This window comes from Pogonomyrmex barbatus, unplaced genomic scaffold (assembly GCF_055798465.1).
Source record: "Pogonomyrmex barbatus isolate J1 unplaced genomic scaffold, ASM5579846v1 scaffold6, whole genome shotgun sequence".
NCBI lineage: Eukaryota > Metazoa > Arthropoda > Insecta > Hymenoptera > Formicidae > Pogonomyrmex > Pogonomyrmex barbatus.
The window spans coordinates 10,552,834-10,671,505 of record NW_028297160.1 but is presented as its reverse complement, the minus strand read 5'-3'; the positions used below and the strand labels follow the sequence as shown (position 1 = coordinate 10,671,505).

At 39.2% G+C, this 118,672-nt stretch overlaps 10 protein-coding genes across 13 annotated transcripts; 2 read left to right on the top strand and 8 right to left on the bottom strand.

Moving 5' to 3' along the window:
* Positions 1-390: 390 nt before the first annotated feature.
* LOC105432828 (uncharacterized) lies at positions 391-4,261 on the bottom strand. Its single transcript, XM_011647789.3, has 3 exons — positions 3,788-4,261; positions 3,489-3,664; positions 391-1,348 (listed from the first exon to the last, which is right to left on the bottom strand). Exons 1-3 carry the CDS (start codon positions 4,054-4,056, stop codon positions 963-965), a joined length of 831 nt encoding a protein of 276 aa, XP_011646091.1. The 5' UTR covers positions 4,057-4,261; the 3' UTR covers positions 391-962.
* A 5,113-nt stretch (positions 4,262-9,374) lies between these two features.
* Positions 9,375-11,186, bottom strand: Osi6 (DUF1676 domain-containing protein Osi6). The gene is made up of 3 exons (XM_011647790.3): positions 10,718-11,186; positions 10,499-10,601; positions 9,375-10,307 (listed from the first exon to the last, which is right to left on the bottom strand). The coding sequence occupies exons 1-3, from the start codon at positions 11,039-11,041 to the stop codon at positions 9,931-9,933; spliced, it is 804 nt and encodes a 267-aa protein (XP_011646092.2). The 5' UTR covers positions 11,042-11,186; the 3' UTR covers positions 9,375-9,930.
* A 5,266-nt stretch (positions 11,187-16,452) lies between these two features.
* On the bottom strand, positions 16,453-18,748 carry LOC105432830 (uncharacterized). Its single transcript, XM_011647791.3, has 3 exons — positions 18,069-18,748; positions 17,855-17,992; positions 16,453-17,385 (listed from the first exon to the last, which is right to left on the bottom strand). Exons 1-3 carry the CDS (start codon positions 18,523-18,525, stop codon positions 17,117-17,119), a joined length of 864 nt encoding a protein of 287 aa, XP_011646093.2. The 5' UTR covers positions 18,526-18,748; the 3' UTR covers positions 16,453-17,116.
* Positions 18,749-23,831: 5,083 nt separating this feature from the next.
* Positions 23,832-26,304, bottom strand: LOC105432831 (uncharacterized). The gene is made up of 3 exons (XM_011647792.3): positions 25,848-26,304; positions 24,903-25,413; positions 23,832-24,232 (listed from the first exon to the last, which is right to left on the bottom strand). The coding sequence occupies exons 2-3, from the start codon at positions 25,402-25,404 to the stop codon at positions 23,889-23,891; spliced, it is 846 nt and encodes a 281-aa protein (XP_011646094.2). The 5' UTR covers positions 25,405-25,413; positions 25,848-26,304; the 3' UTR covers positions 23,832-23,888.
* A 5,350-nt stretch (positions 26,305-31,654) lies between these two features.
* Osi2 (DUF1676 domain-containing protein Osi2) lies at positions 31,655-34,767 on the bottom strand. Of its 2 annotated transcripts, none has more exons than XM_011647793.3 (5): positions 34,689-34,767; positions 33,558-33,708; positions 33,017-33,320; positions 32,655-32,848; positions 31,655-32,290 (listed from the first exon to the last, which is right to left on the bottom strand). In XM_011647793.3, the coding sequence occupies exons 2-5, from the start codon at positions 33,682-33,684 to the stop codon at positions 31,947-31,949; spliced, it is 969 nt and encodes a 322-aa protein (XP_011646095.2). In that variant the 5' UTR covers positions 33,685-33,708; positions 34,689-34,767; the 3' UTR covers positions 31,655-31,946. The 2 variants fall into 2 exon arrangements, with proteins under 2 accessions (XP_011646095.2, XP_011646096.2); XM_011647794.3 differs by lacking the exon at positions 34,689-34,767 and adding an exon at positions 34,042-34,293.
* Positions 34,768-35,198: 431 nt separating this feature from the next.
* Osi24 (Protein) lies at positions 35,199-42,031 on the bottom strand. Of its 3 annotated transcripts, none has more exons than XM_011647796.3 (5): positions 41,527-42,031; positions 39,719-40,453; positions 38,765-38,884; positions 37,971-38,269; positions 35,199-37,324 (listed from the first exon to the last, which is right to left on the bottom strand). In XM_011647796.3, the coding sequence occupies exons 2-5, from the start codon at positions 40,368-40,370 to the stop codon at positions 36,902-36,904; spliced, it is 1,494 nt and encodes a 497-aa protein (XP_011646098.2). In that variant the 5' UTR covers positions 40,371-40,453; positions 41,527-42,031; the 3' UTR covers positions 35,199-36,901. The 3 variants fall into 3 exon arrangements, with proteins under 3 accessions (XP_011646098.2, XP_011646097.2, XP_088938615.1); XM_011647795.3 differs by having other exon boundaries at positions 38,765-38,938; positions 41,527-42,030; XM_089082489.1 differs by lacking the exon at positions 41,527-42,031 and adding an exon at positions 40,839-40,945 and having other exon boundaries at positions 38,765-38,938.
* Positions 42,032-43,135: 1,104 nt separating this feature from the next.
* LOC105432834 (uncharacterized) lies at positions 43,136-57,846 on the bottom strand. The gene is made up of 4 exons (XM_011647797.2): positions 48,550-57,846; positions 47,909-48,176; positions 47,147-47,410; positions 43,136-46,412 (listed from the first exon to the last, which is right to left on the bottom strand). The coding sequence occupies exons 1-4, from the start codon at positions 48,796-48,798 to the stop codon at positions 46,324-46,326; spliced, it is 870 nt and encodes a 289-aa protein (XP_011646099.2). The 5' UTR covers positions 48,799-57,846; the 3' UTR covers positions 43,136-46,323.
* Positions 57,847-58,040: 194 nt separating this feature from the next.
* Sfxn1-3 (Sideroflexin-1-3) lies at positions 58,041-60,965 on the top strand. The gene is made up of 4 exons (XM_011647799.3): positions 58,041-58,468; positions 58,878-59,054; positions 59,439-59,827; positions 60,081-60,965. The coding sequence occupies exons 1-4, from the start codon at positions 58,281-58,283 to the stop codon at positions 60,323-60,325; spliced, it is 999 nt and encodes a 332-aa protein (XP_011646101.1). The 5' UTR covers positions 58,041-58,280; the 3' UTR covers positions 60,326-60,965.
* Positions 60,948-62,480, bottom strand: mRpL2 (mitochondrial ribosomal protein L2). Its single transcript, XM_011647798.2, has 2 exons — positions 62,212-62,480; positions 60,948-61,696 (listed from the first exon to the last, which is right to left on the bottom strand). The coding sequence occupies exons 1-2, from the start codon at positions 62,438-62,440 to the stop codon at positions 61,017-61,019; spliced, it is 909 nt and encodes a 302-aa protein (XP_011646100.2). The 5' UTR covers positions 62,441-62,480; the 3' UTR covers positions 60,948-61,016.
* A 26,274-nt stretch (positions 62,481-88,754) lies between these two features.
* Positions 88,755-97,815, top strand: LOC105432952 (uncharacterized). Its single transcript, XM_011647980.3, has 2 exons — positions 88,755-90,633; positions 95,440-97,815. Exons 1-2 carry the CDS (start codon positions 89,751-89,753, stop codon positions 96,387-96,389), a joined length of 1,833 nt encoding a protein of 610 aa, XP_011646282.2. The 5' UTR covers positions 88,755-89,750; the 3' UTR covers positions 96,390-97,815.
* Positions 97,816-118,672: the final 20,857 nt, after the last annotated feature.

Sequence of the window (118,672 nt, the reverse complement as noted above, 5' to 3'; positions counted from 1 at the left end):
AATCGCATAAATCGCATAAATAAGATTATATACATTATAGTGATTTGCATTCCTGTGCAATAGAGCGTCCGCGTCGCGCATTCTTCAACTACTTTCGCCCGTGAACTTTATCCTAGTTCCATTATGTATCTATTAATATATAGAAAATGTGGTACAGCGGCGCATCCGGTACATGATCCGATTGCTACGAGTTCAATAGACCATGTTTCACGATCTTACGTTACGCTTTACGGCTACGAGTGCAAGTGTTATGTATAAATGGAAGCTCTTAGTTATGACGGTCACTCTTACGAGAGCCACAGGACACGCTAGTTTTTTTTCCAGTGCAGCGAACACTACGGGCAAACTTAACACCGAATCTTTTTTTCTTCGGGACAATATGGAGGCATGTTATTCGTCGTTCTTTTTTTTTTTTTATTATAAAAACAGGAGGTGTCATAATGGAAGCACGCAGTCAAACATTAAATAAATATTAATCATATAAGATACAACGAATAAATAACGAACTCACGTAAATCTACGTATATAAAACAATGAGCATCTCCCAGAGGTACTGGTGACTGACCGTGAGATGAATCGGCCATTATGTAGGATAAAATAAAAAAAAAAAAAAAAGGGAAGAAAGAAAATAGGAAAGGAGAAGAGAGGAATTAGAATATAAGAGATCGTACAATACAAGTATAAGAGAGGGGATGAACAGTTTGGAGAAGATTTTAGAAGCTGAGGATATATCGAACGTCAGGTGCTGTAGATAGCGGCATATTTTCCTAGAGAGGGAGAGACAGAGACTAGGTATTATACATTAGCAGCAGCTTAGGTAAGAAAGGAAAAAGGAAAGAGGTAAAACGAGGAACGCGGCGAGCGAAGCAGGCGTGAGTGTAATGAAAGGGAAGAGAAAACGTCGGAAGAAAACGAAGAACGAGAGGCGAAAGGCGGGACGAGAACTTTCTATGGTGTGATGATTAAACTTGTGGTTGGGGTTGGTGGGCGCGATAGGCAATCTCGTGGGCGTCCTGCGGCAGACTTCTAGCCCATCCGTGTCCACTGCTGCCGTAACCACCGCCGCCGCCGCCGCCGAAGTCACCGCCTCCGTAACCGCCGTGATCATCGTGACTAACGTGGCTGCTGCTGTGATGCGGATGCGAGACCACCTCGTAGGTCACGTGCTTCTGGTGAGAACCGAGAAGCTTCTTCAGTCCAATGATGGCCGAGATCACGAGGGCGATTTTACCCACGAGCAGAGCCTTGCCGGCAATCATGGCAATCGCGCCGAGCGCCAACGGCAATAAAGCGGCCGCTTTCAAAGCCATGGCCATCATCAAGGGTCCTAAGATCTTCTGCGCCTTCTCTGTAATATTCCAAACATTCGTATTTTACAATTATATATTTTACAATTATATAATTATATTAAGATAAACGACAGATATTCTTTTTCGAAAAAAAAAAAAAACAAACTTTTTAGTATTAACTTTTTAGATTTCGATTTTATCGTGCGTATCATAAATATAATTTGAAAACGTATTTGTCTATTTGTCCTCGTTGTACTTTGCTTAATGAATGATAACATATGTTTCTGTGTAAATTAATCGAGTTTTCTTTCTGTTTACAAAATTTATAATGATGATATTATAATTAATTAATGTGAATAAAAATTATTATACATATAATACATGTATTTATAGGATTTCGTATTTCATCGCTAACTATGGAATGCGAAGTATACGAACCGCGAAGTTTAATACTATCATTACACTCTTTTCACACTTCTGTGGAGAACGGGAATCTGAGTATGATCGTCAGATGTAGTTTAGTAAGCATGTTTGAGAATATACGGTTTTCGCTCCATAGTGCCAATTATCCTATTATGAGATGTATTATCAAGATACCTATAGCAATTTTCACGGAACCCATAGAAAACAACAAATCATATACAATAAGTTATTTCTGTATAAGAAATGTATATCTTTTCCGCGTATTTATGTATGATTCGTTTTGTATTTAGATTCAATGTGATAAAGACACGACAATAATTCTTAATCGTAAGAAAATTTAATCTAAAAGAATCGAAAATAATGTTACCATATTTTTTTTTTATGTAGTGAAACGTAAACTACAGATGATTAGAAAATCGATAAATCTGATGTAATATAAAATTGTAATATAAAATGTAATAAATTGTAATATAAAATTGATACAATCAAATATATACACATTTGTGAAAATATTCATAAAATATTTCAATCGATATATCATAACGAGTGCATCAAGATGAGAAGTCTCGTAAGTTTACAAATGATATAATCTTGAATTAATTTGTATGGTAAACTGATCCTCGTGTGCTGGAATTAATCATCGTGTAACAGTAACAGCAAAGCATAAATAGATAAACAGATGCCGAGATACGAACACGCATGCAAGTCAATTGTTCGCGCATGTGTAGATAATAATAGGGCCTCCGTAATTCACGTTACGTCGATTGTGGAGATGTTAATGTTTTTTAAAGTGGAATAGTCGAAGGTCAAGGCGAAGTATCAGAATGGAAAGTATGTCAAAAATCTTGCGCGGCAGGATCTCTCTCTCTCGCTCTCGGTCTGTCTCTCTTCCAACCTTTCAGTATCACCAACGTTCTCTCCTCCTCTGGTAAGAGGTTCAAGGGGAAGCGGAACCAGTTCTTCAGTGGGTCAACGTCTGCGACGAGTATGGGCTTCCTCGTCGTCAATCGTCGCTGTTCACACGGCGGCGATGAACGCAGAGAACTCCCATACTACAGCTGACGTTGTCCCGATGAACTATGATTACCTCTTTGTTATGTAAAAAAATTTATTTCCTTCTTTTCTGCTGTATCTCCGTCAATTCAAAAATAATTTAATAATAAGCAGAACAATGTGTAAAAATATTATTTTTAATATATAAAATAAATATTATTTTTAAATATTATTTTGTATTGTGTATATATATATATATCGATAAATATTTATATGCATAATACAAATCTTAATATATAAAATATATATTAATAAAAAATTATAATCACTGCATATAGTAATATAAAAAAAAAATCTCTTTCAAAAAGAAAAATTCTAAAATTTTGAGATATCGCAAAAATAATTATGCAAAAAAATGTTTTTTATTACAGAATTACATTTTAACATGTTTGTATAAAATAATTAATTTTTCTCCAGATTTTAATTGCAAATAAATTAACAAAAAAATAAAACGATAATAAAATTGTGGCATACGCAGTAAGTATTATGAAAACAACATTTAAGATAACTGACAAATAAAAATTAATCGATTATCACTAGTTTCGCTTTTAAAGCAGTCTTTTATTTAATAAGTGTGAGCAATCACTGTAACGAATTCCTCCACGGATAACAAACTGAATAAAACGTAATTTGATGTTATCATAACCGGTTTCGATTACATTCAACGGATCTCTAAGCCCTGCCTTAGTATTAAAACGTAAGTTTCATTAGTGTAATACTCACTCTTTTTCCCACGGCTCTCGACCGCATTATCGCTAAAGTCCTCGAAACTGCGTCCAGCGGACTCGATTGCTCCCAAAATGTCGCTACCTTTGAGATCAACTTTAACCGAGTGCGTCCTCAGGAATCTTCCAAGACGATCGAACAATAGAGTATCCAAATCGCTGGATTCGATAGATCTGCCAAAAATGCAAACATAAGTATAACAGTTCTCTCAAGTTAAATAAAGTTCAACATTTGAGTTTGCGTAAGCGGTCTCGGGATCGATCTCGGGATTCACAGAACAACCGACAACAACCAACCTTGGCGCACCCTCGCCCTCGGCGCTGGACGTCTTGACGACGGTGATGCCCTCGGACAGCGTGATGTCCTCTTTGTCAGCCAGCATCTTGTCGACGAACGTGAATACTTTGTACTTGATGCAGCTAATAGATTCCTTCTTCAGGCAATCGGTGTATATGCTCGCCACCAAGTCATTCTCACTTCCGCTGGCCTTGTCGCTGGTCGGCAACGCCAGGGTCGCGGTCAACACCGCCGACACCCACAATAACGTCACGAAATGCTTGGCCATGATCACCGAGTGCGACTTGACCGCGTTCTACGCGTTTTGTACAAACGACGCCGTAGGTATTCTTAAGCCGCGTGCGTCACGTGCAGTTTGTTTCTAGACTCTTCCGTGCCTCAATGTGCAGGCGCGTTATTCGAACGTGATCAGACACGGCAGGATGCGCCGATGCTGCCTCGTGTGTTACATCTAAAAGAGGTTGCTTTGCTTTTATACCGAAGTATCGCACGAGGGGAGCCCTCATGGGTTCGCAGGCCATCGGGGGTCCGCATTCGCGTTGTACGCTCTCTCGTCTCCCCCCTTTCGCTCTGCTCCTCTCTCGTTACCCCCCCCCCCACCATCCCTTTCTCTCTCTTACTCCGTCAAGTGTATCGGGTGCCACAGGATCTCCCCACGGACGCGGACTTCCTCCCCTTTCTCAACCTCCCTCTTGTCATACCTGCTTATTTCGGCAAGTTAAAAATCAATGAAGCGCGAGAAAGAGGAAGAAGCGAAAGAAATTTGGAGGAAAAAAACATAAGACAGATTATCGAACATTGTGATACATATCCATTTTTTTAATCAGACGTTTTTAAAACGTGTATTCTTGAATTGCATTTTTTTACCAGTCTTTTACTTTTCTTCTTCCTCTTCGCATTTCTCCTCCTTCTACTCTTTCAGCTGATATATCCATGTTCGACATGTTCTCACGCTACGGACCTACTTTGAGTCACATTAACCCGCGATAGAAGCGGAGCCTCTTCAGTACCATCGGGACCAAATGCAATGAGGGAAAACCTAATATACAACGAAAGAAAAGTTAGACGATGGACATTCAGGACGATAGAAAAAGTATATTTAGAGTCTATATAATTTTGCCGCACCATTTCGCCCGACTACCCGCCTACGCGATTATTACGATGTAGAGTGTTGTGTGACTTAAATGACCATCGCGCGTGCAGAAGTCCAGTATGTGTTGCAATGACGTTGATTTGAAACTGGCTAATCATGAAGTTCTGGTCAATTGTGAGATTCCTGCGAGAATGTCGATGACTGTTTGCCGGTATGTAATTCACGGAACGAAATTCTAGGGCTCTCTTCAAAATGAGTTACTCGATATTTCTCCTCGTTTATTCAAATAACCAGAAGCGCTTTGGTCGCTCCAGATACTTCAACTCAACGAGGCCGTACAATTTCGATAAGGTGCATTCGAGAGGTGCAACGTGTGTACTTTTGAAGAATGAAGATCCAGCGTTGGCGGATGCGATTACAAGGTCCATTAGCGACGGCTGATGACTCATATCTTGTAACTTCGCGACTTGATTAATTCATTGTACTAAGTAGCACAATGTATAGCGCAAGGAGTCTCTAAGGAGGAGATACCGAGCCGCTTACGGTAAATTGTAATTATTTTCGTTCCTTTACGCAGCTTTTCTGACTACAATAGGAAGTCATGGGAATTATCTAGCCATCTGATCGCTGAATTTTGGTTGGAAGTTACGCTTTATAACAATCTGTCTCAACATACAAATAGAAATAAAATCATACGGAAGTTTGTAACGTATCAGAGGCACTTAATTGTTGCAGATGATCGTCGTTGCACCTTCGAAAATTCATCGACAAATGATGAACACGAGATATCATCCCTGGAACGAGGTCGCTCACCTATTTATAACTGGGTCGAGGAGTTGGGCGATCGTTTCGGTGTCTTTCTCTCTCTCTCTCTCTCTCTCTCTCTCTCTCTCTCTCTCTCTCTCTCTCTCTCTCTCTCTCTCTCTCTCTCTCTCTCTCTCTCTCTCTCTCTCTCTCTCTCTCTCTCTTTCTCTCTTTTCCGTCTCTTATCGTTCTCTCCTCTATGTCTGCCTTTTTTTTGCTTCTTCTCTTTTTCTTGCTCTTTCCCACAGTAACGACGTTCTCGATCCCGACTTCTCTCGGGGATCAAGATCCCCCCGGTACGCGAGAGCGAATGTCGCCTTGAGCGAAATCACACACCTGACGCGGCTTGTAACCCAGCGGGTTCTTTAAAATTTTAAGCCTCAAGTAAAATGAGCAAATTATTGAATGGGAAACACAATCTTAAATCAAATTGAATTGATGCATAATTAAATAAGAAAATAATTAAAGTATCCACTAAAAATCGTATATTTATAGCAAGATTATGTTAAAATATTTTTTATCGTCATAATTTTTCATCTCTATGTGCTGAACCATCACGAAAGTCGCCGAAAGTGGCTTCGTCAAAGGTTCCTCGGGACTCATTCGTGCCGCAGGGCAGACAGAAAGAGAGATCGAGTTGGAAGAGAGCGTTGAGAACATGTGATGAGAGAAACCGGGCTCGAATATCGCGACGCTCCTGTGATGCCAATTAGTCAGCCGCCGAAAGCAATTAAGCACGAGAGCAGCAATTAGATTTCGTTGTAGCAGACATATCCATTCTGTACGATTCTGGCCGTAAGTTGTTGAAAGTCACGGGAAAGACTAACGGTCGCTTGACGATTGTTTCGAAATCGCGATTCTCGGTTAAGTTCAAGGTGTACCAGCCAGCACCTCGACTGATCTATAATGATTGTGTATGAATCACTGAATGCATACGTAACATCAATAACTTATAGATATGCGTACATAATCGATATCTCTATCAAAATCGCTAATCAGTCAATTTTATTTTATAAATAAAATATCTTTATCTCGCATAAAGTTGTTGCGAAATTAGATGTGAGATGATTGAAAAATAGATAAATATAAAGTATGATAAATTTTAATTGCAAATTTCACAAATTTTAAAAATAAAATAATTTAATACATAAATAAATAGAGCATAAAGATAACATATTAAACGTAATTTATTTCTGATTTATTAAAGGCGACTTAGTTTTATAAATAAAAAAGAGTGTAGCCAGAGATTTTGGGATGTTTTTAAATTGTCAAGTGTTTCGGCGACGGCGTCGTTAAAGAGAAATGTTTATTGTACTCAAAGTAGATCGAGTCGTTATGCAAAATGGCAAGAAGATCGGTGCTCTATGCCGATTGACGATGCAGCGACACGGCAATATACGTGCCTAATAATGACCTAGGAAATCGACCTATCACTAGGAAATCTAGTAACCCAGTGACGCATGAGAAACTCTCGAAACTAATCGTGACGTGAGAACCGTACCTGGATTTAGACGCGAGTAAAAGACGTGATCGGCACAGAACTTTACGACTCTCTAATAATAAGACGACGGACGCTCGGCGCTATCAACGCGGAGAAATTCCGCTTTTGTGAGCTCGAAGAACGGTTCTATTCATCCGCTTGCACATCCGTGACACGGGCGATAGTGCCAATTTTTATATTTTTTTATTCGCTCTATCTCTATTCGCTCTATGTTTTTGGTAATAACATTATATAGAAATGGAATATTACGGAAGTAATATCATTTGTTGTTATCTCCAAAATGTCTCAAATATCGAAAATATCAACTTTGTAATAAAAAATTGAAATAAAATTTTAATCAATTATTTGAAATAAACTATTCCATAATAAAAACTGCTAAAAATTTCTTTTTATTCATTTTTTTTTTTTATTTTTTTACATGAATGAAATCGATATTGAACTTAGAAATTTATAAATTTATAAGTTCTTACTTATAAATTGATGTCTTCATGATATATGTAGTCTTTTAATTTTTTTAAGACAATATGAGACGTACATATTTGGTGTCATTTTTTTATCTTTCTGTGAAATGGTAATTTTACTAATTGCAATTCACATAAAATGGAGACATTTAAATAAACGTAAATAATTTTATAAATAAGATATAGCAAGTTTAAACCAATAAAGAAAATAGATGTTGTTAGGAGAAATAATACTTGTTCCAATCTCAATGGTATTAATATACTATACTACGTTACGCTCGGCTGTACCATGAACGAAAGTAACTCCTCTTCCTCTCGAAGCAATTTCGCATCTTTTTCTCCGTTGTCCTTCCCGTAGCAATGTCGTGGTCGTCGTTGTTACGGAGAAGCGTAACGAAGCATGACAATCGCCTTTTTGCACCAACGCATCATTCCTCTGTGCATCACTCTTATACCTCATGTTGCATTTTGTACAAGTAATTTGTTTTTTGGCATCTGCGCATATAAATCTTTCTATTATCTCTGTACTTCTAATTTTTATATATATATTTATATATTTTTTTGTCTAAACTAAATTATCTATGGATTATTATAATGATACATATTGCATAACAGTGTCATTTATTGCAGGTTAAGTCATAGATTTTATTCTACTCTTTAAATTTACTATTAATAATTCATTCAATTTTTTTTTCACAGTAATCGTATCTTTCCATTTTATATAAACGCTTATGACATTATGCAATATTATCTACACCGTGGTATACGAATCTATCGCATTCTAGAAAGGACGATGCCAGACCGATTGCCAAAGTAAAGTTCTTTTTACTGCGCCCGTTGGGATTTTAGCACGGCACGAGGAAGAAACACGCCATTTTGCCTCAACCTCCTTTCCAGCTATTTATTTTTCTTCTATGTGGGACTTAAGGACATCCGTCTTGAAAGATTTAATTGTATATACCTATCCTCTCGACCCGATTAGGAATGATGTACGTGTGCCATGACCTTTCTTCGACCTCCGATCACTATGCGGATCGAGGAAACAATCGGCCCGGATGCACCTGAGACATGCACTTTCCCCTGTAACCATACGACGAGAAATGCCGAGAGCCAGCCGGCATTTCCATCTCGTCGGCTCGATTTCGAGCTGGCCGGATGACTCGTCAAGGAAGCAGAACACTCGCGATGTATTAACGATTTCGAATGTGCTCTTTATGCAACGCGGCCGCCGCGAAGAGTTTCGCTCGTGAGAAAAAAGAAAAAAAGAATGTTTCGGACCTTCCTGGAAGACTGGAAAGTTGCCATTGCCGTGGTGGTGATTTCTCTTTTTCGAAGCTCCTTGACCGGTTCACAAACGATTTATATATTTAATTATTAAAAATGGAAGCAATCATTAATGGTATGCAAAAAGAGTTTTTTTTAATTAGCGAATTTAATTATCCACTTAAGATAGAATGTTATTTCAGAATTGAAACACTTTTACTATAAGGATTTAAATAAAACAGTATTTTTATTTGGATAATTTTTCGAAAATAATCACATAGATGTCAAATTATAAATTTTTATATCTTCCAATTTCATAAAAATTTTACTAAGAATACATTACGCAAAGTATGTCGCATATATCTTACAAAATATCTTTCAGAAAAGAAGAACATAATAGTAGTTTATAAATAGCAGTTTTTAAATATAAAACGAATAGAAAAGGGATTTTAATAATCAATACATTTAAATTTTTGAAGTTCTGTTAATGAATTATATATTACAAAGCGTACAGAATCGTAAGCATATTACAACTTAATGTGTTGCATATACATCATATTGGACTAGATGTAACCGAGTCATCAAGTGCGTTGAGTGAGTTCTATTACAAACTGTGATCGCGCTAAAACTCTGAAGTCGCGATGGTGAATTTATAATACACACATAATATTGTATCCCGATGGGTAACAAAGTAATTAGCGAATTATACGTCAATTGTACGTGTTGTGACTAGCGTTTCAGTTTGATTATACTTTACCGATCTCTTTGCATACGCGTACGCGAGTGAGTAGTATATACTTAATGTATTTAATAACATCACGGAAGGGTCAGGTACCCCATTTAAACTATTTAATAATAATAATAATAAATAAAAAATAAATATCTCCATAACTCGTGAACAATACAGAATCAACGTGAGGCTTGAGTTATCTGATTTTCGCTGACATCCCATTCTTTCCGTTGTTCAATGAAAAAAAAAAAACAATAATAAAAAAGGAAAAAAAACATCAATGATCGTCACTAGTGATGATGATGATATCCAGAGTATGCCTGGCCATGCGCATAATGCGGATCTTCCCAACCGGAAGAGCCACCATTGGTCCATCCACCGGATGCTACGGGAACCGACCATCCACCGTTGATGGGACCTGACCAACCACCACCGTTCCAACCACTATTGTAAGCAGTAACGTCGTGGTGATAGGTTTTTCCTGACCAGAGTGACTTCAAACCGACGAAGGCAGAAATGAGGAGGGAAATGATGGACACAGCGATCGCTTTTTTGGCTATAAATCCGATGACAAAGTAGGCAAGAGCTCCCAAAATACCGAGCTTCACTTTCGCGGCTATCAAGAGCGGCAGGAGTCCTTTCATACCCCCCTTCTTCTTGCCTCGACCTAGTAAAGATTTATTAAAAGATTTATTAATTTATGAATTAGATCATTTGTTTAACATTTTAATTAATAATTATATTCATTATTTGTTCAAATAAGTGTAAAAACAAAAATAAATGTCAATTTAATTTTCCTTTATGTGATAAGGGGCAACTGTGAAAATTATTAGCACTATATCTATCAATTGACATTACCTTCAACAATCTCATCGACGGCTTGACGGATTTCCGGTGGTGCAGATTCACTGATAGCGCGAGCCGATTCGTGAACCTTCTCGAAAACGGATCCGAGATTGATCTGAAAGAAGTGATGGCTCGCATTCAAGCATAAGATAAATGTGAAAAAGCTTTATTAATCATCGCGATATTAGTCTGCTACGTTTTATGAGTTTCAGTAGTATTTGATAGTAGTACCCTAAGACTACGACCAGTCAGAAACTGTCCAGCTTCATCACTAATGAAGTTTTCAAGGGCATTCTGTCTCTCCGCGATGTTGTTGGTCTCCATCTCTTGATCATAGGCGAGTTCCTTGCCGGACCGAGCATTCGCATTATTCCTCACGAAGCTGACTCCGTTCACAAGCTCCAGTTTATCCTTACTGAAGAATTCCTTAGCAGTCCTGTATAAAGTTTTTTGCACGCAAGATATACTGTCTTGCTTCAGGCATTCGTCGATGCTCTGTCCGGCGGTAAGAACTACCGCAGTCGTCAAGATTAAGAAATTCTTTAGCAGCTTCATATCTTCTCCTTGGAAATATTCCACAAAAATGTGTGATTATCACTCGATCGCGGCACGACACGTTTTCGGAAGAGGTATGTTCGCCGAGTAAGATGTCCCGTGAGAAGCCCAAATTTTGTGTGGTCCACGGAACAATCCGTTTAGCTTATATTCGGCGGACCCCTCCTGCACGGTCCGGTATCATAGACTGCCCCACCGCCTTCTTTTTTTTTTTTTCTTCTTATTTGGCATGCATGAGTTCGTGAATGTCACATGTATCGTACGCCCGTTTAACTGTATATGTGTTCATCCAATAGACGATAAGTGTACCTATGACCGAGGTTCGGCCACGCCGCCTATCACGCCATGCGACCTGCGACCTACCTACGACAGAACAAATAGAGGACGAGTGTTATGAGGGGCACCGCCTCGAGTACTAGTAAAAACGCTTTCTTTCAACAATCCATCTTCTTAAGCATACTAGACTAACTTTACATGTATTACACAGGTGACATGTATTATACAGGATATGCAGTTTTTAATTAAATGCATTGAATATTCCGGCCAAATACAAGTATAGTACATAAGATAATAAAACTAATTAAACAACAGGCAAGTAAAATAAGCGCAAACAAAATTACTTCAATGCTATGATACTGAATTCTATAGAAGATATATATTATACATATAAAGCATTTTTTTTTTTTGCTTTAATTCAATGGCATATGTGTTTCTCGCTTGTCCTAATTATTTTACATTTACATATTTAAAATTGGAGAGCGGATGGGACCTAAATTTCAAGAATGTGTTAAATCTCATGTAAATAAACTTGAGAAACTTCTTTCAGCGATTCTTGCCTTGGTACTAGTCAACTTTGACACATAACAAACTTATTTTTATTTATTAATGTTACTCTGACATTCAACAAAATGTTCAACAATGAAAAACTTTTAATAAGAAATGATTGCTATCTATCCATTTCAAAATTCAAATGCCAATTTTCAATTGAATAGAAAGTGCGTATTTAAATTACGAAAGCGTTGGTTTATAGAACTAATTACTAAGCCCACATAGGAATAATGAATCCATTATGGTTTCTACAAACAGTAACAAATCGTGTTTAATATAAACTCATGTTAAATCGCGCATTATGCTTCTTAATGAAAAAAAAAAAAAAAAAGAATATGATAGTAAACGAAATAACGGGACAAGCAACTTTTACGTCTGATTAGATCCTACTCTTACTACTGAAAACTTCATTTGTAAGAAAACCAATAAACAGGATATGTAAAGTTTGTATAAACTCATAACAAGTGTACAAGTGTATGAGTGATAATATAACAAATGATATACTTTGATAGTTCAACTAGCTTCTTAACAGTAATAATTCTTGCTGTAGTTCAAAGGGAAAAGCATTGAGATCATCGTGCTCTCTCTCTCTCTCTCTCTCTCTCTCTCTCTCTCTCTCTCTCTCCTCGTAGATAAATCCTTCGTGCGTCGTTCGTTCACAACGCGGATACGAACACGATTGGCATGAATGAAAGAAAACTAGTATAGATCAAGTTCAAACATCCCGGATCTGACCTTCATCGTGAAGGCTTACGCGGACATCACTTTCTATTCTGACCCTGCAACTCTCACGGGCCAGCGGATGACGGGCCTCTTGTCATTTTCATTTCGTTCCTTTCGAGGTGCGGGAAGATGCAAAACGGTATACGAGTACGATAATCAAGAAAATCTTTGTATCGTAGTAGATATGTGGCGTGAATTCTGAGAAAATAAATCCGTCGTTAACATCAATGACCAAAATTATTAAAGTGGAAAAAAAACATATTTTTTTTTTTTTTAATTATTTCCAACTTGTGAAAACACGAAAACGTGTAAAAATAGAAACCAGGACTTTACGTACACCTTGGAGAAAGAGAAGTGCATGTAAAAATCTCTTACAAATAGGACATCAGATTCTTTTTACTTAAAAGACATCATATTTGATGTTTTCTACATAGAAAGTACGTTTTCTCTATATTTTTTTCTAGCTATAAGCCTCTTAAAAACGTGCAATTTAGAACCTAGAAATAAAAGACATGTTCCACATTTTCCATATTTTCATAATGTATTATGAGTTAATATTATGGAAGATATGAACATCATCCGATTACAGATTTACAAGACTTTCTAGCAATATCCTTTTTCATACATGTTACATATTACAAATTTCCTTACTTTCCTTTATGTATTAAAAAAATGAGTTCACGAGATAGAAAAGAGGAAGTGAAAAAAAAGTACATATATCGTGCATTCTACGTCTGTCAACTGTTCTTCTTTAATATTACTAAGGTCACACGCATTTCTTTGTTAATTCGTGCACATAATCACTACGAAGAGGCACTCTCATCTTGAAATTCGGTCAACGAATCGTCTCGTCATAAGAAGGGATTCAATGAAAAGCAAGTTCAACGTCAACACAATTCCCATCCCCGATCTTACGTCAATGCTCATTCATCCTTTCTCGGTCATTGGGTACCACTCAGAATCCTTTCAATCCTTCACTCCCAGCAGAAGAGAGCAAGCCTTAAAAAGTAAAACCAAAGTTTCTCCTGTACAACAACGATCAGCAATGATCGTTAAGCCACAGGCACGCCCATCGCGGTAAAATCACTGTGCTTTGCGCGAAGAGTACCAACCATGTAGATCGAACGATATAATTCCGTTCAATGAAACGCGGATCGAGAACGGATATTTCCATTAGACAGATTACACCAACTCTCGTTCTTGTCACATAGATTATCATTAACATAATTGTTATTAAAAAAAAAAAAAAATCTATCTATCTTCAATTAATTTCTTATCTCTTGATGCAAAATTTCAAAACATATCACAGGCACATGTTGTACATGAAGGAGAGTTTTATAATTTGTTTTATTTCAATAAACAATTATATTATTTTATTAAAAGAATCTAGAAAAGTTTAAATAATTCAGTAAAAGTTAAAATGTCAAAAATATATCATTAATCTTTTAACTTTTAATTTTCTTTGACAAAATCTGAAAAAGAATTTTTTCCTATATTCTTCGATTTTTCATAAGAAATTCTCTCTTTTTTAATTATATTAAAGTTTAAGGCATTTATATATTTAAAGCATATATATCGAAGTCATTCACCGATTTTCGGAGGTCGTAGTATTTTTCCAGACCAATAATCGAAATCTTCTCGGTATCTAGAATTCCATGTGCAAAGACAGAGCTACTCAAAAAGCGTATCGATTTAGGGCAGCAATGTCCATAAAGCGTATCCAGCAACCGTGTTGCGTTCCCTGTTCTAAATCGGAAAGAGCTGGTAGTCTTCGATATTCTAGCCTTCAAACTTGTCAGTAACTGGTTTAATGTCTGTCAATCGACTGTGCTAGGAATTTCTGATGCAATGTTTGATCGATTCTACGATGGCCATTGGCCATCGACATGCGTACGACCTGAAAAATCGGCCGGTAGTCAACCAGATTGAATTTGAATTTTAAATTTCCTTACGAGGTTTGTAATGAGCGTGGAATGTAACGGGGCATTCTTCTGCGCTCAACTGGTTCTTCTCGTCTATGGACCATAACGCATTACTGTGCCAGAAAAAACGCTTATGTTAATCCTTTCGATGTCAAGCATTATAGGCTTAATAGATTAGAAAACAATAGTTATTAATTTTATATTAAAAATTTATATTAAAAATATTTCTATATTTTATATTAATAATTTGACATAAGAGACCTTCTAAAAATCATATTTCTAACTAAACATAATTAATAATAAAGAATAAAAGAGTCTGCCAATAGATAGATCGTCCATTTATTTCTTCTTACGATAGATAACCATAAAAGTTTTCAAAGAAAAAAAACATAAAATACCATAATTTCCATAATGTTGACAATAATTACAATTCATTACTACTTTTAATGTTATTTAATGTTATTTAAACATAATAAGTTTAAAATATAATAGACATGCTTCATTTATGCGTATTATCTTTCTGAGGAATATTAAGAAAATAATACAATAAATATATAAAATTAAATATAAGGCTATATCAGACTAAATGTTCAATGTGAAACATTCGATTTGTATAATTCGCATTTGCGAATTAATTAAATTTCGGCATAGCCACATAGATGGAGTGCGGCGAGTCGTAGATTGCGCTCGGTGAGAAGCTCCGTGATCGGCTCCGTCCGGAGCTGCATCGCCGTCTGAGCTGCTTTCAGCGCGAGCCTCCACGTTTTATGATATTCGAAACGTAAAAAAAGGAAGCGATCGGTATGTATGCCAGTGGGTCTTAGCTCTGGAGCTCTTCCTTCCCCTACCGTGTGGAGAAAGAAGGAGCCGGGAGCCTTGCGATGGGAGGTATCTAACCCGAAGAAGAAGTGGCAATGGAATAGAGAGATGCGGAGAGAAAGAGGATCCCATTCCTCTTACGTCGCTCGCGCTCGAGCCTTTCTTCCATCGGCGTCTCTCCTCCACCCCTTCCTACCTCGTTGTTTTTCCTTCCTTCGAGCTCTCCGATCTGTCTCAGGCATGGAGCCACGTGCACACGCACGCAGGAACGCCACCGGATAAAAAGCGAGCGCCGGTATCTGTGTGTCTACAGATTCGTATTCTCGCAATTTTCATCTTTGAGTCTGAAAGAAACTCAAATTGACTTCCTCCGAGATTCGCACCGAATTCCTTGTACAAATTGCCGCAAAGTCCCGCTACATTCCCAACGACTCTAAATTTCATGAAACAGCCGAGTCTGAATAAGCAAATATAACGAAACGCATAACGCATCAGCGCGGATTATTAATCAGATTCGTTACGCGCCGTTGTCACATCTCCCCCCTCCTCTTTCCCCGAAGAGAATCCCCCGTATGCGTATACTTTCGGTACGCTATCGCCACTTAGTCCACTTAGATGACATTCGCACGGACCATTATTAGCTTTGCATCGTGCGCGCAACGTGTCACGACGAAACGTTAGCTGAGTAAACGCACATCCAGCAAATGCAGGTGAATATGCAACCCGCGACACGGTAGGTCGCTGGCACACTTTCCTCATTGGCTCGATTCGTTACCTCGTTCTTGCGATTTTCCAATGTTTCACGTGTAAGCAAACGGGAAACATCGACTCAGCGAGCCGTATCACTTCATTTCCAAGCCTGTTACACGAAATGTCGTATTAATTTCTCGTAATAAATGGCGTTACGCTGGCTTGTTCGAGAATTACGTACGTAAACTGCTTCTGTTTAAACCAATTTTGCGATTTTATTACCTTACTTAATTATATACCTTTTATACCTTACTTAACGTTAAATTAAAATAATGCGACTTTGTTATAAAATCATTATATAACTAAAGTCGAAGCTTATGCACAGTCGCATTACAATCGAGATGGTAATAAATGCAAATTCATGATATATTTCATATCTTCCAAACACGTATGCTTTATTAACATGTGTTGCACAATAATAAATACGTGGGTAAAAAAATAAATAAATAAAAAAGTCAAACAACGTACTTTGGTTTCTTCGGTGCGTGTCTGTGTGATTTTTCACTGAGAGTCCTGTCGAAGTGGCAGACCAATAGAGATCAATTACCACGTTTCTCGTGAGCAAGCATTTGTTAAACATCACTTTCTACCGTAGATGTCAATCGGTTCCTCAGTCATTTGTCGTTTCGTCGTCGATGTCACTGTCACTGATCTCGCGTCGCGTCGCGTCGCGTCGCGTCGCGTCACGTCGCGTCACGTCGTCGGTCATTTTCCAACGCCTATTAACCCTCCTACCGCGACCTGACGTTTGCAGTTTTATAAACTAAAAAGAAACGAAAGCCACGTTGTGGAAAAGGCGCATATTGCGTTAAATGAATGTGATGATGATGATGATGATGATGATAACGAGGCAATGATGATGTGACGGAAATGCAAATTACGTGAACGCAATGTCAATGTGCTGTTATCAACGTGGTCCATCTAGTCGCATCTAACTGAAGAGGGCTTTAGGTACTGATGACAGGAGAGTTAAGAAGCTCGAGAACCAATTCAATCTCGCGGTTGGTGCTGCAATTAACGATTAACAAAGGTATCAAGATGCTCCCGAGTTAGCGTAGAGATGGGCATATCCTCTGTAGGGTAACAGTGTAGAATCGATATCTTCGATCGATCTCTTCTTGCGGTGATGATGGCCGACTTCTTGCGCGTAAACGACGTGATGGCCACCGTGATCATCGCCGCCTCCTGCCAATTTCTTCACAGCTACGATCAACGATAGCATCAGAGCCATTGCCGAGACCATCAACGCCTTCATGGCCAAAAGACCCAACGCCCCAAAGCCCATAGCAGCCATCATTTTACCTAGATAAATTAGAAAGAAAAGTGAATTTTAATGTAAAAAAAAATTTAAATTGTAATATAGAATCAAACGTGATATAAGATTAACGTCAAAAATAATAACTACGTAGTGATATATGCCTAATAATAATAATAATTAAATATACTTTTAATATCATATTTATCTCATACAATTTTCAAATATAATTAAATAAATTAGATATACCTTTGAAAAATATAAATTTTTAAATAATACATTTTCATTATATTTAGCATTAACAAATACAATGTATAAAATCAAACATAATTGGATAGCACGTAGTAATAAGTATTACATGCTCTCCAAATTTAAAAAAAATTTAGGAAACATTTGTGTACAAGGCAAAACACAATACTCTTAACATATATGAGTTTTACAATAATTACTTTTATATAACAATTAATTTTAATTAATCGTCAGTTTAAAAAGTAATAATCATTTACGAGTACTTACCCATCATGAGGGCCAGTATCATGTAACCACCGCCACCGCCCTTCTTGCCACCTTTGCCGCCGCCGCCGCCGCCGCCGTAACCGCCGCCGCCGCCGCCGCCGCCGTAACCGCCGCCGCCTCCTCCTCGCTTCTGCCTCGCTGAAAAATATAAATTTTCAAAATTTCTCGTGATTTTTCTTCGATACCATTTACGGGTTGCTAACGAGTTACTAACCTTCAGATTCGGATGGCAAACTCTCCTTTAAGGCAGTCTCGAAGTTCGATGGGAGTAAGGACGGCAGCTTGATTCTCAGTTCTCTACCTTCCAGGAACTGAAAAAATGGCCCGAGGCCTCCGAAGCCCTTCAACACTCTGGCCTTTCGGGAAGAACCGTTTCCAGGCGCTTCGACCAAGGATACGCCGTCGAACAGTTCAATGTCCCGTTCCTTGCTGGTGGTCTCCAGAAATTGTTGTACGATTTTCCGTACGATGCGCACTCCATGACAGGAGACCGACACATTTTTGGAATCCTCCGATGTGCAGGACGTCGAAAATCCCGTCCACGAGTCCTTGGTTTCGTTCGTGGCGGCGTCGCTCGCGTCAATGGTGAAGAACGCGCAGATCGCCAACGCCAGACATACGACGGGCAGACGTCGACGATCGATTCCCGGTATGCTGTCTATCCAAAGCATCGTTTCGTCGTGGAAACGAGCGTGTCACGAAAACGAAACGATTGCGGGCTCCGTCGAAAGGGCGCTCCGCTGCGGGCTCCTCGCTTCTCTACGCTTTTCGCGTTTATTAAACCTAATCACCGCGCGCGGCAAAACTGCAGGGGAACGTCGCGTGGTTCGCGTGAAGCTGCGGAACCTACGGCGGAGGTCCGAGTGCTACAGCGTAAGTGCTTGCAATTCCCATTTATATAGATCTACGTGAGGGTCGGTGATTGTACTAAGAAAAAAGCAAGGAGAGCATCGGGCACGATGGCTGCCGTTCTCTGCTCTTGCTGTGCATTAGCCGGTAATTTTTCGTTCACTTAGATGCCGGTCTCCTGCCGGACGATTCGTTTAATTCTTGTTTCCGACGCGTTTCAGAGCGTTACGGCGCGGTCGGCTTGCGAGAGCGAGGTTCCATCATCGGCGCGGATGACGCCTTCGACGCATTTTCCGCTCCCTTCCTCTGCGCCTATTTCCTTTACTTGCCCCGTCGAACGTAATCCACGTCTAGCGAGATCTCGTTATTCTAGATCACGTACCACCAGCTCCCGGATCATTCGATACCGCCGCGGCTCTCTTCTCGCGCGCGCGCGCGCGCGCGCGCAGCTCCGATTCTCCTTCCTTTCTCTTCTTCCGCGCTTTAGTGGAGCGGAAGAGAACGTACCGATTTCGAATCGTGATCGCTGGTATCCTATCGTAACGCGATCGTACGCAAAACGCGTCTCCAGTGGCTAATAAATAACAGATGCGAGCGATACCGTGTTTGAATCCATGCGAGAAAACCAACGTGAAATTTTGCGCTACCCGCTAACGTCGACGGCCGGAGCCGCGAGGCGGATTATTGACGACGATCTTGTTCCACGATAGGTAAATCGTGTCAATGTACGCGCGAGACGGCGAGGAGGACGACCCCTAACATGGTGGAGAATGTGAGAAATGCGAATGCGTATAGGAGGAAGGGGCAGGGTGTGGAGGAAAAGAGAGAAAGAGGCAGAGAGGACGCCGGGGGAGGACGAGGAGGAGGAGGAGGAGGAGGAGGACGACGACGTATAGAAGGAAAGGAGAGATGACTATCCAAATCTAGTTCATCTCCACGTGCCTTTCTCTTCTGTTCCACTTCCCCTCGCATGCCCGATATCGTAGTATATACGTAGCAGAGTCTGGTAGGTATAACTACAGCCGGTTCGAAATCATTCTTCCGTTCCACGACACGACTCGATGGTATACGGATGGATCGTGATCGACTATATAAACTTTATCGAAATCCACGAGACGGCACGATCGATTAAAATTAGATTAACGTCCTCGAAACACGCGGCAGTTGCACCTTATCGCGTGTACTCGCGTGTATTCGCGGAATTCATACGTACGAAATATGATAGATTTTAATTAGTGCACGCTAAGCTGTGCTCTGTTTACTTTCGAAACGCGGATATTTACAACTATACTTTGTATTTGCATTGTATTTTAGTTCATTCATAACATCGAGATTTATCGCAAATTTATCACATGCAGCGTATATTGCGCATCAACAATTTAACAAAATCGTATTATACCATAATATTATCGCGTTACATTTCCTTTACAAACTTTGTTCTATTCTCTCTTCAGCCCTTTATTTCATTCAATTTATTATACTTTTTTATTATACTTAACTTTATTATACTTAACTCCGTTGAAACTTCAAGATTTAAAACTTCAACTAAATAAGAGAATTGGGTAAGTTTTGAAACATTTGGGAAATTGTTTGGATTAATTTGTAATTTTTATAGGATAAATCGTTTCAAGAGTAATTAATTAAATATAACTACAAAAATGTAATATTAACATTCTATAGAATTTTATTATTGTGCTATATAAATTAACATTTGATATTATTTTGATATTATTTTCGAGAATTAGGAAAAATGATTTTGATGAATTAGGAAAAGGAAATTTTCTTAAAAGGAAAGTTTGTTTTAAATAAGCCGGCATTGTAACAATTACGTGATAATAGATCTTCATAATAAAATTTAATTGATTTTCACTACTTTGCTCCGTTTAATCTCCGATCTAGGCAATTGCATCTCGAATATAAGGAAGAATCCCGGTTACCAGCAAAGATCGACCCACATACCATAAATCAACAGTTAATTCCAGATCCGTCCACTTACCATGATCGATATCAATAACATTGATTACTCGCCTAGCGATAAATAGTAAACGTTTCGGGCACCGCCTAATAAATAATACACGGTTAACAGTTTATAATGTCAGTAATTGAGCTAGGTTCAAAAAATGTATTTATCAACGAACATCAACGTGTGTCAACGATATCCGTGTACGATCGAGGTTTTGGACACACCGGACTTTAACTTCTTTCCTCGTCACACGTGCAAAGTCTTTTCGAAAAAGAAGAAGAGAAAGAAAAAAAGAAATGAAGAAACTAGGTCAAGTCCGTGATGCCCCCATACGTCGGAAATCGAAAGTCGATTTGTTGAACGGCACGGGATGAACGGTACTCTCTTTCTGCCACGCCACGTCTTATCTTGGGGATATCTTCCTTTAGATCCTTTCAGAACCGATCAGGATGGAGAAAGCGGACATTCTCAAAAGGAGGCTAACTTATTTGAATGAGAGATGCCTGGGGTATCCACGTGGTCCAGACAGTTTTCCCTTCGATTCCACAGACGTGTCCAACTCCTCCACCAAACGTGTACAAATTCTTCGTTCTCTCTTAAATAAATATCGCAAAATTTTATAGATACGTCTAGATTAAAATATAAATTATATACGCGTAAAAATTAAATTATTGTAAGTAATACATATATTCTTTTTATAAGATGAAATTTCGCAGCTTTTAAATATATGATAGCACATTACAGAAATTTACACGTTTAACGCAAACGCAAATGCATGTTATATCATTCACAATAAGCTAGTCAAAATAATTACATGCCTAGCGTTAAAATCCCGCTGAATTCCGGAACGTTGCACTCGACTTTAATTTGGCAGTTTCAGTGATTTTAAAAGAAATTCATCTTTTACATATAAATCTTAATAAGATCGTAGTAAAATGTGTTAATTTTTTTATAAAAATATGCAGAAGTCAAATATTACTTACAAATTTTTTAAGAAATATACAAAATTAATTTTTTATTAGCAAAAATTATAATCACAACTTTTATACTTTTATAATTACTTAATTAGTAAAGCTAATAACTATATTTTATTTATGTTAAGCCCCAAATATATTTGGGATTTAATTTTATTGAGACTAACGAAATGAATCTCATAGATGTGAAATCGTGGTAACTTTTATTCTCGTGTCTACATAATGTTTTGCTCTATCCGGTCTACAAGTCGTCTTAAATAGACCACAACTAACGACTAAAATACTTGTTGCATACAGTAGCGTCCGTATCATTCACAGGGATTTATGTTTAGCGTAGTCGAGCGTATCCGTCTCGATTTATTCGAAAGTTGTTTCACCAAAGACATCACTTATCGATTAAAAAAGGAGGACAATCTTAAAGTTAAATATTAAATCTTAAGTAATTTAATCTTTAAAAAAGGGTCGCATTAAAAAATTGCAACAAATTATTATCCGCTATTATTTTTATTATGTTTTAAAAGTGAACAATTATATCATTATTAGAAAATTATGTTTAATTGTGATAAATAAAAAAATAAACATGGAATAATGGGATTAAATTTGTACAAAATAAAAGATATCTGGAAAATTTTATTAAAAATAAGAGCAATTATGTATTTCAATATTACAACCTTATTTCTCTCAAATAAAACAATCTTCGTTGATTTTTTTATTTTAATTATTCATTATTTAGCTTTATTATATACAGACAATAATTTCATATTTAAATACATATACACATATAAAAATAAATAATTGTTATAACGAAAATAAATAAAAAATGAATTATCTTATTCACTTAATATTTGTATAATTGTAAATATAGCAGACAAATAATTCTATAAAAATAATAAATATTTATTCATTTATATAAAAAATAATATCAAAAATAATATTATTATACATTTTGCAGTCTCATTAAAATTAGACACAATTAAATACATTAATTTGAAATATTAATATTATTATAAATAAAATATACGTATTTTGTCATTATGTGGTTTAGTCATTATTTTCTTTGTCTTGATTCATTGCGCATTCAAGTCGCTCCGTCAAAAAAATCATTCAAGTACTTCCGTCAAAAAAATTTGTATAAATTTGTAAATTTGTCCGTCCGTTACGTCAAGCAAATCACTACAAGACTCTCTATCAAAGATAAGTTCAATGTATTATAATTTACAATTAAAGCACAAAACAAAATAAAATTAATTATACGATATATGTGTAATTGTTTTACTATTTACTAATTATTTATGCGTAGAATTTTACAACACACTTCTCTCTTCACGATTCATCACAGTTCAAATAATACAAAAAGACTTCAAAAAAAGTCTGATTAAAAAAAGAACTTAGAAAGTTTGTTTTGATATCATATCATTTTATAATAATTTTGTCATGACTTCAAATAATATTTAATATTTAAAAGTAATCAGCTTTGGTAAAATTCTTAATTTATAAGTAATAAATAATAAAAATATATGCGCATGCAAAAATAACAAATAAGTATAATTAATTTTTTGGCAACGAGGCTTCTATTCAGCATGAAATGATAGTTATATCTAATGTCAAATGGCCAGAATACAAATTAAAAGTAGAATAATCACATTTAACGTTTAATGCACGTTATAACGTTTAAACGTGTGAACGTAAGTCTAAGCTCTCGAGATATCACAGGTCTAAATACTATAATGTGAGAAGCGAGAAGAATATAACGCTCGTGTGTAATCTAATGTTCTAATGACGAGAGTCTCGCAGTATATCCGCGATTATATTCACAAGTAGAGGCACAAAAAGTAGGTAAGACTCTTGTGATACATATTCTTTATACGCATCCAAGAATTTCCTGCCCACCTGCCTAGGTAAATCATGATGTGACATCCTGATATCGCCGTGATATTGCTGTAAACACGTGCGTCGCGTCATTGACATATTTATGCGTCCTGCAGTCCGTCGTTCGAAAATTTAGATATGATAGTAATAGAAGAAGAAAAGTAAGAGAGACTTAAAGAGAATCACAATGTGATGAAAAAAGTGAGAAAAGGTAGAAGAGATAAGAAATAAGTAATAAATAACGTGTAAGGTAAATGTGAGGAGTGATTCGAGAATACGTTTCAATACAGATCCGAGGACGTTGCACTATTCTTCTCAAGTGTTTTTTTTTTTCGGCAATCCTTGGATCCTGCTTCCTCTTCGATAGAGTAGAAGTCAATCACTTTACGTGTGCCGCATAAGCTAGCTCGTGAGCGTCTGGCTGTCCGGGAATTTGTTCGTGGAAGCTTCTTGCCCATCCGCTGGAGTAACTATCACCGTGACCATGATCGAACGAATGACTGCTATGGTGAGGATGCGCCACCACTTCGTAAGTCACGTGCTTTCCGTGAGAGAAGAGTTTCTTCAGGCCTATGATACTGGCCAGTAAAAGCGCGATCTTGGACAAAAGAAGAGCCTTGCCGACCAAAAGGGCGAGAGCCTTGAATGCGAGACCACCGATGAGACCAATTTTTAAAACAGCCGCAGCAATTAACGGACCCATATTGTTTTTCTTTCCACGGCCTGCAAAAAAAAAAAAACAAACAAAATGACTAATATTGTCACTTTCAATAAATTGCTCGAGAGATGGACAAAGAAATCACACTATAGACGTATAATTGTACTTTCTATGGAGAAAGCAGTAAAGTTCGGTGATGAACAGATGAATGAAAAGATGAATGAGCCAAAGAGGTGAAAGTTATTTGTTTATGCAGTCGGTGACACAACTTTACTCGCACGAAAACAGCGACAATTGAAAAAGTAAAAAAGATAAAATTGACAAGTCATTAAAATGTAAAAATATTTGGTAATAATTTTGATAACTATAGATCATGATGGAATGATCGTGATATTTTTTGTTTTACATAATTTTCCCTCAACACAAATATTAAAGTATTTATGATTTTTGAATAATTAAGCAAAGTTTTGAAAATTAAAAATTACAAATAGATAACAGTATTTTACATAAACTTAATCGTGTGAAAGCTTAATTATCAAGTTTGATTAAATCGCATCTGTTGAACTTGTAAAAATATGTCTAATAATCTTGATATAGAACAAATTAATTATTTAGAGCGTATTTTTATCGCAACAGAGAATATCCAGAATTTAATAATTATAACTAAATATAATTCTAGAAATGCCTTTAGAAATTTTTCAAAAAATTAGATAAAATTATAAAAGTTATAATTACCGTCTTGAATAGGTCTGTCAGCGCGTTCAATGGATAAACCTAAGCTTAATGAACCAGCATCATCTTCCGATGCGGATACGACGATATCATCTTCAGGTAAAATCCTCCACTTGATGCTTCTCGATTTAATGAAGGCGTAAACTTTATTCGCTATGAGATCGAGAACTTGAATCTCGTCGTCCTTGCTTCTACCAGCCTCGAACGTGATCACATCTTCTGACGTTTGGCCCGTCTTTCTAATTTCGATGTCATCTGTGAGCTCGATCGAAGCCTTCTTCAGCAATTTGTTCATGTATGTCACCAACTTCAACATTACGCAACTGCTGACATCATTCTGGGAACATTTTGAGTTGAGTTTACGAAGAAGTTCTTCCTCATATTTAGCTCGATCTGTTATCATCGCGGACTGCTGCTCGACGACGCTTATCTTCTCCTTTTTCTCCAGAGGGTTGGCCAAACACACACCAATACCAAACAACACCAATATGAGAGTCGCCTTCATGATGCTCTTCTGTTAAAATATTTCACATCGCAGATCAATTATCCTTGTAAGATAATCACAAAAAAATATGAATTAAGCAAAAATACAAAAAGTAAATATAAATTATATACTTTATAAGTATATATTCTTTGCTCGATTAAAATTTAAAATAAAATTAAAATAAAAAAGAAATTAAAAGTAAAAATCTATATAATTAATCAAGTTTAAAACCGAAAAGCAATATGATATATGTATAGTAAAATAAGTTCTATATCATTTGTATAAGATAAAACTCGATTAAATTAGATTACATTATAAAAACGATCACAAAATAAAAATAATACACGACGTAATCGACGTTGATGGCACGTAAAAGTAAAATATAACTGTTGACGCGTATGCCTCTGACGCGATGCACGATGTATATTCAACGATCCATGAGTAAGATAAGAATGATAACTCACCTGTTGTGCTGAAAGCTTTGAAAATTACAAGAAGGCGAGAAAGGGATGGGGTTGAAATGGCGTGGCGAGCGTCTTTTCACAGTTTGCCGATCAGCTGACCGATACGGAATATCACGAAGGGTCCTTGTCTTCCTAATCCCGATATGTGAATCGAGGAGTAGCATGAGACTTCTGAACTCGCGTCTCGCCCCGACGACTTTATATACGTGGATCTCCGCCTTGGTGGACACCGAGGTGTGCACCGATGTTGTCGCGAGTCGACCCACCACCTTCCGCGGGAAGTACGGGTATACGGGGCCCCCTGCGAGACACGACGATGATGGGCGGATGGCGGGTGGCGATGGCCATGGACGAATGGTAGTGGTGCCCACTTTTGCCTTTAAGACGGCGTTGAGAGCGGCTGCAATGGGCCTGTGCCTCCCGATCGGCCCCGGTGGTGGGATGGATCGCCGATGACTGCCTTGTAAGAGTGCGCGAGAGAACATCCACCTCGATACCGAGGAGTTAAGGCTAGCTCGCTGTCCTTTGCCAACAACAAACTGGTTTTCTCGCGCCCGAGACGCGCTCAAAGCGACGCGCAAAGGAGAGCGACGCTAGCGTACCTCTTCGCGAGGGGGCGGAGGAATGGCGTCGTCGTCCCCCTGCGTGACCGCAAACTGGTTCCCAGCGTGGTGCGCACGGTGCACGGTGCATCGTATAAACCGACGTAATAAACTCGTAAACTCGCGAACGGAGTAGCGGCCCATCGCGCTCGCGCGCGCGTCCTTGTGTAGGTGAAGCGGCGCGTATGGCGCGTACGGCGCGCGATTCATGAACAGCTGCAACGGAGAAACACGCGAGCCCCCTGTAGTTCTGATGGACCATTACCCGACCTGCCGCGAGAACCGTGTCACGGATGTAGAGCACGCATCCATCCCTGGCCCGCAAATGCCAGTAAGTACCTACCTTATACGAAAAACGTGCGACTTGCCAGTCGCGGCACGTTAATCGCGGCTCTGGCTACGGCTCTTTTCACGAACTCTTCTCAGCAGCGCACTTGACTGGACTTTTAGGGTAGAGAGAGAGAGAGAGAGAGAGAGAGAGAGAGAGAGAGAGAGAGAGAGATGAGACTCGATCATAAGTGACGCGCAGAAAGGAAAGCCGAGATGCTGGGAAAGCTGGGACAAACGAGCATAGTTCGAGGAAGTTACTGGAGCAGAGGAGTCGTCCAAGGGAAGCATTCGCGCGGCTTAAATCACCTCATTTAATTTGACTAATTTTTCGAAAACTGTTGCCGCCGCGAACGGGCGATACGCGAACGAGCACGATGACGGTCGCACGAGTCAGATTAACACACTTACGGCGACGTAGGTATGCAGATGCACCGGATATACGTTTGTTCCAGAATGACAGAGATTCAGGATATTGAGGAGAAACTCCAACACGTATATATCGGTAGACTCGCAATCAGACTCATAGCAGTACATGCCTAAGTATTAGACAACACTATATCTAATCACACGTACGTTACACACATACGTGCGCACACATGCGCATACATGGTCTGACGAACAATCGGGCGACTCTCGGGATTTGATTAATTTTATCGCTTCCGTTGTTCCCGATGTTGCAGATTCTTATTGAGGAGTAACTACTATCGTCGACGTCTTCACTCGCCATTCATTAACTCGCTCGTAAATCTGCCTACGTCATTTCGATTGCAAAATGAAATCAAAGTGCAAACGCGTAGAAGGCATTGATGCGTTACAACAATTCCGAGGAAAGTAAAGGGAGGCAAAGAAATGAACGAGTGAAGGTATCGTCAAATGTCATTTATCGCATTGCACGTCATATGTGTCTGCGACGAATGAGTTGAGTGTCATCATTAGGCATCATTCGATAATATCTATCAAATAAAGTCGTCAACAATAATTTTATTGGACTTGTAATGCCCATAACACAATTGATAAACAATAGAATTAACAAATTATTCTAAAAAAATAAGTATATAATTTATAAGCTAAACTTAGAATTGTGATGTGTATTTCACATAAATGGCGAAAGTTACGGAAGTTTTTAAAATAATTCTGTTATCTTGATGATTAATTAAGTTACCTGATAAGATTTAATTAAATGTCAACTTTTCTCCATCTTTTTTTTCTAAAAAGAACGAACTGTTGAATAGAAAACGATTTCTTACTAAACTTGTCTAGCAAAATGCATCTTTATGTACGAGATACAGGTATGAAGATATATGATCCATGAAGACGTTAACATCAATTTATGTCTACTATAATGAAGAGTTTACGTAACTCCATCAAATTAATTATAAATCCATAAATCCTTCTAAAATTTGGTTGTAATCAACGATGACAAATACGATGAATAAAATAAGCGATACATATGCATATATTTTATTATCAGATTTATGCTAATTTTTTTTTTCAAATAATCTTATCAAACATTACCATAGATGATAAAAACTGCTTAAGTTTACATTCACATTTCAACATTACGTTTACTTACGCGAAGTACAAAAGCAAAATGCAATATATAGATCCTTTCGATCAGATCACCGCGTTTGTGCGAAATGGTATTTACGACCATGCTCTCAAATAAATCTCTTAAATAAATCGAATACTGTTAACTGGATGGATAATGAGGCGTGAGGGAGATCGAGGAAAACGACCATATCCGCTTCTCTCGTTCTCGAATTCAGCCCGTTTTCTCGTAAAAGCGACTTTCGCAGTAGTACAGAGGTTAACGTCGCGACCTAACGCCGCGAAAGCTCGTCCATATACACGTTGGCCGACGTCTTTCCCCACGTGGACTGCAACGTGAGAGCCAAGCCGCTCGCAGAGAGAACGAGTGTTTTGGTGCTCCGTGCACCGTTACGTCGAATTCCGGACGAGCATTTTGTCAGGACCTTGAACGTACGTAACGTCGTTCGAAACAAAGTTACATGAAATAACACGCGAATATAACTAACGTTTCGTGTCACGCAACATTATTCCATCATGTTTCATACTACACTGAAAGTATTGCTATATTTTACCTATTTATTTTCATTAAATTCATTATATCTGCTATGTAAAGAAATTTATAAAGTAAATGTTAATATCGTGCCACGGAAAAATAGGCGATCTGATAAGGTATGGAGCGCGCAAATTCCTTAAGGCTATCCGTTTTTAATTTGTGCTTACGCACGTAGACAGGCTCTTGTAAGCACGTCAACTGCCTAGATCCCACACTCATAATATGACGACACTAACTTAGAACCGTTGACCGATGATGAAGACAGATTCTACTATTCTAACTGAAGAAGCACGGCGTTAAGATCAACTCTACGATACATTGTCAATCATTATTTAGCACGTATAACCGTACAGGTCGTACATTGTTGCTTACAGTCGAAGAAAGTTGTGTGTACTTTTGTAAGAAACTGAAAAACGCCAATGGAAATTGGCAGAAAGTATACGGAGGAAAGTTTTCAAGCTCGTTCCTCGCGAGGACTTCCGGCAATTTAATAGAAAATATCGGAAAGCCGAAAAGTCAGGCATTTCTTTTTTATACGAGCATCGCTTTCGCCGTGCTGCGCTTATAATACTACGCGTGAGTCCTTCATATCGGTGTCCTTCCGTAATTTCACGTGGTTTATACTTGCGTTTCTACGAAAAATTTATGTAATTATAAATGCACTAGTTCGCACGTACACACGTATTACATTCTCTTTACGGTAAAATGGTCGAACAATTGCATTGTGACGTCGTAACTTGTACTTTACTTGTAATCATCTTTTATTCCTGTGAACGTAGAAAGATTAATTATCTTTCCTGTCAGATACAAATTATCGGCTTGAGATGCCGTGCACTTTGTGTCACGCTCGGAAATTCCTGGCACAATCTTTCAATAATTATTTTCTTTATGTTCTGTCAATTATTTAGTGACAGAACATTTAATATAAAAATTTCTGCAAATAAAAGATTATTTTAAGAAAATTTAATTATGGCATTGTATACGGCATAAATATAGAAATATTTTATTATATCTAAAAAAGGAATGTTTAGTGCAACGCGATATTTTCACTAATCTTTTTCGTTCTTACGATTGCGTCGTGTGTCATTCTTTTTTTCAGATACAAATAATAGAATTAAATAATAAACTGTTGTGATCGCGATATATATTTTTTTATTTATTTTCCATTTGTAATTACAAAACGGACAATTCAACATACCGCAGCTTTGAAGAGAGTTAAGACTGACGTGCATTTCCATCAAATTGCTTTCCGTATATCGTCCGTAGGATGATCGGTCGCTTCCGGTCTTCTCGACAAACGGGGCCACTTGGTCAGCGGGTCCGTTCCATCCGATTCTTTAGATCATGAGTGAGAATCGTATCGGACCGGTTTCCGTACAAGATAGTTCCCCGTTGTGCACCTGAGAGAGAACCGGTGTAATATCACATAGGATTTTCACGCTATTAAAAAGACATTTCGACAATAGCCGCGGCCAGTATCTTTAGGTAACGACATCTTTTAATTAGACAAAAAAAAAGATTATTAATTTACGTTACCATTATTACAATAATCAAATTGCAAACAATGAAAATCTTTATTCGTACAAAATAATGATTTAATTGTGACAAAATTTACAACTTGTAGATTTATTCAATTGTAAAGGAAACTTATATTTTTATATGAAATATTTGATGTTTATAAGACATTTTTGTAATATTTTTATTTCTCTTATTTATACATTTATAACATTAAATAAAATCTATATTATTTTAATTATAATCAATTTTAATCAATTAATTTAATTATAAATTTTTTCAAATATATGAAAAATTTACGAGTAGCTTAAACATATAATTCGTTTGCATAGTCTAATTTAAACAGTCATCACATAATGAAAACAAGTACGAGTAATGAAAGCTTAAGTGATCAGCCTATTGATGATATGTGGAATCGACTCACGCAAGAGTTATAAACACTGTTGATTATAGTAAATCTTTCTTCAGAAGATTGACTTCTTGGCAAAACCTGTTCATCCTTTCGTTTGATAAAAGATTAGATATTAAAAATTAGCGACATAATCAATTTTTGACAAATTCTTTAATTGACTCTTTTGTAATAAAACTTTTTAAATAATAATATATTTAAAATTACGTAATATTAATTATAAATTTATACATTGATATATATTATTATATATTAATTGATATTATAATGAACAAACTCTTGAAGTGTTTTCTTTTTAAATAGATTTTTTGAGTTAGTTTAAAATAGATTTTTTAAGTTAGTTTAAAATAGATTTTTTGAGTTAGTTTTTTATCTAAAGAAAACTTCATAGAAAGTTTATAACAAAAGCATATCATGTTCATTTAGTAGCAAAATGGAAAACAATTATGTGTGTTTTCTTTTACTTAAGTTTATATCGTAATTATTAACCTAGTTTAGATAATTTTTATAATCTTTGCAAACAAATTAATCACATTATTCAAATACATTAGACATCGATTCTTGAAATTACGTGTATCGCAAAAGTAGCGCAGGAATATCTAATAGATAGAAATTAAAATAATAAGAAAGCCAATCATATGTTATGCATGAATGTGTACAGAAAGATTTGAGCATTTTTATAATACACATGGATAAATTATTTTATAACACACAGGATGGATAGAATAGGATCTTAAATATATTTTAAGTATTCATACAAAATTAAACTAAACTTATTAAATATGCAATTAACAAATTAACGAAAAACAGATTACCATACATTATAATAAATGTAACATTCGATATAACCTAATTAAAACATTAAACGTATATTTTATTGTTTTTATTGAAAAAGGTAATACAAATTATAAATATAAATTACATAAAAACTTACACATTCACGCTTTAATTATATATACAACATATTGGAGTCATTCAAGTACATACACATCTTAATGAATAAAAAATATGTTGGTAAAATATAATTTAAGCATCATAATTTTAAAAAATAATGGAATAAACATTTGTATGTATAAATAATTGATAATTTACTTATTTGATGAGAATTTGTTTCTCTTATAAATAATATAATAAATAAATCATAAAAATTAATCAATAAATCAATTAAATTGCGGTTTATAATGCCGATATCCTTGATATGCCAAATCTTGACCATAGGAATTTATATTTCCATAATGATCTTCATAAAAATCAATATTTGAATGTGATTCATAATGAGGTTGAGCAATACCATTTTTGGTGTATACTGGAGGATAATAATTTGGGTACGGTTTGTATAGTTTAAGAAAACCTATTATACCAGGTATAACGATTGCTAAAAATCCAAGGACTTTTTTGAATGAAGCTAATCCCAAAATTAGAGGCAGTAATAGTAATAACTTCAGTTTAAAAAGTTTCAAAACGAGCAATAATGGTAGAAAAAATTTCCTAAGTCGATGACGAGCTAAAACATTAAAACAAATAATGTCTTAATAAACAAAAAATGTGTGTTAAAAATATTTAATAAGCTTAGTAAGTAGCTTGCAAATAAGTTATAGTTCTATCCTTAATAATTGATGTTTAGAATGCCATTCTATTATTGCATATTATAAATGAAGAATCTTTTACAATAAAATTTAAAAAATAATAATTTTCTTTTAAAATAATGTATTATTTAAATTGTTCAAATGTAAAGAACAAATTCGCGAGCGTACTCTGCATTAAAATATATTACGCTCTTGAATTCATTAATATTTTCTTAATTTTTTTTTTTTGTAAAAAACATTTAAGAAAAATTTGTTTTTATATAATTTTAAATAACTACTTACAAAATAATGTATCCTTCTTGTTTTCAAGTGTATCAAACTCATCAGCGATCTCATCTAAGAATCTTGGTTTATATTCATCGTTGAGGCCAGTTTCCGTATCAGGAATGATCAATTCAAAGGACATTGTTTTAACAAATCTTTCTACCTTTCTCTTCATAAAATTGACCATTTGCTCCCATTCTGTTTCACCAGATCTGTTCAACATATTTTACTTTGCAATACTTTATACTTTGTTGTTAAGTCAAATATATTTTCCAATAACATTAAAATATCAAGAAAATTATTTACATATTTCTTAATTGCATAAATAATGATATATATATAGAAAAATACATATATTTTTGTAAGATAAAATGACATACCTAGGTTCATTAGAGTATTCGTAGGGCTGATGCTGTATTTCTGTTATTATTTTATCAGACATTCGTTTAACGCAAACATTATCATTCAAAGAATATTCGGGATGATCAAAGAAGTCCGAGAAATAATTTAATGCTCGCGATTTGAAACATTCAGCTAAATCACCAGTTAAACAACGTTCATTAACTTTTGCCAAATAGGGATCAACACTTTGTCCAGTTCCAAGACCAATATAATTAAATAGATTCTCTACATGTTGAACAGGATTAAATCCTCTCTGTTGCGATGAAATTCCTTCGAGATTTTCTAAAATTATAAAGCCATATATAATTTTAATTTATAATAATTATTATTTTAAAAGAGTAATTAAATTATTATTTTAAACAACTTAAAAACGAAAAAATAAGTAAAATAAATTTTATTTAAATGTTTATAAATTAATATCGAAAAAGTATATAGCATTTTCTTTACTTAAATCAGGTAATCAGGTAAAATATATGAATGTCATAAATATTATGTTACGCAACAAATAATATATCTTACCTTGTTTCTTTGTTTGATGTTCGGAATCGCCATCCTGAAATGTAATTTTGCCAGTAGACTGACAACATGCCAGCGAGGATAGTAATAAAAGGGCTCCTAAAATTACCAACAACCGCTGCAGTTGCATTCTGCTTTTCTGTTTTCACACCACCTGCAATTATAGATTATTTTATTAATTATGACGAAATATATCCTAGAAAATCACACAAATCACTACCGATCATCGTACCGATATAACTGATTTACCTCGTTTTTAAAGCGATATATATATATATATAGATTAATTTAAACTATTAACTTTATCATCACAAAATATTCTTATTATTTTTCTAATAACTGTTTTTAATATAACATAAAAATAATTGAAATGCACATGAAACAGTTATATTTACTAATGAATACGAAATGTACCGATTACTGTACGGTTTATATGTTTCTAGTTTTTCAAAAAATATAAAAATTGTGATATGCTCAAATTTCTCACCGAACTGTCAAGTTTTAGTAAGTCGATATTCTTTTTGCGACATCCTTGTCAAAAAACGTATTGCGCGTGGTGATCCTCAAACAGCACTTGTAAGCCCGCAAGATCGACTGTTGGCAGTCGACGCGCCGGTTCACCAAGTGCCGTTAGATGAGCGCACCAATCAGAAAGGATGAAAGGAAGCGGGTGATTCCTGATTCCAATTTCTGATCACGCGCGCATTCCACTTGATTAATAATAGTAATGTACAATCTCATCTTTCAAACCACGAATTCTCTAGTCAAATTGTAAAATTTTAAAACAAGATAACATAACTGGAAATTGCAATAATATCGGCAACTTTTTTTTTAAATAAAACAATAAGCATAAGATGAAGATCTTACTAATAATCAATAAACAAATTAAAAGTTGGTAAGATGAATTTTAAAAAAATGCGAATTATATACATAAGTTTTGATGTAGCTGCACAGAAGAAAGAACGGAAGAAAAACGATGGGAAAAATTTTAAAAAGTGGAAATATATTAAATTAGACTAACTTAACATTCTAATTAGAAACTAGAGCGTAGAGAGAGCTACTTTTTATAAATTGAAATACCGGACGTTCCAAAATAAATCGAGGCTGATAAACTATGGATATTTTAATACGTACTGGATACGGTTTCAGCCGACCGCTATGTGACGCTTTGGTACACACACCATCTTTGTATTTATATGAACGTACCAAAGAATTAAGAGAGGGAATAAGATCCGCAAGTTGTTCTCAGAATGGCAAACAGGAGGATTTTGAAAAATTGAAAGTGAAAGTGATATTCGGAACACGAACCGGAACTGGATAGGTTTAAGAAACGGAGACGGAAGGTACATCGCTGTAGGAGAGAGGAAGTCATTGCACTTTCATTTCCAGTTTATAACCCAACGTGCGTCATCGTATTTTAAGGATTTCGTTCTTCCTTATCCTTTAACCGACGCTTTTTTTTCTCTCGCTGTAATATGGTTCTTGAACCATGAGTCACTTTCTTATATAACTATTTACTTTTTTTTTCTTTTTTCTTTTGTAACACGCAGTCTTTGGTATGTAATTTTATCTATTACATTTGTCATATTAATTTGCGCAATTATAATTTTTGTTTTTAAAAAATAAAAATGATAAAAATAACTCTTGTTTTCTATGTTCTTACCGCTTTATGTCTTAAACAGGATTTTGATTACATAAATATGATTATATGTACTGACGCATTGCGCTGCTTTATTTCGGAGAGACTCGCCTAAGTGACGTTATAAATCTTTTATTACTCTGTACATTAATTTATAAATATATCATCCAATTAATGATATAATCGCAATTTTTTAATACAATTAAATTTAATCTAAATACACATCACGCGCACTCTGCGCGATACATTTCTCGCTTGAATTGTATAAATTAGCATTTTCATTCTCACGTCACACAAATAAATATTCAGAGTTACTATCATCGCAAGATTAAATCTTGTATATGATAATACTCAATAAATAAGTTAAATATATAATAATTTCAATGTGATATTTTATTTATATTGATTAAATAATTCGTCTATATCGTTAAATTATTTATCGATTCGTCTATGCAAACTTCATTCAAGGAAGCTGTTACATTGACATTTTTCTTTGAGATTTATGAGAATTTTGTGCAAATTACATTTGTTGAAAATTCTTTAGCATAATTAATAATAATAAGTTCCTTAAGAAATTCATATGAAAAAATAAATTTTTTAAAAATATTTTTATATTAAACAGATCTTTTCTTTCTGTTTTCTGTTTTCTGTTTCAAATCGCTTTATTACGTGAGAAGTAAATTGAATCACATATATCTATCTCGTAATCTGAAACAAAATATTGTATAAATTATAATACTCTTGATTGTATTAACGCAGTTTCCAAAATATTTAAAAAATGATATTAATATTAATTTGCCAACAATTGCAGGAACGAATATTGCTCTACTCTATCTAAAATTCTCTCTGTTTACTCTTTTATCTAAATTATTAATGCTGATTATGCAAGAAAATACATTTATATACATACTTTTAAAAAAATGCTGATAAAATAATAAACAATTAAATTAAAAAATGTATATTAAACAACTCTAATAATTTTTTAAAAAATGTATCTTAATTATTTATAATTTAATTTAGTTTTAATATTTTATAAAAATGTTTGATAAAAGTTCAGAGAGAGAGAGAGAAAGAGAGAGAGAGACAGAGAGAGAGAATTCAGGCTTACACGCGTTACAGCCTGTATATCGACATCATTGGGAATCAAACAAGTACTTGCAAACGATAATTTAGGAAACTGTATATGGTACATCGAGAGTCTGTTTAGTTACAGAAGTCAAAGGGTTGAGTAATGAATGGATTAAAACTGTCTCGAATGCTTCAAACGCAAATTAATTTCGAATTCTCTTATCTAAAATGATAAGTGTCGAAAATTTAAAATCAAGAAAGTTTTAAAATATTTTTGAAATATTGTTTTTAATGCCTGAAGATAATAATAAAATTTAAAACAGGAAAAGAAAAATCGAGATTTTGCATCTTGAAGCCCCGAGCGAACGCTTCGTGCGACGTGTAATAGTAATCCGTTCACTAGAAACACCTTCAAACTTTACGTACACGTAATATCTCTAAACAAATGAGCAATCATTAGAGCAGACGCTAAATATTTTTAATCGATCGCACTAATGCATTCGATCAAAAACTATATAAGCCATTGCTCCTAAAGCTCGCACATTCGACGAAGCGATTTGAGACGCGTCTTTCTTCCTTATTGCATTTTGCGCTTACAAGATAATAACAGCAATAAACGAAAGAAAGACTTTGACGTTTCTCAGATCTTCCTGGCCTGTACGAGCTTGTTGATATCTTGGTACGTTGCGAGCATCGCCTGATTTTGCTTTAAAGTCTGATCTTCACGAGCGTTCGCACAATTCGCGTAGGTCTCTTCGCACTTGACGCCATCCTGGCCGTCTTTGGCGGCCTTCATGTATCTGAAGAAGCGTAGAACGTCCGGATTGTCGCTGCTAGGTTTCCTCAGCTCGTTCAGCTCTCTGGACAATTGAGCGGAGACCAGATTTGAGTACGGCGCGTAACGCGCCGGACTCCGATACATCGCGCACACCGCGTACTCCCTGCAGCCTTCCGTGTTGTGACCAAGACGAGAGAAAACGGCGTCCAGACGTGACAGCAGGGGCGAGTAGAACGGGTCGTAGTTCGTCAAGAGCAAAGAGCTCGTCGGGATCTCGTGGAAGACCTGCCGGCAATAATCAATATGCCTGCTTACAGCTGCGTACACTTAATGGTCACCGGTCTCCGTTACGCGCGCGACTAGGCGCCGAACGAGTTAAAACGAACGCGTACGGGGAGGAAGTGGGTCGCGCGAATCTTTTAGTGACCGATGTCAACAGCCGAATAGTATCAATAGTGGAAAGCACGGTCATCCTCGTTTGTCGAGAAGGTTTGTCCGTTTGCGAAAAAAAAATGCCGGAAAAAAAGACGAAAATATTGCTACGGCATACTTACCCAATTCATTACACCGGGACAAACATCGGGCAAACAGTTCTTTCGAACCTTTACGCGCGACTATTAATGCGACAGCAACAAGTGTATAAATCAATATGCATTTCCTAAGCTAGCCTAATCCATTCGATAAGAATTATTACTATTACACAATAAAGGATTTCATTAAGTATTAATATGAAAATATTCCGACAATTTATAGCTCCGTTTAAATACCTTGCTCGCTTAAATACTGGTAAATGTGGATTACATTAGCGTTACATTCGAGTTCGAGAAAAAGGAAAAATAGCGCGGCGACTTAAAAGCCATGCGTTCGTTCCGCGACGGGAAAATATACGAGATCTGCAAGTAATTGCACATTACTCATTCGAAAAGCCCACCTTAAAATCCTGTTTCTTAGAAAGTCCGTGTGCAGCCACGTGTCGCGTATAATAACGATCCGAGAGCGCATTCGCGTGAGATATTCTTGAATCGACAAATCCATAGCGGGACGCCATATCCGGAGTTTTTTGTGTTTGCATCATACTCTCGTCGTACATGGCGGATGCTGGTAATGTGCCTACCGGTTGCCGTGTCAAATAGTCATTGTTGTAAAGATCAGAATTATCCTTGAACTCGAAATTTTCCTCAGCTGCTGCCACGGGCGCGGCATGCGAGGATTGAGCAAAGGAGGAAACACCTGTAATTTATGCGTAACGTGTATTCACATACTTAGTTCAAGATGCTTTCTTAATTAATATTAATGCTGCTACGTGAATTTTACAACAAAAAGAAACGGAATGTTTTTTTTTCAACAAACATCTGATTTCTACATTCTACGCTATTCCTCGATTTCTAATATTAATTTAATTTTCAAAATTGTAAAAAATTCCATTAAAGTCAAATCGGTCAAGAATCAATTAAAAAAGTTAAAACTTATAACGTAACTTTCTATAATATTCCTGAAAATATTGGTATTATTAAAACTTATTACTTGTTTAATGTTAAGTAATGTTGTAAACATTGAAACTATTATTTAACTTAAACTCACTTCTTGTTCACTACAAATACTTGTATAATCTATTCTTGATGAAGAAATAAAATACACGATGATTTTGACAATCAATTCAAATCACTACACAAATTGTTTCAATGTATTTGTTGTCGTATAATCTATTAAACGTAAAACACATACCTTTTCCAACGATATTACCAATACTGCCGATGATACTTGGTAGAAAGAGAGCGAGTAACACGCTCTTAATTATTTGTACGCCGAAGAACAAGGGTAGCAGCAGTTTCTTCAGACCGAATGCTAGAAAACCAAGCCCGAATCCTGTTAAAAAGGTACTCTTTCCCTGAAAGACGGCTGAAAGCAAAAGTACCAGCTTGTTAAAGCCCTGCGGTTAGCCCTGAAAGCCATGCTGCAAGCAGCATCTTTTTTCATCATCATTCAATCTCCTCCATCTCCACGTGCCACGCGTTTCGCTGAAACACTCCATTCGAATGAATAAAAAATATCCACCGTAGTTATAATTAATTTGACTGCTCACACAATATTACACGCTTCATTTTACCTCATACCCGTTTTATCGCTGGTTTAGTTTGCATTTTTGCCAATTAGCATTGACCCAACCTCGTTACTTGATTTAACTCAAAAAGCCAATTCATAAAGTTAAAGCTTTCTCTCACACCTTTTATTTATGCCAGTGTTTACGAGCGTACTAGATTCGTCGCTTGTCAGATAATTAAAAAAAAATTAATAAATAGATTATTCTTGAAAAAAAATCATAAATTTTCGGCAAACCTTGAAAATTGTATTTTTATAAAAATGTTAAATAAATTATTGTGAAAGTTATTTAAAATCGAGTTGAAAGGTGGAAATACAAAAAAATATGATTATCTTCGTTTATAGGAAATATTTTCCTTTCTCATGAACTGCTCGATTACTCTCACTCCGCCCCAATTAAAGATTATGCAATGGCTTCACCGTGAGCATCACATTATACGGATAGTGATCGACGCTATATCGTTTGACAATGGTATGATATCATATTGCAGTTTGAAAAATCCACCTTTCATGTCGACAAAAGTAACGGCACTAGTACACACGCGACAAAAATCTGTAGCAAGCGGTCTAGAAACTCACAACCGAAGAACGTCCTGGCCTTGCTGGCAAGACTCAGATCCTTGTTCAGTTGTATCTTCATAACGTGTGTCCTGGCGTAACGATGGACCTTGTCCAGAAGATTCGAATCCGTATCGCCGTCGCTCTTTACGTCGTTGCACGCGACGTTTGCTTCAGGGGTTCTTATTATCTGCACGGATTCCGTTACGTTGTACGTGTCAACCCTCGAGAGTTGATCTAAAAAATTCGAGAAATCTCTTCGTATGCAGGAAACGGTAAGCTTCCCTCTGCATTCTGTCGAATTTGACAGAGATTGATTGGTCGTTGAATTCATTTCAATTGGATTAGCCGTAACATTGACCATCCTCGTGGGTTCGATCTGGTAATCCGCTTTGTCGTCCATATGAAGCTCGATATCAAATTTCGTTGGTTTTCCATGCATATTGTGCGGATGATCGTCCTGGATTCTGTGGTTCTCGGTACTGTTTTCAGATTCCCGAGAAAGTGGTACCTCGTTCCCCTCGACGATGTCGTCATCGTGCCGTCTAGTCTCGTTCAAGGACACAGCCTCCGTATGGACCTTGACCCCCACGACAGAGCGAAGGCACGTAACAGCCAAGAGCACAATCGAGAATATCGCGATTGCTCCCCCTCTTGCCATTGTCCGACTCATGAAAAAGGTACCAGGTGCTTGTCTATTGGCTAGCTGTGATTACTATGAAAGAAGAACCGCATCTCGGCCTGCGACTCCGTTTTCTGAAATAAACAAATGAATTAAAATAAGAACCTTTTTAGGACCTTTAAGATCAAAATAATAATTATTACAGTACACATGCAAAAATATTATTAAATTAAGAAATCGATGAAAAAAAATAAAAAGATACAGATATCAAATTTTGAGCAACAAGTTGCATAGACATATATAAGATAATTTTGTATTTTTAAAAACATCATCAAATGTTATCTTTATTATTTTAAAGGAACTGTCAGGTTCTTATTAATTTGTATCTTTAGGCTACATCCTTTGATCTTTATCGGTTTGTCAATTAATAAGGAAGATACATAACAGTACTATATAAAAAATATTATTATTCAAATTATTGAGTAAGCTAGTTTATACTAATAACATAGTATTCTATACATGTGGTAAAGCTCGGTTATGCTAGATCAGTCTTGCATGTCCTTCCTTTTCCAAGCAGTCAGCTGATTCTTTCAACCATGTGGACGAATTAAACGCAAAGATCCTATTAAAAATACTTTTACATTTCCTTTTTATAATAGATCAATGAAAAAATTTTAATTAATTTTCGAAAAGATTTATTTCTTATCGATCTTAAATATTGTACATTGTTATGTTAATATTAATTATAATTCTTTTGTATTATTCTAATTATTTTGTAACATATATTTTTTAATAAAATTAAATTGTTTATTGATAAAATTCAATAAAGAAAGTATAAAATCAATGAAAAATATATGTACAACATTTAATTTCATTATCAAAATAAATGTATATCCGTATATAATATAGTACTCATAATACAGTAAAATGTAAGAATAAGAAATCTCAAAAAATATATGTACGTGAATATATTAATCCGAGTCATAATTTAAGCTAGTAAGATCCAATCACGTGCACGTGTGTATAATTAAAATTAACAAACGATATATAAAGTGTATGATTTTCATCAATCTATTTTAATATAATTTACTCATTAACGATGCTTGATCCCACAGATAATTTCATTCACCGATCGGATACACACTGATAAAAAAATTCATTCAAAAAAATGTTTAGTCGCTTCTCATCGCAAAATAATCCTACTCACTTTCACGGTATATCCCTGACATCAACACTATGCTCACATCTAGACCAAAAGCGGTTGGGGTTAATTTCAACAACCGGATGGCAGTTTTTACTGTTGAAAAACGGCCGGCCTGCGCGCCTGAATGCGGCCAGAAAGGAATCGTCGGAATCGTGCACGACGTCCGATACTGTACTGGCAGCCGGTCTCCGTAGGATCGGCTCGACTGACCCGATCTGGGTTACCCGGCCATCCGTCTGTCCGTCCCTCTATCCATTCCTTTCCACCGTCCTCGCTCACCACGTTCGTTCATTCGTTCGTTTGTTCCCGCCATTCGTTTAGCATCTACCCTTCCTCGGAAGGAGAATCCCAAGTATGACTGTTACCTCTCTCGAGGGGGAAATTTCCCCATTCAGATTGATCGAATTTGCCACGAGTTTAACCGCCGAAGAGCCCACGCGGACGATTTCACTCGATGGTATTTCGACGGATGTCCAGATCGGCGAGTTCAACGAGCTTGACCGGACACCGTCCAATGACACAGGAGATGATTCCGATGAGGCAATCGCTGCAAGATCCGATAGATCTTAATAGATCTTAATTTAATCGAGCAGAAGGAGAGGGGAAAGGAAGAGAAACCGAACAAAAGAGGTAAATTTTATATATATATATATATATATATATATATATATATATATATATATAAGGGAATGATCAAGATAAATTCGAGTTAATCTAGAGAGCTTCTAACTCGTTTAGTTTGTGTTTTTTCTTACGTAAAACGTCTAACTCTAGAATTAGTCCTCATTATTATGTAAAAGAAATATAATAAAAGGCACAATACAAGATCAAAATTTTTTCCTGTAAACTAGAAACTGATAATGGATGCATCCTCATCCTGTGAGTGAATTCTCTCAGAACAAGGATGTAATGCATCTGGAAAACTTTTACAATAAATCTTCTTTAACAAATGTAGGTTTTTTATTACAAGAAGAAAAATAAACCGCTTGTGATGACTTAAGACCTACTCTTTCATATCCATTTAATCATCGGTATTAGAAGCAGCGATTTTTACTAAATTTTTTTTATGTGCTCTACTTTTCATATGGAAACTATCTGCTATAACGTCAGCAAAGATCACTCGTTCAAGTCCAATCGAATTAGTCACAAGTTCAATCGCGGTTATACACCTTTACGAGCGATTTCTCCTGTATTTTCTCGGGAATCTTCCATTCCCGAATAACATACGTACGTGATCTCCGAAAAACTGGTTTACCTGATTTTCGACGGTTTCGTTGACAATCGATCAGCCTTCTTTTTATCTTGACAGAATTGACAGTGTTGACTCGATTAGGCAAAATGATTATCATTTACTCTTGACATCGCGGTATATATGCCTCATGTTTCAAAGTGCTAGTTACTAATAGCATTGACATTAGAGGAAACCCGTTACAATGTGAAAACAATCTTTACGAGAACATCGTACGGTGTTAACAAATAAAAATAAATTCTCCACAAATAAAAACAAATTCTTCACAATTTTATAACTAACAAACTTTGCATCGTAAATCGCGGAACCCGTAGAAAAGTAATATGTAAACCCCATAAGTGGTACGTAAACTCCATAGAAGCATTTCGTTTTTTTTTTTTTGCATAAAAATTAATACGAGACGATCCGAGTAATAAATTTTTTTTAATATATAAATATATATGTGTAATTTTGATGTAAACATTTTACTACAAATTGACTTTAATTGACTTTAAAGTAAATTCTTTTAATATTCAGAATTTGCAATATACTCTTTTTCTGATAATATTTATAATTTAACATTGATGCAAATCCGATTTCTTCAGGCAAAAAGGGGTTCTTTATAAAAAGAGGGTCACACCGATGTGTTACTTCCTTTGATTTAAGTTTCACGTTCAAACCAGTGACACACCTGTAGAATCGTTTACTCGTTTCTTAAAAACGTAAGTCAAATAATATTTTTCGTATTTACTTTTTTATTTTATACTATTAGCAAATACTTATGATTCTTTATCGATGATCTGAAACTCATCATGTATTAAAATTAATCAAAAAGTTATAAACAAAATTATTATCTTTGAAATGCACGGAATTAATAACAAAAAATTATATGTATATAAATATTTTTACATGAATGAAAAATACGTAACAATGTAATTTACAATCTTTGATAGATCTATTAATAAAACGAATGTAAGAATTTTACAAGAATATTATAATATACATTTCTATTGAGGAGACGAGAAAGAATATACTAATATTTTTATTTATCCTACAATTTTATTTTTCTTATAATTATAATTACTTACTCACATGCATTCATATATACATACAAATGAGAAATACAATATCAATTCGCTTTTAAAAAAAATCATCAAAAAATTTCTTATATTGATTAAAATTTCTTATAGTGATTTACTAATTTATCAAATATTGTCTACATATATATATAGTTACAAATCGATATTGAAATCTGAAAGTGTATATTTCTTATAAACTGATAACCATGAAATTAAAGTTCTATCTTAAAAATAATACTTTTAAATACTTTTTCTCGGAGGATATGACTCGGAGGATATCGCGATATGAATTTAACTAACTTTCGAAGAAAACAATTTTCACTTGGAAAAGAAAGGACTATTTGATTGAAGCTAGACTCTCAATTAAATTGTCAATGCGGTTTTGCTTTCCGCGAACCTCATCTGTAGCATTCTGAGAGAGAGAGAGAGAGAGAGAGAGAGAGAGAGAGAGAGAGAGAGAGAGACACCTCTAGCATTTAACGCACACTGCTCGGAATCGCTCATACGTCATATGCGCGCATGAATCGAGCACATATGAATCGTACAATATACAGGAAATACGTTCAACGTAGCTACGGATACGCAAGTCGAACGCCGTGACATGGACGATGGTCCGTTACATTAATGCGACTTTTTCGTTCGCATATAACGTAAGAACGTAACGGTCGAGTTGCCGCGGACGAGTGCACATCGCGTATCGATCGGCTATCCTGCAACGATGCACAATGTGTCGCTTCCGATTCGCATTTCGCGGAGCCCAAGTATAGTTGTCACTCTATGTCGCTCGCTCGTCAAAATGTTAGCCGACTCTCACATACATCTTTTTGTTATCATATATAACGTATACCTCTTACATGACGGAGGAATATCTGTATCTGCGATAAATAATGTTAAAAATTGTAACAACATGGAAAATTAATTCCCCGATTGATCTTGGACAGAGAGTTGCGGCATCAGCAACGCGCGTTGGAAAGTCTATGATGAAAAATCGGGGAACGATACGTCGGGGAACTAAGATTGATGCTATCGATGAACACGTAGCATCGAGAAAAGCGTATCAAAGAAGGGAAAGGGTGAGAGCAAAATTCACCAAGTGACCGTCATCTGTGGCCTAAAATATATGTCGACGGCAAATACGATGACTAGCCTCTCGCCATGCACTATCCGCGAGCCGATAACGGTCTTCGATCGACCCGTGCATGAGCCATACGTATGTGTGTGTGTGTGTGTGTGTGTGTGTGTGTGTGTGTGTGTGTATACACACTGACACATTTGGTCAAGGTAGACGCACGGACACATTACAATGGCACATGAGCCGGCTTGTGAACGCGTTTCAGCCACAAACCGGGCGCTTGTCCAAATCTGTTAGTAGGTCAGTAGAGGGGCCATCGTACTCGGTCGAGTGACCTTGACCACGAATAATCCTTCCGTTTATTTAACATGGCGATCCACCGATTTTCACATTTGAAGGAAGAAACTCAATATGGCACAAGCCAGAGGTGGTGTCAAAGATCAACAGGCACTTCGCGCTGTATATCGATATACTCGCATATTTAGAAAATAAGCGAAGGTAATTGAATTATGTTACATGAGCTATATCGACATGATAGTTACGTGATAATTTAATATAATTAAAATATTTATAAATCGATAACATTAATAAAAAATCTGTAACTGCATTTTCTCAATCACATTTTTTTTTATTTTATTAGTGCTACACTTAAAAGAAGTATTGTATCTTTAATCTATGTCAGGATATTAATTTTATAAGTCTTTTGATTATAGGTGAGAGGTATTTTTTTATGCACGATATTTTAAAAATAAACTTCTTCTGGAAGATTACAGTTTTGCATTAAGAAAATATTTTGTATTAATATTATCGAATTATAATGAATCAGAGTTAACCAGCAATGAACACATATCCGACGTAATTTTAACGTGGAATTAGCAATAAATAATATAAAAGGATAGAAGAGATAAAGGATAGAAAGTTGCATAAATTATAAATTTTTTAAATTTAAAGAAAACAGGTATTTTATCCTCTTTCATGCGTTCCCATTTGTTTAATATGAATTTTAAGAAAGAGCCGGATCGTTAACACTATCGTTAACACTATATCCTTTCTTAAAATCTGCAAGCTGCAAAGGCTTACAAATTTATCGATAGGTACCTTAAATAACGGTAAACTATGTGAAAGTTATTTCGCCGAGTGTTCGTTGCTAGAATGAGCGACGAATGAACGTAGCCGAGATAAGTGCTTGGCGACGTTCATTCAGCACGTATTAATTCACTATGATCGCCATGAGCAATTTTACGGAAAATTACTGAGATTACATGGACCATAATTAGATTAATCTAGTAATTGCACTTCTCGTTAAAATGTTAAAAATTTTACGTGTCTCGATATATATAATTGACACGTCGGGCCAAAGATTATCGAAAGATAACAAATACGAAATTCTTGTTGGTCACGATACTAATCTACGATGATTTTCACCCGTATGGATTACGAAGTATTTGATAACTTGGATATCCCAGCTGGTAATCGTTTCTGTGCCAGTTAGTGTCATCTTGTCCGTATCCTGTAAAAAAAATATCGAAATGCGTATTATAGAATTATGATGTTCTAAATAAATAAAGATATCAAGATTTTTCTTTAAAGTGTGTAAAGTTTGTAAGTTTGTATTTGTAAATTTGTAAAGTGTGTGAATTTGTATGGAAAAAAAATTCAGTATTATTGACGCGTCAAATATTCGTGACATGCAACGTAACATTAAAGATTTCAAAGGAAGCATTATAGGCACATATAGATAAACATAAAACACTATCGGAACGTACTCTCGCAGCTGTTTCAAATCTAATACTCGTCGCTGTTGGCTAACATTAAATATGTTTATGTCAACGTAAATACGTCATATGTAAAGGTGTTTGTAAAGGTGGTATCATCCGTTACAGTTGAACGATGCTATCTTAACTTAGCCTATATAATAATTATGTTAGCGATGAACGCGCGACGTGTCGTGCTAGTTTTACAAAACATTTTGTTTCATTACATTAGCATATTCAACAACATAAAATAAATGCATGACACATTTTTATTATAAATTAAGTTCATATTATAAAGAAGTAATTTGTAGACATAACTAACAAAATAAATGGAATCACACTTTAAAAATTTTATTTTTTTATATTATACAAATTTTAAAATTTTATCAAAGATGGTAAATGTATATATAATTTGGTATATATAATTTGTTTATATAACATAGAATTTTTGCAATTAGAAGTGAAAAGAATATTTTTTAAACAATCTCACCTGTTGGATAATCTGCTGTCGAGTCCGCTGCAGTGGACCATAAATGGAAAGGATGTGAATGATGCGTATGAGGATGTTGTACTTTGCAAATCTTTAAATGCGCAAATATTGATGGTAAAATTAACGATCCAAGTACGAGAAGCTTTTTGATAAAATGAACCCCTAGAAAAATTGGCAGTAGCAGTAGTTTTAGTTTTATTAAATTTAATAATATGAGAACGGGTAAGATTATAGACTTCTTCTTCTTAAAAATTCGCCAATCGCCTGTAAGACAAATAATATATTAATCTTTGAGCCTCGATTGAAAATTGCCAAACATTATTACAGCCTATACGATTGTTGATATCGCGTTGCCGTTACAAGAAATATAAGGTAGTAAACTCTGTCATTTCACCGTCGCGTTCATCGCTTTTTTCAAATATGTAGAACATTGTAGATTGCACAGTTTTTGCAATGATAATACTTGTTACGTGTAACGTTCACCGTTATCCGAAACAAAGTGCAACAGAAACTACGATTACACTGTCGAATACATCAGAATTTGAATATCCCGTTATCTTGAAATACACCTTTTCTTTGTTACTGCCAATATATCATTACAAGAATTTCAAGAATCTTTCAAGAACCTCCAAAACTAATATAAAGCACACAATAACCATCAGTACATTTAAATATAAATAAGAATATTTGAACGTTGACAAAATAAGGAAAAAAATTGTAAGCAGATAATAAAAAAGAATATTATCATTCACCAGGTCTTACCTTCTGGTTCTTTGCTTTGCTTCAATCGTTCAAGTTCGTCCTCGTCCATAAACATTAGATTTGAGGAGAAGTCTCTGGCAGTTATCGAGTTATCTACTGTATATACAATGGCACGTTTTGTTAATAAATCCTCTACACTATCTCTAACAAAATTCAGAATTTCCGTTATCCCACTTTTAAATGCTCGAGAACGTGGTAAATAAGGCAAAAAAGATTGCTTGTAAATCGCTGGTATCCTTATTATTCGAAATGGCCCATAACTAAATTCCTAAATTATCATAATTTTTTTTTAATTAGTTACCTATACCACTGTTTCCTTAAAATTATCAATTGTACGATATGCTTACAGTTATTGCATACAGATACGTTATCTTATTAATTTTATAATTATTTGTATTTTAATTAATTCTTTCAATTCGTTACAATTCTAGTAATAATATTAAAATATAAGTTACATCAAAATTATATAAATAATAAAAAGCAGATTTATTTAATTATATCTTATTTATTAACTTTGTGTAGCTATTAATTTTTCTGATTTCTAAATGTAATTAAATATTATACATTATATATACGTTACTGTATATATATATATATATATATATATATATATATATACAGTAACGTATACAAACGCATACCTTTTCTCTTACTATTGTGTTCAACCACCTCACAACTTTGTATTTGCTGCAAGTTGCAAAATCTTTCTTTAAACTACATTCCGTTTGACATTTTTCAACAAAAAGATCCGTCGTATTGTCAAAAACCAATGAATGAGTCCGTCGTGAACAAATAATCAACAAGATAAACATCCAACACGATATTTGGACCACTCTTGGACGTCCAGCTTTGCAAGACCATTCGACAACTCCGAAATATCTGCACTTCATAATTTCGCTCGAGGATTTCAACTTTGCACTATTATTTTGATTTTTATTAGCTTTGATCAATATTTATATTTCATTGCAGACAGTGATGACGATCACCTGTCTCGCTTTGAACTTTTGTGTAGTCATTATTAATCATTAGTAATCATTAGTAATCATGAGGATTACATCAATTCTTATGAATCATCGAGATGCATTGTATCGAAAGAGAATTTCGTAATTAATCAAAAGAAATCATAAGTGATGTCAAAAGATCCGAAAAGATCGCGCACTCTTTTCACAGAATGTTGCACGTTGCAGAAAGACGAGATTAGGTACATACGCTCACTGACAGTGGTTAGAAGGTGTTCTGACCATTTATACGGCGTGCATTTAGGTCGGTGGGGGTAACGGTCCATGGCTTAGATAATGCTGTGCGGAGATTGCTACTCTACGCGATAGGACGTCTCAAGAGATACTCGAGAATACGCTGACGGTCGCCCGCTGCTCGTGGAAATTCTGCGTAAATGACAATGAAACAAACTCACCGCACCATAAAATTCGTGACAAATTAAATGGGGATATTATTTTTAAAATGAGGAAAGAGTGTTTAAAAGATTACTCGATAGCATCGCGAGAGCGAAATACTTCTCGAGTTATTAAATTTGCCAATCACGTTTACATTTTTTTCAGATTTGCAAAATATAAAAAAGCATTTGTTTAATTTGCATGTAAGAAAGATTAATTTCCTTTTCAAAAACCCAAATCTAATTATCTTGTCCGATTGATCCATTGATCCAAACTCGAATAAAGAGAAGAATACATTTGTACTTTTGACTAAGCAAGAATATAATTTTAACGGTATATCACAGCTGCACGACTAAATTGTCAACCTAATAGCCGCCAGACAATCAGAGAGATATTTCATGAAGAGCTTGGAGCTTACCTACAGAAACAGTGGTGAACCACATCGTGATCATTAAACGTTTGCGTATTCCATTTTCATTTCCGTGATTACCAAGCGGGACGTCCTATATCGAATTTTTAAAAAGGGAACAAACGACGACACGTGTATGACCGTGATGACAATGTCCTTCCGTCAACCGTTTTAAAGATCCAGCGAAAGGTCTCCTCTCCGCGACATTTTTTTCTCCACATAATTGCGAACGAACATTCCTCGCCGCCGGTGAGGAAGCGCTACATTTTCCGGTGCACCAACCCGCAACGGCCGCTGAGTTTTTTATCGCGAATAATCACGGGTAACGTTATAATTCGTAAATTATCTCTTTGTAAAGCAGAAATTAAGCCCTGTGAAATTGGGCAAACTAATTTGTTTTTTTTTTTTTTTTTTTTTTTTAAGAAAATATTCTCCCGCCAAGAAATTATCAAATTAGACTCACATAATCCGCATGATGTTAATATTGTTAAATCTCATGGATCACTCTTCTTCTTAACCGAAGAACTATCAAAATACCGTAACCTTTCTGTTTTAAATTTAATTAAACTTTAGAATTTCCTATAAATATCCAGATTTAAAAATTAGCAATTAGGATTTAGCAATTTCAGACAATGAGATATTATATCCAGTTTAATTTCAATTTAAGACTTTAATTTGAAATTTCATGCCAAATATTAAGACATGTAAAGAAAAGTCACGCCTAGTCGCTTTTCTGCCCTACAAAAGAAAATAAAGATTATAAAGATTCAAGATTATGATACAAAGTATAAGGAAATATACGATGCTATAAATTGAGTGTTATATAACATGGCCAATAAAATGCGGTAAAGGGTAAACAAGAAGAATATAGAAGACGATTGATTGACCTATTAACGCCATTGCAATCTTCATGGGGAATCAGGATATCACACATATATACACACACATGTGTTTGCGATGCAGCCTCTTTCCGTAACCGGTTTGCACGACAGTCGTTCGCTTTACTTTGGCCTTGCATCGAACTGTTTAAATCCAGTATAATATTAAAAATTTATTTTTCTTCCTTGATCAATATCTGATCTTCTCGGTATGCTTGACACATTACAAACAAACGTCATTCAAGCGACGCTATACCATATAATAAAATTAAATAAAATTGAATAAATAAGACTTAATATATAATTGAATAAATAAGACTTAATAAATAAAATTGAATAAATAATAAAAAAGATGAAGTGAACATCTGTCGTTGGCTTTTCAAAAATCTAAGTCTCTCTATATACGACTATAACCTTATGATTTTTATAAACGGCATTCTCTTGACTTGTAATCATCAATATCTTTTAAATTTGCTGTATTTATATGTCTATTTTATATTGCTTATAGCAACATATTGCACTTCTAATTTTCTACTGATTTCAATCAAGTGATCAACAGCAAGTTAAGTTCTGTAAGTTACACGGTGTGTTACCGCATAAAGCTAGATAATCTTGTAGATATCAAGAGCACAAAACTTATAATTATTCGATTTTTTTTTTTATTGGTAATACGTATTTACTGACGATCGTTAATGATTCGATGTGAAAAAACGGAAACTAATTTTTAAAAAACCGGAAATGCTCGTCAAACTTATTTTTCGGGCCGGAAAAGAGGCGCGCTTCGTTAACCCACTAAATCCGGATAATATATTTTTGTCGTACGCAAACCCGGAAAACCTCGTCTTACTCCACTGGCCTGGAAATTTGATCTAGCGCATTTGCATGAGGAACATCACCGAAAGATAATTTTTCGCGCGTGACACGCGGTGACGGGGTTGCAATGAGGAACGGATAACAAACGTGCCATTCGTCAGGCATGTCGAACACGTACATGTGCATGCGAGCTTTCACTCGCGGTCGCGGGGCGCGACGCAAAAAAAGACAGAGGCACCTGACAGAGGCGCCTGATGTTCATCGACTTCTGCAGCAAGGATCACGAGACAAGAAGACGTCGCGCGACGGGCGAGCCGAGTGGGCGAAGCGCACGCTTGTTGACTACGATGTAACCTGCTTATGCCCCTTTGCTCGGCTGACCCAGTATGGGACGCCGACAGGATATGAAGTGGTAATATTGCTGCAACCAATTATCGATCTCGATATTCCAGCTTGTTACACATTCTCGATCCGAAAGCAGATTCTTGGGAGAGGATCGCGCAAGAATCTGTCTACGAGAAGAAGATCAGTACCCTCTTTAAGTATTACCAGACGTCATCAATCATAAATCGAAGTCCGCTTAATAAAGACCGGTGATTGAAAATTTATCAGCGTACGCTCGATGGAATGTAGATTTGTCGTCGTTTTATTTCGAGAGAGATAATGAAATAATCGAAATAATTTTCAGACAAAAGAAATCTGAAAAACATGTTTATAATATTCCACATAATCTTCCAGAAAATATCATAATCAATATTATTTTATTAAAGATTAACTATGTTGTTTATATATTTTGATATAATTATAAATATTTTATTTTAATACAATCTCATCGCATATCCGTCATTTAAATTCTTCTCAAAATAAACATTCCATACATTCAATTTCTTCGCGTACGCATGTCTCCGTTTGCAAAATAAAGATTTTGCAGTTATAAAGCGAATTAATTTATCTTAGAATTATCAGTAAATCATTTCGACAACCTCGTAATAATCAAGATCTGATATCAAAAATGAATAAAGCATAAACATACACTTACGAGACTACACAGATATTAATCTTGATACAAATGCACGCTTGCAACAATGTTACCATCAATTTATTTTACTCTGTGTTAAGAGCCACAACTAAATCGTTAATATTCATCCTAGAGGTGCAAGATTTATCTTAGTGGTTTAGTTACGATTACTTTGTGATGTTTACCTATTTCACAAAGATCATACGTTATATAAACGGTGATATTGCATGTGGCGAAATAATATTATCAAATATTGTTAAATTCATTTTCAAATTCATATTCAAATAAAAATCTTATCTTAACTGTTGGGCAGACATTTTGAATGATGTAGAAAAAATTATAAAGATATTTATAAAACTTGTTTTATATTAAATCAAAATATTATAAGTAAAATATAGAACTGCTTTTACACATCTTTAAAAAGATAATTTTTAAAAGATAATTTTGCAAAAAAATAATTTTTATAAACAAATTTTTCATGTTTCATATCAGTTAAAGCAATTATATTTCAAATAAGAAATATTTATTCATACTGTGTCACATATCATTTAATGAATTATTAATTCACACTCAGCGATCCGAACAGAGACATATTTAGTGACAACTATGATGACCGGTTCGTGACTTGAGAAATGTCTCGAGATTAACCTGAAGAAGCATCGATTAAAGTCTTTGACTTTTCATCATCAACATTGTCAGATCATAAACTACAAATTGTCGCATAACAATCATAAATAGAAAATGCTTATATTTTTCTTTGAATCACGATCAAGATAAATTATAAAATAATATATATATATATTATATATAATATTACTACATTATATATATTATACATATTATACATTATATATATATATATATATATATATATATATATATATACATACATATTTTAGATCGGATCAAAATGTACATGTATTTGTGTGCACAGAGCTATCACATTTTATCAATCACTGATCAATGATTAATGACACTCTTGACTTAATTCATCGATCTCTCTCTTAGGAATGTTTGGTTTCATAGATATTCCTTGCGATACACCATCCCTTAAATTAACTTCGGTCGCGGTTGCCCTAATATCTTATCATATATTTTAAAAATTTTAAATTGTCTATATCACAGTAAATTGTCTATTATCGCAGTTTTAGAACGCTGTTCTCTTCTCTTATCATTTCATAAATTTAATAAAATTAATTATTAATATGTTTTAAATAAAATTTTGTAATATGAAGAAAATAGATATACAAAATATATAATATATAAAAGAAAAAAATTAAGCGCGCGCGCACACACGCACACGCACACACACACACACACACACACACACACACACACACACACACAAATATAAAAACTCTATGCTATTTAAGAATAATTTAAAAAAAATTTTTTAAATTATTGACTTTGGAAGATATATTCTTTTTAAATAAAGAGATCAACAATTGACTTCTATATCTATGTTCCATCCAACTCTTATGAATATGGAAATAGAATCACTTCATCTATACTTTCGATTCACGATTTATACAATCAACCGCCGCAGTCCATAACTGTCATCGCCGATAAAATCAATTCAAAGATTAAATCAGAAGATTTCATCACGCGAGGATCAAATTCTTTAATTTGCTTCAAAACATCAACGTGTACAAGAAATAATAAAAAATATAATATTAAAAATAAATTATTACAGGATTACTATCGCCAAAAGATTATTACAACTTTTTACACGAAGAAAACAGTGTAAATATCAATTTTATAATATTTAATCAAATTGAAATCCGCCTATCAATATTCATATGATAAAAAGTATTAAAATTATCTATTTTTTTTTGCATTTGATATCGTAATGATGTAAAATTATTGAATAAATTGAATTATTGAATTATTGAAATAAAAACTGTGTCATTATTAGAAAATATTTTTTGTAAATATCTTCTACAGACGTCAAAATAGAAAAAGACGTACTTGCGTAGTTGCTCAAAAACTTATTGTCATAAAGCGAATTTATGTTCGCTGCGTGTATTACTGGTCGTGGTATTCAGGATGATCCAACTAAAATCGTAAATATATAGTGGAACACTTTTTGTAGTAGAGAAAGAATTAATCATCGTGATAACATCTTTTCCAAGTACAAATTTCCAATTACAGAGTTCTCCGATATGGAATATAGATGCGGGGTACAGTACCGCACCTACTTTAATTACCAGCACATTCGTAAAATTATACTTGATTGAAAAGAGGAAGACACAGTAGACACAGAAGTATTACATTCCGCCCGATGTTATCGTCTCAAGATCATATATCATCAAATGAAGCAAATCGCTTGTCAACGATGATCAAGAGATGATCATAGAGATGATCATGAAAATGATCAAATGAAAAATAACAATTATTCCTATGATAAATAGATAAAGTATGAGTAATGATACGAAAAGTCAGACAGATATTTATACCAGTAATTTAAATGCATACACGAAACAATAAGAGTAAAATAAAATAAGAATAAAAATTAAGGAGAATATACATAAATGTCTTGATATTCTTAATTGACAATTGTTTCAACTTACAATTAAAAATTATTTTTTAATTAAATCATCTTTATTATCATTTACCGGAAATTGAATCTAATTAAAAGGTGCTTCAAAATTTTAATGGTAAATTATGACTGATTACACAGACCTGTAATATCTGGATAACAGACAATATACCGGAAATATTTTATCGGTATTTCAATGAAACGTTGAATCTTCAATAAAATGCGCATGTAGGAAAACCTGTTATGTTTCGCATGAGATAAGATTTTCATTTAAAGATCGAGAATAGCGCGACGTGTGTGCGTCCACAAATAAATATATCTCGGCAACACAGTGAATGTGCACTTTTGTAACCTTCCACAATCACCCATTCCATATTCCCATTCTATCTTCGTATCTTTCATTTTCGGTCCCGGCTTCATAGTCAAACATGCAAGTAGGCTAGTAGTGCATCTCTGTTATTATCATCCTAGTATTAAACGTGACAAAGAGAAAACAAGTATTAGCGGAATTATTAGTTATGTCTAAAAACAATTAACGTCAGCTAGAAAAACATTGTTTTACAATTATCACTCAATCTAGGTATCACATTAACGCATAAATATTATTTTTCTTAACAGAAATTTTTTTTGGATTTCTTTTTAATGACGTAAGAATAATTTCTGTTTCAACAAACTGTTATAATAATTTTGTACATTCCAAATTAATTATTTGTTTTAATGTATTGACATTAAAAACAATTGCCAAACGTTTTTCTTTTAACGCTTATGCCTATCATTAAAATCTACAAGACACTTATAAAATATTGGTATACAATCGTCTTGCATTCCACTCTACGATGAGAAAGACATGCGGCATACATTGAATTAATTAAAATCCCGCAAGCATTAAATTGTATCTAGCCTCAAGAAGAAATTAGTAGATTCGTTTTCTAATATGAAATGCAGGTTAAGAATAATAAGAATAATCACTTAATCTATGATCAGGTGACATGCCTAATTTGCGCAGTACATCGTGATTAAAATCAAGTAAAAATTAAATTGAATTTGCATAAAAATTTTTACACTTTACATTAAAAGTATCAATAATTTAAATATAAATTCAATAAAATTCACATATATATATTTTTTAATGTAAAATGCACGATTGTGTGAGAAGTTTTTTTGGCATTTCGGCCATTGAAATCGCGATTTGATTGCGGTCACCGCATTTAATTAGTACTGATAGGATTATACGATTCAGCGGCAGTCTACCTCACAAATCGATTCGCTAAAAAAGAAAACATCGCTCGCAATTAGTTATTTTTATAAAATAAAATTAGAAAATGATACTAATAAACTATCAGCATCATAAATTGTTAACTTATTATGTCCAAAATTTCAACAAAATCTCAATTTGATCAAATCTACAGTATATTTAATAAAACTTATTGGCTCACAATTGTTGTTTCATAATTGAGTGCAGATAGTTCCGGAAAGTCTGGATGAAAATAAACATATCAACAATAATAATACCAAATAATTCAGCTAATGGTCGAAGGATAATAAACCTAAATCGCATCATTAAAGTCATGTCAAGTCATATGATATTTAATGGTTAGAAAGCTCGGTGAATGATCAGATATTCACTGAAATGTATAAAAAATATGTTAATTAAGTAACAATATAATGTCGTATGATTTAGGTCGTTTCAGTAATTGACATAATACTTACTAAAAAATAAAGAATCAATAATTATCATAACAATAACAGATTTGCATAATAGTTAGAACTGATTAGATTCTATCTAATTTAAAAAGGTATACTTCATTGTACATTTACTCTTCTTATGCTTTATTCATTTTAGTCAAACTTGACATAGATTTTTCTTTCTTGTTCTGTAATGCAAAATATTGATTTCTAGATCGGTGTCAGATATTTATACAGTTGTGTTTAATCCTCAAACAATTATAATGGATATTATTATAATGGATATTATAATGGATATTATTACCAATTCTATAACATTCATTGATTATGTAAAGAGAATAAAATAAGTAAAATATTACATTAGCATCGTATATGCAATAGTTTTATATATAGATATATATAAGCATATTTTTTAAGAAATAATTCATAATTTATTTAAAAAATTACATTACCGTAAAAAAGAAAATAAATATTAATCTCTTTCAAGTTAATTGTAAGGTATTATTTGTAAAATTAATATAAGTTTCATTATAATTAGATTGTATCCTCAATCTGACTATATAATTATTATATCAGTTATGTTATATTAATGGCCGGCTAAATTAAATGAAAGTAACGTTTACCCTCCTAACATGTAAAATATATACTCATAGAAATGCAATCCTTACCCTCTCCATCTAAAAAGATCCACTTAGCAGTAAAGAGTTTCTTTATTAGCACAACTGCGCGATTAATTAGAAAGATTACTTAGCGACATTATCACCTTTGAGAGTGAATTTCTTGTCCTAGAAAGGTCGTTTCAACACTCAAATGCGCTATTTAAAATTTTAAATATAGCCCATAAATCAAACAATACTTTTTCATCTTTTAGAATATTCTATATAATAAAAATATTATAATCTCATCTTGTAATTATATTTATAAAAATATAATTTTTATGAGATTAGAGTTTAGAAATTTGTTCTTTATTTTTTCTTTTCATTACAACGTTGATCAATCACATCAAGCTTATTAAATATAATCTAGTTTTTCTATAATCTTTCCTATAAAGTTAATACTATGAGGCAATAAATCGATCTCTTCAGTTACGTAGATAAACTTTTATCAATTTACACGAGGAATGTTTCCGCGTGCCACCATCTCGTGGTAAATCCGCTAAACGTGAGTATTCACTGCTGGATGGTTTGTGCGCACGCACCAAGCTTTATCGATGAGAATCCAACGGCGAAGGCAAAGCCACCGGCGAGTAGTTGATGGACCGAATGAGGGGAGTAGAGAGGAATAACCGGAATCGAGCGTGCGGAAGCGGAGCGTAAAGAAAGAGAGAAAGAGAGAGAGAGAGAGAGAGAGAGAGAGAGAGAGAGAGAGGAAGGAGAATCAGCCGCTGGACTCTGGAACACGGGTCAGTCGGCTGGGAGCTGGGTGAACAGCTTGTTTCGTGGACGACTGTCAAACATCACGTATGTCGTCGTCTCTTTGGAGGCTGACGGGCTCCCAGCAGGTGTGCAGATGCAACGAAAGAGCGACGACAATTCATTAACGCGTCGTCGTGAAGGTGGGGACGAGCAAGCGAAGTGGGGAAGATAGAGAACGATCACTCGTATCCAAGATTGTCAGAAGGAAAAACCTGAAGAGATGTTGGGAACAAAGAAAATTGGAGCGCAGGACAGTGCGCCGAAGAGGATAGACATTGACAAGCCCTACTGGGATCAAAGTACTTATCGAGGAAGGGCGCTGCATTTTTTGACGGTGACAAACCCACTCAATGTCTTCGCCACCAGCCAGCAGCTCGAGCACGCGCGTGATGTCGTCACGAAATACAAGTAGTCGTCGACACCGATATAATTAATTTTTTTTTTTTCCTTTCGCTCAGCTGGATAATCAGTACGCTAATGTCATATGTCATATCGTACATGTAAACCTATATGTTAACATTACATATCGATATTATAAGACATATCGATATTATAAGACAAGTTCTGCTTATGCCTTAAATAGAATTTATGATTACTATTATTAGCTATTATAATGTTTAATGTTATAAAAAAATATTGCAACGAATATTTTTATCTAATATAAAACGAACATCTTCATTATTTTATGTTTTACGCTTTTTGTAAATTATATTCAGTTATATTCAAGTTGATATTAAGTTGTTATTTTTAGTATTTTTTACTTGTTGTAATGAGCACGGTATTTTAATTCATATTCATAACTTTTTATCGTTGACAGACAGAGTGGAAGCCTAGAAAAACAAGGAATTACCGAAGACGAGTTATGGAGATGCAAATATCTTTACGACAGTGCTTATCATCCAGACACCGGCGAGAAGATGTTGTTAATAGGACGTATGAGTGCTCAAGTTCCCATGAACATGATGATAACCGGCTGTATGATGACATTTTACAAGTACGTAATCCAAATCATTGACGAAATCATTGACGAATTTATCACAATTTATCACAAGACGATAAAAAACCGGATACTTTGACTTTAAATGTTTTGTCAAAACTCATATTAAACTGCATTTGTGTACGATAAGCTCCGATAACTATAGCCTCCTGACTTTACATTCCTCGAAACAGTCGAAACCTTGAAGACCAAAAAAAAAAAAAGGCAAAGAATTGTTCAAATACAATTATTTCTCAATCTCAAATAACACAAAATTTAAAAACAGAAATATCCAAGGAATATTTGGAAAATTATCATTTAGAGTCGTTATCGATCGTAAATTGATTAGATTCGTCTCTTGCGACAGTTGTTAGAAGCTTGCATTATTTACTTATCTCGCAGGTCAACGCCGGCTGTAATTTTCTGGCAATGGGTCAATCAGTCGTTCAACGCCATAGTGAATTACACGAATCGCAGCGGTTCGAGTCCAATTCCAACGGAAACGCTAGCGCGAAGTTACGTCGGCGCCACGGGAGGCGCGGTGATAACAGCTCTGACTCTGAACCGTCTCGCTCAACGTGCGCCGCCGCTGGCAGGCCGATTAGTGCCACTAGCAGCGGTCGCGGCAGCTAATTGCGTCAACATCCCTCTCATGAGAGTCACTGAACTCCAAAATGGTATTGAATTACAAACCGAGGACGGCACAAAAGTCGGCCGCAGTAAACGAGCGGCTAAACAGGCGATTGCGATTGTGACGTTTTCACGAATACTCATGGCCTCACCGAGCATGAGTAGGTTTTTCGAGTACATTTTTCTTTCGTTAATCATGCTTTTTAGCAAATTTATTTTTTTTTGTATAGAATATTACTATATTATCCACATAAGAGAGCACACAAAGGTTATTTAAATAAAATCTAATTTTTTTTAAATAAATTTCGTCTCCGTAAAAAAATAATTAATTAAGACGGATGTAAATTATTTCACAAACTGAATCAAGATAGATGATACAATGTATGATAGAGCATTATATTTTTGTTGTTACAGTATTGGCGCCGATAGTAATGAATTATCTAGATCGAAGGCAGCTATTACGTAATGCAAAATGGGCTGCTGGACCGATTCAAGTTCTCATTTGCGGAGTGTGTCTCACTTTCGCGACGCCGCTCTGCTGCGCTCTTTTCGCACAGCGGGTTCCTATTTCGATAAATCAACTGGAACCCGACGTACAAGAGCAAATACGATCGTACGATACTAGTCTGGAGACTGTATACTACAACAAGGGCCTTTAAACGATAGACCAGAATGCTTGTGAAATACTTAAATATTTTTACCGATCCAAGAACATGGCCTATTCTTGAAACTCAGGTATACGACATTCCCGAACAAAACATTCGAAAGCACAAATAGCCATTATTATCGCGGATGTCCTACGGTTGCGTAATTAACCAATTAATTCTTGTTAGTACTTATATTACTATAAATAATCGACGTTCACGATGATGAAATAGAAATTTACAAAAACTCATCGTTTCAGGGTGTCTATCTGAATCTTGAAAAAGATTTACTAAAGATTTCCAAGTTTCCTAGTATTTTGTTTCAATATAAATTATAAAAAGATTAAAATTTACTCAAAAAAATCTTTAATTCTCGTAAAATACTAATGTTTTTAAGCGAAAAGAATTCTTGAGTATTTTAAATTTTCTAGATTCTTTCAGGTAGTAGACACCTTGCTTACGATCCGAAAAACCAAGTCCTTTACTTAGCTATGTACGTCCAAAAAAACGCATACATATCTCTTCTTTTACGGCTTGTACGTATAACAAATATTTTAAAACTTAAGAAATCTCTAATTGTCTCTTTCTTGTTAAATGAAACGAATGAATGTGAAACGAAGACAATAAAATTCCAAACTGAGTGTTTCGAGACGAATTTTTATTATGTATTTCAACTTATAACTGCAACTTTTATCCACGAAATAGTTTAAGCATTGTGGTAGCTATTAAAAACGAGCACTTCGTGAAATTTACATTTTTCGTCGCCGACACGCTGTACACGAGGAGGCGGTTTGATTTTACGACCAAATCTACCAGTTTTACGTTGCCATAGACCGCTCCTCGGTCGATTGCCCAATTCCCGATTTTTCTGTATACTACCAATCGGTGTAGAACCATGTTCGACATTCGATAATCGTCCGACCGTAGCCATGCACATCTCGTGCAGACTGAAAAGCTTCTTGCTGGGCATTTGTATTACCACTCGATCTCCATCTCGTCTTACTAGGGTTCCGGCGGTACCAGCAGAATGAATTAGGAATCCACCCAATCCCGGATACTTCTCTACGCAATTAACAATGGTTCCTATGGGTAAAGCACCAAGAGGATAAGCATCTCCCTCCGAGGGCCTTACGGTATTACGCGGTATTCCCTGATGAGTACGTATTATGTCGCCCCGCTTCATGTTTTCTGTAGCTAAAATGTACTTGAGTTCACGACCGGTACCGACTAACGCGACGTAACTCGTTCTGCAACCGTCTTGAAAGATGTCTAAGACTTTTTCTTCTTTTGGCGGTACATTAAGGTCCTTGGGTCCATCTCTGATCCACTTGATCCAATGAAACTTGTGCTTTATGCCACCCCCGATACCCTTGACTACTACTCTGCCTGTTTTCGGTAACACAAAAACGATTCATTTTTCTAGCGGCGATTACAATGCGATTTTGAATAAAAATATTTCAGCGCCAAATATATATTTATAAGCGATATTTTCTCCAAATGGGATAAAGATTGATTTTAACTTAAAAATTGTTTCTTCTAATATAATAATTATCTATCATACGAATAACTATTCTATCAATTTTGTAAATCAAATTAATAAAAAGACTAGATCGTAAAAGCGCATGTATGTTACATGTCCGAAACTAAAAATTCTTTAAATTTTCCTAACAATAAATTACATCCAATCTAAACCGATATATTAGTTATCTACATTATCTCCCGGTAGTTTTATGTCATCAACAGAGGTCAGACTTGTCAAGAGTAGTCTACACACATATAACGCACATGCTTGTGACGTTAGATACGTTTTACTTCGATTAATTTAGAGAAGATTCAGATTATACTGCGTATAATCTAAAAAAAAAAAAATAATTCTGTAATAACGATATTTTATAGCATACCTGTGGCAGGATCCCTGCCTCCTAGATTCGTAACATTCAAGGGTTCTACCGTGTATTCATCTTTGAAATGGACGATTCTTCGGAACGCTTTACCGGTACCTATTTCCGGTAACTTCACAAGTTTCCATTTATATCTTCTTGGCACCTGAGACACCGCCGAAACCGTGAAATCAACGAAATTAGATATTTGTTGACCGAAAACGCGACGTGCCAATGCCGCGACAGACATCTTGGAACAGATTACACTGAGCTTAACACTACTGCCATCTTTAAACTTTACGTAATTCTCGCCGTAGCTTCAGATCTCACCAGATCGTTGGAGAGTAAGGTAGGTGTTGCTAAAATCAAACGTGGAGGAAACGTAAAAGCTTCGAAAATAATCAAAAGAGTTCGCTGGTTTGAAATTTATGATGCATATTTATGATGCACAATGCAAGATTTTTAAAACTCGATTCTTGAAAAAATTAATATTTAACATTAATATTTAATATATTTTCATATATATCATCCAGTCAAATAGGACATATTGCAAGATATATCTCTTTAATTACTATTTTCGCTGAGAAAAAAACAGATTAATTTCATAAGTTAAACCGATTTGATAATGATAAATCTTTTTTGTTTATCTTGAATTACAAGTCAATTTATCTTGAAAAAATATTCAAACATTTTAATAACAAATTAAAGGGATAACTTTAATGTCTATTGATATTCTTTGCGAAATCTTGTTTTCAACAAGTAAATTTAATAGATTGTTGCATACATGTAAAATGTAGACAATTTAATTTTATCGCGATTATTCGAAATGCAAATCACATTATGCTATCAAAAACATCTGTCTGTGATGTTCGTAATGAGGTTGAAGTTTAGTCGCGCGAAGACGCGTACAAACGCGACGCGCTAATTAGCCATTCCTTAAGATTTCGGGCACGTAAATCCCGCGAAGTGATAACGAATAAACGGTCGAATAACGTGGCGCGTTATTATATCGACGAAGGACGCCGCGCGCCATTCATGGAGAACGCGCACGCGGGATCCCACATAAAGCAACGAGCGAACGGCGTAGAGGGGAACGCTTAATTGGCCCGGGGTAATTATTTTATTAAGTGAGAAGATGGCGGATGGAATGCTAAGAGAGAGCACGCTGGTGCGGTCTGCCGACTAGGGGACGCCGACGGAAACGGCTCGGGGGACGGACGGAAGGAGGAAGGGGTGAAAGTGAGGGGGTGACGGAGGGTCGGATAGCGCGACGGCGGCGCGACGGCGGCTGACTGTGTGTAGAGAACGTTTAAATACCTACGTACTCACCGACGATTGTACTCCATCAGAGCGGCAGTTTTACGTGTAGGTGAAACGCGGCCGCAACTCTCGGGCGTGTATGTACGTACGTACTTGCCACACGTGCACGCGCAATTCTCACCGTCACGCACGTTCATGCGCTTGCCTCTCCGGCCGTCGTTTCCTCGCCTTTCTCCCTCTGTCTTGCCGCGAGAGAGAAAGGCGACGCGACGAGGGAAGAGACTACGAGAGGAAGGAGGACGGTGTACGCTTTTGCGCGCGCGTTCAGCGTCTCCGCGTTGGTCGTGAAGGAGGAACATCTATTACCCGGTACATAGGCCGGAAGAGGGGCCGGAGAAGGTAGAGGTTGTGGAATCGTCCAGGGAGGGGTGCGGGTAAGAGTAGTCGAGCGGCAAATTGTCCGCCATCTTACCCACCTTATACCTTATCTCACACCCTCGCCCGTAACCACCCTTATCCACCCCTTCCTCCGCTATGCTTTCCTCCAACCAGACCCTCTCACCCTACACATGCCGGTTTCCCTCGCACCTCCCCTCCCCCGCTTGGCCCACCTCTTCATCGTTCTCTTCCTTTCCTCCTCTCTCCCTTACCTCTCCCGCCCCCCTCGTCCGCTCTTTCTCTCGGCAGCCCCCGTTGCGCCGCCGCCGCCGCCTCCAAAGCTTTAGATTACCTACCCCTTATAAGCGCTCGTGTTGCCCATTTATTACCACGACTCCCGCGACTACCACGAGCGAAAGACCAACCACCCCCCACATTCTTCCCCCCGCGCTCCCTTTCATCCTTCACCGTTTTCCACCGTTCATCCTTCTACCTTCTGCTACCTCCTACATCACCTCCGCCCGCGCGCGCGTTTCCTTCGTTTCTTCTCTTCTGTTCTCAAACACCGCTGCGATCCTTATTAACGCTTTAACGCTACCATTACATAACTACGCGTGCCCGCTTCCCGACTCGGGTGGCTCGAATAACACGATTAGTCGAGTTTACAGAGAATTACTCATACTAGGAACTGTGCCTCTCTGCAACGCGTGCTATTCTATTCGTCTAGATTTAACAGCGATCGAGCGATTTCCGAAACGAACGGTTAACTAATGAACACCCTCCTATTGTGCTACGTGTTGCCATTATCACGACCTACTTATACCGGATCCTATCACGTTTTGTTTCCAAAATTTTTTTCTTTAAAAATTTTTTTCTTTATCTTAATCATACCTTTTCATTTTTTATTATTCTCGCACTTTCCTCTATTGTTCTATGATATCTATCCAAACAACTCTTTCATTTCCTTTTCCTTCCATTTTTCAACATTGTTCCGTGGCTTTTATTCTACGAATTGTATGTAGTAGAGATACATCTGTTTGTGAAACGTAGTACCGCTCCCTCCCTATCTACTTCTCAAGCGCGAATAATATTAATCGTGTTTGGAGAGAATTACGAATACCAGAGCCACGATTGTTCGAGGTACGCTATTGCTCTCTATTTACTTAAAATTTAAAAGAATATATAATTTTTTTGAAATCATCATTTTGTTCGATAAATTCACCACATTGTCAGTAAGTTTGGCATCTTGTACAATTTTAAATAAAAATCGATAAATTCAACTTTTCCACATTTATTTATTTATTTTTTTTTTTTATTCTCTTTTTCTCTTCTTCGGTTTGTTATCGCTTTTTGTTTTCCTGTCAAGCGTCTAACATTTCTTTTGTTTCATGGTATTCCTGAGCACCTTATTATCTCCAACGCTTACTATTATATACCTACGCTTGCGATTTACGGCGAGAGGCTCGAATAACACGATTAAGCGAGTTTACGACGAATTACGTGTACTAGAGCTATACGTCTCTTTGAAATGACTACTGCTTCTATCCATTTAGAAGCAGTAGAACTATTGAGCCCTTCTTCATAATGGGAATTACAAAGCGATATTGAGAGGTCACGCTTTACAGACCGTGCCAATATTCACTTGTCACAATCGAATTAATTTCCCCTGAAAATATTCTCCGGTTTTTCTCGCACATTTAACACTAAACGCATCAGAATCTGTGCTGTATGCGTTTAATATGAAAATCGCATATGCGCGATGTAAACAGATGGAATGGGACAACGCAATGAGAATTAGACAGCTACATTTAGCGCTAAATGTGCGTTTAAAATTCAAATACGTTGTATATTTCTGGCGCAACTCGCGCCAAAGCTCGTATATTTATTTTCCAACTATGGGATAATTAACTTGTACGTGCTTGCATCACGAAAAGTCACGGCATTGTTCACAATGTGAGCTGCGCCCTCACTTTTCGCGACGCGTGCTATTTAAAATTAACATACTAAACTATGTTTTCTAGAGAGCTAAAAGTTGCAATTGTTACATTACAAGACAATTTTTTTATATAACGGCATAAAAAAATTAATTTTTTATGCAACGCTAATGAGATAAGGTTTGAAATTATGTTAAAATATAATATAGTTAAAATATAATAATAGACTCTACGGTTATTGTGTCTTTTACAATTTTTAAACAACACGACTAACTGCGATGTTTTAATGCAATCTGTCTCACGACAATATACACACGAGTTATCGTATATTGATCGCAAGCGGTATTTAATGCGTATGGCGCTGCGCGGCAATTTTCACGCGGAATTTTCGCCCGCTGAAAAATAACCTGATATTAGACACGCGAGAAAAGTTCGAGGAGGCGAGAAAAAGCCCGAAGGAAAAAAAGCCGAGAATGGCGGTCTCGGTCGATGAAACGTTTCCGCAGGGACGAGTTGGAATGAACCGCGCGCGGAAAGCTGCTGCGCGGGAGGAGCGATGAGCGAAAGAGGGAGCGAGAACGAACGGAAAAAAGTGGGCTCGCGTGCAAGTACGGGAAAAATAAAAAGAGAAATAAAGCGAGGTAAAAAGGCAGATAGAGAAAGAGCGAGCCGAAAAGTGCGACGTAGGGATGGCATTTCGCATTGTAAAGTTTTCCGGGCGACCGCAGGAAAGGGGGAGGGGGGGGGCGGGGGAGGACGATAGGAAGGACGGCAGACAGGAGGATACGGATGCACGGCGAAAGACGAAAAGAACGAGAGAGGAAAGTGGTCTCGGTTGACGGGCGGGTGCTTCGGCCCTGTTCTCGTTCGTTTCCTCTCAATTCGTCGGCCAGCAGTAACGGAGAGAGAGAGAGATCTACACGCAGAGGACGGGGATGAGGGAGAATGGAGTCGCAGGATGACGCGAGAGAGTCGCGGATGGTGGGAGAGGGAAAGAGATTCGCGTGACGAGAAGGGCAGTACACAGGAGAGAGCTGCGAAGCATTACGCAGAATAGCGCGACTGCGGGGATACTGCGCAAGAGGGATAAAGAGGAAGAGAGAAAAGGGGAGAATAAAGAAAGAGGGAAAGAGAGAACGGAGGCACAGCCACACCGGTAGGATGACGGGGCTGTTACGAAGAGGTGAGGAGTCAGGAGGATACGACCGAAGGAGGGTGCAAATAATAACAATAATCATATTTCCCGGCAACATGGCCGCTGAAAGAGGGTGGCCGCCTGGTAGCCTGGTATACGCGTAGGAGGGAAACAAGAGGGAGAGCGGGCGAGAGAGAAAGAGAGAGAGAGAGAGAGAGAGAGAGAGAGAGGAGGGGGTAGGAGGGAGAGAGGCAGCCAGGCACAGGCAGGGAGGGTTATCATAATATTACAAACCACCGCCGCAGGGACGTATCTATACAACCCCTCACCCTCGCTCGCATTCGAGCCCTCCTCGCGCGTTCATCTCTACCATCACGCTCGTCCTCCCATCATTCCATCCCCCCGTTGCCTGCATTCCCCTCGCGGAGATTCACGTACACGGTACCTAAGTTCCCCGCGCGCAATTCGCACGAACGGTCGCATCCGGCAATTGTCGCGTTATATATCCCCAACCCCTCGCGCGTCCTTCTCGTTCTCCATCGCCTCCGCCGTCGTTTCCTCCTCGTCCTCCATTCTACCGCCACAGTGGCTCTTTCTCGTCCTTCTCCCTCGCACTCTATCTCGGCCTTCGCTGTGTTCTCCGTGTATACGATTCCGTAGAAAATGTACGCCCGCGACACGATCTGGCTTTAGTTTCCACGCCCAATGGCAGTCGCCGTTCGACGCGGATTCTCGCTTGACGAGATTCATTCGCAGCCCCCATTACATGTCCTTCCCCGCGTCCCTACCTCTTCCTCATCCTCGATGCCGGCGAACGGGCCGTACACTCGAGAAAAATAATTACCTATAAATTCTATGCGGTGAGGTCGATGCTTTCGAACGCCCGTTCGCGTTCGCTCCGCTCGATTCTCTTCTCTCCTGTTTTTTTTTTTCTTTCTTTTTTTACTTATTTTTTTCGCATTTGCTCCCAGTCAACGGGGCACATTGTTCACCATTGGCGTAATATCCGGACACGAAACGACGGACTACCCTACCGACAATTGTCTTCAGCCACAGCAGTGTTAACAGTCGATTCTCTTTTGTTTTCTCTTTTTCTTTTTTTGCAAGCGAGCTGCGAATATGTCGAAGCGCCTCGAATGCTCATCTCCGCCGCCGCCGCCGCGCTTTTCTGGTGCCGGGCGTATTTGTCTGGTTGCTCGCGCTCGCTTTTGTTTTAATTGTACAGCGCGCGCTCGAAACACACGGAAAAAAATCCCGCTGGAAATGCTGCGCACTGGCAAACGACCGGGAATATCAAAACTACGGATAACTCGATGGAATTTTAATGCCACTCCACCAGCGCTTACGCTTACGCGTTGCGAGAAAAAGCCACGTATTTGTAATCCCGATTTTATTATAAGATACTACGGCATCATATATTTCGATATACGATAATTTTTTAGATGAATTATGTTAATTCGTTAGCACCAAATTACAATCTTCGACGATGGATTTGTCGACGCGTTATTCAACGCGATACTCTGTGTGTGTGTGTGTGTGTGTGTGTCTGTGTGTGTGTGTGTGTGTGTGTGTGTGTGTGAGAGAGAGAGAATGTTATAAATGTTATAAATTTCATTACCTATTTCTCAACGCTTATATAAGTTCTTAAACGCTGCGCAGACTAACGCTCATTAGTTCCGTGCTGTTTAATTAGCATGTTGCATGAAATCTGAATCTAATCTGTAAGGCTAATTTGCCGAACTGTATCTAGTTCTTTATTTATATACTTTATCTCCTAAATTTTTTTAAATTTATATCCTTAATCACAATACGTTGCGCTCTAACACACATTTTTAAATTGCAGAATAATTTTACATATTATTAATCAAGCACAAGTATCATGAAAAAAGTCAATCGCTTTTGTCAAATGATAACGAAAATTTACATAAACATAAAATTTTTTTTATTTATCTTATTATCTTTCGTCAAAGACAATCAAGTTTAGTCAACAAGTTTGTATTACAGTATCTTGCGATTGACACCATACTAATGTTTATTAACTGTCGACGATATATTTATCTTCTTCGTAACATCTTTGCTGCCTTTTTCGTTCAAAGCAAAATCAATTTTAAATAAATAGTGTCAAGGAACAAAGAAATATGAAACTGTCGAAACGCACCGGAGACAGCGTGTCTGCGGAAGAGGACCGCTCGACTTAATTTCATCCAGATGTTCGGGCATCTTCGAACGGTTCGTTGACTTTCCTGCGGCAGCGCTCCCCCTCCCCCCCCCCGGTATCACCCCTTTTAATGGCTTCCCGAGATGTCCTTGCCGACAAACTTGGCGCTATATCGGGTACACGCGCGAACACAATTCCGGCATGTAAATAGGGTACTTGGCGAGATTATTTTGTTCATCGCGCGAGAGCGGACAAACGTGGGAAAACTGGCTGCTATGCAAGTAATTTTACTCATCAGCGGGGGTTGCGGTACGCGCTCGATCCGCGCGCGTACTCATTCAGGGATAATTATGTCATTTACCGGGCACACAGCAACGTGCCGCGCCGCGCCGCGCGCGCGAGACTCCTACCAGTTGCAGAAGTTACGAGCCTCGCGTGTAGTAATATCGTTGCAATTATGAAACTCGGCGTTTCAAATTTGCGGTTGTAATGCTCTATTTATGATGCAACACGCGCACTATGCGACGCGCAGGGATCGACAAATTAACGGAAACGCCGTGGATGCCGTAGGAAAATTCAAGCGGAAATCAAGTCAAACGTTGCACATCATGCTGTTTATGATGCTTATTAAATTCTTATTCATTATCGAATTTAGCGCGTTTGATTATTTATTAAACTGCTTACGATACTGTATACCAAAGGTACACATTGTACCGTAGTGGCGTTACTATTAACATTGCTGAATTGAATGTAAAAAGTGTTTCAGATACGAGGAATTATTTAGCGCCTCGATTACTTTTCACGAAATTGTCACTTTTGACACTATTGTCAAACCGAGTGCTTACAGCCCTTTTAAGATTATGTCTCGCGTCTAATGCACATAGCACGGCGTAATTCCCTTCTGATATCGGAACACTGCTTCCGTGTACTCATTACAGCGCATTCAATCTGAAGCCACTTAACTTTCGCATCGCTAAGGAGATTAACGGCATTACGTTAAGGCGTCCCTCTCTCTTTCTCTTCATCCGTCTCTCTTTCCCCTAGAAGTCTCTCCTAGAAGCGGAGATTAGTAGGTGCATACGGAAAATTGCTAAAAGCTACCCCCAGTAGTATCCCGGTACCGAGGACGACAAAGAAGAGAGGAAAAGAGAGCGGATCGTATATAGATCCTGAAGTGGCACCGCGAGCACGTCGGTCTGATGGGTAGCCGGGGGTAGAGGTCGAGACCGAGGATCGGCCCCCGGGTAAGAGCGGCGGAGTCGTGGGTGGCGGTGACGCAAGCGGGGGGAAAGGAAGCACTTAAAGAATTATCCGAACTCGCAGGAGGGATGGGATTCCTCGCCAGCACGTGCAGTCGTTCCCAGGCCAACACCTAATACCTACTAATACCGTGCCGTGTATCTATCTACCCTTTTACCGCTCTGACGCGAGTCCTACGAGGCCAGGACTACGGAAAGAGTAAGTAGGGTCGTGTTTATAAGTGGATACCTACGTAGTGGCTGGCTGCGGACGCGACCCCGACGACCGAGAGGTTGATCGGATCCTCGAATCTGGACCGCCGGAGAAAAAAAAAAGGAGGAAGGTGCACATACAATTCGCCGAGTCGTCTCTCAGGATATATCCGTCTAATTATCTTCTCATCCATCCTCGCATCTCGAAGAAAATCGATAATCACCGAAAATCATTTTTTAGAATAGTTGAATTTTAAACGAAATATTTTATCCGAAACGCATATTTTATTTAGAGTTAAAACATTTAAAGTTAACAAAAAAATATTCTCAAACTCTATTCGCGTCATGATCTTAATGCGATCTTTCACTTATCGCTATGATACGCGTTTTAATAGATTATTACACATATTGATAAATCAGAATAATGTATCATGGTTTTCAATGATGCGGATAATGTTTGTAATTTCTATCAATAGATTCTACGAAAATTTTGATCTACGTGAATTGGGAATTCTATGAAAAGCTAGAATATAGAGGAAGCATAATTGATTAATCTATAACAAATATTTATTTGATTATATCTGGAAACTAATATGTCAACAAAACAAATTATATGTATAATATAAATATATTAAAAATATACAATAAAAATACTATAATATGTAACTACATAGAGAAGAAATGGGTATTACAGAATGACATTAAGATGATATAGCAAGTCTACATGAAAATCATATAAAATAATAATTCAGCAATATCTGAGGTGGACTGTTTGTAGGAACTGTTTTATTTAGTCACGCCTGCAAAAAAGGATCGTCTAATTTATTGCTATGCTAATACGCGAATTCTTAAAAATATACAGATAGGTCGTAGGTAAGACGAAAAGTTTCTGCGAATTCGAGGATGCTCATCTTCTTCGTATTCATTTCGGGCTTTCCGTCTCCCAAAGCAGACTGCGAGCCTGCTTCTTCGAGATTCCTGACTACTTTGGCTAATTATCCGTTTCTTGAAATAAGCTTTCTAGAATAAAATCTTTTTCTACTCGTATATTACAAGGAATTCATGCTAAATAAAGAACTCACATTAAAGCATAGCTTTCGACAGAAAAAGATCCAAAATATACATCTTCGATTGTGATAAAAATTAAACTATTATAAAAGTAAAACATATATATACAGTTTTAAAATATAATTACATAATTATCTCACTAAATTTTTATAATTTTCCTTTTAAATAATAACATTAAACTAATGCTAAGTGTATATACGCGTGTATAAAATAAATGGGTTTTTCGTAAAAGTCCTTTGCAAATTTTTTATCTTCATTAAAAGTGGAGCAGATGTGGCTTGCGCCATCGCTCCATCCGTCAAAATCTCACTCGGGAAAAACGCGTAATTTTAGGCAAAAGTCAAAACAACAAACCAGAGAACATTTACGGATCATTTTACTATATAATCATCAATGATCAACTCTCTTCCTTCCGGAGGAGACCGTCAGTCTCTGACCAAATCGTTTTTCTCGAGTCGCCGAACACTTAATTGCCTTTTTCAGGATATGATGGCTCTCCATGTCCCGCCTACATTTTCTGGGAGTTTTTCAGCATATTAATCGTGAGACGCGCGAGACCAAGAGAGGGACGAAGGAGATGGGGGTCTTGCGAGTGCCCCACGCACGTGTTGCCCCAACGCATTCCCCGACAAATTGACTTCAGGCCTCGACGCGCTTCGCGACCATGCACCCGACGTCCCTCCTCCCATCCTTGTCCTCTGAAAACGATCTTCTCTCCTCCTCGCCCCTCTTTCTCTCACTCATCCTCCCTCTACCAGAGATTCGACCCACCGCCAGGCGATGCTCAACGTACGACGACTCCTTTATTATTAGCCGCGGCGAAGCTAGTTAACCGAGTTAGTTAAGTGAGAATTATTATTTAGCTGCCACCCTCGGCCCCTGACGACCCAGTCGACATCGTCGTGTATCTCCGTCTAGCTTTCTCTCTCTCTCTCTCTCTCTCTCTCTCTCTCTCTCTCTCTCTCTCTCTCTCTCGCTGTCTCTAATTCGTTTGTCCTCGTCCCTCCCGTTTCCCCAGACCGAATGGAAGACGACCGAATCTCGGGGTTCTCGTCGACTCCAACATGTCTCACATCCGACGACGCGCCGCTCACTCGCATCGTTCCTGTCGTCGTCACCGTCATCTTCGCCTCATCCTCTTACGCACTGTCTTATTTGTCCAGGAGGATCGAGGTGTCGAGCACTTTACGATTTCCGACTACTTTTCCATGCCGTTCCGTTTCTTTCGTGTGCCGCGAAGCGTTCAAGCTACAATTTTGCCTCTTCATTCGTGCGAAAAGCAAAACAAATGAGAAAAGTAATAGTAAGTAAAAGTAAGCTCGATAGTTTTATTGATTTCCGTGTAGATATCAATTTTCAGATGTATTACTGTATAAAATATTTTGTAAAAACAAACTTGTGATGGGCTTCTTGTTTGTATCATTTGTTAAATCCAGAAATTATAGTAGAAATTGATGCATTAACAGATATTTTAGAAGAATCGAAGATATTTCCGAAAAAATTATCACACGTTTTTTTTTTTTCTATGATAGTTTTTGTTGTATTAGACATTTCAGTAATTAAAATTCAACTTAAGACTCTTTCAAAGACCTTAAGAGCATCGAAAACGCTTAATTTACTGATATATTATATCGAAACTATTCACAGCAAATGACAAACTGGGAAGAAATTGTCAAAAAAAAAAAAAAATAAGGTAGCGTATTTTCACATAAAAGTGTGTCTGTCTAAAAAGTCAAGTCGGGTCAAACATCACGTACACATTCGGCGAATCGAATTCGCCATTGCTCTCCTATCCAATATGAAGATCTGCCGAATCCTGAGCGGTCACGGTTCATCGAGGATCGTCCGCCGCTTTAGGAATCTACTCTAGATATCTAAGTCGACTCCAGGGAGAGAGAATCCGGTAGAACTGCATGCTTTTTGGAATTACGGATAAGGGAAACGAAGGGACACGATGGCGAGGAGAAGGAAGAGGGAATCGAGGCGGAAGCAGCCAATGCTCTTATCTGTCTACGGTACGTCGTAACGATTACTCGAGGTTGGTCCTGGCGTATATATAGATATCGCGAAACGACGGAGGGTTCGCTATCCTCGCGTCTCAAATCCTGGGGTCAGGACACGTTGCTAGGTCGGTGGAGTTTTGTTTCCGCTAGAGTTGCTCGACGAGACGAGCCGTCGAATGGAAGACCATCTCTTAATTAGCTCTTAGACGAAAGGTAATTCGTGCTTGGGTATAAGCTCAAGTGCAAACTTCTACGCTATTTTAAACGTTTACGCAAACTTTGAATCCTAGCCGCATCTCAATGTGATCGCCGAGAGCGAAGATTCAACTTTCTCTCTCTCTCTCTCTCTCTCTCTCTCTTACTCTCTTACTTTACTATTTGAAAACACAATCTTAAAATAGCTCGAACAAATTCAAATAACTTTGAACAGTATTAACGACAAATAGCTGACACATTGTGATAAAAATTATCGATGTTAATAATCACATAAACATAAATTAGAAATATAAGATTTAGATAAAGATTAAAACTGTATTACAAAATTTTTTAAATGATTGACTTATTACTCTGCAGCATTCAGTAAAATGTTGCAAAAATAATTTCTTAATTTCTTTAGATTAATCATGTCAACGTAAGTATAAGAGTAAAGAATAATAATAATCATTAAGAAGAATAATTATCATCGAAACATCTCTCTTTTTGAATTAGAGCCATTCGCAAGTAAGCGATTTCAGATTATAGCTTCGGCGAGTTAAGCTTCATGGCTGGGAATGGATAACCTCTCGCATTTGCCCTACTTGCAGCCGATTAATTAAGCGCGACACGATTCATGGCAGAGCCAATTTACGCAATTGCCACTTTTTGGAGTTGCCGCGCGGTTCATCGCCGGGCGACGTGTGTCTGTAATTTGATCCGTCGACAATATGGGTGAGCTATTTCGTCCTATCAACCCGATTCAAAACTATCGCAAAATACTCGATTGCAATTTAAATGATGCGTATGTTTATAATTAACTGAACCGCGCCGGTCGGATGGACGGTGTAATGCCAACGCGTTACGCGTCCCCGAGAAATGAATTAGCGAGCGAGCGATAGCTAATTCACGTTTCCTAGTTTGAGTACAGGCGTCTTCGGCGTCGGGAAACCCTTGGCGGAGGACGAGAAGCACGACGACGATTCGTGCTCGTGGTCGGGCGCCGACGAGCAAGGAAACCGGCGCGCAGAGAAATGTAGCAGAGAGACGGTGGTGGCAGCGGCGGCGGTGGCAGGAGGTGGGAATAGGGATTCCATTATTTAACCGAGGTAGTTTAGGCGAGTATTAGGGGGTTGAGTTTATGACACCCCTCGGCTGTCCGGATTGCCTATTAATACGATATGAGCCCCGCGCTCTACGGGCGCGCTTCCGCACGCGCGCGCGCGCGCGCTCGCGCACACCATCGCACTCGCGTTTTCCGGCCAAACTTGTGTCGCTCGATTTTTTACCGTTACATTTTTTTTTTTTAGGGTTGTTACTTTTTTTTTTAGAGCGCACGATGCGTGCGAATCGCGAGGATTCATAGTTTCGCGCGCGTCAGACCAACCGTACCAGGCTATGAAATCCCTGATGATGTTACGATTTCGCTTGAATATCGCAACTCCCTTCCCTTCATCACTTCGTTATTCTGCATGCCGCAGAATAAAGCCGGCTCTCGATTAACTCAGCCTTTTGTGGTGAGTTTTAAACTTGTATCGAATCGCTGGGTTTCGCGCACTATTATCCGACATAATCTTGTAGTGATTATAATGGTCTCACAGTTCTCCATTAAGTTAATATACCTTCATATAAAATAAAAACATTTGATATATCTCTTGTTGTTTATTAAAAAACACTATAGTGTCATGTTTAAATCGCACACCTCATTTAAGGATGGTACGGCAAGGAACAAGATGCGTATTCGATAAATTGAAGAAATTTAAATTTTGTAATCTTAAATTTACTTAAAAAAAAGATTATTATAATACGTATTAGTAGAATTAAGTAAGAGACTGAAAATTTTATCTGCAAAATTATCTATAAAATTAAGAGTTTAAGAAATAAAAGGATACGTCACCAAGATAAATACATCGTAAGATATATCGCCAAGTTTAGAGTTAACTATAGCGTTCTGTTAATAAGAGGCAATGTCGTTGCCTGCCTTTATGCGCTTCGACCACCGTATCCCTCCCGTGTTATTTCAAGCAGAACGGTGGTCGGAACTGACTCCGACCACTTGGCCGATACGGGCTCCAGTCTGCGCGCGTACAGCTTCCCTTCGGCGGGTCGCTCGTCGATGGTTTTCTAATTTGGCGAGCAAACACTCGCTTTACTCGCCAGGGCCAGGCCATCGGCGGCGAATAGGTTGGCTGAGCGCAATCCGCAGCGGGTCCCGCGCGACGGGGGTCGCGGGCGAAAGCGTTCTAAGTAAGTAGCGGCAAACGATCATCCTCTTCCGCCGCCCCTTCCTCCCTGATTTACACGCGTTACACCGATGCGAGACGAGACACGTACCCCGGGGCACGTGCGTATGCGATGCGCGTAAACGATCACCGCACGGTCCCCCGGTACAGCTCTCGCTCCTCTCCCTCTGCCCTTTCGGGAGTTGCGCGCCCTACCTCGCCCCCGAGTTGCAACGGCAACCACGAATGACGGTAGCCTCCGATGGCGCGGCGCGGCACGGCTCTCTCGTGTCGGCGTGTCTCGTGTCGGTGTGCGACGCGCGTGTATCGGGGCCCCCGCTGCACGCCGGCTAACAGAAGGCAGATCTCTCCCGGGAGACTCGACGCTTGTTTGCGCTGCTTATCATCAGTTCCCATTAATATTAAACCGCATTCAACGAACGAAGCCTGCGCCCGGCCACCCCACGGCGGCCGCCCCGATGTGTACATAGGTATAGAGGCGCGCGGGCGTTCTATGTACCGGGTGTCTCGTGTTACCTGGCTTTCCTTGCGCTTGCGGATTTCCGATGTCGACGCGGAATCAAGTTTTTTTTTTATCATCGAGGAAAAAATTTGATTTGACGCTAAATTTCACCAATTCGTAACGTAAAACAATCTACACAATTACTTCGTGACTCATCTCTCTAAATTAAAAATCTTGTGAATATAATTTATGTATAATCCATTTGAAATTTTAGATGAACAGTGAGATTTGATTATTTACTTTTATTTTCGAGTTACAAGATGCAGAAGATAATGATATTTTTTGTTATCTTACTGTGAATTGGAATTCAAGCATCCGTCGCAGTAAGAAGAATGTGCAGATAATATTCTTTGCTAGAGTACCCCGTATATACGAACATGCGCTTCTATCGGACATACACACATATACATCCACGTATGCACACACTTTTCGCCCATGTGTACACATGCAGTGGTTACTCGAGCGTGAGACCGCTGTGTGCGCCGGTGTGCGAAAGCTCGTGCTTATACGTGTACGCGCAAATCGGCGTTTCACGTAGCATGGTCGATTGTATTGTGCGGGATGCGTATCGAGATGTGTACGTGTACGTGTGTGTGTGTGTGTGTGTGTGTGTGTGTGTGTGTGTGTGTGTGTGTGTGTGTGTGTGTGTGCGCGCGTGTGTGTAATTGTGTCGATCCGTAGTGTGTGCGTGCCGCCCGTCGGCGGGTTCACCGTCGGCACTGAGTCGCGGGGGGAGGGTGCTCAATTTTCACCCTTTGTTTAATCGCCGGCTACGGAGTCGACTACATTAATTTAATACCCACGCGTGCGCGCCGGCGCGCACTCAATTCTAAAAGGGAGAGATTTCGGAGCGAGAGCGCACCCCCGCCACATCTTACGATCAACGAGCATCGTGTGCGGACGGGAGGAGGGGAGGGGGAGGGGAGGGGATAAATATCTGACGCTCTTTTACAAGGCTTCTTAGTGGCACCTGCCACTCGGGATTCTTCGCCAATTGGCCGAGCGTGAGAAAACACTGATTGAGATTGTGTAATAAATGCCTCATAATTTCTCAGAAAGTCTAAAGTTTCTAGAAAGTCTAAAGTTGCATCTTCTTTGAAATTTATGTAAATACTGCATATTTCAATATATTCATCTGTCAGAAGAGCGTTACAAAGTTTCTTTCTCAGACACGTGATGAATATCACATATATTTCTTCTTAAAGGAGAGAATATATAAGGAAGAATATATATTTATGTAATCGAAAATAGAAAGTCATAAATTTAAAATTTTACAATTCTAAAAGTGCTAGAAAATAATCTCTTTTAAAAGATATAAACCGCATAATACTAAACCGATGTTAAAAGTTCGAGATCTACTTACTCGGAATGTCTGCGATTTTAGCTGGACATAGAATGACGCAGCTGTTAAAAGTGTACTGATATACTCGTGAATCCTACTTTCCCGTTACGGAGGAAGATCGAGTCGATTGCGTTTAAAATAAGACTAGTCATCTACCCGGAGATCTCTATCGGGTGCGCGTAATAGAAGCCTGGGAGGGTAAAACGTCTCGCTCGTCAGTAACATAGTGTAGTGGGTGGGCGAGTCTGCGATCGCTTAGAGGCCAAAGGACGATTCAATTAGTATCAACCAGAGCAATCCTGTACTTCAACCGGTCCCATTGACCGTCCTCTCGACCCATACCGTGTAACTGTACGCGATCGATCTGCCGGAATCTCTTCCTACGATTAAAGCGCGTCCCTAAGTTTGTTTCGCTGCGCGAGGTGAGGTGTATCGTCGAAAACACCACTCCATAGAATTGCATTTAATAAATTTAATACCGAATGATATTTTTAAGAGGGAAAAGTTTTTTTGAAATTTATCGCGTTGCTAATAATTTTTGGTAATAACGGCGCATTGACCACCCACTGGCCATAATGGTAGATAAAAAACACGATGTAAACAGAGACCGTTCTTTTGTGCGGCAATAATGTTTCGTCGATATAAATTTTTCAACGATATTTATGTTTTCATTCTCGCGAACAATTTGTGCTCTTTCGTTCATTGCTCATTATTTGAATATTTCATGAACGTTTTATATTTTATACTGGTGAACTACTGGTTTTGAAATGCGCAGTCATACTGATTAGAAAATAAATACCGAGATTGTTTCACACATTATCTACGCCATTGTACCTTCACTCGTTTTGTTATTAATATTTTCACGTGTGTGTGTGTGTGTGTGTGTGTGTGTGTGTGTGTGTGTGTGTGTGTGTGTGTATACGATGTTTTACTCTTATTAAATCAAATTCTAAATTGAGATCGATCGTTTTTCTCTCTTACTTATTTATAGCTGTTTTCACTAACATCTTGATTTTATTTTTAGTTTAAATAAATCTTTGTTTACTTACATCTAAAAATCATATTTTCTGACTAGTCTTTTATTATCGCCTTCTATTCTATATCATTTGTCAAGCGCGTATGAAACAAAGGACTAGAGAGAAGAATTTATTGAGAAACACTTTTCGAAACATCTCGTCGCAAATATGTCAGCGCGAGTCTCAAACTCTCAAGAGACATTCCTAAGTGATCCGCCAAAGCGATAATATATCCATATAGATTCCCACAAAAAGAGAGGATTTGCGAGAATGAGTGGGACAGGCAATATCTGCTCGATCGGTTTCAGGAATGATCGTTCGCCTCCTTACTGGCCGCATCTCAACGCGCCCGGACGGGGTGACATCTCATTAGGGAGACAAATTGCTTCACCTCTCGACTCTATGCGCTCTCCCCTCACTGCCCTTTCCCCCTATCACGTCGCGCGTGTTCCCTATCACGGGAGCACGTGTGAGCAGTCTCTATAGAGATAGACGTCAGCCGCCTCCGAGCAGCCCCCCTTCGCCCCCTTCGCCCCCCTTCGCCCCCTTCTGGTCTCTCTTCATGACTTCACGCGTACGTGGCGCGCGCGTTTAGCATAAGCGTACATGTAAACGCAAAGGCGCAATTTGAGCACGGCCGCAATCACATGATCGTCGTTGTCGTCTCGTCGACGATGGAGTCCTTTATATCGCATCCAGACCACGTTGCCACTATAACCGCCTAATATCGAGCAGCGGTTGAGAAGCGCAGCGAAAGCCGAGAAGAGAGAGAGATGGCAACGCGCGAGAATGATTGAACGAAGGAAGGATGGAACGAACGAGAATCGCAAGAGAGAGAGAGAGAGAGAGAGGATGCGCGAGAGGACGAAAGAGCGAGAGGGGTGGAGAAGAGAGGGTTGACAGGCGGACCGAGGGAGAAACGCCTGCGGCTGGTAGTCGCCGCCGGCGTGGAAATGTATTAGGGCTCGCATAGCTAAACTAATTGGTTAAATCTGTTGGGCCGCATAACTGGGAGGCTAATTGGGTGATTTCCTGACAAATTATATCCACCCCGACGACTACGCCTACTCGGTAGCGGGACCGTTTGTCACTTGACACTTTGAAGAGGCAAACGTCCAAGAAGCGCAAGAAAAAGAGGAGGAGAAGGGGTGGTGGAGAGGGTGAGCGGAGGGAGAGAGAGGGGCAGAGGAACGTTGGGCCCGAGAGAGCGAAATAGAGAAAAAGCCGATTTCGGCCGTGTGCCAGAAATGTCCGAGTTTATTCGCGCGGCAGCGGAACCGACGCGGACTTATAGACTCGTTCGTTTACATTTCGCCTCGTCTTCTTCTCAAGATGCGTCGCGTCGCGTCGCGTCGCAATGAGCGATTGTACGAGACGTGTGTGCAACTGAGAAAATCCGATCAGATTTATGTGAACATTAATCAATTTTTTGGCTCTGCAAAAAGTATCAACTTTGCAAAGTTACATATTGCGTTTTTCTCTGTAAAATAGAAGAGAAGATACATCCTTTTATCCTTAACTCAACTTAAATTTTACTTTAAATTCTAGAAATTATTGATTGAATTTCTTTCACACATTTTTAAATAAAATTTTATCAAATGCGAAAATTAACACATTCCTTTGTCTTCACCGTCTCTTCGACGGTCTCTTCGCAAATCGGCCTCTGCTCCATGCGAGCTCAGCATGCGTCCCTGGATGCAGTGAACCATCTGTACGGCCTCTTCGTCCCTCTATCCCCCTTCGCCGCGGCGTCGCGGAAATTATTTTTGCTAACGAGCCGCGATGGGACACGGCCATAAGTTTCGCGCGAAATTGCGACCGGCCGCGCCATTAATACCGACGCGTGGCCGTTTAGAATTCAGACATCGAGCGTCGCAACGCCGAGACGGCAGACGGAATCGCGTGCAGATTGAAAATTACGAGGTACGATGTTGCCTTTGCGCGAACAAGAACGTACCAATAACAAGACTTTTGCCGAAGCCACGCGACAAGACGGGACTTTTCCGACGCTACCGGGTTGCTGGAGCGTGAGTGGAACAACGAAATCTTATTTTTCGGTCGATTTCAAGTGGTCCATGCTTTAACAGGGATTTAATCACCTAGCCAGTTAAGGCTTGAAATTAAAAAACTGTGACTCATAGCAGACGCAATTAATCTTTTTATAGCAGATGTATAGAAAAGAAAAGTCTAATTTTATCAAGGGAATTGTAATCACAAAGAACAATTTTCTATCCATTTGTCTTTATAGATTTAATTTATAAAATTCTCTGGTCTTTTTTGTCTTTTAAAATACGATTTATGTTGATTTGTTATAAATACAAAAGGTTAAATTAATTTAGAACATAAAATCAAAAACTTTGTTTTCATTTGGCTTCTCGATCTCGGACGACAGTCTTCTAAGAATATTCAGCGAGGTTTGCGTATATATATATATATATATATATATATATATCAAAAGTCTGGAAAGGGTTAATGCACCCCGGGACTCGCGCCAAAGACTTAAAAGACTGTTATTTAGTTGATGTAAAGGTGTGACGAATGTGAAATATGAATTAGCATTATACATATGTGTGTGTGTGTGTGTATGTGTGTGTGTGTGTGTGTGGGGGGGGGGGATGTTTGTTCGAGCGGAACTCCTTTTCAACAAATTTCTCAATACTTGGACTATTAGTCGTCTATTCGCCATTGCAGACTCCGCCCGGCGTGTATTTCACAGTCACTCGAGCTCAGCCACTTTGCGGCATTTCCGTCAGAAAGATGTCTGGCACGTTTGGCAACGTTTGGCAAAGCCATATACATTTCACGTGCGAGTTCTTCGCGCGAGTCAGCGCACGATGTCGTTAAGTATGTGGACAGCCGTGAATTTTAGTACGCTGCACCATGTCCCACTCATATCTGCTATTAAACGTATCATTAATCGCAAATTAAACGCGACAAATTTTGTCAGTAGACACTATGACATATTACGCGAAACAATTTTTGTCTCATATATTCATATTACATTCTATTAAAGAGAAATTAAATTACGTTCTAATGAAAGATGTGGCGATTTGATAAAATTAACAAATATGCTAAAATATTCAAAATGATTTCTCTGAGCATTTATTTAACAAAAAAGAAAAAGAAACGAGTGTTGTAGTTGTTTCATTCTTCAAGCTGAGATCTACTTCTACGGTAAAAAGATTACGACGATTTAAAAACTAATCTTAGAAAATCGATACGCCGATAACGATATAGATTGTAATCGTTTACGAAAAAGTGGGGGATTCGGCCCATTTACCATGGACATCGCGCTCCAGATTTCACGGTTGCCGTTAAACGTGCCATTAGTCGCGAATTAAAGCCGCTCCTATGGCGTCGCTCGGTATTAGGCGTTACGTGCAGGATGATCGCCTACTAAAGACGCGTGTGCGAACTCGACGATGTAGATGGATCCATACGCGGAATACATATATATGTCGCCCGAGTGGATCAGATCGCAGTTAGGGAACGCAAAGGAGGGAATCTTTTAATTTGACGCACCATAAAGCACGCCTAGCCGGTTTCCCGGGGAGCCCCGATTTCGGCGACGGTGTGACAGTTGGTACCTACATTGTATATGATATCGCACGGAGCCCCCATGGGAGGTCACGGCTGACACCATGGCGTGTCGTATCGCTGCAATAATAACGCGTAAGCGATACCCGGACTGCGACCCCCGCATCTAATGCGACATAATATATATATATATATATATATATATATATATATATATATACATGTATGTATATATGCGCGCCCCTTCATTCTTTTCGCGCGTCTGTACATAATATAATGTGCACATATACACATATACACGATTCAACGATATGTGTTTGCCATATATGGCGAATTAGTTCGACAAGCCGTATATAAAAGGATACCTAGGACACTTTGTATATACGTATGTAATCGTGTATCGAAGCTCGATATAGCCGTATAATCACCTCCTTTGGGCCCGATTCGCCCTTTCGCACGCGCGACCCCCGTCTGCCTCCACTCGATATCGTTTGGAAATTATCCTCAATGTCGGATTATTCGAAAAAAGTAGCTCCACTATTATCTCGATTATATTGCGATATTATCGCGAAGAATATTCTTCGTTTTTCATCGACGCGGCTCTACCTGCCGTAAAACGAAACGTCCGAATTTTTCTGATTGAATTTATTCGGAAACATTTGTATTTCTTTTTCTCCCCTTTTTTTTATACGAACCATATAATGAATGTAGTTTGGCAAAAACAATGTTAAATAAATATCTTTTGTTAGCTACGAATCAAACGTATCGAATACATAATGCGACAATTTTTTTCGTGCAATACATAATATATATTTTTACCCATTGTGCGTACGTTTGCCCGCGTATTACGCATTCGTTTTCGACCATCGCCGTAGGAGAATAACGCACGTTTTACATTTCCGCGCGCGGAAAGTAACAACACACGCGCTTTCGCACGTCGGGCCCACGGCGCGCCGGCTGTTCGACGATTTAAACGAAATTGCACTTAATAATTTACATTAATCGATGCTCAATAGCCTATAGGAAATGCTAATTGCGGGCGGGATAATCGCTAACAATTAACGTTCACGCGATTACACAGCCGACGTCATTGTGTTGCTCCGAGTGCGTACACTCGGCGGCGGCGGCGGCGCGGCAGCCAGGAGGAAAACTGCGACGTAAATGGGAATTAGTAACATATTCGCGCGCGAACAAACAGAAACACACATCGTAATGCGCGCCGCTTTCGCGGCATACGCACAAAACGGCCGTATCGGCACGTCGCGCTGCATCTGCTGGAAAATCCGCGAATTGCGCGCACTTAAATGGGAAATGGGTACGTCGATTTTTGGTTGTTCGTCTACCCCAAGCCGTCTCTTAATTTTAACGAGAAATTTCATTAACGAATCTAGGCATTAGCTTTTTAGAAGAATTTCTGCTTTTAGAAGAAAGATGATTTTTACTCAACCTTCAATTAGATGTCTTAAAATTAACATCCTGAGAAACTAAAGTTACGCGCAAATGAAAACAAGTTTATTCTTTGGCTAGTAACCTAGATAATTTTATCATCGAAAGAAGAATCGTTGCGATAAGCTATTTATCGTTCGATCGGTGATCTTATCGGTACTATACTTTTCACGATAAAATATAGATCGAAAACGATATAACGCCGCAATGCCAATTGCCGTCGTAATTAACGTTATTACCGCGCATAGAGATATTAAAATTTTCTGAAATAGAGCTGTCACTGGATATAGTTATCTCAACACCGTCGTCGCTAACGTTACTAAAGTATAACGATCATATATCATTCTGCTCTCCATGAACCTAATTTCCGCTCGTGTCACGCGTAATTTCGTCTACTTTTTCAAGAGCTCCCCGATCTCTAATTAGGGGTAAACGATCAATCATTCGGTCGCGAAGTAAATTAGAGGAGGAGTTTCTTAATGAGACGTGTATCATGGACGCGAAACTTATTTCTCTGCGCTTAAACGTCCATTAAATTAACTTTCGTGATAATTGTTACATATTTTGGATTACGCTTTTTAATTAACTTTGTTTCAATAATAATAAACAAGATAAATAAGAACTCTTATTCTAATTTCATTATTAATTTCAATATTATCAGAAAGGATGTAATATCAATGGCAATAATTAAAGTTCTTTAATGAGTATTTGAGATACTATCAATTTTACAATTGAAATACATTGTGTTTGATAAATACAAATGAATTGATTTACATTTTATTAGACAAACTATCTAACGACTAATGAGACACACGAGCTAATGACTTGCGTGCCGCTTATTCTTTATTCGTAATTATTTTCAGTTGAGTATGGAGAATTAAATGTCCAACGTGAAACGAAATCTGTTGCTAATGTCAGCCATTGTGATACTGCAGTTAATCAGAGTATCTCGGTAAACGTCGCCCATCGCGACTAAACGCAGCACCAAGGAGTACTCCAGTCATGCGTCGCGGGGTTAAGGAAAGGGCGTGCTGTCCGCATTGATTTACGCGGAGGAGGATGGTAAGCGAGAGAACGAGAGGAGAGCCGCGGAGGTCGTGGCGCGGGGTTACGAAACGAAAGTGGAGACGAGAGGAAACGAGAGAGAGAGAGAGAGAGAGAGAGAGAGAGAGAGAGAGAGAGAGAGAGAGACGAGAGACGAGAGAGAGAAAGAGGTAAAAAGGGAGAGGCGCAAGAGAGGACCTGGGAGGACCACACCGTAGTTGTAGAATACGCCACGTGATCGGAATAGTCGATTTCGTCCTCCGCCTTTCGGCCCTCTGGAGAAACCTTTCCTCCCGCATCCGTCCTGCGATCCGAGTCCCACCCCTGTCCTCGAATTCCTATCCTCCTTCTACTCCCAACTGCTCTCTCTCTCTTTCTCTCTCTCTCTCTCTCTCTCTCTCTCTCTCTCTCTCTCTCTTTACTGCTATTCGTCTCCACCACCCACGCCCGGTCGCGTAGATACGTGGTCGAACCGCCGCGAGGACACCGTATAATTATCGGATGGCAGGTAACTCGAACGCTCTCGCCCGGTTTTAATTGGCCAATTATCGTGGCGCGAATAGATGGTGCCGCCGGTCCAGATAGGCGTGAAACTTTTGGGGTGGCCTGCTCACCGAGCGACACAACGCGACTTTCTGTGACGAATATCTCTTGGCAGGAGGGTGCCGACGCGCGCGCGGGTCGGGGGGGGGAGCCCGGGAGAATGAAAGGTGAGGGTGGGAAAGAGTGGGTGAAAGAGAAGGGGCAAGGGGTGCATGGGCATCGAGAAGAGAAGATCGAGGGGGTCGCGCGTGTCGATGTATGTGCGAACAGCGCGCGCATAGTACGTGTGTATTTGTGTGTGCGGTGGACGGGTAGAATCGGGATCAGAATCGGGAGCACGAACGGGCGCAAATTGGTCACGGCTGGTCTGTCCGATCTCCGTGCCGAGCATCCCCCCGCCACCCTTCGTCCCTCACCCCGTTCAGCCGCTCGATCGCTCTATCAACCCCACTCGCCGTTGCACCCGTTGCCTCCCCCGCGGGCTGTCGTGCTCCACGTCTATCTCACCAGCTAGCTAACCTCCCGACTCGCGTACCCCGTTTTCGGAACTATTAGGGACCCTTGCCTAAACCCACATCACTTTGGCAGGTGGAGTAATCCACCGGCTCCGGGGTTCACCTGCGCCGTAATGACACGAGGGATGTTCCCCGGTGCTCGATGATGAACAATAGGATCTTCATCGAGGAACGCGTAATCAATGCGCGAGATCACTCGTGAAGGTTTTGTACGTTACGTTTAACCGTTTAACTCAGAGACGAGCAACGCGCTTAGAGCACCAGGTTGATGTATGTTGGTGTGCGTTACATTAGCATCCTGAATTATTAATTATGTTTTGGCGTACTACAAATCGAGTAGCAAACAGTGCATGCATACGGAATGCACAGCAAATGACCTCGATCCATCGTACGTGACGCTTACTAAGTATATTAATTTTTTATCTCTTGTGGCAATTAAAATATTGATTTGGAAAATGTCCATGAAACATAGAAGACCATCCAGATTAAAAATTATAACGCCATATTTTTATCGAAAAAAAAAAAAAAATAAAAAAAAAATTAAAAGTTCATTTCTCTAATATCGCTAATTATAATTTGTTCGCTATCTTTTCATAATTACGCGATCGTGATTAATATTTGCACAAATTATAGTTTGCTGTAACTCGAAGAAAAAAAAGAGAACACGTAACGAACAAAGATTAGTGTCGACCGACGTCAGCTAAATCGGCCCTAAGTGACGCGAGTAAAATCGCGCTCATTTGTTCGCGGGTAATTGACATTAAGTTTAGAATGACGTTTTCCAGAACGGACGTCGTGAAAGCGATATTTTTGTAGACGGGGACGGTGAATTATTACGTTCGTCCGTTTACGTGACAAGATGGAATGTAGTAGAACGTACTTTTACTTTTTCCCGAAGCCGAGAACGCGCAAAGGGAGTTCCAAAATTGTCTCCGGTTTTTTCAGCTGCGGATTTTTCCATTAATTTAAAGCCACCGGTACGTTTGACGATTTAACACGCTCGGATGAATAATGCTCCAATGCGTGCAAATGAGAACAGCGACTCTTTGAATTTTACCCCTTAATGAAATCTTCATTTGAGAATAATCTATCAAAATATTTAATATTAAAGCACTGAGAAAGAGATGATCCCGATCGAAATTTCCTTAAAAAGAAAATTACTTCGTACCTACTCGGAGAATATATAAAAGTGAAAAGAGTAGAGGCACTTTTTCCGGAAATGCCCGTATGTGCGGAACAAGCTGCGGTACGTATATAATGTAGACGGCTAACAAAACGGTCGGACTTGATGAATAAAAGGTCTATTATCGCATTAACTACGGCACCCGCGATAATTAGTTTTCGCGGAACATGATAACACCGCGATACCTTCTTGCGCGCCGTCACTTTACACTCGAGCGCTAATCAAATAATGAGACGGTACAATTGAGAATTAGTTGAGGCACGCTTAATTCCAATTTGTCGTCCAATGTAATCATTGTCGTCATCGTAATTTCGCCGGGTTAAATCGGTATTTCGCAAACATGTATCTGTACGCGACGTATAGATCGTCGTATAAAACTATTCCAAGCAGCTCAATCGCATTTTCAATGTCGCGCCAACAATCCGATCGCGCACGAAACGCTTAGAGCCCGCTACATCATATATCGACATCGTTTATCATCGCATCGAATGCAGCATCGAATACAATACACAACGGCAATCATTAAAACTGTCAAAACGCTCTACCGCCACAATCTTCCGGCAAACTGTATGTATCTTTCCAATCTCGCCAATTTCCTGGAAAGAATCGATCACCATGACAATAACGTCTTAGTCTCGCCGAGCAATTGGTCCCGAGCTAATTCGATGATAATCGAGGGGTAGGGGTGGGATGGTGTCAAAGAGAGCGAACGAGAGGGATAGAGAAGAAGAAGGAGACAGAGAGAGAGAGAGAGAGAGGGAGGGGGGAGAAAGCTAGAGGGAGAGAAGAGATCGGAGCGAAACGGGAGGAAAGCCAAAGATTACGAGAGCGACAAAGAGACACGCGCTGGTGACGGGGCGAGGAGAAAGAGATCGGTATTGCAGCAGACACATCCGCCGGTTACGTTCGATTGGTTGGCAGGGCGGTAGGCCAACAATTACCTAAATGGTCGGGTAAACAATATCCGTGCGTCGAGTTAAGAGCGAAGCGGTAGCTGCCACCGGCACCAAGCTCTCACATCACTCCGTCCATCGGTCGGCCGGTCGGCCGGTCGGTCGGTCGGTCGGTCGGTCGGTCGGTCGGTCGATCGGTCGTTCGGCTGTTATATGTTGGTCCTGATTTGATCGCTAGTAGTATCTACAACTTGCTCCCCACATTCGCGGGAGAGAGAAGGAGAATAAGAGAAAGAGAGAGAGAGAGAGGAAGATACCTGCGCTCCGTGTACCTACCACAATTATACTCCCCATGCTGTACACAGAGAGATCGCTATACACAACCGTTGAAGAGGCCGCGATGCGCCGCCCCCACCGCTGACAACACACCGACGATCATCGCCAAACCCACCGAGCGTTTCGCGAACGCGTATACACGCGGCGCGAGCACGCAATTCCTCCACACGTCCTGCCTTCCTTCCCGAGCGCAACGAATGATGCCCCGACGCCGTTCGCGTGGGCACGGAGGGAAAAGGTTCCTTCATCGGCGCCGCTCGACGGAGTCGCTCTGTGGTGGTTAAATCAAAGACAAACCACTTTAGAGAGAGAGCCGGTCCGATCGCGGAAAGGGGCGGAGAGACGCGCAAACGAGAAGGGGGGGGGGGCGAGGGGGTGGTGGAAGTGGTACCTGTGTGTACACAACCGAATATCTGGCGAAAGCTCACCGCGAGAGACGCTGCACGCGACACTCGTCTCTACGTGTGTTCGTCGTTGCCTCGTCCCCATTCAGACCGTACGCGCTCGTGTACGCGTAACCACCTCGTGTACGCGCGTATGTGTGCGACGTGGTGAGTATGCGTGCGCGTATGTGTGCAGCGATCGCACGCGACCAACACAGAGGCAGGCCGGCCCTCGCAGTGCGGTTCTCGGTTACGAGCGTGTTAAAGCACGTGTGTGCGCGCAACCCCTAGCGGAAAACGGTCCGGCACGCCCATTGGCAGCTGACGGTAGCTTTTCGGGCAGCACGAGCGGGGTTAACCACGCCCTATCGAGGCGGAACAAACCCCCCGCTTTTGCCGTTCCACTCGTCGAATCCGCGGCACCACCGCTCTCTTCGCGCGGCGGCTCCTCTTCGGCGCTAATAATACGCCGATATACCACCGATTCTGCCTGCCACCATGGCTCTACGCGGGGCTTCCGAGAGTGGCTGCCACGGTACGCGCGCCGCGTCGAGCCACTACCAAAGACATTGCTAATCGTGCGCCCATGCCGCGTGGGATATATTCCAAATCCACACGAACCTGTCCAACGTCGCGACGCATCCTTCGGCAACGCTTGACCATCTGACTGTCTCGGTGCAAGTGCAATTTTATTGGATCGAGTCGAGCCGATCGTCGGTTTCATCATTATGACGGATCTAACGAACTAGTGCCGAGATTGTCCGTGTCGGAATCAGTGACGTTCAAGGGGGAAAAAAAAAAAAGTGTAATCACGTACGATGGATTTGCGTTGATGTGGCGTTGATCGGAGGCGGATCGATATAAAGAGTGAAATCGTTCGTCGCTCGTCGATGAAAATGTACAAACGGTTTCGCGTGCGACCGTCATAATTTTCGAGAAAACGAGAATGAGAAGTCGCGAGATCAGATAAGAGAAGATCGTCTTCCTACTAGCGGGTAATGTGGAGGATGCAGGAAGGCAGGACCGTGTCGCCCTTAGGACCGGTCGTCCTACCGCGAGAGGAAGCCGATATGCGTGCCGGTTTATCGTTGCCGCCGCAGGAAAGGAGGCCTGTGTTACTCGTACGCACTGGCGAGTCTTTCCCGAGGTATGACAGCGTGCGACAGCAGCAGTCACCGACGTCGAGCTCGCCAATCCTGCGATCCGTCACTGTCGAGAAGGATCCGCAGGGCAGGGAGAAACGGTCGAATGATGAGGAGGAGGAAGAGGAAGAGCAAGACGAGGAGGAAGAGGATGAGGCCGAGGATGAGCGGGACGCGACGGCCAGGCGAAACGTCGTCGTCGATGAGGAGGACGATGAGGAGCAGGAGGAAGAGGAGGAGGACGAAGGACGGTCCGAGAGACATCGGAACGGCAGCTACCACGAAGACGGGGACGTCGAGGTCGACGTGTGCCGCGAGGACGTCGACGAGAGTAATCCCAGCAGCCCGGTGGATCTCACGGCGCCCTCGTCGAGGGGCGTCGCGTCCGAACAATTCGTTCATCCGTTCGCCAACCGCGTGCATTCGTTCACCTGTGTGCAAAGTGCCACTGGCCACGGGCCCGCCGGCCACGGGACACCAGTGTATATATCCGGGCACGGCGCTACCGGCTCGGCCGTCATGACGGTGTGTACTTCCGGTGGTGTGGCGCGCACCACCACCGGCACGTCGACAGGTAGCATTACCACGACCGCCACCAGCACGGTGCAGACGAACAACAAGCGGTGCCTCGCCTTCTCCGTCGAGAATATCCTCGACCCGAACAAATTTACCGGTGGCCGCGTCGTCCACAATCGTGTGCAGCATCGTCGACATCGGCGCGCCGGCAGCGTACACGAAGGTGACTAACGAGCTTTCCGCTTTTTGTTATCTCGGCGCGGCTTCCCGGAGTGCCCGATTGGCGCTCTCGATTGGGAAGATCCGACGTATATCTGTCACACTGCCGAAACACACCGCGACCATCTCGGCAAATGAACTAAGAATAACCGCGAATGCGTGATGTCTTAAGCGGCGCGTTTCAGTCAGGATTTAATTGGTTGAAACGGAAAGATAGAGGGAGAGAGTTGGCCGAGTCATCCTTTCGGACTAAACTTAATCTCTTTGACTGGAAAGTCTACCGTCTACATGCATATTACATACGCAAGGTTTTTACATATTGCAAAACAATAAATAAATATAATTTTTATAATCTTTATGATCAGAATTCTAACGAATGATTTGCTTACGAAAAATAATTTCTTACACAAAACGATATAATCATTCGTCTTTCTTTCGTATAATTATTAATAAATATAAAAATATAGACTATTCACAAGTCATCATTGCATTACAGAAAAATGTTACGAGCATTGCTTTTATAATATAAACGGAATAATTGTGAATTAATTTATTACCTTGATAAACTTTCATAAAAATTCACGTTGCGTGGTATTATCCGTGGTATTATCCGTGGTATTCAGTTGTTTTTAGCCCAAGAAAAATTAGTGCTCTTTTCGCACCGCCGTCTTTAAAGCTTCCCGCGATCTCTCGAACAATATTTTTTCGCGTCCGGCGACTGCGTCTTAGCCCCCTTGATGCTTCGCTGGTCCTCTTTCACTTCTTCCTCGTTCTAACTTTAGACGCTAGAAGGAGGACTTCTTCTCCGACGATCGTGCAATTTTGGGAGCTGTCGGGCTATTTGTGTACGACGATACACGAGGATTCCGGCAAAAGTGACGATGTGTAGGGATATCTCACTCGAGACGCGCGCGTGAGAATGAAACTCTTCAGCATCCCATTAATGTCATTCTCGATAACGTTAATACAGCCATGAAATGATATGCATGAGTAACATAGTTTCGTAGTGTGATGGGTGCTACGAGAAATTTACGTATAAGAAAATATAATGCTAAAGTAATAGGCAGAGACAGCTCTATGCGAGTAGATGCTATATATTACGAGATATTATCCAAAGGTTACTGAAAAACTTTATCAAATTATGACTGTGACTGATACAATTAGATAACATAATATTTTTATGGCAAATTAATATTTGTCAAAAAAAATACTTGTTATCGCTTTATTTTAGGATAGATTGTAGGATAGAAAAATCGCAATGTTGCGACTGATGGAAAATTTTACATTTTGATTTATTTTATTCTTGTTCTTATTTACATTAAGAATATTATCAACCACTCGCGTTAGCCACAGACAAAACAATCTATCATAGGAATTTGCAAGATATTCATGTTGATATATATATATAACAATTAAGTCGCGATTCCAATTTCGTTGACGTTACATATCAGTTTTTTTGTTCCTCCTTCGTGTACCCCAACTTTGTAACAACGAGGGAAATTTATCGATGGTGGATTGCACAAGTTCGGTGACCGTTCGTCGCGGAGGATCCCAATTTCACAGTTGACTTTCGAATTTAATGGAGTCTGGCGGGCAGACGAGAGAAGTGGTCCTGCAGGCCGATAAGGGACGGAAGAAGCGATCCGAAGAAGGGGTGAAGCGAGGCAGAAGCAGCGGCAGCGGAGTCGGGTAGGGAAAGCGACCGGCGACGGCGGCGGCGGCGGCGGCGGCGGCGGCGGCGGCGGCGGCCTGTCGGAGCGTGACAAATTGCTCCGCTAATCTGCGTTAACCAGTCCTTGAATCCCGTCATCGTCGTTCCTTTATCCCGGTACGGGACGCCGGGTGTTTGCGAAATCAGCATCTCGACGGACAGTCCAGCCTGCCGTGGTGTTTCCCGTCGGCGCGGCCTAAGGGCATTTTTACCGTCGATCGAAGAAGGAACGAAGGGGAAAAAAAAAAAGAAAAAAAAAGAGCGAGGAGGGTGAGAAAAGGACGCGTAGGAAACCGCGCGCGATGGATCGATTGCAGCCGTCGAAATTGAGATTACACGATTGTCGGCTCATCCATCTTACCGGGATGGTCGTCGCTTCCCATTAAAAGTGCATCAGACCCGAGCCAATCCGTTTCAACCCGCCGCAACCGGGATCTCCGGTTTCCACCCCCGCCACACGGATCCGCCGCATGGAATAATATCGCCGGTTGTTATGATAATCGCGCAGCATCGCGCCGTATCGCACCGCATCGCGCCAAGCCGCCCAGAAAATTGGCTCTTCTGCATTACAATGACTTCTCTCTCTCTCTCTCTCTCTCTCTCTCTCTTTCTCTTTCTCTTGCTCTCACCCTCTCTTTTTCCCGCTTGTATTCTCCCTCTTTCTTGCCCTTTCTATTTGTCGCAGAATCCACGAAAGTCACCCCTCCGAGTATCGCGTTCATGATTCGAGATCCGGAATCTTCCGCTAGATTTCGACGAAATTTATAATTATCTTACGTACGCTTCGGAAAATCCCGAAAGATTATATCAATCCGCATATCGCATCTCGCAGCTGCTACGTTATCGCGAATGAAAGAATCTTTCCGTAATAGATTATATACGACTGAGATTAATTCTTCTCTCAATATAATTTCGATTTTTGTTTCCTATTTCATGGATCTTGCAAAAATTATATTTCACATATTATACTTCACAGATTGTCTTATTTGTATTTTTAATATCGCAGTGCATTTGCGTATTAAAGTAAGTTGAAGTATCAACCAGATATACATTATCAAGAATCTCTGCTGAGATATATCGCAATTTCATTGTTGCAAGCAGCGCAGGAACTGTTAGAGATCTTGTTTATTGCGTATTTCCCGATCGTGCCACTTGTCGTTAAACACTGTCATTGTGTTTAATGAGGAAAACCGAAATGAGATAAGTATTCCCGTGTCTGCTGCTTTGTGTCGCAGGAAGCTACGATCGACTCCCCCTTGTGTACCCTTAACGTATCCCTTAGGGACCCGGCATACATCCCCGATCGCTTCGCTCGCACATAACCCGCCGTGATCGTGGTTAATGAAGAAGATCTAAACGATATGAATGGTCCTCCAGTCGGTGATTCTACCGCCATAAAAACGCAATGACAGAAACGCGATCTACAGTCGTTAATTCCCTGATGAACTCAATTAATTTCACGTCGTCGCAGCTGTCATACTAGGCGACGAAACGATATTGATAACGCTTCTGTTGAAAAAAGCAATTTCATTATATATTTCCAGATCTGTACTGACAAGTTTACTATTGTATCTTTTAAGATAAAGTTTAATTCAAGACATTTTAAATTATGTTACGTTCAAGACGTTATGGACTTGGAAAAAAAATGCGATAATTAAAAATTATCGCATTGATAAGAAACAAAAAAATATATATAAGAAAGAGAAAACACTTTGAAAAAGAGACACTGTTCAACATATCTGATTTTGTCAAAAAACCGCCAAGTACCTCGATTAACGAAACAAACGCAATCTTCGATAAAGCGGACGGACGAGCGACGAAGTGAAAAGAAGAAGAAACAATATAAATTACGCAATTCAATTAGACGCAATCAATCGGCGCCGACCAGGTATATCTCGATGTGGGGACCGCTAGGTTATACGAGAGTGGTATAATCGGCGGAAGAAGGCCAAAGAGAATCGAAGGGTGAGACGGGGAGATGGGAAAGGTAGCCGTTTGGCGGCCTGTACGACGGGGCAAGAACGATCGCGCGTTAACGAGATACAAATCCCATTACGGCGTAAACCTTCTCGATCCGTCGCCCCCTACGGACTTCCAACCCCCAAGCACTGTGCTAGGCTGCAGGCTATGGGCCACGAGCCACGCCAATTCGGATAAAGTCCCACTGTTTCCCTCTCACTTTCTCTCTCTCTCTCTTAGTTGCTCCATCTTTCTCTCTTTCTCTCTTACCACCTTTAACGTACCGCCGACGTATCGTCCTCGTCGCTTTTCGCCTATCTCCTCTCTATGTCACTCACACACACTCTCTCTCTCTCTCTCTCTCTCTCTCTCTCTATCACTTCCTCTCTGTCTCTCTGGTTTTGTTCGGCAGACTATCCCCACTCACGGCATCCCAGGGGCACCCCAACCCCCACGGACCAGAGCCAGGGAATATCTGTCCCCGGGACATCTGCGTGCTGATTGAATCTCCAATCTCCTCTCTCATTGAGCGAACGATTGGCCGTTTCTCTCTTTCTCCATCCCTGCTTTTCTCTGTTCTTCTCTGATTCGCGTCCGAATCGTTCTGTTCTCGCGGGCTCGATTGGCGACTCGATTCGGACTAAACAGCTCGGTCCTTTCGCGAGATGTGAGAAGCAATACTTCCTCGTGACAAGTCTTCTCAGTTACAAATAAGATTCGGATTAAACATAACTCGGTAAGCGATATAATCGCATACTCATATTGGATCCCTAACATTTGCACTATCGTTAAAAAAACAATAATATCAATTTGCTATATTTTATGTAGCGGAATGTATACAAATATCATTCATCTACTAATATACAAGTCTGATTTGAAAATATGCATTTTGTTAGCATATTTCTTTAAATCTTATCCTTTAAGAGTTCGAAGTCTATTTTTTTAAATAGCGAATAAAATAAATTTCTATTAAATTTAAGAACATCAGTTCGCATGATGGAAAATGCATTGTCCACATCGCAATTTTATCCCTCGTATAATCAATCCTCGTCACCCGATATCTTGTATCATCGCCATCTCCCTTCGTGGTTACTCCTCATCTACGTGACACAAAAGTAATCTCGCGGTTATTATTTTCAGACGGTGACTCGCGGGGCGAGTTCGCCTGCGGCAGTGGTCAGGAAGATGAGGAAGGTACACCGGATACCGTCATGGAGGAAATGGAGGAAGATGGCGAGGAGGAGGAAGAAGACGAGGAGATTGAAATGCGGATCATCGATCAGGATTCCAGCAGCGTTGGACGGGAAAATACAACTAGCAGCGGCACCAATACTACCACGACGAACTGCAAGAAACGACAATCCTCGTCGTCATCGACATCCTCGAGTGGCGTTCAAGTACAAAACTGTCAGGGTCAAACTCAAAACGGACAGAATGGTACCGGTGGTGGAGGTGGTGGTGGTGGTGGTGGTGGTAGTGGTGGTGGTAGTGGTAGTGGCGGTGGCGGTAATGGTGGCGGAAGTGGCGGGAGTAACAGTAATACCAGTGGCAAACCTAGAAGAGCGCGAACGGCCTTTACATACGAACAGCTAGTTAGGCTAGAGAACAAGTTTAAGACAACCAGATACCTGTCCGTGTGCGAGCGTTTGAATCTAGCGCTCGAGCTGCAGCTGACCGAGACCCAGGTGAAGATTTGGTTCCAGAACCGGCGGACCAAGTGGAAAAAGCAGAACCCGGGTCTGGACGTAAACAGTCCCACAGTGCCAACGACACCGTCGCATCCGTCGCCATACGCGCCCGCCTTCCTCTTCGCCGCGCATCCTCACCAGCACCCATTGCCACATTCGCACACGCACCCGCATCCGCATGCCCACGTACACCACCCGCCACCGCCGGTACCGCCGCCGCCACCCGGGTACTACCACCCGGCGGCCCCACCTTACCCGCCGACCGGACCGACCTTCTTCGGCCATCATCTGTCGGCGACTCCTGCTGCGACTGCGTCGGGACCGCCGCCGACCTCTACGCCTTCCTCCACCGGCTTGGCTCTCTCGTCTCATCCGCATCCGCATACGCACCCGCACGCGTAGCGAAATCGGCGATGATACCCGGCATCAGCGTCCTCGCCTTCGTAGTCCTCGGCAAGGAAACGGTGGGCTCGTGTGAGTACCTTCGGCCGTGGCAAGAAAAGTACCAGGATAAAAGCGCAAATTACGCACGTTCGTATATTTAGAAAAAAAAAAAAAGATTTGTAGTCTCTTATTGATATCGTTTGAGGACGTTCGCCAATAGTTCGTCGTTTTTCCTGGTGAAAACGTTTTTCTTGGCCATCGCGATTATTTTCTATCAAATCGGTAGAACATCGTGATTCGCTATTCGTAACGTGAAAAAGAAACAAATTGGCCATTTTTGAAAACAGCACAGGTCAGCACAATTTTTATGGAAAGTATTGTATGAAATTTTTAAGAATATTTTCAATTCAGAGACGACATTTAAATGTTTTCTTATTGATTTTAGTTTCTGGACTTGTACGTTTTCGAAATATAGATAAAATACGGAACAATGTCTTAGCATCGGCAAGTAGTAAAATTTTTGTTCGAAATATATATATATATATGTTTAAAGAAAAAAATTGTTGGAACCTAATTAAATATTGAATCGGGCGATCGGTATAATGTTTTCGTTTGTTCGGATCGGAGCGCGTAAGCGGCCCCGATGTTATATTTTGCCTTCCCGTTGCGCACGTGGAACGACTCGATAGCATAATCGGTTTATGTGGGGTGACGTTCGAAAAACGAGCGTATCATTCCAGCGCGACACCAACCGGCCGAACGAAATTTAAATTCCGTGCGTGTTTTCCTCGAAATGTCGAGCTTTGGACTAATGGTGAAGAGAACGATGTCTTTTTAAAATATACGCACACGTCTCCCGACGGGTAACAACCAGATATTTGGCAGAAGGTAAAACGGTAGAAGGCAGAACTTCATTAAAAAGTTTTGATTGCCTTGGCTTCTCCAGTTTGCACTCATCGCTTCTAACTTGCGAGCTTTGTGTCGTAAAAATTAAACAGAGTTTTTTTGAGTTATTGTCCGGAGTTAGTCCTTCATCCAATAAAAAAAAAAAGACCTCGGTACTTTTCTCCAAATAAGATAGAGTAACACGAACACAGCCGAGTCCTTGTCGTTTTCTCACCTTTGTAATATACTCCATACGTCGCCGCGATTAAGCGACGGAAGAAACTCTTAAAGGGAAGTAGATTTTATCAAAAACGCTCTTATATATATAAATATAAATATATATATATATAGTAGTAAGGTGCATGCGTGAAGATGAATGTGCGCAAGAATGCGTGCGAGAATGCTGCGATTGCGATTGTCACGTCGCAAAAATTAGTGAGCAATGTTTCGTGCTAATCGCAAAAACGAGGCACGTCCGGAACGTAGCGATCGTTCCTGTGTAAAATAAAAATCATACGTTACACTCGTAAAAACCTCCATCCAGTATATATATATATATATATATATATATAGATACAAATAATCCCTGATGCACACGCACATGCAACAAGGATAAAGATCGATCTTGCTTATCACACTCGAACCTTCGTGTTGTAACAATATCTCGTATTGTTCCGCGTTCCGCGTTTGTCATGGGATAATTCCGCTGCCGGGTGAAGTTACAAATTTCATCTCATCTGCCGTCTAATGCCGTAATACCGCGCTACATCGAGCATCATTCGAGTATCAACACGCGATATCTACGCGAGTTTTTAAATACATATTTTAAATACAAATACTTTATTCAGTTCTCATTAATTTTCCGTTGCTACAAAGAAACAAGTATTAAAGTATTATTTATATAAAATCAAGAATTAACGTCAAATTGCGTGTGTGTGTGTGTGTGTGTGTGTGTGTGCGTGTGTGGTGTGTGTGTGTGTGTGTGTGTGTGTGTGTGTGTGTGTGTGTGTGTGTGTGTGTGTGTGTGTGTGTGTGTGATAATGATAATGATTTTGATATCCCAATGTATACAAATTGGTACGTCGAAATTGAAATCAATCTAAGCCACCTAACAATTTTTAACTCCACGACACTTTGGTTTTTACAGCTTCTTAGCACAACGATCCAACGAAAAAAGAGCTATAAGTTCAATTAAGACGGCGCTGAAAACCGATTGTTCCGTATCTCTCCGAATCTTGGAGTCGTAACGTAATTGCTTTTTTACCTTCTTTGTAGCTCGCCGAGTTATGTTTTTTTTTTTTTTTTTTTTTTTAATTTCCCTTTATCAACTCTTAACGAGCGGCGATCGCTCGTCTGTCGTTCTCTCGATAGCCCGTCTGATTTTGAACACGAGAAAAAAAGTGATTCTCGTTTTTTCGCGAAAGATAAAGAGAAAACGCTGGGGAAAGAACGAGAGCGAGAAGACGCGCTAAGTGAACTGAGCCATTAGATGGCCGGATGCTAGTCTCTACGTTACCCGGTCTTTGAGAGACGCAGATCTTCGCGAAATCCGCACCGCGGTCCTCCACGCGTAATTCCGGCCGTATAATGCCGCCTTGTTCGCGGCTTCCAGAAGCAGCCACGTTCAATTGACGGAAAATTGCTCGCGCCTTGCTTTGATGCTCAAATTAGAAACTAAACCCGGCCGGGCTGCGCGACACGCGTCGTCGGCAAGTTGACCACACGCTTATGTGCGTCTTAATTATGAATTGAAGATAAAGGCACTCCCTTTACATTAAAGGAGAGGACAAAGTGACTCCTAAATTTGTTAAATGTTGTTTAAATGCTGAAGCTAATCACTGCGAGAGTCCTTTGTTGCTGGATCGACTGAAAAGTAACTGAGCCCTCTTAGAAGAATATTTTTTTCATTTTATATATAAATAAAGGTAAGTATAAGTCGATTCATCGGCTGCAAAAAACATTAAACTTCGTCTTACACTTTTTTATAGTTGACATTAATTAAAAACTTGAAAAAACGTCTAAGCATTTAAGCGAAATTATAATAGTTGAAATAATTACTCGCATTTGTTTTAATTCAGTAGAGAATTTTTTTTACGATACGTTAATCATACTTTATGAGAAACAAAGACAAGTTTTTTCGGAAAAATGAAAGGGCAATTTGGAAAATTTTCAAACCTACTCATTTTTTCACTCCTATCTGCACTCTTCCGTTGGATCTTTTGTCGAAACGACAGTATTATCGAAGCAGGAGTCAGAAGAAAGTCAAATCGACGCGAACGGGAGGCAGAAGGAAGGCAACGGGAAAGAAGAAGGATCCAAGAGGAGGGAAGGAAGACGATCCGAGGGCGCTCGAAAAGGTAGGAGTGGCTGTCGGTCGGCCGCCGGACGATTCTCTCGAATTAATTCTTAGGGGTGGATTTGGGAAAGGGGCCGCCGCCGCCGCCGCCGCCGCCTCTGAGGGGTGTGAGTAGAGCGAGTGGACCGTGAAATAACCAACCCCCGCGCGACACTCGCACCCTCCGAACGTTTCGAACATCGACAGTGGCGTAACTTCGTTATAGGTTTCTGCTTGCTGCGAAAGACTTTTTTCTCCAAAGGACTCTCCCCGCCCTGCCCCTAATCCCACCTCTGCAGTCGCAGTCGGCGTAAGAAGCACTTAATTAATGACAAACACGGCGCTCGTTACGCTCGCCAAGCGTTATACTCCTAAGTGAAGTACAGCTACGTCTGGCAAATTTATTTCCTCTGCTTAAATGTCGTCGCGGAAATTATCTTAATCGGTCTTAATCTAGCTATTAATTAGCTCTATGTTCAGTTTACAGAAATCTCTTAATTGTTCCTGCAATTATCCTGAAATATTTATGGAATATTGCATGGAGCGCTGCAGTCATATCTCAAATGTATAATATGCCAGCGCATCTACTTCATTTAGTCGTGATTGCTCCGATACATAGTGAATGTGAGCGATATTACATAATAAAGATAAACGCTCTCTCTAGGTCATTCAACAATATTTTAATTATAATTCCATCGAGAATTAAATTCCATTTTAACAATAGAGCGAAATTTTTTTTATTTCTTCGTGATGCGAGAAGAAACTCTTTTGTAAATTTTGTAAATTATTTTAAAAAATAATCTATGTTTTCGTAACTCGATCGCGCGTATTAATTCGCCGCGTATTATAATATCGCCGTGTGGAAGAGAAATTACTTTAATCTGAGTCGAGCTACGCTGAGTCGACAACGTGAACGTTGACGGGTTAAACAGAGTTGTACCGTGTTCTGTGTTTCTCGGATTCGTATGGGGATTACCCGCTTGAGGTCGTGACACCGAGCACGCACCGAGAGCAGCAAGGCACGCCACTGCAGTCAGTCCATTCCAGTTAAGCGTGTAATAGTTCAATAGCTGTCGCAACCATGGCTACAAATACGCCGAGACTGACTACTGTGCGTATCCCCGCGCGTAAACACGTATTTACGCGAGCGTTTAATCGCGCATTACGTTTTCCGCGGGATTTCTTCATACTTCTCATCATTTCCCCTGCCGTCACTGAAGCGAGAAATATTATCCCGCGATGGGATTGATATGATGATCTTTTCAGCTGAATGAAACGTTAATACTTGCAAAATACGCGTATGACGTACATATTTTAGGTGAGCTAAATTTTTAGTATTATTTTATATTCTAACGATTTTCTTTTTCCTCTACGGATTATACAGAATATCCTACAACACTCTGGATTTCTTAAGTAATTCTTTTTAATTCTCAAATTAATTATGCTTTAAATGTATGCCACATTTATTACTTATCTTTCGTTATTTTCTGTTGAATATAAAAATTTTAGATATCTACGTCTTTCTCTTATCATCAATGAAGTCTCCAGATCAATCCGAATCAGATTCTTCCCCGGTAAACTGTACTTACGATAATTTCTTTATGTAATACTTACGTGCGCGTGCATCTGCACGCTTAAGATTCCCCTCCCCCAACTTTCGCGCGGCGCTTTCGTGCACTTTAGCTTAACCGGGAGATAAAAGCCGCTTCTTACCGGAACGCCTCGATACGCCTCCTTCCAGCGAGTATTCGTAGTTAAATCGGATAGCAAGCCGCGTAGACGAACAAAAGCTCCGGCGGGATCGATCGATCGGTGAGCTGTTATCTTTCACGTCCGCGCTTCTCTCTTTCTTTGTTCAGCTTTTGTCACTCTATTTTCTGCCATCACCACTAGAACGTCTCTCGATTGTCCCAAGTATTACGTTTACAACGTATGCGTGCCAGGGGAGATTGACGATTATGAGATTGCCAACTCGACTTTTTGCGCATCGTTAATTTCTCATCAGTTTGCCTTCGCTAAATAGAGCTTATTAAAAGGAAGACTTACGAGACCATTTTTTTTTTTTATTTCTCCCCATAGTACTTTTATTTGAATCTTTACCGAAAAGATAAAAGAAGAAACATTATTTTTGCTAGGAAAAAATTAGCTAATCAAATTTCTCAAAAATTGCGATCTCTTTATACAATTTGCTTTGTAATCGTATTTCATTTAGATGATTAACTTTCAACATAAAAAAGAAAGGGTTATTAACATTTATGGTGTTATCTAAATCCCCATGAAGGACGTTGTCTAATGATCTGTGTTTATGCAGTTTAATTATTATTAGCGTTAATTACATCAATTAGCGTAAATTATTATCCAAATTCTCTTTCATTATTCGCATTCATTATTGGATTGGACGATATTATATGGAGAAAAATAGAAAATCGCTATCTAAAATTGCTCGGCTAACCGTTAACGGTTTTAGATCTCTCAAGAAGCATTAATCCAGCTCGACGAGTGAAATCCAATAAGTGATTATGATAATTAACGTTGCGTACGTGCGGGTACATCCGACGTACACGTACATTAGTCCGCTTTATTTGAGGCTGAGAGTAAACGAGCGAGAGAGTTGCGTCCGTACTCGTCGGCACGTGCGGTGCAGACGCGAGAGTGTATAGGTGCAGGCAGGAACGGAATTCGGTTCGACCTCAACAGTGCAAACAGAGGCATTGATTTCACCGCTTTCAAACATCCCCTAGCAAAGCGTCAGTCGCTCGGGGTGGTCCCTGGTTCCGTGCGTGTGTATGTGTGTCTGTGTGCGTGAGAGAGACCTGCGCGTTCAGAGACGAGCTTGCGGATGGACGAGAAGGACGACAAGGACGAGGCGGCGACGATGACGACGACGACGACGACGACGACGACGTCGACACATCCCAGCGTTCCTTGTCGACGACGCGGTCCTAATAATAATGCTAATTGAAATCAGCACCGCCGCGAAAATCGGTAGCGCAACCCTCCGGGCTTCTACGCTCGAGTGGATTGCGCTCCAAATCGGATACCGACCTTCGTACGTCTCTACGAGCGATTAAATTTCAACGATTCGTGCGACGGTTAAAATATAAAATGATATTCACCGAAGTGCTTAATAATTCCGTCGCTTTCCGTGAATATAGTCGACGTCGTTCGATTATGCGCAAACGCGTATCGAAAAATATAATCTTGCATTTTGATTGAAATTCGCAATTTGTGGGTGATAAATAAAGGAGAAAAATTATTACATTAGACCTAGAGAGATGGATTATATTTAGCTGTTTCATTAAAAAAAGATAGTACATAACTTTAATCTTTTATTTTCTTGCAAGTCAATAATTCTACACAGTATATAATTTTACAAAATATAATGACTTTTTTTAATATGTTTATTTTTTTATACAAATATATGGAACAAATCTTATTCGAAACTTTACGTCTCACTCGACAGATGAAAGAGAAATAAATATGGCCGCAATTATTGAATCTTGTTATACCTATCTTATACTTATACTTATTTGGTTTTTTAACTTATATAACTATTTCATACTTTAAGTAAGTATACATTAAAAAATGACACTGTTTTCTAAAGTATCATACAACCTAACGGTCAAGTGGGCGCCAACGAAAATCTCATTTCATAACGATCCGACTTTAGAAGCGGAGAGGAACGAGCTTAGCGCAGCCAGCCTGGAATACGTCGGTGCGCGTCACAGTCCCCGAGAGGAACATCGTCGACGATCTCGACCAAGCTCGTTCCGTGGAACAATGAGGTATGGCGCGAATCGCACGGTTGGACAATCCCCCCCTTCCCCCCTCCTCCCCCCCCCGCCCTTATCCCGAATCCGCCAAGAAGAGAGCAGTCAGGCGGTGGCAGTAACCCGGCCGTGCCGGGGAGCGGGTTCAGGGCGGGTATAGGTGGGTGGCACGCGGAGAGTAGAACGCGGTGTCGGCAACGGGGAACGCGGGGGGGGGGGGGGGGGAGGCGCAGGATGGGCACGCGGGGTTACGCGGGGCGGAAGGATGGTGAAGCGAACGTTTAATAAAAGATGCGCAGAGATAGCGCCATTACCCCGGCCTGCATTATTTACCGGTGCGCGAGGCAACTCTCTGGCCGCGTTCCGCCGCAGTCGCTCGCGTTATACGCGCGCGCGCGCGCGCGCGCGCGTATGTGGCGCGTGTCCGCGTGTATACGCACGCACACACGTGCGATAATACGCGCGCGTGTAAAGACGACGCATGGCGCATTTTCGAGTGACTGCTCCTTCTCAACATCACATCTACAAGAGGACCCTCATCATTGTCTCGGCTTGAGAAAGAATAAGCGGCCTACGAAATCGGTAAAATCTTTGATCGCGAGGGTGCTAATAATTTGCCTCGTATAAACGAATGCCTTCTAATTTCCTTCTAATTTCGTGACACTCGAAGTTAAAAGGAAAAAGCTTATAGAATATCTTACAAATATAAAAAAAAAAACAGTTTCTTCTCTTTTTATACAATTTTCTACAGCTTATAATAAATCTTATAATAAAGAAATATTTTTCTGCTTAATTCCTTCATTAATCTGATTCATTTATTTTCTCTACAATTCCCAGCCACCACAATCGTGTCGGATTGTGTCTTCCGTTATGTATGACGAGCGATGTCGAGCGATTTGCGCCATCGTGGCATAAGACGCCCTCGAGATTCGCGGTTGCTTTCATCGCGATCAAACGTTGGGAACTGAGCCCTGCGCGCGAATAAACCTTTATTCATCCTGAGGCATACTTTAGATAAGGTACACTCGTGGACAAAAGGATGAAGGGCGCGCCGCAACGTTCTTGTAACATAATGTTAGCGTTAGCTTCGTAGTCATATTAAAGTGATGAAAATGTGAAAACATAATCTGTCGTGACACATCGTGGCTCTAGATATACTTGCGAATAAAATTAAACATGAAAGAGTTAAAATTTACTTCTCTTACTTCATCACGTCGAGTGTCTAACAGTTCAAAAAACTTTAACTGCTTTTTCGAAACTCTTGATCCTCGTTGATGGCTTGATCTGTCAAGCTTAGATTAATTATTTATTCACTTTTAATTAATGCTAAAATCACAGAAATGACTAACTGTTTTTGTCGTGAAATATTTTTTCATCGGTTACAAGTCGTCTTTGTAAAAGTTTCTTTTAAATTTTAGAAAAAGAGTGATCTGATTTTGTTATCGACTGAATATAAATGTTTATTTTTTCCGACATATAAAATAAAAAGCTATTCTAAATAAAAGTCGATTCATCAATTATTTTGTTGTTACGCACGATTAAGTGCCATTTTAATATTCGTGTTTGCGAAAATACGTTTATTTCGATCGTCATCGTCGGACTATCGTGCACGTGGTCGAAGAAAGCCCGCCCCCTTCTTGGTACAAAGTTCTCTCCTCTCTCTGACCATCCCGTGTGCTCTACGAGCGGGAACCGTCGTAACGAGGAACATTACTCCGGGGGATGGAAAACACCGTTAATTACCTCCCGCAGGGCCGTTCGTTATCCGCCGGACCTTTCCCTTCCTCGGCCGGTGGTGTGCGGTTCGCCCAAATTGCCTTCTCACTTTCTGGGCGAAGATCGGCGCGATTACGCTCGAGCCGGGGCGTTGTTTCTCCTCTTGTACTTCGTTTGTTGTTTCGCACTGGCGCGAAATGTACAGGACAGAGTGGCAAGGGGAAAGGGAGATCAAGGGGAGATGGACACCAACGTGAGGGAGAGAAAGATCAAGCGGAGGGACTTTAGATGGAAATGAATATAGGTGTGCTTGAAAGAGCTGGGAGGAGTTGAAATTTCAAGGCAACAGGAGGACAAAGGAGGGCAGAGGGGAGTGGTTGGGAGACAAGAGGAGATCTGAAAATACGGAACAGGAGAGGGATGAGAATAGAGAGAGGAAGGAACAGAATGGGGAAATATAGTCACGTTGAAGGATAGCGAAAGAGACAGTTTCTCCCCCCGGTGACGAAAGGCGAGAGCAACGGGCAAAGGAGAAAGGGGGATGGAAAGCCGAAAGGCGAACTTGACATTTATATCTGGGATTCTCGGCTTTGCACCGTGAGAAACCCTTTCAAGAGGAGGATCTCGCGCACGCGACCGCTTGTCGTATAAGAAGAGGGTGACTCGCTTCGGATGAAAGTGTATAACATAAATTTTTCCCGATTCTTTTTCAATAGTCTGAAATTCTTTCATTTTCTTTATTTTCCTTCTCCCAAACAATACAAAAAGATATACCCAAATGTCTGGTATTAGGAAAACTCTTAATCAAAAATACTACACTAATTACAATGCTGTGCAATAATTCTCAATTTTTTATTTTTTCTTATAAAGACATTTATATATGAAAGAATAAATTTTTTATATTTTCCGCATCTATTTTTAAATATGAAAATTAACATTTTAATTTTGTTTAAATAATTCTTTATCTATTCTTTATCTATTTTTGATGCTAAAATTCTACTAAAAAACTTATTAAATTAAAGCTAATTAATGACGAAATAATAATATTTTCTTATCTGCATTCCTTATTAGCTTTTATCGTCCACATGAGAATTTTTTATTGCAACCTCATAATTACACATCCTAACTTATTAATGTACAAATTAAATAATTGTTTTCTCGCAAATAATAAGGTACGTAATTAATAATTTGAAAATTATCAATTTCAAAATAAATTACAATATTTTGTGATATTTAGTATATATCCCTCAATTAAATTAATATGCTCCGTTAATGTCAAACCAATCGTTCCAAATAGCATCTGTTTACACAATAATATCGAATCGATAAACACGTCAAGATAAAGTTAAAGACATAAAGGAATATTACCACTTATCGCATGATAAATTCAGCTTTCTGTATTATTGAATGGCTGATCGAGCGAAAACCACAGTTGGAAATAACAATCACGATAGGAAGTGATAGAAATGTTGCCTGTTGTAGATGAGATAGAAAGTAAACATAGTTACGGACGGTTAAGGGAAGCGATATTCGCTATAAACGGTAACGTTTTTCGCAAGATCATTGCGTAAGAAAAAGTAGCTTTGCTTCATGATGGTAATGTAAAGTTACTGCTTGTAGTCATTCATCCCCGAGAGTGCGGGGACTATGATCAGTGCTGCCTCCACTCCAAGGGTATCATCCCTTGCGAGTTTGCTCCCTCGATATTCCCCATTTTTCGTTGGTCGGCAAATGTTATTGAACTCAAATGATAAAGGAAATACGAATATTTTATTAATATTTATGATTTTCCAAATATTATAAAAACATATTATGGCTCTTTTAAATGGTATATGAGAAAAAAGATGTGTTCATTTATTTTATCGATTTTAGCGTTTTTAATATTTAAGACATTGTTGAATGTTAATATTAAAACATTACATAACTATAAAATTTCTGTTTGAAAATGTTTGTTTATAAAATTATACGAACAAATATGTATATAAATTTATATATGTATATAAATTTTTATTGTAGCAGTTTTTAATATTGTGCACAGGTTTAGAGTACATCCAAAATGTGCAAAATCATATGTAAAATAAAAAATTGAAAGCATATCTCGCTCATGAATAGGATGAATAAACGTTACACATCTATATAAATCCTGAAATATTTTTTAACGCTTTTTCATCATATACAAATAAAAATCAGTCGTGCATCAAAAGAATCAAAGGAACATCAGATACACTCTATACGAACTATTGATATAAACACAAAATAGATTCTCGCTGATTGGATAGCGTTTTTATCTGTCTACAATATCTTTAAATAACACGGGTAAAAAAAAATGAAATTTTTTGACATTCAGTTATGCGTATAAATTCTTTTCTATTCTATTGCCATGTGGAACATGTCGCGTTTTCAAAGTTCCGTCACTCGAATAATTTATCGCTAATTAAAATAATTATTTAAAAATTTCAACATCTCAAAAGAAAATTAAAATCCATGCTTTTAATTTACAATTCAGTACCTTTTTTTTTACTAGACACATTATTTTTAATCTTAATGTCAAAGAAAATTTCTAACGATCACGAAAGTGATCGTTGACTACTTCTTCTATCGTACCGATTCTCGTCATGAAAGTTTACATCTGTTACATGAGAATATCTTAAAGAGCGGTAATGTCTTTGACGATAGGAGAACAAGCGGAGAGTTTCATAGACTTGCCAAGTAACAAGGGCTCACTATCACGGAAAATCGCGGATGAAGTAGCAAACGCATTTGCCGCGCCTCCTAATGAGGTCGTTTAGCACGGCTTCTCGCGAGTCTCTGGAGATCCGCGTTAATGAATCGGAGCTGAAATTGGTGCACCGTGCCGCTAACAGTGCATCGCGGCAAAGCGAATGTGCATTGAGGTTTCGATGTCTGAACGTACAATTAGCCGTCGTATCGATGACAAATTGATACGCTTGCGGGAAAAGAGAGCAATTTTCCTTCCGATATCAGCCAATATGAAAAAAAAAAAAAAAAAAAAGAGTGTAATAGCAGACGCACCTATCGCATAATTTGATCGCGTCATTGAATATCAATAAATTTTTCCAATTTCCACTATTTCGAAGATTAATGACTTTGACGTTAATTTTCATCCCCATTTTTACTCGCTCGGCAATTTGCGGCAATGGAAAAAAAGAATTTACAACTTTTTCCTATTTTTATCTTAGATCGAATATCAGGTATATTTTTTAAATTTTCATGTATTTAGATAGAGAGAGAGAGAGACTGTTCTTTTATCAACAAAAAGTGGATAACCGTATACAAAGGCATAAATTTTATGGCTGCGAGATGTATATACCTTTATTATTAAAATACGAATCTAGCAGAAACGGTATGGGAATATCGTTATAAGAAAAGATATAATTCGTGTCTCCGGCCAATAGAATATTTATGAATTATTACGGATACAGTCAACGGGCCCGTCAGAGCGAGCGACATCGGATAATCCGACAACTATTTCCTGCCGGGAAATAGTTGTCGGATCAATGTAAATGCTGATATGCGCGTGGGGGTTGTGTTATTTCAAAGTTCGATAAGGAGACGCGACCAACGGCGCGACGGTGGTAAGCATGATCCTGGCAAGATGGCGGGGACCCGGAAATTCATAAGAATCCCGGTAAGCCGAGGGATACACCCACGGGGTGCGGTAGACGAAACCTCGTCGCGCGATTTTCCCCCTTCGTCTTTCATCCCTGTCCCCGCTCGTCTCATGGCCATCCCCATCCCCATCTTCTTGGCGCGGTAACGGGAATAGGAGTTCTTCTGGAGCGAATCCGTCGCGGGAGCCATATCGGCGGTAAACCGACAGATTGGAGCTTGCCGCCTTAATGCGCGCGTGGTAGGCGGGGGTTTAGAGGCAACGGGGTGGGTGACAGGGCAAACAAATTTATAGGTCTCTTATCCGAAAGATACACGGGATTATCCCCTGAGTCGCGCGCGTCGCCGCGGGTCGCGAGGGACGGAAAAAGACACGAAGTGGGATAAGATGAGAAGAGAGGAGACGAACCTCGCGAGAGGTAAAGCTCGAAAAATCGTAAAAACTTTATATAAGTCGGCTGAACGAAGATATTCAGGACATCCGGCCAGGAAACTAGGGAGGAAGAGAAAGAGCGAAAAAGCTGGGGAGAGAGGGAGAATAGAGAGAAGCGCCGGGGTGGGGGGTAGCGCCAGCGAGATTCAATGAAGGGCAGTGAAACGGCGACCCGAAGGGAGAAGATGGGAGAAGGAGCACAGTCTCGAAGGAGGCACGGAGGAGGTTTTGTGCGTGGGCGACGGGTGAAGCGTTTCAGAAGCTATATACGGAAAGGAAGAATCGAGGGGCATCCGATGCGCGCGAGGGAAACATTCCGAGAAAGGAGAGAGGAGCGGAAAGTAGTAGCGAGAAGAAGAAAAGAAGAAGAAACTCTGGAGGTGAAAGAGAGAGACAAGGAAGGGAACGAGAGAAGAGTATCGAAGAAAGAGAGCAGAAGGGGAACGAAAAGCGGTAGAGGGAAAGGAAGAGGGAGTGCGAGTCCGAAAAGCGCGAGAAGAGTACAAACAAGGAGGCAGGAGGGAGAAGAAGGAGGAGGAGAAGGGCGGGTGAGGGTCGATTCATTCTAATTCGGTTGTGAAGGCTACAGCTTGTCCAACAGCTCGGCGGTATCTGTGGGGTGGCTTCTGGGTTGCTAGTGTCGCTGCCGATGTGACTGCGGACCGCGTTCCTCCGCCTCCTCGTTGTCCTCTTTTCTGCTCCCTCCTCTTCCTTCTCCTCCTCCTCCTCCTCCTTCTCCTCTTTCCCGTGTAGATCCGGTCGGCCGACCGTGACTCTGCCTCCTCCGAGGAAAAGGGCATTTTTCAAGCGATTCCTCTTGGACACACACGTTGTCAGGATGACAAGTCGAGTTCGCATTGGAATAGAACAGGTGCACGAAGCTTACGACGAAGAGGAGACGATAGTCGTTGGTCTTCCAGACTGTTGTAGCTTGAAATGAAATGAACCGTTGTTCCCAAACGTTGTTATCAAGCCGGCAGAAATAACGAAATGTTGATCCGAAGATGAATTATCGCGTTAAAACAACAGGTCAGACTCTTTCATTATTATAAACGTAAGAAATATTCTAATGAGTTAACAAATTTTAATTTTTTTAATAACAACTTTGTTGTAGGAGAGGACTCATTATCTGTTGCAATTTTTTAATTTCTCTGGAACTTACTGAAGAGAGAGAAGGGAAGGAATTAAATCTCAAATTAAATTTTGCTTAATGTAAATATCGCTTCTATTATGATTTACGCGTCTTTGATAGAAATTATTGCACGCAACTTTCGAAATTTGTTGTCCGAATCTATTTCCGAGATAATTATATAACAACTCATTTCGGGATATTCGAGTTCGAAACTAATCCGAACGATTGTGATGAAAAGCGAAACGCTTATATAGAGAGAGATAACACTGAAATCTCTGCTGTAATTCCAGCACAGTCGCGCAGACGTGTAACATTTTCATCGCAAATTTCTCCTATATGTTGGCCTCTTTACTCTTCGTATCAGTTTTCTTTGCGCACCCTTCTCCCCGGCTTTCAGAATATAACAAGGCTGTCTTATAACGTGCTGTCTTTTTCTTTTTCCTAGCAATTTCTCGTTCCGCGCAAAACCATAGCCGGCGAAATTTCACAGCGACGAAAGCCACCTCGGTGACAAGTAGCGCCATAAATAGGCCTGATACGACGGATACGTCGCATTCTCGTTCGTTCTGCCGCGCCTTTAGCCACCACCTCGATACCCTTCCCGTACTTTATTCCGATCCCGTTTCTCGGAGGAAGATCCCGGGCCATCAACGAGCGGATTCTACCACCCTCGTGCATGCTCGAATCAGGCGCGAAGCTATATCGCCGTAGAGCCGAAAAATAAAATGCGCTCCTCTGTGTATTTTCTCGAGCGCGCTACGCAAATAAAATTTTGACTTAACTGTTATTAAAAACATTTAATGTCATTCACCTAACATATCATATTAATTTTCAACGTTTGTTTTTATTTTAGCATTAAAATTTGAATAAAATATGATTTGTGACAAATCATATGATATAAAATTTTATTTTTATTTCACATTATTATATTAAAATGTAAAACTTAATCGAAACAATTAAAAAAATGTAAAGATGACAAAAATTATTTATCGGCATCTTACGTATCTATTTTAAAAATATATGAAATTTTTATTGTAAATATTTTTCTAATAACGATTATTCGCAATAGATCTATTGTTTATGAGGATCAACGTGCCAAAGTATGACATATAGTTTGATACGTGTTATTCATATATTGTCAAGCGATTGATGATACCAACTCTCGAATGGTATTTTTTCCCGTGAAATACTGTATGGCGATTTTATTATCGACGATTGGTTTCAGGCGTTAAACTGGCCAACATCCAACAATTATTGTACAGCATTGCGTAGTGAAAAATCTCACACCAGTTACGCGATAGACCGGGACCGCGCGCGCCCACACAAGATATTTTACGTTTTTTATTATTGCCCGATTCCTCTTCGGCCGCTTAGTAATTACCCGGCTTAATAATTATCTATTTCGCATATTTATATAAAGTCCTCTGGTTAAATCGAGATACAAATCGAATTTTAATTACTCGAGTGAAGGATCGGTGCGTTGTAAATTAAATGATTCGCGGATATCGCATAATATGTAATAATAACTAATTCAATATAACGGGTAAAAAAAGAAATAAAATTTCACATTGCGTAGGATATTTGGAAATACCGTGTAATTCTGGCCGACATTTAAACTATTGGAAATAATGCAAACTCTAGTTGTTTATAAAGAGGAAGTTTTTCAGGCCTAGGAATAAAAAGAGACATACGCATACTTTCTCAAAAATTTTATATTTTATATTGCTAAAAAAAAACTCGCATCAATTTGTTTACAGCCGATCGCATATTGAAAAATTACCATGCTACGTTTTTACACAGCGAAAGTAAACTTTACCGTATATAATTTCTCGTCATTTCAGAAACGCAGTATTTTTATCACGTCCGTGTTTTTATCCGCATTATAGTCACATAAATTTTATATCGCGGCGCAAAAAAATTAACGAGATCCACCGCGCGTTAGAAAACCTCGGGAATGATTTATCCCGGTCCCGCGTGCTCCAAAGTAAGCAGTTCCGCACGCACAAGTAAAGATACTCGGCGCGTTTACAAGTTAATCGATGATAAATGCCGACAGATACGGCTCAATTCGTCCCCGGCGAGAAAGCACTCTCTCTACCGGCTCTGCTCTATTAGGGAGATACATTTGCCGGCGTGGGCCGATCACGTACACACAGGGCGCGAGTCCCGCTTCCACTCTCGCCTCTTCGATGTTAACGACGACATGTGGGCTCACCGGAGCAAAACCACCGAGAGAGCCGCGGGTGTCGTAGGTGCGACAGCCTCCATCCATCTATCGCGCGCGGTCGCGACCTATTTGGAGAGAGAGCGGAGACACCGAACGCGCGCAATATCCCTTCTGGGACATCTCTCGCCCTTTTAATGGCCGGGACCACCGAGAAGGGTGAAGGGACTCGATTATAGAGATGGCCCGTCATCCGATCGGCGGCCCCCGACATTCGTCGCTCATCATCGAGGATAATGCCATAGCGATGGTACCCGCGCGGTCGTGGCGTTATCGATCAAGCCCACCCGACCGACAATCCAAGTCGGCGATGACGCTCCTCTCGGGACGTGTTTTGACTCCTTGGTGAATGGGTTGTCAAAATCGAAATCGCGCGCATCGTGCGGCGCGACGCGACGTGACGCGGACGTGACGCACGAAAATTAAAGAGCGCTCGTCGCTGGTCGAACGAGCGATGGACGGACGTTTCACCTGCGGTATCCGATTGGTTTCGCGGCGATCATTGTCGGGCATGACTGGGGTCGATGTGCCGGCGAGCGATCGCATTCTCTCGCGATCTCCGCTGTAACGATATTACGCTCGATTTTAACTGCCCGCACTCGGCATACCGTTCGCTCGAATGAACGTCACGCAATTCGCAACATGGGATTTCAGCAAAATGGTACACGGTGAATTAAAAGGGATTTTTTTTTTATTTCTGCCATGTCGCTATATCATCTTTGATATTTGTGAGATTAATTAAATACTTCATCTCTCTCTCTCTCTCTCTCTCTCTCTCGCTGTATCGCTCTTGATTGAAAATGACGGAACATTCCCGTCGCGCTCGTTAATTAAAAAATTTAGAAAAGTGAAAATCATAAACACCTGATTAAACAGGAAAACTGATTTTTGGTATAGAACTAAGATTAAAATTAACCGCTACCGCGATGAAACCGGCCTTGATTTTCGCTGACGCGAGCGAAGGAAACAATAATCCGAAAATAGATGACTTCTCCGCTCTGTTAAACGTCGACTAAAAATGCCACGCGACAAAGAAAACAAGTGCTTCTATTACTTAGAATGTACATTCGCGGTGAGTCCTCTCTTCGAGGAGGAATCTTCAACGTAAATATTCAGAGACGATGAACGATGAGTAAAGTATATCCGGTCCACGCGATTCGCGACGATAATAGTTTGCGAGCAAACACGCATGTTTTTTCAGAGTGCGAAAGGTTAATTTAACATTCGAAACGGACCCCCGAGGGGTGCAATTCGTGTGTGCTGTTTGTTGTTTTATAAGGTGGACAGCTAAATTACGGAGGAAAAGTCAACAAACCTATTAGAGGAGAATTTTATGATAACGTCGAAGTGGCTTACAAATTATCGGTTAAGTGATACTAACTGCTGCCGTGCGCTGCTCTACAGATGTTTCATAATGACGTTAAATGTTTTAAGAGCTTACAGGATTTCGCTTCAATATCGCTTAAGCCGTCCTGCCAGTACTAAAGTGCAGTTTACCACGCCGGTCTATATACGTGGAGAGGTCAGTTTCACGCTAAAGCGAACCACCGTGCTGCACACCATCGTACTTCTCTAATAGTCCGCGTGTATGTTAATTTTAGGGACTGCTCGTATTTTGCGTAACCTTGAAAGCGTGAAACAAAGCGTGTTTTAGCATTCAGGTAAACAGCGCGCATTTAGCGTTTGCTCAATGTCGCGTGTGTTTCGACAAAATGGAATTTCGCAAAATACGAGTTTCGATCTTTCGAAAAGAACCGTCAAGATTTCCGGAATTATTTCTAAATAATTGTTCCAGAAGAACAGGATTTCGCTCTATCGCGATGCGCTCTATCACGCCGGAATAAAATAATCGCTCGGACGAATCGCGAATGCGGAAATTCGGAAAACCGTATTCGCGGAACGTCGACGAGATTATCGCTGTTCCCGCCGAACGGTAAGAAAAAAAAGGAAAGTTCGAGTTACACGAGCGCGAGTTTGAAACAGAATTAATTTAACGCAATTCCGCCCGACCATTGTAAAAATTAATGCGGCGTATTCGGGGCTGTCCGTTATTACTCCTCGATTTACGTGTAACGATATACGCATAATCCGGGAGTAATATTAGCGTCGGCAAAATTACCGTCTTTTCGTGAAAACTAAAATCACACATACACGTGATATTACACACACTCGCGCGCACGGCTCATATACGCGGACACCGCGGTTCCGTTTTACGTCAACTTTGAGATGTAACACACGCCGGTCCCAATCAGCTTTGGAAGCGCGTAGGGTTTCTAATATCAACCGCGAGTAGAGAGAGATGGTCCGTGTGTTATTGCGTAAACACCGAACGGTTGTCGCGAAGTCGGCATCAGATTTCGCAGAGTTGCCGCGCTACGTCGGGTAACGCGCTTTAATAAAATATTTCTGACGCAAATGAATTTTTCCATTAAAACGCATAAAAACATTTTCGCCGCCGTCTCCTTCCGATAATCGGCTTACGGCCACTCGATGCTGTTACCGCTCTCTTCGGTTGCGATTGCATATATTTTTTTTCCTTCATCGCACCCCGTATCCCGCCACGGCGGGAAGAGTGGTGGTCTCATTTTGGCATCTACATGCGCACATCTCGCATGGAGAATACATGTATTATCGATGAGATCGCTTTATAAATTGAAACTAAGCGATTTTAACGATTTACGCAGAATATTTTTCCCTTCCTGATTTCACAAGTAAACTTTACACCGATAGGATTTACTCTCTTTTTGGAATTATTTAATTTTTAATCATATATAGAAAAATTGTAATGATGCATCTGATCGAACTTAAAAATAGGAAGATTCTTTTCCAAATTGTCTTGAAGCACTAAATGGAAAAGCAATATATCAAGATAGTAATTGGATTGCTCAATCTGTTCAATAATGCGTCCGATAACGCATCTTTGATTCTAATCGTGAGATTCGTTTTCATCCTCTTCAGCGGCCGCGCCACGCGATTTGATCAGTCAAAATCACGATTCTAAAAACACATTGTCGCCCGAGTGAGTTTGTGAGCATACAATATGGCTGATCTCGCAAGCGTAATTCCATTTGCTAACAAACGGAACGATTGTTTCGCTACCGGCGTTCCCGCCGGCGGTGGCGGTGGCGGTGGCAGCAGCAACAGCGGCGATGCCTGTCGTGGCGATCGGGGTGGTTTACGGGAACGGTCGATAACAATCTCGAGCGACGCGCAAAGTAACGAACGAGGACGAAAAATAGCTCGCACGAGAGTACGTATGCGCGCGTATGTGTCTTCGCTCTCCTTCCTCCTCCAATCTCTACTTTCCCTCCCTACTTTCTCTCTCCCTCTCTTTCTTTCTCGAGTGCCTTACGACGCGGAAATGTGGAAGGCGATGGAGAAGACGAGTGCCGGCCCGGGGCGGTGGTCGTATCTCGGGCAAGTAGCCGGAGTGGATGGATAACTTGGCCATTGTGACGAGCGATGGCCTCCAGCAAGAGTAAATGATTGCCGGGAAGCGGATACGGCGCGGAGGCACCGCCGGCGGGTCTTTGTTGTTTAGAATAACTGAAGGGTTCTTCGATGGGGCCCATCGAAACCACCCTCCCACGCCTCTGTTTCTCCTCTACCTCCGGATCCGCACACGCCGACCACTCTTCCCCTCCCCATTCCCGCACCTTTGCGCACCCTTTCTGCGTCCCCAACTACCCATCGTCGTCATCATCGCTCTCCGCATTCTCTTTCTATCTCTCGCGCCCCTCGCTTTTCGACTGCTATCGGTAATTAGAGGTACACTCGTGGCCACGCGACCATTTTCGCCCGACCGAGGGTGTTCGTATCCGATGAAATGTACGCACGTCTCTCAACACGCTACAGTAAGGTCGGTAATTCGTCCGCAACCCCCGGTACAAATATTTATATACATTAGTAATCGTGTAGCGGAAACAATTCACAAACTTTTCCGATTTAGAAACCGTATCTTTTAAATTTTTTTAAATTTATTTTCTTTAAGAAATTATTTCTTAATCTAAAAAAAACACATATTTCTCTAAAAAACAAAATTATATAGTTAGTATTATTATTTCATATTGTACATAAATATTACTAAGAAAGATTATCATAATTTATTTACAATTTAATATCTTAAAAAAATATATCTTAAAAAATTATAGAAAAAAATCTATCAAAATATAATAAATTTCTCTCTTAAGAAATCGAGATACGACTTAAATAAACTTTAGATAATTTAATAAAATTATGAATCTGTATTCATAATTCGAAATTCAATAGTATTGAAAGTTTGATTCCCGAAGCGATGTATCTCTCATCGCTTGTTTCTCCCTTCTGATGTATGGATCTGATTAGGATCAATTAACACGCGGCAGATTCTTGTGCAATAAAAGATTAACATTTTTTTAAATAAATTGAATTAAATTAAGTAAGACATAAACGATTTTTTAACCTTTATTTAATAGTTAAAACATAAATAATATATCTTGTAACATATTTCTGCTTTTCAATATCTATTTTAATTTTTATTAGATTTACATGTCTCATCTAATTTATCGCAATTATTCTTTTTATATTTTAATTTTATATCACATTTTTTATTCCAATATAATTTTCATTCTATTCGATATCTCTGTTAAATAATGGTTAAATTGCGTGGTTAACAAGAGAAAAGAAACATTATCTTTTTGTCAAATAGAAGTTTTTAATTAACTAAATGCGAATATTTGTTTCGTTACACTATTTTATATGGCAAAAGACAGAGCTATCCGCGTCCAGGATCTTCCAATATGTATATCATATACGTATATCAATTATATATATATATATATCGAACCGAGAAAACAATATGTTCACTCGCGTCGCTCTATACTGCGTACGCATGCATAATCACAGTGTAGAATTTTCGCGTCCATTGTAATTCTCGTCCACGTGCGAGGGTGGCGTTTTCCTAGTCGCATCCGCCGTGCTCGATGAGTTATGTTATCTCTATTACCAGAGCAGAGTAGAATACCACGGCAAAAGACCAGGATATACCTTCGACTACGTATTCGGTCGGTCTTTGATCAGAATCTATTAAAAGGATCAGTTGCTCCATTGTGGGCCGCATTCTCGCATCGATATTACTTCCCCGCAACGCCGGAATATATCACTCCAACGTTACGAATAATCTCCGCACGGAAGAGAGAGAGAGAGAGAGAGAGAGAGAGAGAGAGAGAGAGACGCGCACCATTCGCCCGCGATATACGCCGGCCAATCTCTCTAATAGATCTTGGAAAAAGTTTCATTCACATGACCGGTATACCCCCGTCCGTCGTTGTTAGCTTAACGATACACTGCCGATATACGTATCCTTTTGTATGGCGATATCCGACGAAGGGAAATAATCCGAGCGGAATACTCGCGTTTTTAACACGCACACACCGCCGACCTTACTAATTAGAAATAAAAAGTATGCGCGCGTATCGCGCGCCGCGGACTCGTTTACCAAAGCATCGTAAACTTCGCCGCTGCGATGGATGTGTTACGTGGAATATTTCTACCCTTGAGCGTAATTACATTGCGATAGCCGGGGTTTATGAATGCATTTATTCATAGATTGAGATGAACGAGTAATATCGGCAGTCCGGCACTGGCAAGGAGATACGCAAGTTTAATATCATACGCGTGTTTTATTAACCAGTATTCCAGCCAGTATTCTTTATCCACGAAATTTCCACTGGAAAAGTAGATATCTCTAGAAAGAATTTTATTTTTAATACGAAAGAATCTTAATTATGTTTTAAAATTCAACGATATCGATATGATTAACACGTCGCGTAATTATGAAATAAATTTAAATATGGGGGATAACAATGTGAACGATTAACAATAATCTTTTGTACTTCTCTTTCGACAATCGAGAAAAACCGTTAAAAATTTTCTGCTCATAAAATGATTAATTTTACTCAAATATATTTAAACATATCGTTCCGTTTTTGACCAATTAAAATTACATCAATTTCTTTTAACATTTCGAAAAGACAGCCTTGTGGCAATGAGAAATTGTAGGTGACTTCGTAGGTGAACAGCTCGTCACGCTTCGGCGTCGGGGACAAGCTCGGTACGCTTGTGCATATTTATCAAGCATGGGGCTACACGATATCAAACAAGGTGCGTAGTCAAAAAGGGCAAAAGGTAAGCGAAGA

Excerpts from the sequence above, each read along its gene's own strand:
- Sfxn1-3 (XM_011647799.3), top strand. The coding sequence starts at position 58,281 with ATGTTGGGAACAAAGAAAATTGGAGCGCAGGACAGTGCGCCGAAGAGG. Across the intron at positions 58,469-58,877 it reads GATGTCGTCACGAAATACAA|ACAGAGTGGAAGCCTAGAAA; the intron begins GTAGTCGTCGAC and ends TATCGTTGACAG. Across the intron at positions 59,828-60,080 it reads CATGGCCTCACCGAGCATGA|TATTGGCGCCGATAGTAATG; the intron begins GTAGGTTTTTCG and ends TTGTTGTTACAG.
- mRpL2 (XM_011647798.2), bottom strand. The coding sequence starts at position 62,440 with ATGTCTGTCGCGGCATTGGCACGTCGCGTTTTCGGTCAACAAATATCT. Across the intron at positions 61,697-62,211 it reads AGGCAGGGATCCTGCCACAG|GCAGAGTAGTAGTCAAGGGT; the intron begins GTATGCTATAAA and ends TACCGAAAACAG.
- Osi24 (XM_011647795.3), bottom strand. The coding sequence starts at position 40,370 with ATGAGTCGGACAATGGCAAGAGGGGGAGCAATCGCGATATTCTCGATT. Across the intron at positions 38,939-39,718 it reads GGCCAGGACGTTCTTCGGTT|CCGTCTTTCAGGGAAAGAGT; the intron begins GTGAGTTTCTAG and ends TTTTGCTTTCAG. Across the intron at positions 38,270-38,764 it reads TGGTAATATCGTTGGAAAAG|GTGTTTCCTCCTTTGCTCAA; the intron begins GTATGTGTTTTA and ends CATAAATTACAG.
- Osi2 (XM_011647793.3), bottom strand. The coding sequence starts at position 33,684 with ATGCAACTGCAGCGGTTGTTGGTAATTTTAGGAGCCCTTTTATTACTA. Across the intron at positions 32,849-33,016 it reads GAATACTCTAATGAACCTAG|ATCTGGTGAAACAGAATGGG; the intron begins GTATGTCATTTT and ends TATGTTGAACAG. Across the intron at positions 32,291-32,654 it reads CAAGAAGGATACATTATTTT|CTCGTCATCGACTTAGGAAA; the intron begins GTAAGTAGTTAT and ends TTAATGTTTTAG.
- LOC105432834 (XM_011647797.2), bottom strand. The coding sequence starts at position 48,798 with ATGAAGTGCAGATATTTCGGAGTTGTCGAATGGTCTTGCAAAGCTGGA. Across the intron at positions 47,411-47,908 it reads GCAAAGCAAAGAACCAGAAG|GCGATTGGCGAATTTTTAAG; the intron begins GTAAGACCTGGT and ends TTTGTCTTACAG. Across the intron at positions 46,413-47,146 it reads GACAGCAGATTATCCAACAG|GATACGGACAAGATGACACT; the intron begins GTGAGATTGTTT and ends TTTTTTTTACAG.
- LOC105432830 (XM_011647791.3), bottom strand. The coding sequence starts at position 18,525 with ATGCTTTGGATAGACAGCATACCGGGAATCGATCGTCGACGTCTGCCC. Across the intron at positions 17,993-18,068 it reads TTTGCCATCCGAATCTGAAG|CGAGGCAGAAGCGAGGAGGA; the intron begins GTTAGTAACTCG and ends TATATTTTTCAG. Across the intron at positions 17,386-17,854 it reads GATACTGGCCCTCATGATGG|GTAAAATGATGGCTGCTATG; the intron begins GTAAGTACTCGT and ends TAATTTATCTAG.
- LOC105432831 (XM_011647792.3), bottom strand. The coding sequence starts at position 25,404 with ATGAAGGCGACTCTCATATTGGTGTTGTTTGGTATTGGTGTGTGTTTG. Across the intron at positions 24,233-24,902 it reads TGACAGACCTATTCAAGACG|GCCGTGGAAAGAAAAACAAT; the intron begins GTAATTATAACT and ends TTTTTTTTGCAG.
- LOC105432952 (XM_011647980.3), top strand. The coding sequence starts at position 89,751 with ATGTGGAGGATGCAGGAAGGCAGGACCGTGTCGCCCTTAGGACCGGTC. Across the intron at positions 90,634-95,439 it reads CGCCGGCAGCGTACACGAAG|ACGGTGACTCGCGGGGCGAG; the intron begins GTGACTAACGAG and ends TATTATTTTCAG.
- LOC105432828 (XM_011647789.3), bottom strand. The coding sequence starts at position 4,056 with ATGGCCAAGCATTTCGTGACGTTATTGTGGGTGTCGGCGGTGTTGACC. Across the intron at positions 3,665-3,787 it reads GAGGGCGAGGGTGCGCCAAG|ATCTATCGAATCCAGCGATT; the intron begins GTTGGTTGTTGT and ends CATTTTTGGCAG. Across the intron at positions 1,349-3,488 it reads CGAGAGCCGTGGGAAAAAGA|AGAAGGCGCAGAAGATCTTA; the intron begins GTGAGTATTACA and ends GGAATATTACAG.
- Osi6 (XM_011647790.3), bottom strand. The coding sequence starts at position 11,041 with ATGAAGCTGCTAAAGAATTTCTTAATCTTGACGACTGCGGTAGTTCTT. Across the intron at positions 10,602-10,717 it reads TGACTGGTCGTAGTCTTAGG|ATCAATCTCGGATCCGTTTT; the intron begins GTACTACTATCA and ends CACTTCTTTCAG. Across the intron at positions 10,308-10,498 it reads CGTCGATGAGATTGTTGAAG|GTCGAGGCAAGAAGAAGGGG; the intron begins GTAATGTCAATT and ends AATCTTTACTAG.